At 43.6% G+C, this 122,476-nt stretch overlaps 2 protein-coding genes across 6 annotated transcripts; one reads left to right on the forward strand and one right to left on the reverse strand.

The window, feature by feature from the left end:
* Positions 1-25,703: 25,703 nt before the first annotated feature.
* LOC110581127 (protein HIRA) lies at positions 25,704-115,950 on the reverse strand. Of its 5 annotated transcripts, XM_044921184.1 has the most exons (26): positions 97,080-97,260; positions 95,111-95,221; positions 93,777-93,867; positions 92,342-92,436; positions 85,593-85,688; positions 83,821-83,981; positions 81,847-82,014; positions 79,639-79,752; positions 77,608-77,678; positions 76,607-76,712; positions 74,308-74,523; positions 73,241-73,326; positions 68,644-68,841; positions 67,341-67,502; positions 48,091-48,166; positions 47,962-48,039; positions 47,484-47,588; positions 46,181-46,222; positions 46,074-46,123; positions 44,750-44,911; positions 44,087-44,145; positions 43,565-43,670; positions 42,021-42,143; positions 41,369-41,532; positions 39,139-39,227; positions 25,704-26,593 (listed from the first exon to the last, which is right to left on the reverse strand). In XM_044921184.1, exons 1-26 carry the CDS (start codon positions 97,174-97,176, stop codon positions 26,477-26,479), a joined length of 2,943 nt encoding a protein of 980 aa, XP_044777119.1. In that variant the 5' UTR covers positions 97,177-97,260; the 3' UTR covers positions 25,704-26,476. The 5 variants fall into 5 exon arrangements, with proteins under 5 accessions (XP_044777119.1, XP_021546544.1, XP_021546543.1 ...); XM_021690869.2 differs by adding an exon at positions 115,815-115,950 and having other exon boundaries at positions 25,709-26,593; positions 46,074-46,222; positions 47,962-48,166; positions 97,080-97,142; XM_021690868.1 differs by lacking the exon at positions 39,139-39,227 and adding an exon at positions 115,815-115,950 and having other exon boundaries at positions 25,718-26,593; positions 46,074-46,222; positions 47,962-48,166; positions 68,644-68,766; positions 97,080-97,142.
* Positions 115,951-116,859: 909 nt separating this feature from the next.
* MRPL40 (mitochondrial ribosomal protein L40) lies at positions 116,860-120,798 on the forward strand. The gene is made up of 4 exons (XM_021690871.1): positions 116,860-117,019; positions 117,335-117,418; positions 119,285-119,443; positions 120,301-120,798. Exons 1-4 carry the CDS (start codon positions 116,967-116,969, stop codon positions 120,623-120,625), a joined length of 621 nt encoding a protein of 206 aa, XP_021546546.1. The 5' UTR covers positions 116,860-116,966; the 3' UTR covers positions 120,626-120,798.
* The last annotated feature ends 1,678 nt before the right edge of the window (positions 120,799-122,476 follow it).

Consider the following 122,476-nt stretch of genomic DNA (forward strand, 5'->3'; position numbering starts at 1 on the left):
AAGTGTCTGCCTTCAGCTCAGGTCATGATCCCAGGGTCCTGGGATTGAGTCCCGCATCGGGATCCCTGCTCCTTGGGAGCCTGCTTCTCCCTCTGCCTCTCTCTCTCTGTCTCTCATGAATAAATAAAAAAAAAAAAAAAGAAAGTAGATCTTAAATGTTCTCACCACAAAAAAGAAATGGTAATTATGTGAGGTGTTAGAGGTGTTAACTAATCCTACTGTGGTAATCATTTTGCAATATATAAGTGTTTCACAACATCACATTGTACACTTGAAACACAATGTTATATGTCAATTATATCTCAATAAACCTGGAAAGAAGAAATGTCTCAAATCAATAATGTAAGCTCCTACTTCACAAACCTGTTAAAAAGAAAAGCAAAATAAAACCCAAATAAGCAGAAGGAAATAAATATGAGCATGAATCAATGAAATTGGAAGCAGAAAAATAGAGAAAATAAACTAAAACTTCTGAAAGAGCAATAAAATTGACAAGCCTGTAGCAAATTGGACAAAGAAAAAAAAGTGAAGCCACAAATGACCAATATTAGGAATAGAATAGGGGAGAAAATACGAGTTATCACTGCAGACCCTGCAGACATCAGAAGGACAAGGAAATAGTAGGTACAACTACATAAACATAATTTTGATGAAATGGACCAGTTCCTCAAAAAAACACAAACTACCACACTGACATAATATGAAGTAATCTGGATAGTCATGCAAATATTAAAGATGTTGAATCTGTAATCTCAAAATAGAAATATCCATTGTTAGATGATTTCATAAAGAATTCTACTAGTTCTTTACAATCTTTTCCAGGAAATAGAAGAGCAGAGAACATTTCCAAATATATTTTATGAAGTTAGGGTTACCCTGATACAAAAGCAAGACAAATTATATAAAAAAGGAAAGTACAGCATGAATATACATACAAAAATTCTAAACAAGATATTCTCAAATGGAATTAAGCCATATACATAAGGAACTATATACCATGATCAAGTGGGGTTTATTCCAGGCATGTACAGCTGGTTCAATGTTCAAATAGTAATCAATGTAATCCACCATACTAACCTGCTAAGTAAGAAAAATTACAACATCTTATCAACCGAATCAATGTGGAAAAAGCATTTGAACAAAGTCAAACACCTATTCATGATAAAAACTATCAGAAAACTAGCAATACAGGGGAATTTCCTCAACTTGATAAAGAACATCTCCAAAACCTACAGATAGCATTATGTTTAACAATAGATGTATCCTCCTGTTGTCAGATGGCTCTTCATTCAGAGACACTGTAGACTTTAAAGGGCACAGGACTGTCGGATATGTTGCTTTTAAAACAATGGCTTCTGTGATTGCCTTAGCAGGTTTTGTGGCACCTCTAGGCCTCATCAGTTACCGGCTGGAGAAAATAACCATGATGTTAAATCACTAACCAGATGTTCAAATAAGGTGGTTAAAGTTAGAAACAAAAACAAAAAGCCTCCCAAACCCCCAAACCAAAAACAAAACATCCAACAATATACTGGAAGTTTGAGCCAGTACAATAAGGAAGAGTAAATAAAAGGCACCAGAAAGAAAGAAAGAAAAAAATTTTCCCTATTTTCAGATGACATGACTGTCTGTGTGGATAATCCCAAGGAATCTATAGAAAAGTACTGGACCGGGGCGCCTGGGTGGCTCAGTTGGTTAAGCGACTGCCTTCGGCTCAGGTCATGATCCTGGAGTCCCGGGATCGAGTCCCGCATCGGGCTCCCTGCTCGGCAGGGAGTCTGCTTCTCCCTCTGACCCTCCTCCCTCTCATGCTCTCTGTCTCTCATTCTCTCTGTCTCAAATAAATAAATAAAATCTTTAAAAAAAAAAAAAAAAAAAAAAAAAAAAAAAAAAAAAAAGAAAAGTACTGGACCTACTAAGTGAATTTAGCAAGATTGCAGGATATAAGATCAACATATAGAAATCAACTGTATTTCTATATACTAGCAATGAACATGTGGATATTGACATTAAAATACACCACTATCTGTAATTGTTTCAGTTGCTTCTTTGGTGTAATCTGACAACACAGTTACAGAACTTGTGTGATGAAAACTACATAATTAATGCTAATGAGAGAAATCAAAGAAGATCTAAATAAATACAGAGGCATACCATGTTCATATTGGAAGACTCAACATAGTAAGGACATCAATTTTCCCCCAAATAATACACAGTTTTAACACAATTACTATTAAAATCCAAGTATTTCTTTTTTTTAGATGCAGACAAGCTTATACAATTTATATAGATAGACACAAGTCCTAGAATAGTTATAACAATTTTGAAATGAAAGAACAAATTCATGGGGTGCCTGAGTGGCTCAGTCATTAAGCATCTGCCTTCGGCTCAGGTCATGATCCCAGGGCTCCCTGCTCCGCGGGAAGTCTGCTTCTCCCTCTCCCACTCCCCCTGCTTGTGATCCCTCTCTCACTATGTCTCTCTCTGTCAAATAAATAAAATCTTTAAAAAAAAAAAAAGAACAAATTCAGAAAAATCACTCTGTTCATGTTAAGGACTTCTGTACAGCTATAGTAATTAAGACAATGGGATATTGACAGACAGACAGACACACAGATCAAAGGAACAGAGGAGAGAACCCAGAAAAGGACCCATACAAATATGTCCAGTGTATTTAAAAAAATTAATAGACAATTATTTTTAGGGCAGTGTTAGGTTTACAAAAAAATTGACTAGTTACTACAGAGAATTCCCATATACGTCATCACATCTTGCATTAGCGTGGTACTTTTGTCACAATTTATGAACCAATGTTAATACATTGTTACTAACTAAAGACTAAAGTCTTTAGAGTTTATTCTTTGTGTTGTGCATTCTGTGAATTTTGAGAAATGCATAATGTCATGTATTCACTGTTGCAGTATCCTACAGAATAGTTTTGCCACTGTAAAAACCCCCTGTGCTTCATCTATTCATCCATTCCCTTCTGACAAAACCTCCTCCCCAAACACAGAATCTCTGCCAATCACTGATCTTTTTATTTGCCTTTTACAGAATGTCATTTAGTTGGAATTATATAGTATGTAGTCTCTTTAAATTGGCTTCTTTCACTTAGCAATATCCATTTAACGTTTCTCCACATCTTTTCATGGCTTTATAGTTCATTTCTTTTTTTCATGAATAATATTCCAAAGCATGGATGTACAACAGTTTGTTCATTCACTCATTGAAGGACATCTTGGTTGCTTCCAGCCTTTGGCAACTATGAATAAAGCTACTAAAACATTCGTGGTCAGGTTTTGTATGGATAGAAGTTTTCAACTCATGTCAGTAAATACGCAGGAGTGCAACTGTTGGATTATATGTAAGGCTGTATTTAGCTTTGCAAGAAACTGCCAGAACTCTCTTCCAAAGTGACTGTACTATTTTTCATTTCCACCAGCAGTAAGAGTTCCTGTTGTTCCACATCCTTGTTGGCATTTGGTATTGTCATTTTTTTAATTTTAGCCAAACTAATAGCTGTGTACTGGTAATTTCATTGTTTTTTGAATTTTTAATTCCCTAATGATGTAGCATGTTGATCATCTTTTCACATACTTACAGCTATCTCTATATCCTCTTTGGTAAGGTGTCTGTCATCATTTGTTCATTTTTTAATTGTGTTGTTTTTCTATTGTTGAATTTTGAGAGTACTATAGAGTTTGCAATATTGCATACAAGGCCTTATTATCAGATAACTTATTTGCAAATATTTTCTCTGAGTCTAAGGCTTATCTTTTCATTCTTTTAACATTGACTTTCTCAGAGCAGCATTTTTATTTATTATTTATTTTTTTAAAGATTTATTTATTTGTCAGAGAGAATGAGAGAGAGAGAGGGAGAGTGCAGAGAGAGCAAGCAGGCAGAGCGAGAAGCAGGATCCTCACTGAGAAAGGAGCCTGATGCAGACTCCATCCCAGGACCCTGGGATCATGACCTGAGCCAAAGGCAGATGCTTAACCGACTGAACCACCCAGGCATCTCAGAGCAGCATTTTTAAAGTCTAGATTCTTTTGTGTGTGTGTGTGTGTGTGTGTGTGTTTATATCTAGTACTTCCAGCACCATTTACTGAAAAGACTAATCTTTCTGCATTGAATTGTCTTTATCAGTTTATTGAAAAAACAAAAAACAAAAAATGACACATGCATCTATCATAAGACCCAACAATTGTCCTTCTGGGCATTATCTTAGAAAAACAAAGATGTAGGGTTTTGGGTTTTTTTTAAGATTTTATTTATTTATTTGAGAGAGAGAGAAAATGAGAGAGAGACAGAGTGCAAGCAGGGGGAAGAGGTAGAGGGACAGGGAGAAGCAGACTTCCTGCTGAGCAGGGAGCCCCATGTGGCACTTGATCCCAGGACCCTGGGATCATGACCTGAGCCAAAGGCAGACACTTAACCAACTGAGCCCCCTGGCACTCCAAGATGTAGGTTTATACAAAAATTTTAATAGCAGCTTTAACTATAATAGTGAAAAACTGGAATCAGCTCTGATGACCTTAATAGGTAAATTATTATAAAAACTATGTTGCAAAACCACGAACTAGTATATAGCAATAGAAAGGAATGAAGTATCGATATATAAAACAACTTGAATTGATCTCCAATTATCCGGAGTGAAGAAAGCCAATTCCTATAGGTTACATACTGTATGATTCCATTTACTTCACATTCTTGCAATGACAAAATTGCAGAAAGGGAGAACAGATTAGGTTGCTATGGGTTAAGGAGAGGATGGGGTGGAAGGAAATCGGTATGACTATAAAAGAGCAACATGACTCTACTTAACAACAGTAGAATATACATTCTTCTCAAGTGTACATGAAACATTCTCTGGTGTAGGCTATAAGACAGATCTCAATAAATTTAAAGGGCAGAAATAATACAAAGTACATTTTTTGACCACAGTGGAATGAAATTACATCAATAACAGAAATAAAATTGGGAAACTCACAAATATGTGGAAATTAAGCAACATACTCTAAATGACCAATGAGTCAAAGAAGAAATCAAAAGGTAAATTAGAAAATAATTTGAGATAAATTAAAACAAGGACACAGCATACTAAAACCCATAGGATGATGCTAGGGCAGTGCTTACAGGGAAATTTTATAGCTTTAATTACATAACTTTAAGACACTGGAAGAAGAGTATACTGAACCTAAAGTAAATAGAAGGAAGGAAGTTAATAGAGATTAGAGCACTAATTTATGAAACAGAGAATAGGAAAACCATAGAGAAAACAAAGGTAATCAAAAGCTGGTTCTTTACAAAGGTTGAAAAAATGAGCCTTTTAGCTATATTGGCCAAGAAAATAAGAGAGAAAACTCAGATTACTAGAAACAAATAAAAGAGGAGACATTAACAATCTTACAGAAATAAAAAGGATTATAGAGGAATACTATGAACAATTGTATGCCAATAAATTAGATAACTTAGATAAAATGAACAAATTTCTAGAAAGACAAACTACTATAATTGACTCAGTAATAGATAATCCAAATAGTCCTATAACAAGTAAAAAGATTGAATTAGTAATAAAAAAACTATTCTCAAAAAAAGCACAGGTCTGGGTGGCTTTACTGCTGAATTCTATGAAACATTAAAAAATTAATATCAATTCTTCACAAATTATCCAAAGAAATAGAAGAGGAAGGAATACTTTCCAACTTTTTCACCCATTCTGTGACACTTTGTCTCTAAAACCAGAAGAGACCTCACAGATAAACTGCAAACAAATATGTCTTTTAAATATGGACACAAAGCTCCCCCCAAAATATAGTGACATGTAAACAGAATTATATACCATGACCATGTAGGATTTACCTTAGAAATGTAAGGATAGTTCAACATACAATAAAGCAATTAATTATTAGATGGGAACTTCCTCAATCTGATAAAGAGCATCTGTTAAAAACCTACAATTTGGGGACACATGGGTGGCTCAGTCGGTTAAGCATCTGCCTTTGGCTCAGGTCATGATCCCAAGGTCCTGGGATTGAGTCCCACATTGGACTCCTTGTTCAGTGGGGAGCCTGCTTCTCCTTCTCCCTACCACTACCCCCCCCCCATGCTCTCTGAGATAAATAAATAAATAAATAAAATCTTAAAACAAACAAACACCCCCCTACACAGTTAGCATAATACTTAATGGGGGGTTACTGGATGCTTTCACTAAAAGATCAGCAATAAGCAAGAGCATCCACTCTTGCCACTTCTATTCAACCTGTATCAGAGGTTCAGGCCAGAGCAATTAGGCTAGAAAAAGATATAAAAGGGACCTAGATAGAAAAAGAAGTAAAACTACCTCTAATCACAAATGACATGATCTTGTATGTAGAAAACCCTAAAGAATCCAGTAAAAATTATTAAAACTAATAAATGAGTTCAGCAAAGTTTCAGGATATAAGATTAACAGACAAAAATCAAATCTATTTCTATATGCTTGCAATGAACAATCTGGAAGAAAATTTTATTTTTTATATTTCTTCCTCTCAGCTTTTATTTATTTATTTTTATTTATTTATTTTGTATTATGTTATGTTAGTCACCATTCAGTACATCATTAGTTTTTGATGTAGTGTTCCATGGTCATTGTTGGGAAGCAAAATTTTAAAAACACTTCCATTTATAATAGCATCAAGAAGAATAACATCATTGGGAATAAATTTTATGAAAGAACTGAAAAGTTTATTTACTGGAAGCAACAAAACATTATTGAAAGGAATTAAGGGAGACCTTTTCAACAAAGTGAATTTAGAGGGAAAAATACATCAACATAATAAAGGCCATATATGAAAACCCACAGCTAACATCACACTCAATAGTGAAAAACTGAGAGCTTTTCCTCTAAGATCAGGAACAAGACAAGGACGTGCACTTTCCCCACTTTTATTCAACACAGTACTGCAAATCCCAGCCACAGCAATCGGACAAGAAAAAGAAATAAAAGTCATCCATATTGGTAAGGAAGAAGTGAAACTGTCACTATTTGCAGATGATATGATACTATACATATAAAACCCTAAAGACTCCACCAAAAAACTATTAGAATAAATGAGTTCAGTAAAGTTATAGGATATAAAATTAATACACAGAAATTGGTTGTGTTTCTATACACTAATAACAATGTAGCAGAAAGAGAAATTAAGAAAACAATTCCATTTACAATTGCACCAAAAGAATAAAACACCTAGGAATAAATTTAACCAAGCAAGTGAAAGAACTGTATGTACTCTGAAAACTATAAAATGCTGATGAAAGAAACTGAAGATGACACAAATGGAAAGATATTCCGTGATCATGGATTGGAAGAATTAATATTCTTAAAATGTCCATACTACCCAAAGCAACCCACAGACTCAATGCAATCTCTAAATACCAACAGCAATTTTTTCCCCACAGAACTAGAATAAATAATACTAAAATTTGAATGGAACCACAAAAGACCCTTAATAGTCAAAGCTGAGAAAGAACAAAGCTGGAATTATCACAATTCCATCTTTCAAGATATACTACAAAGCTGTAATAAAACAGTAATTGTACTGGCACAAAAATAGACACATAGATCAATAGAACAGAATAGAGAGCCAAGAAATAAACCCATGCTCATATGGTCAATCTATGATAAAGGATATACAATGGGAAAAAGACAGTTTCTTCAATAAGAGGTACTACTGGGAAAAGTGGACAGCTACATGCAAAAGAATGAAACTGGACCACTTCTTAAACATACACAATAATAGGAGCATCTGGCTGGCTGAGTCAGGGGAGCATGTGACTCCTGATCTTGGGGCTGTGAGTTCAAGCCCCAAGTTGGGTGTAGAGATTACTTAAAAATAAACTCTTAAGGAGACGAGCAAGATGGCGGAGGAGTAGGAGACCCAAATTTCGTCTGGTCCCAGGAATTCATCGGATAGGGATCAAACCATTCTGAACACCTACGAATTCAACAGGAGATAGAAGAAAAGAATAGCAGCAACTCTCTGAACAGAAAAGCGACCACTTTCTGGAAGGTAGGACATGTGGAGAAGTGAATCCGAGGCGATCGGGAGGATAGATGGCGGGGGAGGGGCCTCCGTCGGCCCCTTCTGGCAAGTGATAGAGCCACGGAGCACAAAATCGGAACTTTTAGAAGTCTGCTCTGCTGAGGGACGTCCCTCCAGTGGCTAAGCGGGGGGGTGGGGGGGTGGAACCCTCGTGGGACAGTGTGGTCTCAGGACCCTCGGGGTCACAGAAAGACCGGGGGTGCCCGAGTGTGGCAGAGCTCCCAGGTATCGGATCAGGGAAGCTGGTTGCAGAGACGGAGCCGAGGCGCGGGCTCTCAGCTCGGGGTTGCCATAAACCGTGATCCACGGCACAGTCGGGCCACTGCTCCTCCAGCATGGACCCAACAAGCGGCAGATCCAGGGAGACTCCCCTTCCTCCCCAGGGAGGAGCAGCGCAGGAGTGCACTGCAGGGATCTGCTGGGTTTGGAGACTCCACCCGGAGTCGGGTGCCAGAGATAGAAACGCTCCGTCATGGGCCGGGTGAGCACGGAGTGCGGCCCGAGACTGGGGAGATGGGAGTGAAAAGATTGACTGCTTTTCTCTGGGGGTGCACTGAGGAGCAGGGCCCCGAGTTCTTGGCTCCTCCAAGGCAGAGATTGGGAGGCCGCCATTTTCACTCTCCGCCTCCAAAGCTGCATGGAAAGCTCACAGGGAACAAAAGCTCCGGAGAGCAAACCCGAGCAGATTACTTAGCCCGGATGGGGCAAGGGTGGGGCAATTCCACCTCCGGCAAAGACATTTGGAAACCACGGCAACAGGCCCCTCCCCCAGAAGAGCAGCGAGAACAGCCAGCCAAGACCAAGTTTACCCATCAATGAGAACGGCAGAACTCCAGTGTTAGGGGAACAACGCACATAGAATCCATGGCTTTTTCCCCATGGTTCTTTAGTCTTTCAAAGTTATTTTTTTTTAACTTTCTTTTTCTTTCTTTTTTTTTTTTTGAATTTTTCTTTTACCCTTTATCAACCAACATCTTATCAATCCCTTTTTTAAAAAATCTTTTTTATTTTTCATTTTTAGAGTCATATTGTATCCCTTCATAGTAGTTAACCTTATTTTTGGTGTATATATATAGAAGTTGTTCTCTCTTTAAAATTTTGGGATACAGTTTCTTCTAACAGACCAAAAAATACCCTAAACCTCTAGTATATGGCTTTGTTCTAGTCTCCTGCCTGATCACATTCTCTCCCTTTTTTTAAAAATCCTCTTCTTCCCCTTATTTTTGAACATATATGTTTTTCTTTCTTTAGAATTTTGGGAGGCACTTTCTTCTAACAGACCAAAATACGCCCAAAATCTAGTGTGTGGCACTGATATGCACCACCCTGATCATATTTTATCATATTCTGGGTTTTTTTTGTTTGTTGGTTGGTTGGTTGGTTTTTATCTTTTTCTTTTTTCTTTTTTCTTTCTTTCCCTTTCTTTTCCCCCAGTTTCAGGTCTCTTCTGATTTGTTTAGTGTATATTTTTCTGGAGTCGTCATTACCCTGTTAGCATTTTGTTCTCTCATTCATCTATTCTCCTCTGGACAAAATGACAAGATGGAAAAAATCACCTCAAAAAAAAGAACAAGAGGCAGTACCAACTGCCAGGACCTAATCAATACAGACATTAGTAAGATGTCAGAACTAGAGTTCAGAATGACAATTTTAAAGATACTAGCTGGGTTTGAAAAAAGCATGGAATATATTAGAGAAACCCTTTCTGGAGAAATAAAAGAACTAAAATCTAACCAAGCTGAAATCAAAAAGGCTATTAATGAGGTGCAATAAAAAATGGAAGCTCTAACTGCTAGGATAAATGAGGCAGAAGAGAGAATTAGTGATACAGAAGACCAAATGATGGAAAATAAAGAAGCTGAGAAAAAGAGAGATAAACAACTACTGGATCACGAGGCCAGAATTCGAGAGATAAGTGATACCATAAGACGAAACAACATTAGAATAATTGGGATCCCAGAAGAAGAAGAAAGAGAGAGATGGGCAGAAGGTATATTGGAGCAAATTATAGCTGAGAACTTCCCTAATTTGAGGAAACAGGCATCAAAATCCAGGAGGCACAGAGAACCCCCCCTCAAAATCAACAAAATTAGGTCAACACCCCGACATCTAATAGTAAAACTTACGAGTCTCAGAGACAAAGAGAAAATCCTGAAAGCAGCTCGGGAGAAGAGATCTGTAACCTACAATGGTAGAAACATTAGATTGGCAACAGAGCTATCCACAGAGACCTGGCAGGCCAGAAAGGACTGGCATGATATATTCAGAGCACTAAATGAGAAAAATATGCAGCCAAGAATACTATGTCTAGTTAGGCTGTCATTGAAAATAGAAGTAGAGATAAAAAGCTTCCAGGACAAACAAAAACTAAAGGAATTTGCAGACATGAAACAAGCCCTACAAGAAATATTGAAATGGGTCCTCTAAGCCAAGAGAAAGCCTAAAAGTAACATAGACCAGAAAGGAACACAGACAATATGTGGTAACAATCACCTTACAGGCAATACAATGGCACTAAATTCATATCTTTCAATAGTTACCCTGAATGTAAATGGGCTAAATGCCCCAATTAAAAGACACAGGGTATCAGACTGGATAAAGAAACAAGACCCATTGATATGCTGTCTGCAAGAGACTCATTTTAGACCCAGATTGAAAGTGAGGGGGTGGAAAACCATTTACCATGCTAATGGACATCAAAAGAAGGCTGGGGTGGCAATCCTTATATCAGACAAATTAGATTTTAAACCAAAGACTATAATAAGAGATGAGGAAGGACACTATATCATACTGAAAGGGTCTATCCAACAAGAAGATCTAACAATTGTAAATATTTATTCCCCTAACATGGGAGCAGCCAATTAATAACAAAAGCAAAGAAACACATTGACAACAATACAATAATAGGGGGGACTTTAACACCCCCCTCACTGAAATGGACAGATCATCTAAGCAAAAGATCAACAAGGAAATAAAGACTTTAAATGACACACTGGACCAAATGAACTTCACAGATATATTCAGAACATTCCATCCCAAAGCAACAGAATACACGTTCTTCTCTAGTGCCCATGGAATATTCTCCAGAATAGATCACATCCTAGGTCACAAATCAGGTCTCAACTGGTACCAAAAGATTAGGATCATTCCCTGCCTATTTTCAGACCACAGTGCTTTGAAACTCAATCACAAGAGAAAAGTCAGAAAGAACTCAAATACATGGAGGCTAAAGAGCATCCTACTAAAGAATGAATGGGTCAACCAGGAAATTAAAGAAGAATTTAAAAAACTCATGGAAACCAATGAAAATGAAAACACAGCTATTCAAAATCTTTGGGATGCAGCAAAGGCAGTCCTAAGAGGAAAGTATATAGCAATACAAGCCTTTCTCAAGAAACAAGAAAGGTCTCAAATACACAACCTAACCGTACACTTAAAGGAGCTGGAGAAAGAACAGCAAATAAAGCCTAAACCCAGCAGGAGAAGAGAAATAATAAAGATCAGAGCAGAAATCAATGAAACAGAAACCAAAAGAACAGTAGAACAGATCAACAAAACTAGGAGCTTGTTCTTTGAAAGAATTAACAAGATTGATAAACCCCTGGCCAGACTTATCAAAAAGAAAAGAGAAATGACCCAAAGCAACAAAATCATGAATGAAAGAGGAGAGATCACAACCAACACCAAAGAAATACAAACAATTATAAGAACATACCACCTCACACCAGTCAGAATGGCTAAAATTAACAAGTCAGGAAACGACAGATGTTGGCGGGGATGCGGAGAAAGGGGAACCCTCCTACACTGTTGGTGGGAATGCAAGTTGGTACAGCCACTCTGGAAAACAGTATGGAGGTTCCTTAAAAAGTTGAAAATAGAGCTACCATACGACCCAGCAATTGCACTACTGGGTATTTACCCCAAAGATATAAATGTAGGGATCCAAAGGGGTACGTGCACCCCGATGTTTATAGGAGCAATGTCCACAATAGCCAAACTATGGAAAGAGCCAAGATGTCCATCGACAGATGAATGGATAAAGAAGAGGTGGTATATATATACAATGGAATATTATGCAGCCATCAAAAGGAATGAGATCTTGCCATTTGCAATGACGTGGATGGAACTGGAGGGTATTATGTTGAGTGAAATAAGTCAATCAGAGAGAAACATGTATCATATGATCTCACTGATATGAGGAATTCTTAATCTCAGGAAACAGTGTTGCTGGAGTGGTGGGGGGTGGGAGGGATGGGATGGCTGGGTGATAGACATTGGGGAGGGTATGTGCTATGGTGAGCGCTGTGAATTTTGTAAGACTGTTGAATCACAGATCTGTACCTCTGAAACAAATAATACATTATATGTTAAAAAAAAAAAAGATGAAGATAGCAGGAAGGTAAAAATGAAGGGGGGGAAATTGGAGGTGGAGACGAACCATGAGAGACTATGGACTCTGAGAAACAAACTGAGGGTTCTAGAGGGGAGGGGGGTGGGAGGATGGGTTAGCCTGGTGATGGGTATTAAAGAGGGCATGTAGTGAACGGAGCACTGGGTGTTATATGCAAACAATGAATCATGGAACACTACATCAAAAACTAATTATGTAATGTATGGTGATTAACATAACATAATAAAAAATTGCAAAAAAAAAATAAACTCTTAAAAATACACAAAAATAAAGTCAAAATGATTTAAAGATCTAAAAGAACTGAAACCATGAATCTCCTAGAAGAAAACATAGGCAGTGATTTCTTTGACATTGGTCATAGCATTTTTCTAGATATGTCTCCTCAGGCAAAGGAAACAAAAGCAAAAATAAACTATTAAAATAAAAATAAGTAAAACCAAAATAAAAAGCTTTTGCACAGTGAAGAAAATGATCAACAAAATGAAAAGGCAACCTACTGAATTGGAGAAGATATTTGCTAATGCTATATCTGATAAGGGGTTAATATATAAAAAATATAAAGAACTTATATAACTCAACATCCAAAAACCAAACAGTCCAATTAAAAAAAATGGGCAGAAGACCTGAATAGACATTTTTCCAAATAAGACATACAGATGGCCAACAGACACATGAAAAGATGTTCAACATCACTAATCATCGGGAAAATGCATATCAAAATTACAATGAAATACCACTTTACATCTGTCAGAGTGGCTAGAATTAAAAAGCGAGAAATAACAAGTATTGGTGAGGATGTGGAGAAAAAAGGAATCCTTGTGCACTGTTGTGGGGATGCCAATTGGTGCAGCCACTGTGGAAAACAGTATGTAGTTCCCCTCAAAAACTAAAAAATAGAACTACCATAAGCAGTAATTCCACTACTGGGTATTTACCCAAAGAAAATGAAAACACTAATTCAAAAAGATATATGCATATGTTTATGTTTATTGCAGCATTTTTACAATAGTCAAGATATGTAAGCAAACTAGATGTCCATTGATAGATGAATGGATAAAGATGTGATATATATATCATATATCATCATATACAAATATATATATGTATATATATATAAAATGGTATATTATATCATGTATACCATATATATATATATATATAGAATAGAATATTATTCAGCCATAAAAAGGATGAAATCTTGTGATGTGCGACAACACAGATGGACCTAGGAGTAATATATGAAGAGAGATAGACAAATACCATATGATTTCACTTGTATGTGGAATCTAAAAAAACAAAACAAATAAAAAGCAGGAACAGACTCATAAATACAGAGAACAAACTGATGGTTGCCAGATGGGGGAATGGGCAAAATGGTGAAGGGGGAGTGGGAGATACAAACTTCCAGTTACGGAATGAATAAGTCACAGGAATAAAGGTACAGCATAGGGATATAGTCAATGGTATCATAACAGCATTGTATGGTGACAAATGGTAGCCATACTTGTGGTGAGCGTAGTATAATGTATAAATTTACTGAATGTATGTTGTGCACTTGAAAGTAATATAACATTGTGTGTCAACTGTATTTCAGTTTAAAAAAGAAATTAAATCTAAATAAACATTAAGACACTTGTGTTTATTAATTAGAAAACTTGATATTGTTAAAATGGAAATATCCCCCAAATTGATCCACAAATTCATTGTAATCCCTATTAGAATTGCAGCTGACTTCTTTGAAGAAATTGACAAGCTGATTCTAAAAATAATACAGAAATTCAAAGCCCTTAGAATAGCCAAAACAATCTTGAAAAAGAACAATTAAGTTGGAGGAGTCACACTTCCTGACTTCAAAACTTACTATAAAACAACATTAATCAAAACCATGTCATATTGGCATAAAGACAGACATATAGATCAATGAAATAGAACCGAGAGTCTAGAAACAGCCATGTGTCTATGATCAACAGATTTTCTACAAAAGTGCCAAGACCATTCAATGGGGAAGTAGTCTTTTCAATAAATTGTCCTGGGACACTGGAATGCCACGTGTAAAATAGTGAAGCTGGTTTCTTGACTCACACCATATATAAAAATTTACTCAAAATGGATCAAAGTTGGATGGCTTTCCAAGATGGTGGAGGAGTAGGAGACCTTAGTTTTGTCTGGTCCCAGGAATTCAGCTAGATAGCTATCAAATCATTCTGAACACCTGTGAATTTAACTGAATAAAAGAATTGCTGCAATTCTCCAAATAGAAAAGTGACCACTTTCTGCAAGAATGACAAGACAAAACAAAAACTCGCCTCAAAAAAGAGAACAAGAGGCAGTACTGACTGCTAGGGACCTAATCAGTATGGGCATAAGTAAGATGCCAGGAGTAGAGTACAGAATAATGATTATAAAGATAATAGCTGGGCTTGAAAAAAGCATAGAAGACACTAGAGAATCCCTTTCTGGAGAAATAAAAGAAATAAAATCTAACCAAGCTGAAATCAAAAAGGCTACTGAGATGCAATAAAAAACAGAGGCTCTAACTGTTAGGATAAATGAGGCAGGAGAGAGAATTAGTGATATAGAAGACAAAATGATGGGCAATAAAGAAGATGAGAAAGAGATAAAAAACTACTGGATCACAAGGGGAGAAATTGAGAGATAAGTGATACCATGAAGTGAAACAATATTAGAATAATTAGGATCCCAGAGGAAGAGGAAAGAGAGAGAGGGGCAGAAGGTATAATGGAACAAATTATAGCAGAGAACTTCCCTAATCTGGGGAAGGAAATAGGCATTAAAATCTAGGAGGCACAGAGAACCCCCCCCCCTCAAAATCAATTAAAATAGTTCAACACCTCAACATATATAATGAAGCTTTCAAATCTCAGAGACAAAGAGAAAATCCCGAAAGCAGCTCGGGACAAGAGCTCTGTAACCTACAAGGATAGAAACATTAGACTGGCAGTAGACCTATCCACAGAGACCTGGCAGGCCAGAAAGGACTGGCATGATATATTCAGGGTGCTAAATGAGAAAAATATGCAGCCAAGAATACTTTATCCAGCAAAGCTGTCATTCAAAATAGGAGAGATAAAAAGCTTCCAGGACAAACAGACACTAAAAGAATCTCTGGTCACTAAGCCAGAGATTATGCAAGAAATATTAAAGGGGATCCTTTAAGTGAAGAGAGAGCCCAAAAGTAACATAGACCAGAAAGGAACAGAGACAATATACAGAAACAGTGACTTTACAGGTAATACAGTGGCACTAAATTCATATCTTTCAATAGTTACCCTGAATGTAAATGGGCTAAATGCCCCAGTCAAAAGACACAGGGTATCAGATTGGATAAAAAATCAAGACCCATCAATATGCTGTCTGCAAGAGACTCATTTTAGACCCAAAGTCACCTCCAGATTTAAAGCGAGGGTGTGGAAAACCATTTATCATGCTAATGGACATCAAAAGAAAGCTGGGGTGGCATTCCTCATATCAGAAGATTCGATTTTAAACCACAGACTTTAATAAGAGATGAGGAAGGACACTACATCATAATTAAAGGGTCTATCCAACAAGAAGATCTAACAATTGTAAATATTTATTCCCCTAACATGGGAGCAGCCAATTATATAAACCAATTAATAACAAAATTAAAGAAACACATTGATAATAACACAATAATAGTAGGGGACTTTTAACACCTCACTCACTGCAATGGATAGATTATCTAAGCAGGAGATCAACAAGAAAACAAGAGCTTTAAATGACACACTAGACCAGATGGGACTTCACAGATATATTCAGAGCATTCCTTCCTAAAGCAATAGAATACACATTCTTCAAGTGCACATGAAACCTTCTCCAGAATAGATCACATACTGGGTCACAAATCAGTCTCAACTGGTACTGAAAGATTGGGGTCATGTATATTTTCAGACCACAATGCTTTGAAACTGGAACTCAATCACAAGAGGAAATTTGGAAGGAACTCAACTACATGGAGGTTAAAGAGCATCCCTCTAAAGAATGAATGGGTTAACCAGGGAATTAAAGAAGAATTTAAAAAATTCACGAAAACAAATGAAAATGAAAACACAACTGTTCAAAACCTTTGGGATGCAGCAAAGATGGTCCTAAGAGGGAAGTATATAGCAATACAAGCCTTTCTCAAGAAACAAGAAAGGTCTCAAATACACAACCTAACCTTACACCTAAAGGAGCTGGAGAAAGAACTGCAAATAAAACCTAAACCCAGCAGAAGAGAATTAATAAAGATTAGAGCAGAAATCAATGAAATAGAAACCAAAAGAACAGTAGAACAGATCAGTGAAACTAGGAGCTTGTTCTATGAAAGAATTAATAAGATCGATAAACTCCTGGCTAGACTTATCAAAAAGAAAAGAGAAATGACCCAAATAAATAAAATCATGAATGAAAGAGGAGAGATCACAACCAACGCCAAAGAAATACAAACAATTATAAGAACATATTATGAGCAACTATATGCCAACAAATTAGGCAATCTGGAAGAAATGGATGCATTCCCAGAAACATATAAACTACTAAAACTGAAACAAGGAGAAATAGAAAAGCTGAACAGACCCATAACCAGTGAAGAACTTGAAGCAGTAGTCAAAAATCTCACCAAAACAAGAGTCCAGTGCTGGATGGCTTCCCAGGAGAATTCTACCAAACATTTAAAGAAGAATTAATACCTATTCTTTTGAAGCTGTTCAAAATATAGACATTGAAGGAAAACTTCCAAGCTCATTCTATGAGGCCAGCATTACCTTGATCCTCAAACCAGACAAAGACCCCACCAAAAAGAATTGCAGACCAATATCCGCGATGAACATGGATGCAAACATTCTCACTGAGATACTAGCCAATAGGATCCAACAGTACATCAAAAGGATTATTCATTATGACCAAGTGGGATTTATTCCTGGGCTGCAAGGGTGGTTCAACATCTGCAAATCAATCAATGTGATACACTACATTAATAAAAGAAAGGACAAGAACCATATGATCTTTTCAGTAGATGCAGAAAAAGCATTTGACAAAGTACAGCATCCTTTTTTGATTAAAACTCTTCACAGTAGGGATAGAGGGAGCATACCTCAATATCATAAAAGCCATCTACGAAAAGCCTACTGTGAATATCATTCTCAATGGGGAAAAACTGAGAGCTTTTCCCCTAAGGTTAGTGGACAAAGATGTCCACTCTCACCACTTCTGTTCAACAGGTACTGGAAGTCCTAGCCTCAGCAGTCAGAAAAGAAAAAGAAATAAAAGGCATCCGATTTGGCAAAGAAGAAGTCAAACTCTCACTCTTTGCAGATGATATGATACTCTATGTGGAAAACCCAAAAGACTTCACCCCCAAATTTCTAGAATTCATACAGGAATTCAGCAAAGTGGCAGGATATAAAATCAATGCACAGAAATCATTTACATTTCTATACACTAACAATGAGACAGAAAAAAGAGATTAAAGAGTTGATCCCATTTACAATTGTACCAAAACCCATAAGATACTTAGGAATAAACCTATCCAAAGAGGCAAAGGATCTGTACTCAGAAAACTATAAAACACTCATGAAAGAAATTGAGGAAGACACAAAGAAATGGAAAAATATTCCATGCTCATGGATTGGAAGAACAAATATTGTTAAAATGTCTATGCTACCTAGAGCACTCTATACATTCAGTGCAATCCCTATCAAAATATCATCGAGATTTTTCACAGAGCTGGAACAAATAATCCTAAAATTTGTATGGAACCAGAAAGACCCGAATAGCCAGAGGAATGTTGAAAAAGAAAACCAAAGCTGGTGGCATCACAATTCTGGACTTCAAGCTATGTTACAAAGCTGTAATCATCAAGACAGTGTGTTCCTGGCACAAAAACATAGACATAGATCACTGGAACAGAATAGAGAACCTAGAAATGGACCCTCAACTCTATGGTCAGCTAATCTTTGACAAAGCCGGAAAGAATATCCAGTGGAAAAAGGCCTCTTCAACAAATGGTATTGGGAAAATTGGACAGCCACATGCAGAAGAATGAAACTGGACCATTTCCTTACACCATGCAGAAAAATAGACTCAAAATGGATGAAAGGCCTAAATGTGAGACAGGAATCCATTAAATCCTAGAGGAGAACATAGGCAGCAACCTTTGTGACCTCGGCCGCAGCAAATTCTTGCTAGACATGTCTCCAAAGGCCAGGGAAACAAAGGAAAAAATGAACTACTGGGACTTCATCAAGATAAAAAGCTTCTGCACAACAAAGGAAACAGTAAACAAAACCAAAAGACAACTGACAGAATGGGGGAAGATATTTGCAAATGTCTTATCAGATGAAAGGCTAGTATCCAAAATCTATAAAGAACTTATCAGGGCGCCTGGGTGGCTCAGTCGTTGGGCGTCTGCCTTCGGCTCAGGTCATGATCCCGGCGTCCTGGGATCGAGTCCCACATCGGGCTCCCTGCTCTGCGGGAAGCCTGCTTCTTCCTCTCCCACTCCCCCTGCTTGTGTTCCTGCTCTCGCTGTGTTTCTCTCTGTCAAATAAATACAATTAAAAAAAAAAAAAAAGAACTTATCAAACTCAACACCCAAAGAATAAAGAATCCAATCAAGAAATGGGTAGAAGACATGAACAAACATTTCTCCAAGGAAGACATACAAATGGCCAACAGACACATAAAAAAATGCTCAACATCACTTGGCATCAGGGGAATACAAATCAAAACCACAATGAGATACCACTTCACACCAGCCAGAATTAACAAGTCAGGAAACAACAGATGTTGGCAAGGAAGGAGAGAAAGGGGAACCCTCTTTTACTTATTTATTTTTAAGACTTTATTTATTGAGAGAGAGAGAGCATGAGCAGGAGGAGGGGCAAAGGGAGAAGCAGATTCCCCACTGAGCAGGGAGTCAGACGTGGGGCTCCAACCCAGGACCCTGAGATTATGACCTGAGCCAAAGGCAGGTGCTTAACTGACTGAGCCACCTAGGTGCCCCACGGGAAACCCTCTTACACTCTTTGTGGGACTGCAAGCTGGTGCCACCACTCTGGAAAACAGTCTGGAGGTTCCTCAAAAAGTTGAAAATAGAGCTACCTTATGACTCAGCAATTGCACTACTAGGGATTTACTCCAAAGATACAAATGTACTCATCTGAAGGGGCACCTGCACCCCAATGTTTCTAGCCACAATGTCCACAATAGCCAAACTATGGAAAGAGCCCAGATGTCCATTGACAATGAATGGATAAAGAAGATATGGTATAGATATACAATGGAATACTACTCAGGCATCAAGAAAAATGAAATCTTGCCATTTGCAACAACGTGGATGAAACTAGAGGATATTATGCTAAGCGAAATAAGTCAATGAGAGAAAGACAATTATCATATGATCTCACTCATATGTGGAATTTAAGAAACAAAACAGGATCATAGGGAAGGAAGGGAAAAATAAAACAAGATGAAATCAGAGAGGGAGACAAACCATAAGAGACTCTTAATCATAGGAAACAAACTGAGGGTTGCTGGGGGGAGGCGGGAGGAGATGGGGTAACTGGGTGATGGGCATTAAGGAGGGCACATGATGTAATGAGCACTGGGGATTATATAAGGCTGGTGAATCACTGAACTCTACCTCTGAAACTAATAATACATCATGTGCTAACTAACTGAATTTAAATAAAAAAGTCACAGAATGGGTAATATAAAAAAATGGATCAAAGTCCTAAATATAAAAGCCAAAACTACAAAATTCTTAGTAGAAAACATAAGGGTAAATTTACATAACCTCAGATTTATCAATGATTTCTTAGATATGAGACCTTCTAGAAGAATAAGCAACAAATGAAAAAATAAATTGGACTTCATCAAAACCGAAAACTTCTATGCTTCAAAGACACTATCAAGAAAGTAAATGCACAACCTGCAGAATAGGAGGAAATATTTGTAAATCATATACCTGAGAAGGAACTTGTATTAGAATGTATAAAAAACTCTTACAACTCAGTAATAAAGACAAATAAACCAATTTAAAAGTTGGCAAAAGATCTGAAGACATTTCTCTAAATAAGATATTTAAATGACCAATAAGTACATTAAAAGATGCTCACCATATTTAGTCACTAGGGAAATGCAAATGAAAACCACACTGAGATACTTTTTCACACTCACTCAGATGGCTATAATAAAAAAGTTAGATAATAAGAATCTAATTGGTGAAGGGCGCCTGGGTGGCTCAGTCGTTCTGCGTCTGCCTTCAGCTCAGGTCATGATCCCCGGGTCCTGGGATCGAGTCCCACATCGGGCTGCCTGCTCAGCGGGAAGCCTGCTTCTCCCTCTCCCACTCCCCCTGCTTGTGTTCCCTCTCTCGCTGTCTCTCTCTCTCTGTTGAAAAATAAATAAAATCTTAAAAAAAAAAATCTAATTGGTGAGAATGAGGATAAATCAGGACTCTCATATATTGCTGGTAACAAATGTAAAATGGTACAGCCATTTGTAATGTAGGCTAGAAGTTCCTTAAACAGTTAATTATAGAGTCACCATATGACCTAGCAATTCTTTTTTTTTTATTATGTTCAATTATCCACTGTATAGTACATCATTAGTTTTTGATGTAGTATTCAATGATTCATTAGTTACGTATAACACCCAGTGCTCATCATAAGACCCAGCAATTCTACTCCTATGTATACATTCATGAGAAATGAAAACGTCCATACAAAAACGTGTACACAAATGTTGATGGCAGCATTACTCATAATCGTCAAAAGGTGAAATCAACCCAAATGTCCATCAGTGGATGAATAGATAAGCCAAATGTGGTATTCCAAACAATGGAATATTATTTGACCGTAAGAAGGAATGAAGTACTAATACAGGCTACAACATGGTTGAACCTTGAAAACATTATGCTAAGTGAAGTAAGCCAGTCACAAAATACTACATATTCTATGATTCCATTTATATGAAATATCCAGAATAGGCAAATTATAGAGACAGAAAGTAGGTTGGTGATTGCTTTGGCATGAGAGGAATGGGTCATAATAAAGCTGTGGAGTTTCTTTTTGAGTTTATAAAAATGTTCTAATACTGACTGTGGCGATGGTTGTGCATATGTGTGTAACTCTACTAAAAACCATTGAATTGTACACTTTAAATAGGTAAACTGCATGTTATGTGAATTATATTTAAGTAAATTTTTTTAAAGGGCAACATGAGGCATTCTTTTTTTTTTAAGATTTTATTTATTATTTGACAGAGAGAGAATGAGAGAGAGAGAGCACATGAGAGGGGGAAGGTCAGAGGGAGAAGCAGACTCCCCGCCGAGCAGGGAGCCCGATGCGGGACTCGATTCTGGGACTCCGGGATCATGACCTGAGCCGAAGGCAGCTGCTCAACTGACTGAGCCACCCAGGCACCCAACGTGAGGCATTCTTGTGTTGATGAAAATGTTTTGTATCTTTAAAAACAAAACCAAACCAAAAACTTAGGAATGGGTCCTATGGTTTGTATTTTTAACTTTATAAGGCACTGTCAAACTTTATCAAAGTGACTGTTTTGCCTTCCTGCTAGCAATGTATAAATGTTCTAGTTGCTGCACATTCTTACTAATATTCAGTAGGATATATAATGGGTGTTATATGCAACTAATGAATCATTGAACACTACATCAAAAACTAATGATGTACTGTATGTTGGCTAATTGAATTTAAATTAAAAAAAAGTAGGATATGGACAAAGGGAAAAACTGTATATCAGACAGAGCAGAAAGTTAATACTGAAATGTATGGAGAAGTTGAATTCAAACAAATGGAAATTCCAGGAAATAAATAGAAGGGAGCTGATTCTTAAAAAAAAAAAAAAAAAAAAAAGTCATTCTAATAGGTATGTCTTGTTATATCATTGTGGTTTTATCATCTATCATTTGCATTTTCTGAATGACTAATGATGTTGAACATCTTTTCATGTACTTTAGTTGCCATCCATGTACCTTTGGCGAAGTGTCCTAAGTTCAAAATAATTACAAAAGTAATTAAATTTTAATTAAATTTAAGATACAAAAGAACAGTAATTAAATTTCACAAAAATTACAAACTTAAAACCAAAACACCAATAACATTTATTTATTTATTTTATTTTTTAAAGATTTTATTTATTTATTTGACAGAGAGAGACACAGTGAGAGAGGGAACACAAGCAGGGGGAGTGGGAGAGGGAGAAGCAGGCCTCCCGCAGAGCAGGGAGCCTGATGCGGGGCTCGATCCCAGGACTCTGGGATCATGACCTGAGCCGAAGGCAGACGCTTAACGACTGAGCCACCCAGACGCCCCAACACCAATAACATTTAAAGATGAAAAACAATCTGGAGAAAATACGTGCCATGTATGTGAAAGGACAGGGATAGAGATCAAATATGGGAAGAGATGATGGATTTTGTTCTCTTGAGTGTCCCTGCTATGTGTATATACAACCTCTCACTGCACCAACCTAATTTGTAAAGGGTTCTGACTCCTCATACGTGGTCTGGAGGCTACAGCTGGGAGGTGCCCAAGATGATCAAGTCAGAACTCTGAAAGGCAAGGAGTCGCAGCCCTGGAAGATAGAGGGCCCCAGTGTTCTGCTTGCAAATAAGGTCAGCAGGCAGAGGTAGTGGGAAGGTGTGGGCATCAGTGGACAGAGTAGGGAGGTCAGCAGGCATTAGGAGTAGGGGTGAGGAGAAAAGGGACAGTGGCACAGGGGTCACCAGCAGAAGCACAAAGAATAAGGGTGGGACAAGTGTTTTTGCCATTATTTCTCCAAATACTTTTTTCTGTCACCTCCTTTTCTCCCCTGTCCTTTGAGGACTTCAATTGCTTGTATATTGCGTTACTTGACATTGTCCTATGGCGTATTGACACTATTTTTTTTTCTTTCCTTTTATGAATTTTTTTCTGTTTTGGAGCATTTTTATTGCTATGGCTTTACATTCACAAATCTTTTCTTCTGCAATTATTTCATCTTTTTCATCTTTAGAAGTTTGTGGCTTTCTTATGGTCTTCTATGTTTGCATTCAATTTTTTTTAACATAATGGATAGTGTTCATTTTAATATCCTCTGCTAATTTTAATATCCGTGTAAGTTCAGGGTCAGTTTTGATTGATTTTTCTCGTTTTGGATCATGTCCCTGCTTTTTGTGCCTGGTAGTCTTTGTTTGGATGCCAGACATTGTAAACTTTACTTTGTTGGATGTTGCATACTTTAGTATTGTTATAAAACCTCTTGAAATTTGCTTTGCAATGTAATTAGTTGGAAACAGTTTGATCCTTTTGGGTCTTGCTTTTATTTTTGTTAGATGAATCTGGAGCAGTATTCTAATTATTCAATATTTAGGCAATACTTCCTGAGTACTCTACTCCAAGCCTGTGAGTTACAAGGTTTTCTAATCTGGTTAGTAGGAACAGGTACTCTTCTTAGCCCTAAGTGATACCTAAACAATTTTCACTCTAATCCTTTCAGGTGGTTCTCTGTCTACCCTTGGCTGTCTCATTTCTACACCCTGATCAGTGCTCAGTTAAATATGCACTGATAGGGTAGGGCTTTCTCTACTGAGGGTAAGGTTCTCTATGGAGCTTTTCCTTTCTGGTATTCTGTCCTGTGAACTCTAGCTGCCCTGGTCTCCCTGGGTTCTCAGCTTTATTTCTTCGACTCAAGTAGTCAGCTGGGCTCTACCTCAGCTTCTCCTCCCTTTGCTACAGCCTGGAAACTCTCTGGATAGTAAGCTGGGGCAGTCATAGGGATCATCTTGTTTTTTTCCATCTCCCAGGATTATTGTCCTTTGTTTTCTGATATTCAGTGTCTTGAGATCATTGTTTCATGTATGTTGACTGGCTTTTTTGGTTGGTTCAGATAGGTGGGTCAATTTGGTTCCTGTTATTCCATCTTGGCTGGAAGCAGAAGTCCATGACATCTTTCATTTTTCTCTCCTCTCCAAGTAACAGTGTCAGGTGGCTCAGTTGTTGGGCATCTGACTCTTGATCCTAGCTCAGGTCCTGATCTCAGGGTTGTGAGTTCAGGCCCCACGTTGGGCTCTGAGCTGGGCATGGAGCCTATTTAAAAAATAAACAAAAAACCCACAAATAATACTGTAAAACACTGACTGTTAAAAGTTTTCTTCAAAGAGGCATTTGTTAAGCACCAGGACTTTGCCTGTGTGATCCTGGTTAGTCCTCACAACCATGCAGGTTTTCTTAACCTCATCTCCAATTGACAGCTGAAAAGTAGGCCCAGATTTTTGCTGGTCTGGATTCCGGACAAGCCTGTCAGTCCCAAGGCCATGTGCATCCTGTGGCTCCAGAGTTCTCCATGCCTTGCTGCCGAATTGCCAGGGGAGCTGCCTGACCTGCATGGCATCCCTGGCTCCTCATTCCTTTAAGAATAGCTCATACTTGCAGCCTGGCCTCTGAGGTGTTCATACCCACATGCACTCTGTGCTCTGGCTTTGTCAGGCATGCCTGTATGCCTGTGTCTCATCCAGCTGCCTGACATGAATGAGAAGGCGGTAAGATGGCCACTAGGTAGGAAAGCATCCAGAGAGGGGATACCAGTGGCCAGAGTCACCCAGGTCTTCTAATTCCAAATCCACGCCTCTTTCTTGACACTTGGGATCCCACCCAGCTGGCAGGGAGGCAACAGAGCGGTGCATAATACAGAAGTAAAGGTGCTCCATCCTCACCATGCTTGAAGATTCTGTGATTCTAGCTATTTCCTCTCCTGTGGGTCAGCTTCTGGACCACATTCTAGGAAAATCACAGCTTTCAGATAATTCTTCAGAAAACCCCAGTCTGTACTTAATGATTTCCTTCCACAAAATTGGCAAGCCAGCTGTAGCCCTCGGTGCCCAGCATGATTGGGGACCAAGGGGCACAGCACAGCCAGAAGCAAGGACCTTGATGACTGTCTTGGGAGGAGCCTCAGGTGAGGTGGCCTATCTGCTAGCCCCAGAAGCCTCAGATGCTTCATGGTCAACGAAGTGACCTCCATGCTGGGTAATGAATTTCTGCACAGAGAAGTTGGGGCCATTAGAGGACATCAAAGATTCCTTCCAGTTCTGATGTTCCATAACTGCCCATTTTGGGAGAGGGAGCTATGGCAGGGGAGGAAGGTGGAAGTTAGAAGGAAAAGGCAGGGGAAGCCAGGATGATTTGGTATCCAATGCGTGTTCATTTATTTTACACTTACAAAAGAAATCGCCCACCCCTCTGCCCCATTCCCCAAAAAACAGTCTCTTTTTACAAACATTTAAAAATTAAAACCAAATGAAGATAGACAAGTTAATTTCAGTACAATTATTTTTCAATGTAGCTGTCATAATTAGAGTTTAAATTTCCTACAAGTGACCAATGTCCAAGTGACTTATAGGGAAATCCTGATTATTGGCCAAAAGGAAAATTCCATATTACAAGTTAGCAAATTCTAGTACAAAAATAGTCCGCGTTGGAATAGCCTTTCCTTTTACCTAGGTCTTGGGTCAGTCTACTGACTGCATAATACACTAACATTTCCGGGGTCTCTCTTTCACAAATGGCTCATTCGTCATAGCTGAAGCAGCACGATGCCTGCTGTGGCAGGGACTAGTGTCCACCTCGGGCCCGTGCTGGAAACGGCAGGCCTGGGAGTGCCTCACTGACCCCAGGGCAGCAGGGCAGGGCCCCAACCCCAGCTCTGCACAGGGGTCCTGGAGGGAGGGATGAGTGGCGGGCAGAGCTGCCCCCCTCTGAGGGAGCAACAGGCCCAGGATATGGGGGAAGTCCGCCCAGGGAGCTGGGCCAGCGCTGGCACAGGACAGCCCACCTCGTGCCAGTGTCTCCTCGTCCTTCTGTAGTCTGACGAGGTGAGAGGTGGCCCTGTGCATTGTCAGCGGCGAGTGTGTGGCCCTGCCCTTGTTGCAGCCAGGGAAGGCCTGGGTAGGCTACTTGTCCCTCAGGATGTCGAGCTGCTCCTGACACTCGGTAAAGAGGCGCTGAAAGCGGAGATTCTGCCCGATGACTGGCAGCAGCTCCTTCAGCAGCTCTCTCTTCCTCAGACCCTGTGGACACAAAGCGTGACAGTTGAGTACAAGTGTCAGTGAGGAGACCTGGACGGTGCTGGGCTTCCCTGGCCTGGCAGAGACCCTGTGTCTGCCCATCTGACCCCCAGACACCCCCTGGAGAAACCACAGATGGATGAGGACAATTTCTCCACATGCTGGAAGTCCCAGGCAAGCTAAACGCCTAAGCCGGGGCATGCGGGGTGGAGTGGCAGGGCGCAGGGGAGGGACACAGTGCAAGGATACAGCAAAGAAAACCAGGGTAGGTTCTGCTCCTCTGTGTCCCCTAAGTCCACTGGCACAGTCACTGCTGGCCTGCAACTGCAATGATTACTGGCCATAGTAGCTTGGCCTTCCAGAGCAGGATGGAAGTAGGATATTAGGGGAGAGAGGTGGGTGGATGGCCATCCTGGAGGAGTTGTTCCCTAATGTGGATGCTCTCTGGGGGCCTGAGGTCAAGTCTAGGGGCGAAGAGGCATCTGGGAGGCAGTGGCTGGCCTTGGTTTTACAATCCTGGGGCCTCTGCCCTTGGGTCTTGCCCAGGACTCTTGCATGCCTGGGTGCACTGGCACCATGGTCTGCCTGGGCTCCTCTGCAACATGCACTGCAAGGAGGGGTCTCTGCTGCACAGAACCCTGAGGAGCACAGTTGCTGCAAAGAAAAAAACTACGAAATGACAACTCTGACCGCTGGAAGAGAAGGAAGGCCCAAGATGTTAAAATAAGCATGGCAGAAAGACAAGGAATTATAGAAAAGAACCAAGTGTAGATATTAAATTTGAGCAACACAGTGGTTGAAGGGATGGGATCTGCAGAAGAATGGACACTGCTGAAGACCAAGTCAGAGTGGAGTCAGATGGAGGACCAGACGATGCTCGAGGAGGGAGGTACACAAAGAGGAAAATGCAAGCGGAGAAACCATATAGGAAAAGTAAAGGCAGATGGAGGATGACAGAAGGGCCCAATATCTACATAATGGGTCCCACAGGACAGAGAAAGAAGAAAGAAGGAAATATTTAAGGAAATAATACAAGGTAGATTTCACACAATTAAAGAAAGTCAAATGGCCTTAGGTTGAAAGCCTCCATGAGTGCTGATCATGTAAGATATGGAAACATAATAAAGGCCATATATGAAAAGCCCACAGCTAACATCATATTCAAGGTGAAAAACTAAGAGCTTTTCCTCTAAGATCAGGAATAAGACAAGGGTGCCCACTCTCACTACTTTTTTTTCAACACAGTACTGGGAGTCCCAGCCACAGTAGTCAGATAAGAAAAAGAAATAGAAATCTAAATTAGTAAGGAGTAAGTAACTTTCACTATTTGCAGATGACATGGTACCACTATACCATACTATATAGAAAACCCTAAAGGACTCCAAAAAACTACTAGAACTGATAAATGAATTCAGCAAAATCATAGGATACAAAATTAATATACAGAAATCTGTTGTGTTTCTTCACACTAATAATGAAGTAGCAGAAGAGAAATTAAAAAAATAATCCCATTTATAATTGCACCAAGAATAATAAAATACCTAGGAATAAACCTAACCAAGGAGGTGAAACTGTACTCCAAAAACTGTAAAACACTGATGAAAGAAATTAAAGATGACACAAATAAATGGAAAGATATTCCATGGTCACGGATTAGAACAACCAATATTGTGAAAATGTTTGTATCACCCAAGCAATCTATAGACTTAATGCAATCCTTATCAAAATACCAACATTTTTCGTAGAACTAGGAAAAAAAATAAGATATGGAAAAACTGATATCTAGACATGCAGGATGAAATATATAGAATTTGAGAGTATCAAAGATAGAAAAATTCTGAAAGTTTCTAAAAAACAAGATCATATCACCTACAAAAGAAGAGAGATCAAGATACACAATAAAGTAGTATTTTTAATATATTGGAAAAAACCTCAGAACCTAGACTTTTTTACCCAAACAGTTACTCATATAAGACAGTATAATAAAAAATATTCTTAGGCTTTTAAGACCTCAAAAGGTTTGCCACAGGAAGGATCCACCATGAAAATGTTTTGGAGGAAATACTCAAAGTAAGAAGAGATAAATCCAGATATGGTTAAAAGAGATATGAAAAGAAATGTGGTTAACTCTGGCTGTACTTTATGTTGGCCTTAAGAAAACCAAGAAAACAAAAAATGTAAATGGTTTGAGCTTGGTGATAAAAAAAAAAATAACCTGTCAGACTGGATAAAAGTCAGCCATCTGATGTTAGTAAGAAACATACAAACATTGATGCAGAAGGGTTAAAAATTAAAGCCAGAGAAAGATACGTTAGTAAAGAATAAAAAGAGAGCTAGTATTTTATAATTACCGAGGTAGATTTTGTGACAAAGACATCACTGGGGAAAGAGCAAGTCAAAAGAGAGGGACAAAACCACCCTCAGGGAGATTTTAATACACATTCAACTAGTGATGGGTCACGGAAAGGCAAAAATCTACAGATTCAGGTAATCTGAACTGAACAGTTAGTAAACATGACTTAATGGACATATATAAAATGAAAACAAACATTCTTTGGCACATGTGGACATATAAAAAATTGCTCTAAAAGCAAACCTGAACAAAATAGCAGGTATCATGTACATTGCAGATTGGCATGGCCAAATATAGCCTACTATCTATTTTTTGTAAATAATTTTATCAAAATGTAGCCACACCTGCCTATTTGTTGATATATCATGCTACAAGAGCACTGTGGAGTAGTTGCAGCAGAGACTGTATGGATTTGCAAAGCCTGAAATATTTACTCTCTGGTCCTTGACAGAAAAAGTTTGCCAACCCCTGATATAAATCACGTTCTCTAACCAAAATACAATTGAGTAGAACTCATGACTGATTAATCAATTAAGTTAATTAATTTAGTTAACTGAAATTTAAAAGTTAATTTAGTTAATTAGAAATTAAAAATGATTTACAAGTAAATAGTAATAAAAACACTAACCATTGCAAAACTGTTGAAGAAATGCCACAGAAGTGGGGCTTAAGGATACTTACAAACGTAAAACATCTTATATCAGAGAACATAAAAGAATGACAACCAATTACCTGAGTCTAACCTAGGGTGGAAGGAAGGAAGGAAGGGATGGAAGGAGGAAAGGAGGGAGGAGGGAGGGAAGGAGGGAAGGAAAGAAGGAGACATCAGAAAAAACATTTTTAAAATGACCTGCATGACCAGCTGAGTAGGGGAGCCAGTCTGCAAAGACTAGGAAAGGTGGCCATTTTTTCAAACGCCCAATATTCAACAAAAGATCATGGGGCATACAAAGAAACAGAGAAACATGGATATGGTTGGAAATGGTATTGGCCCATTCAAAATAACAAAATAAATCTCCAGAAAACTGACCTTAAAGAAACATAGGCCTGGAGCTTATGTGACAAAGACTTTAAAACAATTGTCTTAAATATTCTCAAAGAGAACATGAACAGATGGCCATATCAGGAAAATGATATGTGAACAGAATGAGAGTATCAACAAAGAGGTAGAAATTATAAAAAAAGAACCAAACCAAAATTCTAGAGCTTAAAAGCACAGTAACTAAATAGAAAAATTCACTTGAGTGTTCAACAGTAGACTTGAACAGACAAAAGAAAGAATCAATGAACTTGAATTCAAGTTATTTGAAATTATTGAATCTGAACATCAAAAAGAGAATAGAATGAAGAAAAATGAAAATAGTCTAAGGGACTTATAGGATACCATCAAGCAGACCAATATATGCATTGTACAAGTCCCAGAAGAATAATAGAGAGAGAAAGGGGAAGAGAGCTTATTTGGAGAAATAATGGCTGAAAAGTTCCCAGGTTTGAGGAAATACATGGATTTACAAATCCAAGCACAACAAACACTCCATGTAGGAAAACCCCAAAGGAACCCATACTGTGACAGATTTTAATCAAACTACGGAACGTCAAAGATAAAGAGATAATCTTGAAAGCAGAAACGTGGCTCATTATGTAAGAAGCATACTCAATAAGCATATTTCTCAGCAGGAACACTGAAGGCCAGAAGGCAGTGGGATGACATATTTAAGGTGCTAAAAGAAAACCTGACATCTGAATATACCATATCCAGTGAAACTACCCTTCAAAAACAAGGGAAAAACAAACACATTCCCAGATAAACAAAAACCGAAGGAATTCATTACCATTAGATCTACCCTACAAGAAGTGCTAGACGGTGTCCAAGTTGAAATGAAAGGATACTAGACAATAAAACATAAAGTTCTCTGGTAAAGGTAAAAGTAAGGACAAATATAAAAACCCATATTATGTAATTTTGTTTGGTAATTCCATTTTTTTATTCTTTTATAAGATTTAAAATACAAAAGCATAAGAAACTATAAATCTATGTTAAAGGTTATAGAATATATAAAGATACAATTTGTGACTTCAATAACATAAAGTGGGTGGAGTGGAACTGTACCTGCTTACGGGCGCACATGGATGTGCATGCGCGTGCATGCGCTCTCTCTCTCTCTTGCAAATCAATCAAGCAAGCAAGCAATCTTTAAAAAAAGAAAATTCTCCCTTGCCTAGCCCCCCTTCTGGCTACTGTGTTTATACACAGTAGGATCTACAAAGAAAGACCTCAAAACAATAACATAACCTTCTATCCTTTGAAACTAGAAAAATAAAAGCAAGCTAAACCCAAATCAAACAGAAGCAAGTTTATTAGTTTAAAATAGATTGTTATAACTATAGAATGTTTTTGTTATCCCTACGGTTATCAAAAAGAAAATATCTATAGAATATACACAAAAGGAAAAGAGGAGAGAATCAAAAGATGTCACTAAAAAAATCAACTAAATGCAAAGTAAAATAGTAAAGGAGGAAATGAGGGACAAAAAGATATAAAACATAAAATAAATAACAAAATGGCAATATTCAGTATTTATCTGTCAGTTGTTACTTCATTATTATTTTTTTGAGAGAGAGAGAGGAAGGGCAAAGGCAGAGGGAGAGAGAGAGAATCTTAAGCAGGCTCCATGCTCGGTGTGGAGCTGGACATGGGACTTGATCTCCCAACTCTGAGATCACGACCTGAGCTGAAATCAAGAGTCGGATGCTTAACCGACTGAGCCACCCAGGCACCCCTGTCAGTAATTACTTCAAATGTAAATGGATTAAACTCCCCAATTAAAAAAAATGGGTAAAAAGAGTCAAACTATATGCTACCTACAAGGAACTTACTTTAGATCTAAGGACACACAGGTTGAATATGAAAGGATAGAAAAAGATAGTCCAAAATATAACAGAAGAGATGGTTATACTTGTATCATACCAAATAGATGTTATTTCAAAAACTGTTACAAGAAACAAAGAAGGTCGTTGTATAATGATAAAAGGGTCAATTCACCAAAGATGATGTAACAATTATAAACATATGCACCAAACATCAGAGCTCCTAAATATACGAAGAAGACAGTGAGTTGAAAGGAAAAATAATTCTAGAATAATTGTAGGAGACTTCAATATCCCATTTTCAATAATGGATAGAACAACCAGATAGAAGATCAATAAGGAACCAGAAGACCTGTAAAACAATATAGACCAAATTGTACCTTATGTACATATATAGAACATTCTACCCGACAACAGCAGAATACATTTTTCTCAAGTGCACATTTAACATTCTCCAGAAGAGACCACATGTTAGATCACAAAACAAATCTCAATAGGTTTAAAAAGACTGACATCATAAAAGTATCTTTTCCAATCACAATGGAATGAAACTAGAAATCAAAAGCTAAAGAAAAACTGGACAATCTGCAAATATGTGGGAATGAACACACTGTTAAGCAATGATTCAAAAAGAAATCTCAAGGGAAATTCGAGGATATCTTGAGACAAATGAAAATGAAAACAACATACCAAGAAATACAGGATCCAGCAAAAGCACTTGTTAGAAATTCATAGCTGTAAGAGTCTACAAAGAAAGACCTCAAAAGAATAAGATAACCTTCCATCCTTTGAAACTAGAAAAATAAAAGCAAGCTAAACCCCAATCAAACAGAAGCAAGAAAATCATACATATTTGAGTGACAGTAAAATGGAGAATAGAAAAATAGAGAAAATAATGAAACCAAAATGTACTATTTGAATAGATCATCAAAATTGATAAACTGTTAGCTAGATGAACTAAGAAAACAAGAGAGAAGACTAGAATGACAATCAGAAATGAAACAGGGACATTACAACTGATGCCACAAAAGTAAAAATTATAAATAAGGGAATATTATAAACAACTGTACACCAACAAATTGGACAACCTAGATAAAATGGACAAATTCCTAGAAACACATAGCCTACCAAGACTGAATCATGAAGAAATATAAAATCTGAGTGGATCTATAACTAGTAAGGAGACTGAATCAGTAATCACAAACTTCCCAACAAAAAAGAGCCTATGAGTGACCAAATGGCTTCACTGGTGAATTTCACCAAATATTTAAAGAAGAATTAATAACAATCTTCAATTGATACAAAAATTTTTTTGATCAAGTTCAACACTCGTTTATTACAAAAACACTCAGCAAACTAGTAATAGAAGTCAACTACCTCAATATAATACAGACCATATGTGAAAACATCACACTCAATGTTAACAGACTGAAAGCTTCTGGGGCGCCTGGGTGGCTCAGTCGGTTAAGCGTCTGCCTTCGGCTCAGGTCATGATCCCAGGGTCCTGGGATCGAGCTCCACATCAGGCTCCCTGCTCGTTGGGTAGTCCGCCTCTCCCCTTCCCCCCTTGCCCCCCGCTCATGCTCACTATCTCTCTCTCTCTCAAATAAATAAATTCTTAAAAAAAAAAAAAAAGACTGAAAGCTTTTGCTCTAAGGTCAGGAGCAAGGCAAGGATGCCAGCTTTCACACTTCTACTCACCATAGTACTGGAAGTTCTAGCCAGAGCAATGAGGCAAGAAAAAGAAATAAAAGGCATCCAAATTGGAAAGGAAGAAGTAAACTTTTTTGTTTGTAGACATCATCTTATATGTAGAAAACCCTAAAGACTCTACAAAAAACCTATTAGAATGAGTGAATTCAGCAAATTTGCAGAATAGGAAATCAATACACCAAAATCAGTTGCATTTTTATATACCAACAACAAACATTCTGAAAAGAAAACTAAGAAAACAGTTCCATTTACAATAGCTTCTGAAGAATAAAATACTTAGGAATAAACTTAACCAAGGAGGTTGAAAGACTAGTACACTGAAAACTACAAAATGTTGCTGAAAGAAATTAAAGAAGACACAAGTAAATGGAAAGACATCCCCTAGGGGTTCATGGATTGGAAGACTTAATATTGCTAAGATGTCAGTAACACCAAAAACAATCTATAGATTTAATTTACTCCCTATCAAAATCCTAGTGGTGTTTTTCTATAGAAATAGAATAATTCATCCTAAAATTCATATGGAATATCAAGGGACCCTGAATAGCCACAAGAATCTTGAAAAAGAAGATGAAAGGTGGAGGCCTCACAGTTTCTGACTTCAAAACTTATTTCTGTTCTTCCCATTAAGTCGCCTGAGGTGACCTCTGAAAATGGTTCACTATTCACTTCCCCAGAAAGCCCAACAGAATCATGCAAATCAAGAGATTCAAAGCTTTGTGTTCACTTTATGAATGCATCAAAAGTTTGCATATCCGAAAAGCCACCAGGTATCTGAAGGATGTCACTTTACAGAAGCAGTGTGTGCCACTCTGTCGCTACAATGGTGGAGTTGGTAGGTGGGATCAGGCCAAACACTGGGGTTGGACACAGTGTCAGTGACCTGAACAGAGTGCTGCTGAATTTTTACTGCACATGCTTAAATGCAGAGTAACGCTGAACTTAAGGGTTTAGATATAGATTCTCTCTGGTCACTGAGCATACCCAGGTGAACAAAACCCCCAAGATGTGGTGAGAACTTACAGAGTGCATGTTTGGATTAACCTGTACATGAGCTCTCCCTGCCACAGAGATGATCCTTACTGAAAAAGAGCAGATTGTTTCTAAACCGAAGGAGGATGTTGAAGAAAAAAGAAAAAGATATCCCAGAAGAAATGAAATTGAAGAAAATGAAGCGACAAGAACTTATGGCTTGGGGGTAAATTCTGCATAAAATAAATATAAGTAAAAAAACCCACAAAAAACAAAAAACAACCAAAAAACAACCCCCCCAAACTTATTTCAGAACTATTGTACCTTTTAATTTTTGAACTATGTGACTATATTACCAACCAAAATAAAATTTAAAATTAAAAAACTGAAAAATTTAATTAAAAAAATGAAGTAAACTGCTATAAACAAAGCAGAACATTCTGCCTGCCTGTGGCACCAGGGGCAAGCTCCAAGAGGATCCACCCTCTGAACTGAAGGCTGGTGCTAATACCAACTGCCACAAAGTACCACCTCCCACTCAGGGCTCTCAGTATGTCTCCCTACTGTTTAAGGCAGCAGCCGGGGACATAGCTCATCACCACATTTCTGGCCATTGGTCACAGGTCCTACTGTGAAGATTGGCAGAGGGAGGCTTCCAAAAGCAGGATCTGGCTGCAGAGACAGTGGCCAGCAAAGAGCTCAGGCACCTGAAGGATGGTTGCTTAGTGGCCCAACCCTTGGCTTCCTGTCTCCCTCCTGTGTAAACTGAGCCATGATCTTTGAGGGAAAGAAGCCTGGACCTTTGGTGTCTCCTGAAGCAAACTGGTAGCTCATATCACAAAGATTAATTTCCCAATATATAATGTGTTCCTACGAACCAATAAGAAAGACACATGACAATGAAGTGTTTCAACAGTTAAAAAAAAAGGAAGTATAAGTGGCTCTTAAATATACTAAATGATGCTTCCTAATAAGCCTCTTGGGAGGACTGCTGAGTCAGCATTGCTGATTGTAAGTCCATCTTCCATCTACTGCTCCATTTTCCCAGCCACCTTGAGGACCAGTTCCACTTGAATGATCAATTCTTACCATAAAAGTGATCATGAAGAAACTCAACAAGAGAGCAGAGTGTTCATACTCAAACTTGCCCTCAATATCTAGTATAAAAGTTTTTTTTAAAAAAGGAATAAATTCAGCATAGTGCTGAAGTCAGGAGGGAATGTGGCAGACATCAGGAGTTGGCTATGTCCACATCTGCTCTAAGACCTCTTCTCCTACATATGCTTTACTGATGCTTTACTGCTCACTTCCCCAGACTCCCTTGCAATGAGGGTGCTCACGTGATTTGTTGGCTGCCTGTGAGGCACAGACTAGCCTTTGCGAGAGCTTTTCTTTTTCTGGTAAGAATGGTAGATGTTGCTGGTACTGGTTTCCCCCTGTCCTCTTTCCTTGAACTTCGGATATGAAAGCTACCTTGTGACCATGAGGTGAAGGCCAGGAAAGTCACAGAGATATAGGGTGCCACCTACCTCCAGATGACTTATTTGGAAGAGAGGAAACAACAACAACAACAACAACAATTTCAGCCACCACTGGAAGTATCATTTACCTGCAGCTGAAAGCATTTGTCATAGATACCAGGGACCATGAGCAGACTACCTATGTTAGGCAGTTTACAGAAGGTGAAAAGCCGGTGGGACCACACTGATGGTACTCCTGGGAAGGGAGCCCCAGGCTCTTCTGGACAAAGCTCCAGTGAGGTGTCCTGCTTGGAGCTGGCAAGAACAAGCAGCAGGAAGGAGTGGAAGAAAAGAGCACATGGCTAGTAACTGGTGGCCTGTTTGTGCTTCCTTCCATCTGCATCATATTGGCCTAGCATTCTCGCCTTCAGGTGGATACAGAAAACTGCTATGTAGAGCTCCAACTGACGTTATGGGCTAAGGCTCTCAGAGTGGCAGCTGGATCACAGAGTGAAGCTCTACAACCTGGCCAGGGGAGACGTTGGTCAGGCACATGCTGACCTATCTCCCACCCAAGAAGACGTCCTGTCAGGGTACCCTGGAAGTGACGTGTGCTAGGGAAACAGCTCTACTCTTACTGGTAATTCAGAACCACCCTTCCTGTTGAGGACATGGGACCAAGGTATACAAAGAGAAACAGACCTCAGAGAGCTAATGTGCTAGTGACCTAGGGCTGAGTTGGGATGTGGGGAAGGTAGAAATTCAGAGAGGGATGCCTTTGCCTTGGGAACATTTATTGATGAGAAAGAGGCTGAGCAAGCTTCTGTCAGACTTGAGGGCTTAGGGGGACCAAAGCAGGGGCCAAAATGAAAAGTGGGGATTCCTGGTAAGTTATCCCTCCTTGTGCTGACACCCCAAAGGGATGTACCCTAGAATAAGGGTAAACTGGAAGTAAACCAGCCCCTGCACAAATGAGTGTCTGGCTTTGAGTCATGAGACAGCCCAGAAAACCTCAATCCCTGAACTGGGTTGAGGGCTCTGCAGTGCTGGTGCCTCCAGAACTGGCAACAGCAAACAAAAGTACTCTGTGAAAGAAGGTAACATCACCCGAGGCCTCAAACCATTTCTACAAATAATTTTCCAGACAACATGTCCAGCAGATAGTTAAAAATAATCAGACATGTAAGGAAATAAGATAATATAAATGAGAACTGGCAGAGACATTTATAGGCAAGAGAAACAGATCCACAGGGCTCCCAATAGCAGAACTATAAGACTTACAACTTTAAAATAACTAAGCTTACTACGCTCAAGCAGATAAAAGACTAAATTGAAAGTATGGGGGGAGAATTGAAACTATAAAAAATGATACAGCAGATTTTAAAAAGAGAGGACATTATATCTCTCTGATGATGGGGAAAATGGAAGGGAAGATATCACTGAAGAAGAGAACTAAGGAAAATCCATAGAATGAATGAAGGAAACCAACTCTGAGCTTTGTGAAACTTCAAAACAATGAGGGAGCCAAAAGAACTTACACAGCAATGGAAATCAGATTTGCAGCAGAGATTTTACAACAAAGTCTGCAGCGCCATACCTTCAAAGATGTTAAGGGGAATTGGACTTTGAAGTTACGATTCTAGTAACCAACCAGATTAAGATCTACTGCAACAAAATAAAAATCAAGTAATTTACACACAGGCCAATCACACACCAAGGCCTGCAGAGCCTGTGAGGTCTGACCCTCCAACCTTTCTGACTGCAGCCCCTATCACCCTCTCACTGCTATTTTGCTTGGCTATTCCTTCCACACTGCAAGCCCTTCCACCTCAGGGCCTTTGGATTCGCTGTTCCCTCTGCCTGATGTTCTTCCCCTAAATATCTGTGGGGCTTTGCCCCTCACCTTTTCTGGTCTCTGCTCAGTTAAGACTTCCGTGATTACTCAATATAAAATAGCATCCTGCCAGTAACCCCCTGGCCACTTTACGTTTGTTCACAGCACCCGCCCCCACCCAACACAATACATGTACTTGCTCCGCTGTTTAGAATCTGCCTCTCTGCACAAGAATGTAGACCTATGAAGGTGGGGCCTGTTGGCTTTGTTCCCTGCTCATTGTCCCGTGCCTGGCCAGAGCAGATGCTCCATCAGTATTTGCTTAGTGACTGCATGAAGCGGGGGAGCTAACTTATATCCACAACCCCATCCCTCACCAACCTGCTTCTTTCAAGGCACTAGCAGGCACAGCGCAAGCCAAAAAATTTGGAGGTGACTATATGCATGTTCATTATTGTCTGTCTCTTAATCTATTCCATATCCACCCATCCACCCACCAAGTCTTGTTGAGTCTGCCTCTAAAATACAACTTGCATCTGTGTCCTTTCCCCTCTCCATGGCCATCATACCGATCCAAGTCACCTTCGTCTATTGCCAGGACTGCTGCAAAAACAAGCCCTGACTGCTTTCCTACGTCAGTTCACATCACCCCTGCTAACTGATCTCATGTCACAAACTCCTGCAAAAGCTCCAGCTCACAAGATCTCAATGATCTCCTTTCTGCTCATCTGTCTCACCTCATCTCATACCACCCTCTCCTTTGCCTACTATGCAGCAGCCACAGTGGCCTTCATTTACCACACCCGGTTTGCATTCACTATCACCTCTACCAGGAGACTCCCAGGTCTTGACAGAGCTGGCGCATCCTTATCCCCGGGTTTCATCCTAAAAGACCCCTTCTGATATCTTCCCTGGCCACTTGTTCCCAGGCACCCTCGTCTGATTGCTCTGCTTATTTCTGGGCATACTATAATCCATAGTCTGAAACTATCTTGTTAACTGATTGCTTCCTTGCTTCTGTGCCTTCCTACCAGACTGGGAGCTCCATGAAGGCAGGGAAGGATCTTTCACCTTCTCTACGGAACAAACCCACAGCCCCCAGCAGGCAACTCTCCTCAGCACAGGTGCTTGCGTGGCTGAGCACTCCCTGGGCCCCCGACGCCGAGGGCCCGGCTGCTGCCCGGCACTGCAGGGTTGGCATCTCATCCTCCCACTGACGCTGGGGCCCAAGGCGGTGTGGTCAAGAAGTCTAATGGGGAAGAATTTCAAAGCACTTCGGCTTATTTTTCATCTCCACTTTCACTTTTCAAGACAGAATTCTTGTGGCAAGAATGAAAGCAGCACCTACCACTACCGTTGACTCCCACTGGCTTCCAGTGGAGTAGTGAACCGGACCCAGTAAGTCCTTGCATATTTCTCGGAGTCGGTATTCAAACCCTAATTACGGAAAAAAACAAAACAAAACAAAACAACAAAACAAAACAGAAATAGGAACACATTACAAAAAGAAATAAAAAATCAAGAATATGCTAAGTTGTTGCGTATATCAAACCAGATTGAACAAATGTTTATTTTATTGCCTGCTTTGTGCAAAATGCCTCTTGCCCGTCTCTCAGTTTGGGGCACTGTGATCCATAATGACAGACTCTCACTCACGAACCCACTCCCATGACAGCATATACAGCAGCCCCTCTGTGTGCTGGGCCCATGGGAAAAATGAGATGTGGCCAGCTCTGGGACAAACTCCCCAAGGTGATGGGAAAATGTAGGAATCGTGGAAGGGAGGGGAGTGGGCTAGTCAAATTTGTTTCAGAAAAGACGTGTTGGTAGTGAGAGGAGATCAGCAGGGTCAGGAGGCAGCCTTCAGGAGGTAAGAGATGGCAAGGGTATGAATTTAGGCTGAGGAGGTGGTGACGGAGTGGAGAAGACAGGAGAAGCAGTCACAGGCCTATCAACTCATGGGTTATGGCACAGCCACGTGGAGTGCCAGAAGTGCTGGTGGCAGAATCTGGGGGCCTGTCAGCACTGGCGGCAGCTGAAGCCACAGGGAATGATGAAATCACCCAAAGATGAGGATAGAGAATAAGAGGGTGATGCTGGAATCTGAGGAATTTTAGAAGTGAGAGGGGTCTCCCTTTACAATTTGAGTCCTTTTATGGTCGAGGAAGCAAGAGATAGAGTGGAGGTGACTTGTGTATGGACGCAGGAACAGATGTGTGGAAGATGAGAAAGAGAAGCAAGTGGTAGAAGTGATCCCACAAACTGGTGCAGGCCCCTGAGGAGGCAGCGACTTTGTGCAGGGCATCAGGCTGAGTCCTGATCAACACCCAGGATGAAGCAAATTAGAGGAGCCAGAGGAGAAGTCTCCCCAGAGGAATGGGGTATGAGGCCCAGATGTGACAGGAGCACCCCAGCAAAGGTATGGGCTTGGGAAGATTGAGTATTTAGAAGAGTCAGTGACCACACAGGCTGGGCAACCACGCAAAATGGGCAGGAAGAGGAAAATTAAACTCATGTTTGGAGTCTGCTGGGGAAGGGTGAGGGACTTCGAGTTGGTCAGCCATGTCTGTTGTCATCAGAGGTGTATACATACACACAGTTACGTCATCAGAGGCAATGTGATATGTTTGAGTTCTGGGAGTGACATTTGTAGGGGTTCAGCACGGTTTTCTCTCTTTTTTGTACCCTAAATTATAAACAAACTAGGCAGGGTGTTGTCAAAAGCAAAGCAGGAAGGCCATGAGAGGCTGTGGGGAAGGCTGTTCTGTGATCAGGCCTGGAGCTGTGTGGTAACACAGGGAGTTTTGGGAGGGCTGGTTCTCAAGCCACAACCCTGGAGGCTAAGCTCAGCGGGGAGGAAGGCTGGTAAGAAACAACCCCACACTTGCCTAGCAAAGAGATGAAAGGCTATTTATTGGAGGTCGCCCTGAGAACAGGATGGCCACATCTTCCAACATACCTAGCTTTCTGCTGGCCGAAAGGGGATGAGAAAGTGGTGGGGGAGATACTGGGGAGGGGACAGAAGTGCTCGCAGGGAAAGCTGGGCTGGAAGGCCATGGGGGAGGTGCTGGACAGGCTGGCCCTTCCAGGGCAGGAGGGGCTTAGAGGAAGAGAAATGCAGGCTCACTGGATGCTGCCGGAAGATGCCCTTCCCTGGGGTGACTGGCTGACCACTGCAGATCCAGGGTGTGAGGGAGGGCAGGAGGGTGAGCATCTCATCTGCTCCTCTGGAGCAAGTCTATCCGAGCATCCTGTGCCCCCACTTCCTCCCGCTGCCAATCCTCCTGGCCCTCAGGGCCTACCTGATTCAGGGCCTCAGAGCCTCTAATGGGCTGGATGCCTGCTGAGCTGCCTCGATTACAGCTCAGGCTAAGAGATGGGGGCTGAGGGCCGTCTGGTTAATGGGGGAGCTGGAGGCCAGGGCCTCTGGGGGTGAACATAGGAGACTGGGAGGAAGAAGAGTGCAGAGAGCCCTAGACCACTGCACTCTGCCTTGATTCATGGGCTTTCAGGAGGGTCATGTTGGGAAAGAAACTGAGTCAGGCCCAGGAAGATGGAAGGGCCACCAGAAACCTCACCTTCGTTCACAAGGTACCGAGCGTAGAGGAGGAGCCAATGGCGGTACTCATGGCTGGACTGCAGGGTGAGTGCCGCCGCAACCTGATTCTCCAGGTAGGCCAGGGTGGTCTCCTGCTGCACTACATGAGGCACGGAGAAGAGCCGGGCTGCCTGTCTTCCTGAACTGCAGAGACCGGCAGAGCAAGCATCATGAGGCAGTGGGTACTACATGGGTCAGGAGGCTGCTACAGCGAGCCCCTGGGCACCAGTGAGGAGCCAGTAAAGGGGCAGGTGTCAGACTCCATGCTGGCTAACCTGTCCCCATGTCCCAGCCACAGGCCTCCTGGCCACTCTAGCACCCCTGTCCCACCCTGTACCTCCTATCTAGGCCCGAGGTGACAGGTCAGCAGCTCATTCCTCCCCACCCCAAATACTGCCCATGATCGTGTCCATGACTCGTAGCACCTCAGACCACTATCTGTGCCCTGAGGTGACAGGGCTTGTGACCAAGCACCCTGAGATATTACCCAATGTGGGCCCACAACCGTTGGCACCCTTGAGCCTGCTTGTGCTAAGCAGCAGCTAGGCATAGGGGGTGGGCAGTCAGAGAGCAGGCCGGTGGGACTGTGCTTGCATGACCCGGCCACCTCCCCCAGCAGTTGGGTCACCTACGTGGAGGCACGGCCCTGGACTATGGCTAAAGGTCCGGAGCACAGCATGGCGTCCTGGGGAGGCAGGCTGCTCCTGAAGTCCGCACACTGGGCCAGGGAGTCCTGCTTGTCAGAAACCAGGTTCCTGGGGAGGCAACAGCAGGAGCAGAGGTCAGGAAAACCAGGAGGTCCACCAGAAAGGCTGGCGGTGAGGCCACCAAGGAGCAGGCACCACATGACCTTCAGCCAGAGTGCCGGCTGAGGCTGTCACTGCATTCTCTCCATAGGGCCCTCAGGGACAGGTTTCATAACAAGGCAAAATCAATGACGGTGAAGGTCATCAACGGGGCTCTCGCTGGGACCACTTGAGCTCCATGGTCTCAGAAGTTGAGCACAGGGGCCTGCGTATGAAGTGTGCATAGGATGCCCACTTGCCCAGGGCCCACATGGCCCGGCCTTTGGAAGCTTCCAGGAATGCCAGGCTCTAGCCTCCCAGAGCTTCTGTAGCATCCCAAGCAGTCAGCTCTTCACCTTCTCTGGACCTTTCACATCTTTGTTGAAAACATTCTAGCCACACTTTAAAAATAGGTGCCTTTGTAAAACACTAAGCCAACATTCCCCTTCTTAGACAACCAGCCTGTTTCCATTATTACAGTAATCACATATAATATACAAGTTTGCAACTTGGAAGAGCTGGGAATAGGTAAACTTTTGTTTTTGTTTTTTTTTAAGATTTTATTTTTAAGTAATCTCTACACCCAGCATGGGGCTTGAACTTACAACTGTGAGATCAAGAGTTGCATGCTTTCATGACTGAGCCAGCCAGGTGCAGCGCCCTTCCTCCACCCCTCACCCCCCGCTTTTTTTTTTTTTTAAACTCAAGAAAGAAATCTCAATGGGAGGATAAACTTGTGCCTGGCAACTCTTAACAGAAGAGGGCTGGAAGGCAGCTGGTTTGGGTATGAAGGACCAAAGGTGCAGGCAGAAGAAAAGAATTTCTGACTGGCTGGTACACAATGTACACACTTTACACATCTGGATTAAAGTCTTGGAGGAATAGAGATTTTACAAATACAGAAAAAGCCTCCAAACTCCAAAATGGGCTGAGGAAAGACACAGACCACGACACATGATAAGTGACTGTCCAACCTCACTAATTCACAAAGTCAGCCAGAAGTGCTACCTAGCTCCTGCTAAGCTACAAAAATTGAGGAATGGTGGTGAAGTTGTTGTGAAGCCAACTCACCTATGCTGACAATGGCTAAGGAGGCGAGGCTGGAAATGTGTATCGACAACCATAAGAATCTTCAAATGCCTGTTCCAAACAAAGTGACCCAGAAAATGATGTAGAAGGAAAGCACCCCTGCCCACAGGGACTGTGGGGCCTGTACTGGTGGGTTTGAGCTCTTGCTCTCCTCTAGTGGACAGAGACCAGCAGGGCTGCCACCACAGCATCCACTCCAGGGCTTGACTGTCAGAAGCTGGGCCAGGCAGGCCGGACTGCTTTCGTTCCAGCTCAGATGGACACTCTCCCAGAAGGGCAGGGCCAGGAGCTGGCTTACTTACCATGTAGAAAGCGACGGATTAAAGCAGTATGCCTTCCCATCAGACAGGTTCATCACTGGGATTCCATGCTGTGTCAGCAAGATCTGTGACACTGTCATGTCACTTCCTGGGGAGACAGCACAAGAATGGGTCCTGGGTGCATTCTGAACAGCAGGTGCCTGCATATGCACCTAAGGAGAAATGCAAACCACAGCTCCCACAGTCCCAGCAACAGGTATCTTAACACTGATGCATAACTAGGCAGTCACTGCTCTACTCTGCGCATGCTGGTCTCACTGCCATCCACAAGCTGTTTCTCACCTCTTAGGGACCCATTCAAATATGCCCCTGGAGAGAACGCATCTCCCTACCATGTAACGACATCCCCTACAACATAACGACATCCCCTACAACACGAAATGCTTCAGGCTGGGCCCAGAGCTTGGTTCTCCATCTAGGCTGAACAGGATGCTTTCATGTTAGGAACCCAAGCTGTCCTGCCCCCACCCCAGGGAACAAGCGGTGGTCTACTGCTGAGGTTACCTGCCAAGATGGAGTGTAGAGATTCTTCTTTCACCACAACCACCTGTCTGTGAACATCCCTAGGAGGGAGACAGGGAACAGCTTACTCTGCAGCTGGGGTAAAAGCACCAGAATGTGCCTTGGTGATCAGACCCCACTCCACGGTCCCCGGTACACACCGAGCCCTTGCTTCCAGGATGGGGGCTCTGCGCTGGAAAGGGCTTCCACTCCCCACGTGTCACTACGCTACCTCTGCACAAGTCTATGGGAGAGGGCCTAGGCAACAGAGCTGTGGGGCCTGCCACCAACACCATGCCAACTCTGGGAGAAGTGTGGCCATGCTCTGGTAGCTGAGATCCCTTTTCTGGACCCTGGCACATGCAATTAGGCATTGTGTGATTTGTCATGAGCTTTGCTGCTATCAGGATGGCAGCAGGGGCAGGCAGCCTGCGCCACTTCCACTGCACACTCTCCCTCCCTCAACGCGGGGTGGCTATCACAAGCAATGCGTGACTGACTGCTCAGGCCTCCTTAGGTGTTAAGATGCCCAGGCCAGCAGGGCCCAAGGACATGTCTGCCGAGTGGCCCCCTTTCCTGCCTTCCCTATCCCTGAAGTGAGAGGGGACCTGCACAACCCCATCCCATCCTGCTTGGAGCCTGCCCTACCCCGGGCCTGCCTCTCACCAGACAGACAACGTGGCTGCAGCAGTGAGCGCCATGACGTAGGAGCCCGTGCAGTGCAAAGTGGAGATTGGGGACGGCAGGAGGATGGGAGGGAGGAGGCGGCGACCACAGGCGGAGAACACGGACAGCATCCTCTTTTCACAGGCAACACATACCACGTCACTGAAAAGGCACAGAGGGGACAGGTGTCATGATCATCGGGAGCTGTGGCAGAGGCAGTAGCCCTGAAATGCAGAGCCTTCCCTCTGTCTGTGCCTGCCCCGTGCCTGCTACGAGGGCTTGCCCAAGGACCGGGGCAGCAGGGCTGATGCAGCCTAACCTAAATGAGACCTCTGATTAAAGAGAATGTGTTCTCTTTCCCTTCAGGGGCAGCTTGAGCTTTTCTGAGCTCACACTAATGCTGATCCAGGGGGAGCCCACAGCAACACCCAGCACACAGACCTATTTGTCCTTTGTGGGCGCCTGGGATCAGGAAGCTCAGTTTGCTCATCTTGGCAGAGAATGAAAAGGAGGTACAGAATGATGGTTCCTTCTAGGTGCAACACCATGCACTCACTCAGGGCCCATGGGAACCCTGACCCAAGATGGAAGGCCAAGTACTCACAGACACTATGAAAGCATTTTACATGCAGCCTCATGATAACTGATTAAGGGTCTAGTCAAAGTGATTGTATCTAAGCCAATTATCTTTGTAAAATCCTTTTAAGAATATCAAATACATGGACCTGACTGAAGGTCCTATGCCTCAACAGGCACCTGAGGAAAATGCTGGTCCTCTTTCCAGATCAAGCACATGTAAAAACAGCTCTAGGGGATCATGGCTGAAAGTCCATGGGAAGACACTGGGGGACTAACCATTGAATTAAGGTCTCCTCTCAAAGTGCAGAATATGGAGAGGGCTAGGCTGGGGACTCACAGGACAATCAGAAATCCATCCTGACTTCCCTAGATGAAAATCTGGGGGTCCAGAGAAACAATGATCCCATGTCAGAGAGCCAGACAGAGCTCAGCCTGGAACCTGAGACTTTAGGAATCTGGCCAGATAAGGGAATCAGAACATCTGGGTGGAAATCCTGCCTTGGTTGACCCTCTAAGACAGTTTCCCCACCTATAACATGGTGATAATGATGGTGACTTTATTAGGTCTTGTGGGGATTGAGAAGACATGCACACGCTTAGCTTAGGGCAAGGCATGGTACAGGCCTCTGGAAGCTGGCATGTAGGGCAATTCCTTCCGCCTCAGACAGTAACAAGGTCACACAGCATAGCACTTGGTGCTTCCCTGACATTAAAAGCTGGGCTGGGCAAAGACCCTTGCCCTTACCAGCTGCCGGCAGCAGTGAGGATCCGGCTGGTGAGTACCGTCTCCCACTCCTTCCCTTCCCGGTTACACTTCAAGCGACTTAGCTTCACACCTCCCACGGCAGTCACTTCATTCTCCACCTCAATGTACATGGAGGGATCGGAGCTCACCTGGGTGGAGGAAAGCAAACACAATGTCTTTTCAGGTGATGGTGGGCCCACTGAGACTTGGGTCATGTGACAGGTGAGATGATCAAAGGCCCCAAAGCAGGAGGAAGACAGAGAGGCAGACAGAACTGGCTGGTAAACAGGAGGGTGGCAATGTGTGCAGTAACAGGGTGGGACAAGAAGGCCAGACGTCTGGATGTGTGGCCCCCAGGGCAGGGAGAGGGCTGGGAGCTTGCTCAGCCTCATCTCTCATGCCTAAGGAGCTGATGGACTGGATATCCCCATATGGAAAACCCAGGCAGAACAGCTGAACAGTCTGCAGTTGTGTGGCCACAAAAGTGGGTGAACTGGGGCAGAGGGCTGGATGTGACTGGGAGAGAGGCCCCTTCATAGACCCCTGGAAACCAAGAACAGTCCCAAGCAGCACTCAGTGGGAAAGCCCCTGGGTGGGGTGGGGGTGGGGAGGCAGTGGCTAGAGTTTGGAAGGGGGTTTGTGCGCCCTGTCTCCACGCACAACAGCAACAGGAACAAACCACGTGGGTCCCTATCCTTAGGCCCAGAAAGACTTGTGGTGGGAGGGGCTGACATTGGCTCTCTAGTTTCCCATGAGGACCAGCCTGCGTGGGGCAGTGTGTGCCCGGTGGAAAGTGACCTGTGTGTGGGGTCCTAGAAGGTTTCCTGAGGACGTGCACCTGAGCTCAGGAACAACAGGCGTGAACCTGTGGCATGTCCAAGGTCAGGTGCTAGATGGAATGAATGGAAGGCCTCTGGGCATAATGGATTCTTTGTTCTAGAGCTGTGTTTTGAACAAGCACATGGTCATAAGCTCTACTCCAAGAACTCAAATAGCCCTGATGACGACTCTGCTGGGTCCTGGGAAGGGGACAGGGCCAGCAAACTGACTGGGAGATAGGCCATTACCATGCAGTCCAACTGCACCAAGCCTGAGGCTGCCCAGGGCTGAGTGTGGAGCTCAAGGAGGCTTCCAGAAGGGAATACCTGAAACAAGTTTTGAAGGGGCTGGCCATCCAGAAGATGGCAGCAGGACTGTAAGGGCAAAGCACAGAGGAGAGAAATGTGAGGTGGGGGCAGCAAGGGAATCCCTGAGGAAGAGGCTAGTGATCTGGCCTTGATTAACTACAACTTCCCCAGATGTGGGAAGTGATGGAGAGCCACTGAAAAGCAGCCCTAAGTAAGTGACAATTCAGGGTTTACACAGAGGGGGAGCGTGGAGAGAGTGTGCAGAGGTAGGAAGCCTGCTCACCTGGAGGGTGAATGCTCTCTGGGGGCCTGGCATGGGCAGTTTCAGTGCAGGTGCTGGTACAGACAAACACACGGCGTCCTTCTCTGCGGTCAGGGCAGCTGGGGACTGCAAGAGCAGAAATGTCTCTGAGCCCCGCCCCAGCACTGTAGGGCAACGTCAGGTAAAGGTGAGTCACCCAGTGGTGAGGCCAGGTCAATTCCCCAGGCATTTCTGCCTACTCTGTGAGGGTAAAAGTGCAGATGAAGGCTATAAAGACCCCCACTTTCCAGATGAGTAGCTGACCCCAGGGAACTGCTCAAGGACTCTGAGTAGGCTGAGGGCAGGTGTGGGGGCCTGCATGTCTCTGCCAACTGTTTCCACACTGATGAGGCACACAGTGGCATGCACGGCCTCTCTTATCCTACTCGGGCATGTGCGGATTCCAGCACTGAGCTCACGAGCTGGGCTGGGGGAGACCGCATGGGCCCGCTGGCCTCACCTGGACAGACAGAGACACAGGCATGAGCCGAGAGTCCTTCCGAGGCCGCCCTTTCTTCTTCTTTTCCACTGTTTCCACCTCAAGCTCCAGTTTTCGCTTGGACAGCGAGGAAGGCTTGGCCACAGGGACTTTTTCGTCGCTGTCACTGCTGCTCTCCAGGAGGTCCCGGGGCCTCAGCTCTTTCACAAGGTTTTGCTCTTTCAACCTGCACAAACACAGACATCCATGGCCTACTCCATATGACTACTAAGTTTATTTATTTTTTATTTTTATTTATTTATTTTTTTAAATATTTTATTCATTTATTTGACAGAGAGAGAGACAGTGAGAGAGGGAACACAAGCAGGGGGAGAGGGAGAGGGAGAGGGAGAAGCAGGCCTCCCGCCGAGCAGGGAGCCCGATGCGGGGCTCGATCCCAGGACCCCGGGATCATGGCCTGAGCCGAAGGCAGACGCTTAACAACTGAGCCACCCAGGCGCCCCTATGACTATTAAGTTTAAAATAATTATAAAATCCATACTCATCACCAAAAGTTAATAAATAAAAATAGTAAAAAAGGACTTCTGGTTTCTGCTCCAACATGCGAAGAGTTTGGAAGTTGTCACTCCTATTCTCAAAGAGGAAAGCTGAAAAACTGAAAATCAACAACTTTTCTTGGATTCATGAGAGAAGTAAGGTCACAAGGCAAACTACCACCCTGGAAACCAGAGATACCAGGTGAAGACAGAAAGCTAGAGCTCACCTGGAGCTGAAGGCCCTGGAGCCCTAACTGGTAGGAAGACTTAAAGTAACTGGTACACTGCTGGAGGCTGAGCGTGGGCTGGCTTGTAAGTTAAAACTATTGGGGGTCCAGTGGCAGGAGGGTACCCACATTCATGTTAGCTTTACCTCCAGGAGCTCTAACAGGCTGTCATGGGTGAAGATCAGGGATGGAAAAATCCCCTGTGTGCTTTGGGCTAGGGGAGGGAAAATGAACCATTTGAAACACACCCAGAGTTCCCTTCTCCTTAACAAAAGCCTGCCTTCAAGGGAAACTACTTTACTAGACCCCATGTGACTTAGCAGCAGGGCAATTAACCACCTATAGCCTAGCCCACACATGCACGCACAAACGCACGCGTGGGCTAAGGAATTCTTCTGAAGGTCATAGCCCAGGGTCACCGGTCCAACAACAACAACAAGATTTAATCATGAGATAACAGAATGCTTCTCCTCCCCAAAAAACTCACCATTTCAACAGGGCTCTGGTACAATAGGACTAGAATAACTAGTCTGAAGCTAGCAGAGGGTGGTTCATGAGTTTTAAGGAAAGAAGCCAGCTCCATAACTAAAAGTGCAAGGTGAAACTTCAAGTGCTAATGTAGACGCTGCAGGAAGTTATTGAGAAGATCTAGCTAATTAGTGAAGGTGGCTACAGTAAACGACAGATTTTCAATATACATCAAACAGCCTCATATTGAAAGTAGAAGCTATCTAGGACTTTCACAGCTGGAGAGGAGAAGTCAATGTCTGGCTTCAAAGGACAGGCTGACTCTCTTGTTAGGGGCCAATGCAGCTGGTGACTTGAAGTGGAAGCCAATGCTCATTTACCATTCCAAAAATCCTAGGGCCTTAAGAATTATGCTAAATCTACTCTGCCTTACCCTATATAAGCGGAACAACAAAGCCTAGATGAAACCGTATCTGCTTACAGCATGGTTTACTTAAATATTTTAAGCTCACTGTTGAGACCTACTGCTCAGAAAAAGATTCCTTTAAAAATATTACTCTTCATTGCCAATACACCTGGTCACCCAAGACCTCTGAGAGAGATGGCTTTCGGACATCTGTTTCATCAGGCAGATGAAATTAATGTTGTTTTCATGACTGCTAACACAACATCTGTTCTGCAGGCCATGATGGATCAAGAGTAGTTTTGATTTCCAAGTCTTATTATTGAAGAAATACATTTTGTAAGGCTATAGCTGCCATACATAGTGACTCCTGTGATGGATCTGGGCAAAGTACATGGAAAACCTTCTGAAAATGATTCATCATCTAGATGCCACTAAGAACACTCAAGATTCATAGGAAGGGGTCAAAATAGCAACATGAACAGGAATTTGGAAGAAGTAAATTCCAACCCTCATGGATGACTTTCAGGGGTTCAAGACTTCAGTGGAGGAAGTAACTGCAGATGTGGTGCAAACAGCAAGAGACCTAGAATTAGAAGTGAAGCCTGAAGATGTGACTGAATTGCTGCAATCTCATGATAAAACCTGAATGGATGAGAAGTTGCTTCTCATGGAGGAGCAGAGAAAGTGGTTTCTTGAGATGGAATCTACTCCTGGAGAAGATGCTGTAAAGATTGTTGAAATGACAACAAAGGATTTATTTATTTTTTTTAAAAAAGATTTTATTTAGGGGCGCCTGGGTGGCTCAGTCGGTTGGGCGACTGCCTTCGGCTCGGGTCATGATCCTGGAGTCCTGGAATCGAGTCCCACATCGGGCTCCCTGCTCAGCGGGGAGTCTGCTTCTCCCTCTGACCCTCCCCCCTCTCATGCTCTATCTCATTCTCTCTCTCAAATAAATAAATAAAATCTTTAAAAAAATAAAAAATATTTTATTTATTTATTTGAGAGACAGAGGGAGACAGAGATAGAGAGAGCATGAGAGGGGGAGGGTCAGAGGGAGAAGCAGACTCCCCGCTGAGCAGGGAGCCCGATGCGGGACTCGATCCCGGGACTCCAGAATCATGACCTGAGCTGAAGGCAGTCGCTTAACCGACTGAGCCACCCAGGTGCCCCGACAACAAAGGATTTAGAATACCACATAAACTTAGCTGATTAAACACTGTCAGGCTTTGAGAGGACTGACTTCCAATTTTGAAAGAAGTTCTGCTGTGTATAAATGCTGTCAAATGGCACTGCTATAGAGAAATTGTTCATAAAAGGAAGAGTCAACTGATGTGGCAAACTTCATTGTCTTAAAGTTGCGACAGCCACCTCAACCTTCAGCAAGCACCACCCTGAACAGTTAGGAGCCATTAGCATTGAGGCAAGACCCTCCACCAGCAAAAAGATTATGACTTGCTGAAAGCCCAGATGATGGTTAGCATTTTTTAGCAATTAAGTATTTTTTCCATTAAGGTATGTACATTGTTTTCTTAGATATAATGCTATTATTGTACACTTAAGAGACTACAGTCTACAACTTTTACATGTACTAGGAAACCAAAAATTCATTTGACTTGCTTTATTGCAATATTTGATTTATTGTGGTGGTCTGGAACCAAACTTGTAATATCTCTAGCATATGCCTGTATGCCACTCTAACTCTAATTAAAAGAAAACTGGAGTAGCTATATTAATTTCAGAAAAAGTGGACACCAGAGTAAGGAAAAGTATTAAGGATAAAGAGGAACATTACATAATGATAAAAGGGCCAATTTTCCTTTATGTATACGTATGTATACATACATAGCAATCCTTAATGTATACATGCCTAACAACAGAGCATCAAAATACATGTGGCAAACTGATAGAACCACAAGGAGAACTGGACAACTCCACAATTATAAGTGGAGATTTCAATTTACCTCTATCAGTAACTGACAGATCCAGCTGACAGAAAATCAATAAGGAATTAATCAAATCAACAATACTATCATTCATTTGAATTTAGTTGATATTTATAAGATACTTCATGTAACAATAGCAGAATATACATTCTTCTCAAGATCACATGGAATATTCACTAAGATAGACCATATTCTGGGTCATAAAACATACTCTAACAAATTTAAAAGGATAATGGGGCGTCTGGGTGGCTCAGTCGTTAAACGTCTGCCTTTGGCTCAGGTCATGATCAAGCCCCTCATCGGGCTCCCTGCTCAGCGGGAGGCCTGCTTCTCCCTCCTGACTCCCCCTGCTTGTGTTCCCTCTCTCGCTGTGTCTCTCTGTCAAATAAATAAATAAAATCTTAAAACAACAACAACACAAATTTAAAAGGATAAAAAACATACAAAGTATGCTTTAAGCCCACAACAGAATTAAACTAGACAATAACAGAAAGATACCTGGAAGACCTTAAGCGGAGGGTTAAACCACACACTTCTAAACAATATATGGTCAAAGAAAAAGTCTCAAGAGAAATGTAAAAATATTTAAATGAAAACAAAAATGTAATTTATCAAAATTTGTGGGATGCAGTGAAAACAGTGCTTAGAAGGAAATTTATAGCAGAAAATATTTTTATTATTTTTTAAAGATTTATTTATTTATTTTGGGGGGGGAGGGGCAGAGGGAGAGAGTCTTAAGCAGACTCCACATTGAGCGTGGAGCCCAACACAGGGCTTGATCTCAGGATCTTGAGATCACCATCTGAGCCAAAACCAAGAGTAAGACACTTAACCGATTGCCACCCAGACAACTCCTTTATTTTTTCTTAAATATTTATTTATTTGAGAGAGAGAGAGCAAGAGTGAGAGTGGGGGGAAGGGCAGAGGGAACCTTCAAGCAGACTCCCCAATGATCATGGATCCTGATGTGGGGCTCAATTTCCCGACCCTGAGATCATGACCTGAGCCAAAATCAAGAGTCGGTTGCTTACCCAACTGAGCCATCCAGGAGCCCTGAGAATACATATTTTAGAAAAGAAGAAAGACCTGCAATAAAAACCTTAAGCTTTACCTTTAGGAACTAGAAAAAGATCAGCAAGCAGAAGCAAATAAATAACAAATAGCAATACAGTAATATAATAATAAGGCAATAATAAGTAAAGTAATATAAAACAAGGAGAAGAAAATAAATAATAAAAATTAGAGCAGAAATCCATGAAATTCAAAACAGGAAAACAACAGAGAAAAACCAATGAAATAAAAAGCTGGTTCTTTGAAAAGAGCAATAAAATTAATAAACTTGTAGCCAGGCTAATCAAGAAAAAAAGAGAGGACACAAAATCATTAATGTCAGAAATGCAGAAGGGGCTTTCACTATTGCTCCCATGGACAATAAAAGAACATAGAGGAATATTATGAATAATTCTAAACCCACAGATTGGATAACTTTGGTGAAATGGACCAGTTTCTTGAAAAAAACAAAAAACAATCAACTAAAACTCACACAAGGAAAAATAACTAATCTGAACAGGCCTATTAAAGAAAATGAATCAACAATTAATAACCTTCCAAGAAAAAAAATACCAGGCCCAGACAGTTTTACTGGTGAATTCTACCAAATATTTAAGGAAGAAATTATACCAATTTTCTACAATATATTCTAGAAAAGAGAAGCAGAGGAAATAACTCCTAACACCCATGAGGCAAGCATTACCCAAATATAAAAACCAGATACTGACATTACAAGAAAAAAAACTATAGGCCAGTATCTCTCATGAACATAGATGCAAAAATCTTCAACAAAATATTGGCAAATTGAATCCAACAATGTATAAGAATTATACACAACAACCAAATGGTATTTATATGCAGATATGCATACTAACTCAACATTCAAAGTGATTAATGTAATCCATCACATCTAATAAAGCTAAAGACGAAAAATCTTATCATCATATAAACAGATGCAGGAAAGGCATTTGACAAAATCCAAAATCCATTCATGATAAAAAAAAAACTCTTAGCAAACCAGGATTAGAGAAGAATTTCCTCAATTTGATAAAGGATATTCACAAAAAAACTATAGCTAACATAATACTTAATGGTGAGACACTAGATGCTTTCACATAAGACTGAGAAGGCAAGGACGTCCCCTCTCATTACTTCTATTTAATATAGTACTAGAAATCCTAGCTAATGCAGTAAGAGAAAGAAATAAAAGGCATAAAGATTGGGAAGGAGAAATAAAATTGTCTCTATTTGCAGATGACATAATTGTCTTTGTAGAAAATCTCGAAGAATCAAAGACAACAAAAAATGGAACTAATAAGCAATTATGGCAAGGCTGTAGGATACAAAGTTAATATACAAAAGTCAATTGCTTTTCTACATACTAGTATTGAACAACTGGTATTTGAAATTCTAAACATAATACTATTTACATTAGCATCAAAAAATGAAATAATCAGATATAAATCTAACAAAATATGTCTAAATTCCATATGAGGAAAACTACAAAACTCTGATGAAAGAAATAAAAGATCTACATAAATGGAGATATTCTATGTTTATGGATAAGAAGACTCAATATATACTTTTTTTTTTTTTAAAGATTTTATTTATTTATTTGACAGATAGAGAGCACAAGTAGGCAGAGAGGCAGGCAGAGGGAGAGGGAGAAGCAGACTCCCCGCTGAGCAGGGAGCCCGACGCGGGGCTCGATCCCAGGACTCCAGGATCATGACCTGAGCCGAAGGCAGCCGCTTAACCGACTGAGCCACCCAGGCGCCCCGTCAATATATACTTTTTAAAGTTTATTTTTTTTAAAGATTTTATTTATTTGAAAGAGAGAGAGTGCGCACCCGAACAGGGGGAGGAGCAGAGGCAGAGGGAGAAGCAGGCTCTGCGCTGATCAGGGAGCCTGATGTGGGGCTTGATCCCAGGACCCTGAGATCATGACCTGAGTCAAAGGCAGACATTTAACTGACTGAGCCACCCAGGTGCCCCAGAAGACTCAATATTGTTAAGATGTCAATTTTTCATAACTTGATCTAGAGATTAAATGGAATCCCAATAAAGTCCCAGGAAATTATATTGTATATATTGACAAACTGATTCTAAAATTTTTTTTTTTTTTAAAGATTTTATTTATTTATTTGACAGGGAGAGACACAGCGAGAGAGGGAACACAAGCAGGGAGAGTGGGAGAGGGAGAAGCAGGCTTCCTGCTGAGCAGGGAGCCCAATGTGGGGCTCGATCCCAGGACCCTGGGATCACGACCTGAGCCGAAGGCAGACGCTTAACGACTGAGCCACCAGGCGCCCCCTGATTCTAAAATTTATATGGAAAGATAAAACACCTAGAAATAGATCCATACAAATATAATCAAGTGATCTGTGATTAAGGCAAAGGCACAGAAAGGATAGTCTTTTCAACAAACGATGCTGAAACAACTGGACAACCACATGCAAAAACAGAATCTAGACACATACCTTACATCTCCCATTAAAATTAACTCAAAATGATCTAAGTGTAAAACGCAAAACTATAAATGAAGAACTTAGAAGAAAACATGGGAGGAAGTCTAATAAGCCTGGGTTTGGCAAATTTATTTTTATATTACAGTGCTTACCACGGTAAATGTAGTTACCATCTGTCACCATACAAAGTTACTACAATATTATTGACTATACTGGCAATGAGTGTTTGATACAATACTGAAAGCACAATCCGTGACAGAAAAAATCTGGTTCTGTAGGACTTCGTTAACATTAGAAGTTTCTGCTCTAAGACATTGTTAAAAGAATGAAAAGACAAGCCAAAGATCGGAAGACAGTACTTGCAAATCACATTATCCGAGTAAGGATTTGTATCCAAAATATACAAAGAATTTGTAGAACTTGACAGTAAGAAAACAAGCAACCTAATCTAAAAAATAAAAAGATCTGAACAGGCACCTCACCAAAGAAGATCCAGATGGCTAATAAGCATATGAAAAGATGGTCAACACTAGAAGTGAAAATCAGGGAACTGAAAATAAACACAACAATAAGAGATCACTCAACACTTATTAGAATGGCTAAAATCTAAAAAAACTTATAACAAATGTGGACAGGGATGTGGATCAAAGGAACTCATTCATTGGTGGTGGAAATGCAGTCATTGTGAAAGACAGTCTGGCAGTTTCTTATAAAGCTAAACCTAATCTCACCACACAACCCAGCGATTGCACTCCTAGGTATTTGCCCAACTGAGTTGAAAACATTTATTCACACAAAAACCTACACATGAATGTTCATAGCAGCCTTATATAATGTTTATACATAACTGCCCCAAAATGGAAGCAATCAAGGTATCCTTCAATGGGGGAATGGATAAACTATGGTAGTACGTACAAACTGTGGTACATTCATACAATGGAATATTATTTGGTAATAAAAAGAAAAGACCTATCAAACCATGAAAATGCATGTAAGAACATTACATTGCTAAGTGAAACACACCCATCAGAAAAGGGTATATACAGTATGATTCCAATTATACAACATTCTAGAAAAGGCAAAACTATGGAGGCAGAAAAAGTTCAGTGATTGTCAGGTGTTCAGGGAAGAGGAAGGGAGGGATGAATAGCTGAAGCACAAGGGATATTTAGGGAGGTGAAATTACCGTGCATGATGCTATAACGCTGGATAAAAGACATTACGCATTTGTCAAAACACATACAACTGTACAGCACAAAGAGAAAACTCTAAATGATGGACAGTACTTCATAAAAATTAAAAAAAAAAACTTTAAAGTGTAGGACTAAATACCTACTGGAGTGTGAATAGGATTATGAAGGAGAACATCCTTGCTTAGGAAGCGACTCTCACAGCAGGAAGAAGTGTTGTGTTTCCATCATGTGTGTTGTAGAGTAAAAGTAAAATCAAAACTTGCAAAAGTGACAAAAACTGGTGAATCTAGGTGAAGGCTACAAAGATGTTTAATGTTGCTGAAGGTTGGGAAGCTTTCAAAACAAAAGCCTATAAAAAACTCCACTTAGAAGTCCTAGGTGCTAGGGCGCCTGGGTGGCTCTGTAGGTTAAGCATCTGCCTTTGTTTTTGGTTTTTTTTTTTTACTTAGTTCGTATTTTATTGGACTGATTTGACTGATTTTCACCATTGGAGACGTAAAGGTAACAGGACTGAGAATGTCAACAGCAAAGAAGCCACCCACAAAGGAGTCAAAGGGAAAGGTTCATGTTAAATCTTTGGATTGGAATGGAGGGGAAAAGCTGTTCAGAGCTGAAGGAAGGTCCTTAAATCTCAAGACTACTGATACAAGGGTCAGTTTGTGGAAATAAAGTCCCGAATTGCACAAATGCCCACTAGGCAGGAGAAACGGGCAGGACAGAAGGACGTGGGCTGTGGGGACAGCTGGGCTGCAGCAGGGACGGCTGGGCTGGGCACCGGAGGTAGGCTGGAAGTCTAGAGGCAGGTTAACACATTCACCCAAAACCCTTGCTTCCCAGTACGTCTCGAGGATGCAGCCGTTTTCCTCGGACAAGGAAGCGTCTGCCTTTGGCTCAGGTCATGATCCCAGGGTCCTGGGATCAGGCTCTGCATTGGGCTCCCTGCTCAGCAGGGAGCCTGCTTCTCCCTCTCCCTCTGCCTGCTGCTCTGCCTACTTGTGCTCTCTCTCTCTCGGTCAAATAAATAAATAAATAAAATCTTAAAAAAAAAAAAGTCCTAGGTGCTGCTGACATAGAAACACAGTATCTCATGCCTTTTCTTGCACTTCTCCATTGCAATCTGTGTATACCTGTATGTGTACATGTATATATGTATGTGTGCAATGTGTGTATTTTTGGGAACAGCTTTACTGAGATGTAACCCACATACCATACAATTCATGAATTTAAAGGATACAATTCAATAGTTCTTAGTGTCTTCACAAAGTTGTGCAACAATCACAATAGCAATTTCAGAATATTTTCATTATCTCAAAAAGAAACCCTGTACCTCTTCATTATAATCCCTCCCCTCCAACCAATTCTCCTATTCACCACAGCTTGGGAAACCACTAATCTACTTTCTATTGCCGTAGATGTCCCCATTCTGGACACTTCCTGTAAACGGAATCACAGAATATGAAATATTCAGGATTGGTTTTTTCACTTAGCATGTTTTCAAGGTTTATTCATGCTGTAGACTGTATTGGTACTTTACTCCTTTCTTATGATTGAGTAATATTTCATTGTATGGATAACCACACCTTGCTTATCCATACTTCAGGTAATAAACATTTGGTTGGTTTCAAGCTTTTGGCTGTTGTAAAAAATGCTGATATGAACGTTCATATAAAAGTTATTTGTGTAGGCATGTTTTCATTTTTCTTGGGTGTTTTTACCCAGGACTGAAACTCCTGTGTCAAATGTTAAGTCTATGTTTAACTTTTTAAGGAACTGCCGGACTATTTTCCAAAGTGTCTGTACCTTTTTATATTCCCACCAGCAGTGTATAAAAGTCCCAATTTCTTCACATTGATGCCAACACTTAGTATTTATCTTTTGATTTCCTAGCACTATGAAGTAGAATCTTGTGGTTTTACTTGTATTTCCCCAATAACTAATAATGTTGAGTATCTTTTCATTTGCTTATTGGCTATTTGTATATCATATTTTTTAAAAAGATTTTTATTTATTTTAGAGAGATCGTGAGCAGGGAGAGGGACAGAAGGAGAGAGAGAGAATCCCAAGCAGACTCCCCACTGAGCATGGAACCTGATGCGGGGCTCAATCCTAGGACTCTGAGATCATGACATGAGCTGAAATCAAGAGTCAGATGCTCAACTGACTGAGCCACCCAGACACCCCTTGTATATCATATTTTTAAAAACGCCTATTTAAATCCTTGGCCCGCTTAAAAATTGCATCATTAGTCTACTACTGAGTTGTATGAGTTGTAAGAATACTTGTATTCTAGACACAAGTCCTTTATTAGATATAGGATTAGCAAATATTTTCTCCATTTTTTCTCCCCACCATCTTAATGGTTTCCTTTAAAGCATGAAAGTTTTAAATTTTAACGAAATCCAATTTATCTATTTCTTCTTTGATTACTTGTGATTTTGCTGTCATATCTAAGAATCCATTAACAAATCCAAAGTCACAAAGAGTTTTGTAGTTTGACTCTTAAATTTATTTATTTATTTTTTAAAGATTTTATTTATTTATTTTGAGAGAGAGAGAATGAGAGAGAACACATGAGAGGGGATAGGGTCAGAGGGCAAAGCAGGCTCCCTGCCGAACAGGGAGCCCGATGCGGGACTCGATCCAGGGACTCCAGGATCATGACCTGAGCCGAAGGCAGTCGCTTAACCAACTGAGCCACCCAGGAGCCCAATTTGACTCTTAAATTTAGTTCTTTGATTGATTTTGAGTTAATTTTTATATGCAGTGTGAAGGATCCAACTTTATTTTTTTGCATATGTGGATAACACATATGCAAGCAACATTTGTTAGTAAGACTCTTCTTTCTCCATCCATTGAATGGTCTTGGCACCCTTGTTGAAAATCAACTGACCGCAGACATGTGAGTTTATTTCTGGGATTTCAGTTCTGTTCTTCTGATCTACATGTCTATCCTTGTGCTAGTACCACACTGTCTTATTACTGCTCTGTACTAAAGTTTGAACTCAGGAAGTGTGAGTTCTCCAACTTTGCTCTTTTTTTCCCAAGACTATTTTGGCTATTTGGGGGCCCTTGACTTCCCACATGTATTCCCAGATGGAATTTTGCAAAGGACTGCATTGAATCTGTAAATCAATTTGGGGGCTACTACCATCTTAACAATATCAAGACATTCAATGGAATGTCTTTCCATTTATTTAGGTCTTTAATTTCTTTCAACAACGTGTTGTAGTTTCCAAAGTATAATTTTTATGCTGTATTTCTTTTTTTTTTTTTTTAAGATTTTATTTATTTGACAGAGAGAGACAGCGAGAGAGGGAACACAAGCAGGGGGAGTGGGAGAGGGAGAAGCAGGCTTCCCGCCAAGCAGGGAGCCCAATGCAGGGCTCGATCCCAGGACTCTGGGATCATGACCTGAGCTGAAGGCAGACGCTTAACAACTGAGCCACCCAGGCGCCCCATGCTATATTTCTTTTGTTAAATTTATTTCTAAACATTTTATTTTTTTCTGTGCTACTGTAAATAGAACTGTTGTCTTAAGTTTTTTTTTTTTTTTGATTGTTCTTTACAAGCGTATAGAAATGTATATTTACCTTGTATCTTGCAACCTTGAAGTCATTTAGTCTAGAAACTCTAGTACAATGTTGAAAAGAAATGGTGAGAGTGGACACCCTTGTCTTGTTCCTGTTCATTTTCCTTAGGGGGAAAACATCCAGTCTTTTACCATTAAGTATGATCTTAGTAATGTGGGTTTTTCAAAGATGTCCTTTTATCATGTTGAGGGAGGTCCATTCTACTCCTAGTTTGTTATTTGTTTAGGTCATGAATGGGTGCTAGATTCAATCATGGCGTGTCTGTTTTTATTCTATTGATATAGTATATTACATCAGCTGATTTTCATATGTTGAACCAACCTTGTATTCTGGGATAAGTCCCACTTAGTCGTTGTATATGATTAAAAAAGAATATATATATGTTGTTGTATTTTTGAGGATTTCTGTGTCCTTATTCATAAGAAATATTGTAGTTTTCTTTTCTGTGATATCATTGTCTGCTTTTGGTATCCTGATGATACTGGCCTCATAGAATGAGTTGGGAAATGTTCTCTATTTTTTTTTTCTTTTTTTTTTTAAGATTTTATTTATTTATTTGACAGAGAGAGAGATAGCAAGAGCAGGAACACAAGCAGGGGGAGTGGGAGAGGGAGAAGCAGGCTTCCTGCCGAGCAGGGAGACCGATGTGGGACTCGATCCCAGGACCCTGGGATCATGACCTGAGCCGAAGGCAGACGCTTTAACGACTGAGCCACCCAGGCGCCCTCTATTTTTTTTTTCTTTAAAGATTTTATTTTTATGTAATCTCTACACCAACATGGAGTTTGAACCTACAACCTTGACATCAAGAGTTGCACGCTCCACTGACTGAGCCAGCCTGATGCCCCTCTCCTATTTTTTAAGAGTTTATGAAGAGGGGCGCCTGGGTGGCTCAGTTGTTAAGCCTTTGGCTCAGGTCATGAACCCAGGGTCCTGGGATCAAGCCCTGCATCGGGCTCCCTGCTCCACGGGAAGCCTGCTTCTCCCTCTCCCACTCCCCCTGCTTGTGTTCCCTCTCTCGCTGTGTCTCTCTCTGTCAAATAAATAAATAAATAAAATCTTTAAAAAAAGAGTTTACGAAGAATTGTCATTAATTCTTTAATTGATTGGTAGAATAAATTAGTAAAGCCATCTGGGTCTGGGCTTTTCTTTGTGGGTTGTTGTTGGATTACTAATTCAAACTCTTCACTTGTTATAGGTCTATTCAGATTGTCTATTTCTTCTTGTGTTAGTTTTGGTAGTTCATGTCTTTCTAGGACTGTCTCCATTTCATTTATCTAATTTATTGGTATGCAATTTTAGCCCCTCCTTTGGGCAATGTCTTCTGCTGTTCTTCCTACTGGTAACCCTAGGTTATAGAAAGGTAGACAGGCACACCAGGGTCTACAAATCCTGAACTCTTTCTATCTGTACCCATGTATAGAACTGGGAAAACCCAGAAACTCCTAGTTCTGCTCCATGAAACCAAAGAGCCTGCTCCCCATTCCTCTGATGCCTTACAGAAGGGCAAAACATCCACCTCTGGGTGTAGCTTGATGTTCTAGAAACACTACATTAGTGCTTCCCAAAATCCTTTCAAAAAATTTTAGACTTTTGTGTATAGTTTTATAAAATACAGTAAGAATGTCATAGCAATGTCAAACTATCATATAAGCTTCAAAATTATTTGATCACTTTCTAAGCTCAGTACCAGTGCATGAACTTCACTTTGCTTAGCACTGCCCTAGCTCAGGCTGCACCACTCTCTATGGCTGAGACTTCTTGGAGAGCCCTCAGTAGTCTCCCCACCTTCTGCCTCTACCTGACATCCCATTCAGGGCTCCTAAGGCTAGGGACCCACTGAAAACCGCACTTCCCAGCCTGTGTGGGCCCGTACCAGAGATCACTAGTACTCCTACGAGCACCAGGCTATGGATCTATAGCAGTTGTCCTCTAGATCCAGATATCTGCTTAGGAAGAGCACAGCTGGCCAGAGATGCCTCACTTACAAATGGGCTCCAACCTAGGTTCTGCCTGCACAGGCCAACTTGGAACCCCTGCTCTGTGCCTTTCACTGACACATAGCCCTAAGGCAGGGTGGAGTGGAGGACCCACCCACAGGTTCAACTAGGACTGCCACCCTGCACCTGGGAGGCTAGCATTAGGCCCCCAGACTCACCTAACACTCTTGGCAAAGAAGTACCAGTCAGGTTGCAGAGACTAAATTGCCAAACCACCATGAAGTACAATGAAGGAGTAACAGCAGAACTGATGTGCTGCTCACTGTGAGACCAGGATCAAGATATGGTTTTACAGGCAGTCCCTTACTCTTCAGTCCTCAAGATATATCTCCTATGAGTCAGGTGCTCCTCAGAGAGCCATTCTGCCTAGGGGGGAGATGGGCTGAGAAAGACTGTGTGTCTTAAGATAACCCCACCATAAAGTGGGGGGTTAGGACTTAACGTGTATGGTTCTGAGTGCTGCTCCTAACTATGCATGACACTGTGCCCCCCAAAGGAAGACCTCCACTGATGGGTGATTTAAAGGGTTACAAGAAACAGCCATATCAAGAAAGCTGCATTTTGGGGCACCTGGGTGGCTCAGTCGGTTAAGCGACTGCCTTTGGCTCAGTGGGATTGAGCCCTGCAGTGGGTTCCCTGCTAGGTGGGGAGCCTGCTTCTCCCTCTCCCTCTGCTTGTGCTCGCTCACTTGCTCTGTCAAATAAATAAATAAAATCTTTAAAAAAAAAGTTGCATTTTCTGTAAAGCTTTTATTAAAGATACTGTGCTTTATTTTATTCTATTTTCCTCATATGAGGATCTAAACGTAACTCCTTAGAATTTAGCACCAGGCTCTTGGGAGTCTCACCAAATGCTCCTAACTGCTTAGAGGCAGGAAAATCAGCCCTAAGTGAATGCTCACTCACTGCCAATTTCAAGTGAATGACAAACTTGATGCTCCCTTATTCTATAGTCGTTCCTGGAGCTGTAAGTGAGGCTGAAAGGTCCTGTGTGACCTTAGGGACACAGCTGCTGAGGGGCCAATCATGGTGGCACCAGATCATGCTGTCAAGACTTTCCTTTCTAGCAGCCTAATTCAAGGGGTATTCCATGTGCTTCCCCAATCAGGGTTTGTATTCCCCAAGAGACAGAAAACAGTATGACAAAGGTCATGGAAACCTATTAGACAAATGTGGGGTGCCTTCCTCAACAACAACAAAAAAGAAATTTCTGTCTACGGTGCTCTTAGTTTCTGTAAGGTGGGGGTTTAGTTTTCCTTATTCTGTTCAGAACTCACTCCATTTCCAAACTGAGGTTTCAACATTTGAGTTAAGTCTGTAAAATATCAGCTACTTCCTCTTGACAAGTACCCCACAGCGTGCCCTCTTTGGGGGAACGCTTGCTAGATACACATTGTCCTTACTGTCTGCCCTCTTATCTCTAGCCTCTCCTCCTTAAGTTTCACTTCCTCACCTCTGCATCAGCCAGTTCCTCAGATGTAATGCTCTGTTCAGCTGGTCTTATCTGCTGTTTCTAATGTTCTCTGTTCTGTCTCTTTTCAATTGCAATGATTTTTCTTTTTCTTTTTTTTAAAAGATTTTATTTATTTATTCATGAGAGACAGAGAGAGAGAGGCAGAGGGAGAAGCAGGCTCCCAAGGAGCAGGGAGCCCGATGCGGGACTCGATCCCAGGACGCTGGGATCATGACCTGAGCCGAAGGCAGACGCTTAACCATCTGAGCCACCCAGGCGCCCTATTTTTCTTTTTTAAAAGTAATTTTTGAAGGACGCCTGGGTGGCTCAGTCAGTTAAGTGTCCAACTCTTTGATTTCAGCTCAGGTCATGATCTCAGGGTTATGAGATTGAGCCCTGCGTCGGGCTCCATGCCTAGCGTGGAGCCTGCTTAAGATTCTCCCTCTCCCCATTCCCTCTCTAAAAAATAATAAATAAATAAATGTATGTATGTAATTTTTGGTTTATTTCCAAATCTATCTGGTCTTTCTTGATGGTGCAGTATTCCTTTTGAGCCATAATTCACATACCACAAAATTCATCATTTTAAAGTATAAAATTCAGTAGTTTTTAGTGTATTTGTAAGGTTATGCAACCACCACCACTATCTAACACCAGTGCATTTTCATAATCCCAAAAAGAAACTCTGTATCCACTAGCAATCATCCCAACCTTCCCTCCCCTCATCCCTGGCAACCACTAACCTACTTTCTGTCTCTGTAAATTTGTCTATTCTGGACATTTCATTATCAGTGGAATCAAACAACATGTGGTCCTTTGTGACTGGCTCCCTTCATTTAGCATGTTTTCAAAGCTTGCATGTGTGGCAGCACGTATAAGTACTCTACTACTTTTTATTGCCAAATAATATATTGAATGGGTATACCACATTTTGTTTATCCATTCATCAGCTGATAGACATTTGGGTTGTTTCTACTTTGTGGCTTTTATGAGTAATACTGATTGAACATTTGTGTACAAATTTTTACATGAATATATGTTTTCAGTTCTCTTGGGTATATATGTAGGTATGAAATTGTTGGGTCATATGGTAACTGTATGTTTATAACTCTATTTTATATTTCAGAAACTGCTAGATTGTGTTCTAAAGCAGTTGAACCCTTTTATAATCCCACCAGCAATTTATGAGGGTTCTGATTTCTTCCCATCCTCACCAACACTTCTTAATATATTAATTTTTAAGATTTATTTATTTATTTGACAGGGAGAGAGAGAGACAGCACAGCATGGGGAGTGGCAGGCAGAAGGAGAGGGAGAAGCAGGCTCCCTGCTGAGCAGGGAGCCCAATGTGGGGCTCTATCCCGACTCTGGGATCATGACCTGAGCCGAAGGCAGACGCTTAACTGACTGGCCACCCAGGCGCCCCCTTACCAACAGTTCTTATTATGACTTTCTGATTATAGCCATCCTAGTGGTATCTCATTGTGATTTCCGATTTGCATTTCCCTGATGACTAAAGACATTGAGAGTCTTTTTATGTGCTTATTGGTCATCTGTATATTTTTGGAGAAATTTCTATTCAAATCCTTTGTTCATTTTTAAATTGGGTTATTCTAACTAATTCTATTGTTGAATTTTAAGTTCTTTATACATTTTGGATCCTAAATCTTTTAGTTGGTTTTAGTTGTTTAGTTCTTTAGTTGCTTGTGCTTTAGGTATATCTAAGAAACAGTTTCCTAATCCAGGGTCATATATATCTACATCTGTTTTCTTCTGAGTTTTAAAGTTTTAGCTCTTACATTTAGTTCTTTGATCCATCTTTGAGTTAATTTTTGTATAAGGGATGGTAAATTAGCCTTTCCTCACATTTCCTGTTTTATCTCTCATGTCTTTGATTATTTAAGCGTATTTATTTATCTGTCTTTATCTGGCAATTCTCTGATATATGATCAAATTTATGAAAAGGTCTAACCTGCTCATTATTTCTCCTGACATTTGTGTGGAATGCACTGTTTCTTCATGTGTTTTGTTCCTTTGGATTTTGAGTCCCTTTTTGGCTGTGCTTCATCAGTGGGAATGCAGTACATCCTGGGGGGTCAGGGAAATGTCGCTGGCAGGGGGAGTTTGCATCAGTTTTGCCAAGTGCCTCTGGGTGTTAATTAGGCCAAAATCTCCTTTTGTGTTCATTTCTTCGCTTGGTTTCCAGATGACCTGGGTAGCGTTAAACATCCCCAGTCCACAGGAGGGCAGGTCTATGGATATACAGTCTGTTTTCCTAACCCTGAGGACTGGCTGAGACATTTCAACTTTTTGGCCATGTTCTCATGCTGCCCTTCAGGTTTTTTCTGTCCTCTCCCTCACTGGAGGTGTACTTTCTCAAGCAGCTTGACTTAATGGTAGTATCTTAGTTCTAAACCCCTACATGGCTCAGGTCCAAGGCCCCGTCTTGAATCTGTGGGGCCATTAAAACTCAAGGTCACCCACCGTGTCAGTAACCCCCAGCCCAACACCCACAGTGTGGTGCTGCCCACTGCTCTGGTTGTTTTGTTTACCACCCTTAGATTTTGGCTCCTGGGGACTTCCCTTACTTTCTCATGAACTGGTTACATGTTTTAAGGATATATACTGCAGTTCATCCACCATTTCAGAGTACTAAGCAGCAGGAAGGTTTTCAGATCCTCCATACTGCTGGACAGAGGAACTGCTAGATAAAGAGATCACATTGAAGATCTGTATACGAAAATAGGCGTGATCACACTACAGAGTAGAATATGAGGTCCTGCACCAAGGTCATAGATGCAGCAGCTGACTTGAAGGGAGAGTCCTCCCATGCTGGTTTCCAGAGGCTGTTCTCCAAGGAGAGCAAATCCTGATCAGATAAGCAATTTTGAGATGAGTCAAGTCCTGGGGACAGTGTACTACAGCTTTAGCTCCAAGACATCATCTACTGCAAGGTCAAGTCTCATCACAAATGCTCCTTTCATTAAGCACCTGCTGGTTGTGTGGCTACTGCAAGAGTCTATGACCAATGTCCCTGAATTCGGCTGATAGTGGCAAAGGGCTGCTGAGCCCCTATGGCCTCAAGGTGGAGTGTAACCCAAGAGGACATCACTTAAGCCCTTGGACCCTCTGTAGGAAGCTGGCCCAGCCCACCTCTAACTCCCTCAGCCCCCACCTCACTGGCTATGCAATGAGCTCTGTGTCGTGGTGGATTCATAGTCGTGGGGGTGGGGATATGCTCCCCAGGAATCAGAAAAGTTCTGTGCCAACAAACACACATACTGAGTCCCAAAGCCACCTCAAGAGGACTCCTACAATTCCAAGAAACAGACTACATCCTACATGGCTTGGTTGCTGTGTGCTAAGGGAGGTGCAGAGAATGGGCGAGTGGCATAGAGCCTGGAAGAGCTCAGAAGCCTAATTTCATAAAAACCTCTCCTCTAGGGGCGCCTGGGTCGCTCAGTCGTTAAGCATCTGCCTTCCACTCAGGTCATGATCCCAGGGTCCTGGGATCGAGCCCCGCATCCAGCTCCCTGCTCCGCGGGAAGCCTGTTTCTCCCTCGCCCACTCCCCCTGCTTGTGTTCCCTCTCTCGCTGTGTCTCTCTCTGTCAAATAAATAAATAAAACCTTTAAAACAAACAAAAAAACCTCTCCTCTCTATCACTTTTATCTCAAGCTCCCAAATGCCTGGTCAGTGTCTGAGTGGGCCATTACTTTCATGGTGCAACAGTATCAGAGCCAATCTCCCGCTCCTCTTCTGGGCACTCTGGGCTCTATTCAAATGACCACCTGATTCTCAGCATAGCCTCTGCACTGACCAGCCCTGGTGTCATTGCCTTCATTGTCCTTTATGCCTGTTCCATGGCCCCCATGGCTCCTTCCAACCATCTTCCCACTTGAAGAAGCTGCTCCTTTCTCCTTGGACCCAGAGGCTCCCGAGTACAGAGGGACCAGAGTCTGCTCCTGCATGGGAAGGCAAGCTGCTGGGTGGGAAAGCAGACACTGCACTGCTGGCTGAGCCTATACCCTCCCTGGTCTCTCGGGGCCCCACATAGCCACCACCTACCTTTCCACAGCTGTTGGAGTCACACTGGTCAAGGCAGGAGCACCTGGCGTGGCTTTGGACCGCTCCGTGAATCTGGAGTCAAATGCTTTCATGGGTTCAATCTTGGACGGGGTCGTTAACACGGAGGGTGACGATGCAGCAGGAGTAGAGGTAGCATTCACACTGGGGGTGGGGGGGGGTAAAAAGATGGGAGAGCACGTCAAGCACATCCATCAAGCATTTAGGAGTCCTAGATTTGTGTTACTTGGAGCCAACTAAAAGGGGCACAAATACCAAAGTTATATAAACCCAATTTCAAGATGTAATCTAATACTGCTATTTCTTTTAATACTGGTCCATGTGTTAAAATCTGAAGTCTGGCTATCTAAGAAGGTCATGAGCAAATGCACTCACATTTGCCCCATTGCACTGTTCTGAGAGCTTCTGGGGTAGCATGAGGCCTAGAAAGTGGCTCTTACAACCCTTTTTTCTCACCATACAGCCATATCTCCACAACCTGAATACAGCATCTCCACCCCAAACCACCAGCTTTTCCTGCTTCAACAAATGGTCTGATGAGAGAAGTCCCCACCCAGAGTCCTGAAGCCACGGTCTATCCCTGGCCTTCATCCTTGGCCAAACACACTGTGGCCTGGGTGGCCCCTCTCATCTTACCTTGGCAATTATGCATTCTTCATACTCTCCTCCAAGTGCACACCCCATAGCCCTTGTCTTTTCCACAGGAGAGGCCTAGGCTTGAGCCTGTAAACTTTCCCCCATGCCCAAGCACATCACACATGCTGAGTCCCAAAGCCATGGAGCCTCCTACTGACCACATCCACCTGCCTGGACCCCATACCAGACACCTGGCAGGCATCTGGGAGCCCCCTCCTCCTCTCCCAGGATCTGCAGGTCCAACTGTTAAAATGTCTCACAGATCTGGAGCTGTCTGTCCTTCTCCAGATACCCTTCCTGAGATAACTGGTGTGGCAATGCTCCTGACTGTGCAGTGGGGGCCTAAGCCACTTCCAGTGCAGACCTGCTGAGAGGTGGGGCTGACCCTGCGGCTGGCGATGTATCCCTGGCAGGTTCCCACCTTTAGAAGCACATCTTGGGCCTGCATCTTGCCCCAGGAGGTGAAGTCCTTATGGTCCTGTGTATCAAGAGACTCACCTGAACAAGGTCCCCCTCCCAAGCAGGCCCTCATAAAAAAATCAAGCATCTCTTTCTTTTTTTATTGAAGAAGCCATGAAGTGTCAGTGGAACTGTGTCCAAACCTGAACTTTCCCCAGGGACAGGAGCAAGCCTTGGCATGCCCACTCACCTGTCCTTACTGACAGTATCACCAGCCGGCCTGGCGCCAGTTGTAGCCACAGGCTCTGTGGAGGGCTTCGAGGCGCCAAAGGAGTTGGGGGTATTGGAGTCCAGGGGCAGTAGCTGTGGATTGCTATGAGAGGAGAGCATGGTGCCCGCCAGGGAGCCCGAGAGTGGGATGCTGTTAAAGAATGCCGTGGAGAAGTCCCTGTTGTCAAGAACAAAAATCAGCCTGGGAAATTAGCCTGGGAAATTAGACACCACATCAAGTACTTTCTATGTTTGAAGTAATTTTTTTCTGGGTCCAAAGATGAAGTCTTTTTGTGGAAGAAAATGTGCAAAGTTACAGAAAAGTAAAAAGAAAACTAAAATTATGTCGTACACCATGTGTAATTGAATCTAAGATGAACTGGTACTTTATGTACCACTAAGAAAGAAAAAATTACTACCAAATGTAATTGTTAGATGCCACTGATTATAAAATGTACCGACTTCAGAGATGCTAAAATGTGCAACATGTGTCTCAGAAGTCATGAAATGCAGCATACGGAGTAAAACTCCCTTTCATTATGGGCTGTATGGATATACCATAATTTACCTAACCAGCCTCTACTGAGGAATGCCAGGGCTGTCTCCCAGCTTTTTCTGTAATAGACACTGCTGTAGCAGGAGGCAAGATACTGCAGTGCTAAGGCTAAGGGCCCTGGGCCAATCCAGCCAGGTCTCACTCCTTTGCCATACACAAGCGCTGGGACCTTGGGCACTTCAACCACTCTGTGCTTCAGATTCCTATCTGCAAAACAGAAAGTGACAGGACCCTCCCCATGAGGTCAGGACTAATGTGGTCAGTGTAGCACACATTTAGAACACACAGTAGCTGCTCAAAGATGCTCCCTATCATAATCGTCATTGCACTAGTTGTTTCACATATTACATGGGATAAATTCCTAGAAGTGGAATTGCAGCAGCAGATAGAATGTTCATTAATGAATTCTGATTAATAGTTCTAAAGTGCCTTCCTTGGAGGTTTAAATTCCAGCTGTGTATGAGAGTGCTTATTTCCCCAAACTCCCACCAAGTCTTACCAATTTGATAACTTGACAATCTGATGAAAAACAGTACCTTACTGTAGTTTTAATTTGCAATTATTTTGATGTGAGATTGAAATTTTTTCATATAGAAGCACCTGATTTCCTTTTTTGGTGAACTGTTTATATCCTTTGTATTTTGTTCTATCTGGTTACTGGTCTTTATTATTGATTGCAAGACCTATTTAACATACTAAAAAATTCCCTATATGAGCAAGAAGTATTTTCCCTAGGATTTTTTTTTTTTAAGATCTTATTTTTAAGTAATATTTACAACCATCATGGAGCTTGAGCAACTTTTTATGGTGCAATTTTCCCTGCCCCCAAAACGTTATTTTTGTGTGGTCTAAATTTTATGCCATTTTTAAAAATGACTTTTTTTTTAACCCCTGAGATCATAAAAATATTCTTTTAGGGAATCTTCTAAAATTTTAAACAAAAAAGCTAAACATTAAGAAAAAAAAAATCTCTGAGCTGTTCAGAATCTATCTAATTTTAAGTTGTGAGGTAACTTTGTTTCTAGAGGGTAGGTAGTCCTGACTCTCATTTATTAGATTAGCTGATGTTTCATCACTGAGGCAAAATGCTACCTTTAAAATTCCCATAAATATTTGGGTTTACTTTTGTGTTTTCCATTGTAGTCTATTACTCTATTCATGTGTTAGTATCCATTTTATTATAGTTTATAAGTTTTAATTTCTGGTGGAGCTAGTATTCTCTGATTTTCCTTTTCAGAAATATTTCAGCTATTCTTACTTATTTTTCCACATAAATTTAGAATCAGCCTAATTCTGAAAACTCCTGTTAGTTATTTGTATGGGCTCATGTTGAGAGAGATCGATCATCTTATGATGTTGAGTCACCCTAGGGAATAAATGGTATGCATTTCTAGTTATTTCTTTGAATTTTCTTTTAGTTCTCTCAGTGTTAAATTTTTTCTTCATAAGGATCTACATTTTTTTGTTACATTCTAGGTATTGCATTTGTGAAAGTGATTTCTTCCTTTATATCTTCTAAAGGTAGTTGCTGCTACTTGATCGGTTGTATCCAGTCATTTTATTGTCTTCTTTTATTATCTATGGCAGTTTTCCCAGTTGATTCTCTTGTAGATCATACCATCTTTAAATAATCATACATTTTACCACCTCCTTTCCAATTTATTCTTTCTCTTGACTAACTGTATGAGCTAGGACCTCCAGAACTATATTAAAGTATAGTCAGCAAGAGTGGACACTTGTTTAGTTTTTGAATTTACTTTAAAATAAGGGAGAGTTTTTATCAAATTAAGGAAGTATCCATCTATTCATATTTAACTAAATTTTAAATCAGAACAATGTTGAATTTAGTAAAAATGTCTCTTAGGCATTTGTGGAGATGATCATATATTTCTTTTGATCTTTTGACATGTAGAAGCAAATTAAGTTTCCCAAAATTTGAACCACCTTGCTTCCCTGTAAATCTTACTTGGTCATAGTGTATTAGCAATGTAACACACTATAAGTTTCTGTTACTACTTTCTTTAACATCTTTGCACTGACATTCAGAAATGAGATTGATCAGGCATTTATTATGTTCTATCTTTGTCATGTTTTTGGTGTAAATATTATGTTCATTTCAAAAAAGGTTTTGCAAATTTTCCTTCTTTTTCTATGCACTGGAGTATTTTTAATAGTATTAGAATGATCTGTCCCTCTAATCATTAGAATGATTAGAATGAAAACTTTATTAGAATTTCCCTGTGATACCTTCTTAGTCTGGTGGCTTTTGGTAGATTAGCTCTGTGATAGCATCTTCTATTTCTTCTATAATAATTTAGTTGTATAGATTCTTCAGTTTTTATAATTTTATTTTCTTCAAAATCATCTACTTTCAAATTTATTTACACAGAATTCAGTACAGAAGTCCTTCAAACTTTTGATTCATTCTTTATCTGTGATTATTTCCATTTAAAATACTTGCGCTTTTTCTTTTCTTGCTTGATTAGCTAAGCTAATCATTACCTATTCTGTTGCTATTCGTTTTAACATGGGAATCAAGAGGGCAAAACAGCCTTTAAGACCAAAAGAATCAAGTTCTGGTGCCAGAAATATGTGCCCTGTGGCAGAAAGTTGGTTTAAGGCCAGGTAGAAAGCCACCTACCACCTCTGTCTCCTCATCAAGTAAGGCCTGAAAGGATCCATAGAAGAAAAGTGCCACCATCACCACCACCTCCAGGACCCTCACTCCCACAAGCCCTTCAGTGTTCAAAGCTCAGTCACGTACCTGTCTCATTTGGTCCTAATAAAAAGTAAGCATATGGCATTACCCACTAGTAGGTTAATAATGGGAAAAAGACTTGATCAAGGGAAAACCACTCTTCTGGAGGAGTAAGACCTGGTTCTGGCTCCATCTGGTGAGGTCTCTGCCCTCCAGGGCCTCAGAACCTGCACACTCTAACATGAGGAGGTCAGATCAGCATATCATATGACTGAAGGTCTCTTCAGACTTCAAGGAAGATTTAGGACAGCTCATGGACGAACAAGTGCAAAGTGCAAAGGACTACTGTGTGTGTGGTGCCCTGAGCAGACTGGTTGAATGAGTATAAAACCAGAATGAATCACCTTGACAGTGGGGGTCTATTTCTTTCATGCAGGGCCTTATCATCCTTTGAATCAACATACACTGTTTTGGGGAGAATGACCAATATAAAAGCAAGCCTGACTACAGATGCTACACAGCAAATGGTGACTGAGTCCACTTTCCCCCTTCTTTGCCCCCTCAGGGAAATGTGCCGTAGAGCCCTATTCTCTGTCCAGCAATTCCACTTCTGGGAAGTATCCTGAAGTAACAGTCACGGTTGTGCTCAAAGATTCATTTACAATCACAAAACACTGGACACAAACTACAAGTCCACAGTTATGGGGCTGGTCAAGTAAATCATGGTGCATTCACAGCCTGGGAACCTGGACAATCAGCAAGCCAATGCTTCAGAGGACTATTTATTAAAAAGGATGCAAGGTCAAGATACAGGAACAAGTGGGGAAAAAAGGACCAGAGATACAGATGCCAAAATGTTAACAGTAATTATATCTCAGAGACTGGATTACGGGTAATGTTTATGTCCTTCTTTGGGTTTTTACTATTCAACAGTGTGTATATAGAAGGGTGAAAAGGGAAAAATGAAACAGAAAAAAATCAGTCCGACTTCTCTCCCTGGTGTCTTCAATGCCCCACCAACAATGAAGCAGAGCTGGCCATGTGGACACACTGGCCCTGTGAAGGCGCCCTCGCCCTCTGGCTTGTCACGGGCTACTCCCTGCCCAACTTCTGCATGAGTCAAATGTGCATAAGGGCTCTGTAGGAACCACAGGGCTTTGAGGCTGGTGGGAGCCGGGCTCAACGCCCCCATTTGCAGATTCTATGGGTCAGATTGGCCCAAGAGCCTGTGAAGACCCTGATTATGAAAGTGCTAACTGGTGAAAGGAGAGAGGAAGACCTCCCCAGATAAGGCCACAGAAAGCTCGTTGAGTGAACAAGTACCCGGTGTCCAGCTGTGCTATGCAGAGAGGCGTGATTCTTCTGCGACCATCTGCTGTCCGAGTCTCAACTTGTTTCTTCAAAAGATTCTGGCAAAGTAGAGTGACATATATGAACAGAAAAGTTTCTGCCAAATATTTCTACATATCAAAAAATAAGGCTTCCAAGGAAATGAATTTTAACTTCCCTTTCTATGGCCTTTCTGGTCCAACTAAACTAAGCCACTGAATCAAAAAACAAACATTTTTGTCAGGTGGGTGTTCAACTTCCTGCACAATAAAGCAGCAAGGACAGAAAGCTCCCAGCTGAACCGGCTGCAGCACCTTGCTCTCCATCACCAGTACTGCAGGCCCGGCCAGGTTTCCTGGGCAGTGAGCACGTGCTGTTTGGCCACTCCTGCCCAGCAGCCATGGGGCTTACTGAAGGAAAGAATGAAGGAAACCTGCATCTGCAAGCCACTCTTGTCTCTAAGCTGTGATCTCCAGACATTCTCTCATCAGAGTCATTTCTTCCACTGAAGGCTCATAAAATCAAAGGTTTCCAGTCACACATTGTGTCTCAATTACCTGGGGAGGTTTGTTACCCTGCACAAGCTCCTGGAGGTGGTTTAAGCTCCCCAGGTGATCTAAGCTCCCCAGGTGATCCTGACATTTCCTGCTCTGTTCCTGCCCCATGTCCACAGTGAGACATGGGCTTCCAGAGGAAGAAGCGGGGAGCCCACAGACATCTCCTAAGGTCAGAATCTGAAACCTACTGTTCTCAGTATCGAGAATTTCCTAGAAAGGCTAAAAGTGAGGTCTGGAAGTTCCCACAAGAGATGACCTCCTCTAGAGCTCCTTGGGACAAAGAGGCTTTTGATAAAGTGCCTTAGGCTCCATTACTACCTCATGCAGCTGATGGCAATAGGGCCAAGTAGCCCCAAGCTGGCTCACCCCAGGTCCTGTTCTAAGCACAGCATACACTTGCCTCCCTACCACTTGTGTCTGTACTCTGTTCAACAGACTGCATGCTCCCCTTGCCGTCTCTGGGTATGTACCCAAGTCCTCAGTGCTATGGGGCCGAGCCCTCACCTTCCTAATGTCTTCCAGACTTTCCCCATTGACGACACCAGCAACTGAGGCAGCTGAGCTTGTCTCTCTGGCCGAGGCACTCTTCTGATCCAGCTGCTGTTGTTGCTGCCTGCGTTGGTATTTGAGCATCTCTGGGTTTTCAATGACGGCTGTGGAGAGCTGGGCCTCAGTCATGATGGCCAAGCTCTTGCCATATGTGGACTGGTGAATGCGGCTCTATGGGAAGCAGAGAGAAGTGCAACAGACCAGTTGTGAGCAGCAAAGTGGTGGCTGGTGCCCACTAGTGTGGGCGAGCTGCATCTTGGCTCTCCTGATTCTGAGAGTGGAAAGCGTCCTGGGCAGTGGTCCCAGGGCCCTGGGTGCCAGCTTGCCCTCGCCTCCCACACTTTTCTGCCTGTAGCTGACTAGATGACTCTGGAGAAGTCTTACACCCTCTCTAGATGTTTAGAACCTCTTGTGTATCTAGAACCAGGGATGAAAGTGAATGAGCAACTGATGAAACACCTACCACGTGGTCCGGTGCAGAATGAATGGCAATAAACATTTGCTGAACTGAAATTAAGACACTCAAATTGCTAATGTAAGGTTCTTAAATCACTCCAAGGACCCCAAACACTTTTTGGGGAATGAGATGCTAAAATCCAGAGCTTCCTTTCCCTGTTCTTGTCTGCAGTCGTCAGCCCCATGTGGTTGGAAGTTGATGTGAGGCTGCTAACAGTGTCTTAGAGTAAGGGAAGGCCTGGCACAACAGACTTAGGGAAATCTTTCTCTGCCCCTGCTGTTCCCTAACATGTCCTGACGCTTCTGAGCAGGGCCCCTCCCTCCACCTTCCCAGGTCTCACTAGTCCCATGCGACAACAAACCAGATAGGACCCCAAGTGGGCAGGGACAGTGTCCACAGCACATCAGAGTGACCGGTGTGATGAGAAGCAGATTCATACAAGGATGTGCTAATGACCAACTGAGGCCAACAGGACATATGCCTCAGAGCAGAGGATACTGGGCAGGGGGAGGTGATGCCCTGGGACCCATTTCTGCAGGGCCTGGTGTGCTGTATGTGGCCAGGAACCTCCCTCCCTTGTTACCTGTCCCTTCTCCCCTCAATCCCTCCCTGAAATCTGGAGGCAGAATTCAGAGTTTGGCAGATGTTTACCTATGTTTCTTAAACATGGGATCCCTGCCTGCCATCTGGGAAATGGTAAGCTAGACAGTATTATTCTGTAGGGCTCCCCCCGACGAACCAGGACTCAACAAGAGGGAGGGGAGTGCACAGCAATCCCAGGATACCTGACAACAGTGACAGGGTAGAAAGAAGACCTGAGGCCACTGAGATACTCATCCCTTCACTGACCAGTGATTCCTAGGGAACCAGGCCATTCTAGGTATGTCAAGAAGGCAGACCCCTATCCCCAAGGGGTTTACATCATTGTGGGAGGTCCACACAGTAGCTTATGAGGGAGCCTCTACCAGTAATTGCACCTTGAAGGGGAGAGCTGCCCACCTCCTCTGGGCTTTCATAAGGCTTCTTTCAGACAAACACATTTCACTAAGTGTCATCAAAGGCCCATCTATAGAAATGTCTGCTTTCTCAGTCTACGGTCCATTAAGCAGGGCCTTTCCCAAAGTCCTTGAAGAAGAGCACATGGGCCACCCTGTCCTGGGCAAAGCACAGTGGGGAGGCCTATGGGCATGGCTCATGGTTCTGTTCTCATACCTAAGGGTCATGTACAGTCTCTGCAAAGAGCCACACTATTTTCCGAGGCTTAGTTACCTCATTGATAAAATGAATGAGCCCTGCTTGAAGGGTTTTGTATAATTCATATGAAATAATACATGCAAAATGCATGGCCCAGAGTCTGGCATGCAGTAAGTCCTAAGAAATGACCAGTATTACTGTTATAGTTGCTGCGCCGTGGCAACTATGTCTCTACAAGACAAAGAAAGTGACATGAGCAGGGACCCTTGGGAGTCACTCTCACTATCTCCCAGGGTGAAAACCTTCCGGTGTGTGGCTTAGTTATAAGCTCAAGAAAAGATGCCCAACTTGTTTTATTCTTAATTCCAGAACTGATTTCTGACATGAATAAGAGTCTCATCTTTAATCTACTTTGTAAAGAAGATAAGCATTATGAGCTATAAAGACAAATACCCAATAATACTTTAAGAAACAATGTGTCTGTGTATATCCTAAGAGGAGGGTCCAATTGAAGGGGCCTGTCAGAGCGGTGGTGGCTATTTCCATGGCCCGATAGCAAGTGCAGCACTCAGGCCACTAGCTGAAGGTGTACTGTTCTCTTACCTTCTCCTCCTCACTCAAGGGGTCTCCGAGCTCATCCTGGGAGAAATCTAGGAATGCCACAGAGCCATCCATGGAGCACACCAAGATGCCCAGCCCATTCAGAGTCCTGAAAGAGATGGCTATTAGCAGCCTGGGGAGCAAGTGCCTATGGGGCTTACTACAACTCCAAGGCTGGACCAGGAGGATGGCATGCAGGACTTTACAGAGATGCCAGAAACCCTTCATTCCCTTCTGTGGCATTCCCTGGTAGGGTGGGGGCAGGGGAGACAATCACACCCTAGCAGGTTCTGGTGTCCTTTAGTTCTAATTCTAAGCAAATGTGCAAATTATATCTCATCTTGTATTTTTTTTTTTTAAAGATTTTATTTATTTATTTGAGAGAGAGAATGAGAGACAGAGAGCACGAGAGGGAAGAGGGTCAGAGGGAGAAGCAGACCCCCCGCTGAGCAGGGAGCCCAATGCGGAACTCGATCCTGGGACTCCAGGATCATGACCTGAGCCGAAGGCAGTCGCTTAACCAACTGAGCCACCCAGGCGCCCCTCTCATCTTGTATTTTGTAAGAATTTCATTTTTATTTGTTTTTGAAACCACTTTTAAAAAAACATTAAGTATACATCTAAATGAAGTCATTGAGAAGCAGAAAATGTGTCTCCGCACTTGTGCTAATCTGGTTCATGCAATGACAAAGTAAAGTGAAACCAGAATCACAGCACTCTCCATTTCCCAAATGCCAGTTTGCCTAAGAAGTATTTTCCAGGGGCAAATGCCAACAAAGCAAGGAGTACAGCAGCAGACACTCTCCCAATGGCAGGCCCAAGCTGCCCTTTTCTGAATAATGTGCAGACAGCACCCAGGGGTCTGCTCTGGCTGCCACACCTTGCGGAGTAGGAGGTGGGGGTAATCCCTGGCTGCCTGACCCTAATCACATCCGGAGGCCTCGTGTTCCAATGTGTGGCTTCTCTTTTCCTAGCCTGTGCATTGTAAGAAGAATCCATCTTACCAGGAAATATCCATGATGGATTTGTCGAATAGCTCATGGATGACAACCAAAGGCCGTTTCAGACACGTGAGCTGGAGGGAAAGAAGCGGGAAAGGTTAATGAAATGAATGAAAACTGCTTTCTGTCCACTCAGCTCACCAACAGTCCTAGAAGCCTTGGTCTGAGTTTTTGTTGACATATAGGGCATATTTGACTCTATTCAAACAGCAATCAGCAAGATCCCAAACTGTGGAAACCAAAACCTGCCAAAATAGGCATTTTAGTGTGGCCCCTGTCTGAAGGGCTCGCTGTGGTCTGGCAGAGGAGATGGCTTTATACATAGACAACCAGAAATGGAGAAGGGGGTTCTAGAAAGGCAGACGAAATGACCTAAGCAGACGTCTACAAGCAGGTGTAGGATGCCAAGGCCTGGGTAGAAAATGAAGCAGCAAAAGTAGCACCCAGGAGAGGAAAACAGCCTCGGAGAGAAGCCAGCACATCTTCTCTGGGCCCAAGGAGTTCTGGTACGTATTAATGCAAAGCTCGGTGTAACTGGCTACATACATCACATGGGCTCATTCTACAAAGTGTGTGCGGATAGTCCAGCAACACCAAAAACAGTTTAAGTTGCCTTGAATCCAGACCCACAGTTAACCACTATAACACTTGAGTTATTTTCTCTTGATCTCTCTTATGCAAATATTTTATTCTTTGGCACATGATTGTGCTTGCTTTTTCATCTAATACATAATAAGTACATAATTAAACACTGTAAAAACCTCTCTTTGATGACTGCACAACATTCACCACATGTATACTTGTATCTAGTCACTAAAAGGCTGGGCTGTGTGCCATCTCTACAACCCCACAGCTCACATGCTAGTGTCTGGCCACCCTGCTGACAGGTCTAGGGGCCACAGCATAATGGGCTGGGAGGGAACATGTTCTGCATGGCTCCCATCAGGTGCTGCTTCTGTGGGGGAAGAGCTGCTGCAGCTACCCTAGTCCTAAGAATAGGGAATCTGAGCTACCTGGAATCCACAAGAAGAATCTTGCCCCTCCCCTAATTTCCACTTCCAGAAAAAAATAGCCCCGTCTATCCTCCCAAAAATGTGCCTACAGACCACTCAGAAATCTGGAGCCTGTGTTAACACCTGACCTCAGCATTATAAGAAAATGAGGACACGATCAGTGATGTTTTGGTCAAAGCACCACAAATGGAGCCCCAGGCCAGAAGGAGCCCGGGAAGAACATTCCCGGAACTGCCTATGATGGCACTAGGGTTCAGGTTCTGAAATGTCACGTGAATAAGGGCCTGAAAAAAACCCAGTGTACACAGCAATTTCTCTGTGACAAAAAACTGTAACAAATGTAGCCAGAGGATAACCTTCAAGTCTACAACTACAAATCCATTCTGCTTATGGGGGAAATTAATAACTAGTTAGGAACAAACCACTGATTGCAAAATGCAACAACAAACATGAATCTCAACAATATTATGCCAAGTGAAAGCAACACAACTACACAACTCATCAATGTGACAGACATCACTGGAGTGGTTGCCTTGGCCAAGGGGGGTTGGGAAGTGGGGTTTTGACTGGGCAGGGACGAGGGGTTATGGCGTGGTGGTTAGACTGTATGTATGCATGTCATACATGTATGACAATGCACCGAGGTGTATACTTTAGGTGAATACATTTGCTGTAGGTTATATATAGATAGAAAGGTTTTCTAAAAGGAAGCAAACACAACACACCAACTGAGGGTATTCCCTGAGTCTGGACACACAGCTGCTCTGACTGGGGCTCAGGGTGACCTCTCCAAGCTGGGCCCAAGCCCAGTCTTCAGTCCTTCCCTCTTCCTGGGGTAACGAGGGAGCCTGATCCCAGGTGTAGGGCGGAAGGACACACTGAGCACCACTAGAAGTGTGGGGGAGGTCTCCCCCCTTCCAGGCCTCTAGGCTCCGCCTCCTTCACCAGCTCCTTTTCCTTCCCCCTGCAGGAGCCACAAAAGCTCTTGGTAGGGGGTTGGGGGGAGGGAGTGGGGGCTCACCCAGACAGAGAGAGAACGGTCCTTGCTGCCAACAGCACAGCAGCAATATGGGCAGCTGGGCTTTGCAGAACTCCCATTCTTCTGCTTCTTTTTGAAGATTTTTGGGTTGAATTTCTAAAGCCAAATAACAATGTTAAAATAATTAATCAAGCATCAAGCATATACCCTATGTCAAGTATTAGAAATATACCACAATACCAGCCTTGTCTGCAGGAAACCCACAATGACATATCCTCCGAGCCCCAGGCACTCGTCATGCTTTACTTCATCTTTATAACTACCCAGGAGGCATTTTGCTGAGGTTGAAACAGAGTCTAGGGGAGGCCAGGAAATGTGAGCCAAGTCACCCAATGAGTAAGTGGTGGGACAAGGATTTGAAGTTGGCTCTACCAACTCTCCATTTCTGGGCCTGCAGCCAGGTTGATGGCATGGGAGCTACTGAAACTGGCTCTCTGAATTCCTCCTGGCCTGAGCAAGGCCAGTTCCAGGACCTGGCTTTAGGGACAAAGTCTTGACAGAGGTCAATGGGATTGTCAGATATCCACTCCAATAATCCCTTCCCCTTCACTGTAGTTGTTGCTCAGAGTCAAAACTGTCTAGTATATACTGATCAGCCCTGAATAATCTCACTTGGCCAGGGACGATGGCTAAGTCACGCTAAAGTCCGCACTGGGGGCTATCCTCAGTGTAACCTGGGTGCTGCTTTTGGCAAGGTTGGAAGCACACAAAGAGCTCCTGCCACATTCCTGGATTGAAAGGGATGGGTACTCTAGACTCAGAGCTGGAATCCCCAAGCCAGGACAGCTGAGGAGGAAGGGTGGCTCCCTGGAGCCTGATATCAGCAGGCCTGGCCCACAGGGGTTTTAATTCCTGAGGGCAGGCAGGAATGGCTAGTGGTGCACAGAGACCAGGCACCACGGAACCTGGAGGTGTGCACCCTGGGTTTGAGTCTCATCCTGAGTTGGCTGAGAGGCCTCAGTACCACGGTCTCACAGAGACACTCTTACAGTGCCCATGAGGACCACCTGACAGTCATGTGGAAGCCCTGTGCTACCCTGAAGCAGTGATTTTCAAACATTTCATAACAAGGACCTGGCTTCAAACAAAGTCCTCCGTGGGCTCCAATACAAAAAAAATTAAAGCAATATTTTATTTGTATAAAACATATATATCTTAAGTCACAACATATAATATTTATTATTATTATTTTAAAGATTTGAGAGAGAGAGCCAGTGCATGGACAGAGTGCCCATCCCCAGAGAACCTTGATCAGTCTGCTGATCGTGGAGCCCAATGAGGGGCTCGATCCCATGACCCATGAGATCATGACTTGAGCTGAAATCACGAGTCGGACGCTTAACCAACTGAACCACCCAGGCGCCCCTGTAATATTTATTATTAATTTAAATAGTCGGAAGGATTAGGCCATTTTAAGGAACATGAAAAACTGAGATCAGGGTCCTGGATGATCCTTCACTTTTATCAACCTTAGCCCACCAACCTATTTACTTTGTTTTGGTTGCCCAGTGCTGAGAAGATCGTTAATGGTAGTCCACATCTTCTGATACCCTTCACCCTCCACGACAAGGTTGGACGGGGCAGCTCCAGACTCAGGTGATCCACAGCATGGCCTCACAGCTATGCCTGGCCATTGCTGGGGTGCAGGCACACGTGCTCAGCAGGCACATGCTACTGGGGCACTTGTCAGGACCACCATGCTTGAGCACCCAGGACCTGACCCAAATGTGTAAAATGGCTAGTGTGGAGCTACAATGTTCCCAATCAAAGACCGATTTTGGTGATATTCATTAAAACATGTGAGCATGTATTCTGTTTTATAAAATCTGTTTAAAAATTATGAAACGGGGCGCCTGGGTGGCTCAGTCGTTAAGCGTCTGCCTTCGGCTCAGGTCATGATCCCAGGGTCCTGGGATTGAGCCCCACATCGGGCTCCCTGCTCAGCGGAAAGACTGTTTCTCCCTCTCACACTCCCCCTGCTTGTGTTCCCTCTCTCGCTGTGTCACTCTCTGCCAAATAAATAAATAAAAATAAAAAAAATTAAAAAAAAATTAAAAATTATGAAACATAAGTAATTAAAATGAAACAAGAATGTGGCATGTGCTGACTCTCAGAGCCCACAACCTCAGTCCCACATGTGACCCAGCCTTGGGGCAAGACACCACCCAGGTGAAGGCTAAGTACACTCACCACGACAGTCACAGCTTTCCGGTGCCCGACAAAGTCCATGTTGGTCTTCCAGCCCTCCCGTTCAATGATCTGGGCAGTGGGGCCAGAGTTGTTCATGGCGTGGGCAGACACCAGGTAGTGCCCATCAGGTGACCAGCTGAGCCGCAACACATGGGTTGTCCCTCCACACTGAAAGAAACATCTGCACTTGGAAGGAGCTCAAGACCAACTGTGTGACCAAAACTCTGTCCTCAAGAATAAAGTTGAATTCTGATTTATAAATGTATGATGGTGGAGCATGTACACGAGCTCTGGCTATGCTGACAGCTATAACATTCCAGTCTCTCTAGGTGATCTAATAAAAAAGGCTCTGTCAGATGAGGTTGGGAGCTGCAGCATTCTACACTCCCCTATAGGAGCTGAGTGCAACAGAGTGGCATAGGCCTGAGGGGATCTGTAGGATCGCCACCTCTTTTAACTGTCAATTTTGTTTGGGACAAATCTGTCCGGCCGCTGACCTCTTTCTTCTGCCTAGCATGTTAACCCTACCACAAGAGGTCTGCAGAGCATTCACTTCAGTGGAGAAAGAGCTCTGGGGACCTTTAGGAGCCTGTCTCTGTGATGCAACCAGTGACCATAAGCCACTACACACTTTCTCCAGCCTGACTCAACTGAAGACTGGTGCGCTACTTGCAAAGGAGAAGAGCATTTTAAAGTCCATATAAACCATAAAACGCATGGCAGAAAGGCACTGTTCCCCTGACCTGGACTAGGGCTGAAGTGAGGCATCCCTCCACATTATTATTCCTGCAAAGTGAGATGCTATGGGCCAGAAAGCCTGCCCCCTAAAGCTCAAGGTCAGTCCAGGGCAGCCTTAAAGACTTAGGAATTAAGATCTTGGCCTCATAGCCCCAGAGAAGGGTAGGACAAGGCGTGGCCTTGAGTGTAGTGACATACCTGCCTCAAGCCCACTCAGGCCTACCCGAGGCTGAGGAGTCCCACCAGCTCCCACTGGGATTCCAAACACTCCTGCCTATCTCCATAGCTGACCCCAGAAACCCATATTAGTGGGACCCCGCTGCCTGCTTGCTGGAGCCCTGAGGAAGAGCTCCAGAAGGCATGAGGACTCATGTTGTCTGTACCAGGCTGCAGCCAAGGAGGGCAGGACTAAACAGGGTGAATACCAGTGCTAATGTAGTGCTGTTGATTTGGGGAAAACTGAATACATGATTTCCACCTTCCTTCTGCAACCAGCCCTGACCCGGGGGCACATGTCTACATCTCCTGCAAAACTTTGCTCACAGCCCTTCATCTGATGCAATCAGCACTCCTGGGCTGTTTCTGCACATTCTGGACAACTCCATCACCATACTCACAACAGATGTGAAAGTCTATCTTTCCCAGCAGGCTCTAAGCTTCAAGGAAAAGACTCCATCTCAGTCCACTTTCATTTCCTTTATCCAGTACTGCCCTTCTCATAGTAGGCACTTAAGAAATATCTAACAAATAATGGAGATCTTAAACTCTGATTCCAATTGAAACAAGAACCCAAATAAAAGAAAAGGTAGTAAAATACTACACCAGTCACTGCAGTCTGACATCCAGACATTCTGCACGCTGTACTGCTTACACTACCCAAGAAAGAAGTTGGCTGGCATGTAGAGTGCAAGTCAGTGAGTAAAGCCACAGCACAGTCAGGAAAAACAAGAGAGGGCCTCCTCTACCTGTGTGGCACAATGGTATGGAGGCATCACTAAGGTTCTCTTCAGCTTTTTCCTCACTTCAAAGTTGGGACACTTAATACCGTCTGAGAAATGAAAGATTTTCATCATCTGACTCTTTGGGCCAGAGTGCCCATCCCCAGAGAACCTTGACAGTCCGCTCAGGCCCCTAGACTCTGCATTCACCCACAAGGTATGGACTCCAGCCAGCTTCTCCTCTGTGCATGGAGGCCAGGGAGGCTGCTGGACCGAGCTCCCCGAGCTGTCTCCTTACCTCATCAAAAGGCTTGGTGATGCTGGTCTCCAACTGCCAGTCCAGCGTTCTCCATACCTTTAGGCTGCGGTCATCAGCTTGAGAGGCAATGTATTTACCAACAGGGTCCCAAGTTAACCCCTTTACCAAGCCAGAATGGCCTCTCAGAGTAGCTAGAATTTCTGTGGAGGAAAAGAGATTGGAAAAGCATTAGCTAGGGGGAAATGATGAGTCTACATAGAAACATGGGCTGCAATCCATGGACTATGGAACGACTAGCCAATAGAAGGGACCTCAGGAGTCCACCTTGGCCAGCTCCCATCCCTGGGCACAAGCATCCTAATCTGATCTCTATCAAGGCAAAAGCAACTTTAAAAAAAATTTTTTATTGTTATGTTAATCACCATACTACCTCATTAGTTTTTGATGTAGTGTTCCATGATTCATTGTTTGTGCATAACACCCAGTGCTCCATGCAGAACGTGTCCTCTTTAATATCCATCACCAGGCTAACCCATCCCCCCACCCCCCCTCCCCTCTAGAACCCTCAGTTTGTTTTTCAGAGTCCATCGTCTCTCATGGTTTGTCTCCCCCTCCGATTGCCCCCCCTTCATTCTTCCCCTCCTGCTATCTTCTTCTTTTTTTTTTTTTTTAACATATATTGTATTATTTGTTTCAGAGGTACAGATCTGTGATTCAACAGTCTTCCACAATTCACAGCACTCACCATAGCACACACCCTCCCCAATGTCTATCACCCAGAAGACAAAAGCAACTTGAAAGAAGGACTGCACCCAGGAGACAGGCACTGTGATTTCCAGTTAGCCACAGCTAATACCAAGCCTGCACAAGCCCCCTAAAGGGCAGGCAAGCAGGGATCCAGGCTTGGGCCAGAGCCAAATTCTGCCCCTTTGACTTGTCTGTGGTAGGCAGCTCTGCCAGTGGTTTCTCCATCTGAACAGGAGGCCATGCCCACCTGGGCTGTAACATTAATATTTCTGATTTGAACCTCCCTGGCAGCTCCCTGATAATGAGCAGGACTAACAGCTTCGGGGATGGAGCACTATGCTGAAAGTTCTTTGTAAGTCATCACTGAGGACAAAGGAGTATGAAACAGCATGTCCTAGAGATCTATGATCTAAATGCCACCCCAACTCTAAATCTGGCTGTGACCACAATGAAAATGCCCCCCCGCCCATCCTGGTGGCTTACAGAGAGAGAAAACGACTTGGACCAAGTTCATGGAGGATGCTTTTTTAGCCCATGAACAAAACTTATTCCAGATACCAAATAGGAACAAAAGTATCTTACTGGTTATAAACTGCAGTGATATGCCAGGTTATGCCATCTGTTGTGACTTTAACACATTAGTAAGAAATACTAATCTTTTGCAAAACTGGATTTGTTAGCCTATATCTGCTTAAGAGCTTCAGAGAGGAGATGGCAACTGAGTGGAGGCCAGAGCCCAGCAGTGGGGAGGCATGCCTTCAAGGGCATGTGCGTGTAGGGGGAACGCCAGGTGCCCAAGCACATGCACCACCACCCTATCACCCTCATGATCTGTGGCACATCCACGCTAGTACTCAGTTACTATTTTTCTTTTTAACATAAATCTCTTTTAAAATCTTAAACAAATGTCACTGACGAAGAAAAAAAGAACTGAGTTGCTGACAAGACACATGAATTCCCATTCACTGTGAGACACTTGTTACCACCAGCCTTAGGAGACAGAGAGCCCACCCTGCTCCAGATGATCAGCCCATTTTTGCCGCCACCCAGTCAGAGGCCCAGACCTGGGAACTTCACAGCATTCCAGATGACGACAGTGTTGTCCACGCTGCACGAGGCCAGCCAGGCATCATGGGGAGACCATGCTACATCCATCACATCTGGAAGACAGAGGGCTGGTGGTGAGTGTCTTACCTGGTGTGCAGACTCAGTGAGGGGGGCACTTGGCAACACCCGTCTGCCAGGTGGGCCAGCAGCCCCTAGCATCTCATGTTTGAGGAAACTTGACTTAAAATCATAACTAGACTCTTTCTTAAAAACCAATCTGTAAAACTTCCCCACTAAGGTTTATGAACTGGTCATGACATTTGAGGCATCTAAGTGACCTCCCTCACCCCTCACAAAAGAGGTAACTGAGGGCACAGCTGAGAGTTTGGGGCCACGTATAAGAACCCTGGCTCTGACACCTGTTGGGTCTGTGGCCTCAGGCTCGCTAAGCTTGCTTCTCTTGATCCCAACTGGGCCTTTCTGAGCGCCCTTTGAGCACTAGAGGCACAGCACCTAGCAGAATGCCTAGCACACACAGCCAGAGTCCAATAGCTGCCCAATGAGTGGGAGGCCATCTTTAGGCCCTTCTCCTCACAAACTGGACCTCATCTCCAAGACCCCACCAGAGTATCCCTTCCCTAGAGAGCCCCCAAACATAATCACTCATGTTCAATTCTCTGTGACTCAGTTTTCTTATCTATAAAATGCAGATTAAAAAAAAAACCCTATGCTCAGAGGGTTATTATTATGAGGATTAAATGTGAGAAACTGCCGTAGCACGGTGCCAGGCACACACCAAGGCATCGATAAAGGTCAGCTGTGACTGTGACGGTGACGATGACCGGGCCCATCTCGCCGTGCAGGTGTGATTTTTCTAACCTCTGTGCCTGGTGCAGTGCTAGGTGTACAGAAGAATGGCTGGTGAGGTGAAGAAACAGAAACACAGCAGCAAGTTAATAGCTATCTAGTCCTCTTCTCATAGTATTTTTTAAAAAGGTGTAAGCAAAATACTCAAAACTTCTATTTTGTTTTTTTCTATTATTTACAATCTTCAGGGACAGCTTGATGATTTTTTTCCCCCAAGGTATTGCACTTTGTATTTCACACTGCATATGCACTAGTGTGCTGCATTTAGTATCCTCATAGCCTATGTGATCCTAAGGGCTCATTTTGTTTTGCTCTGCATTCTATGTCTTTGAGAGCATTCACTACCATAAACAGACCTGATTCAACAATGAACTATTAACTGGGTCCCAGGTTTCAAGCTAATGAGCACACGGGTGTATGCCATTCACCACACTCTGGCTTATTTCTTGTGACTGATATCCCAAAGTGGGACTCTGGGCAGAATGCCTGAAGACTTTCCCAAGTCTGGATTCTCTTAACCCTGTAGACAGCTTTCCAGAAACCTCTATGATTTCACACTTTTATAAGCAGAATGTCCATTTCAAAATTCTATTATCTTGGGGATTATGATTCTCTCTTCTAACTTATTAAGTACATTTTTATATTTTAACTTCACTTTACTAATGAAAGTGAAGATTTTTCATATCTGTCTAAAGTTGTCTTCTTCAACTATTTTGCTCCCATCTTCTGTCTGTTGAGAGGCCTTCTGTGCAGCGGGTCTAACGAACACCAATGCAGTGCCTACAAAAATGAGGAATAAAAACCTCCTCTAGGAGCTCAGAGGCCAGGAGGGGCAGAATGTAAACATCAGAATTTCACCGTGGTACCTAAGTCTTAGAGCAGAGAGGTGGTCAGCTGGGAACTCCAGAAGGGAGATGTGATTTTCCGAGCAATTTCCATGGACTACTGATAATACAGGCATTAGCTGCAAATTCTATCAGTTTATCTTCCTATACTGTAGGAGATTTATATAGTAAAGTCTGTTATTATCCTTTGTGAGGTCTTTTATTGCCTTTTAACCTTAAAAAATATTCCCTCTGCTAGAGGTTTGATGAATATTCAATTCTGTTTTCTTCTGCTTTAATTATTTAGAATGTTTCTCTCTTTAATATCTGGAATTTATTGCAGTGCATGCTGTAATGAGGCTCTACACTACTCTCTACAAACCGTGTAATGGTTATTCTATCACAAGTGGGGAATACTTCTTTCTTTCCATAATTGGTAATTGATGTCTGCTTCACAATAATACACCAAGTTCCTAGGTACATGTAAGTCTACTTCAATGTTGTTAGTTTTGCCCCCAAACCCACGACATTTTAATCATTGCAGCTTTGAATGATTTCTTCTGCAACCTTCCTTATTCTTCCAAATGCCCTTTGGAGTCACTGCTGAGTTACGCAGTAAAGCCACTTATGGACTAATTTTCCACTAATTTTCTCCCTAAACCCCAGTTTTGGAGCTCCTTTCTTCAGATTATACCATTCCCGCTCTTTCCCACTGTACATCTACATACATCTGAGACCCTCCTGCATTTGAAGAGTTAAGTTTCTGGTCACTGTCATTCCAGATATTCTCATCATCATTCTTGGTGATTCTGGGAGGATGATCTGTTAAATACCCACGGCTCTTGGATCCTTAAACTCCGCCTCCTCCTCTAGTAACCTTGGCTTCTGCTACCTCAGGCATTCATTCCCAGTCATGCCCAGAGATCCCCCCAAACAAATCACTGTAATTCCTCCCTCGTTTGAATTCCAGCCCTCCCATAATCCTACCATCAACCGGTGCTTCCAGCTTCCTCTCAACTCCAACAGAATTTCCAGGTGCTACGGGCCTTCTGCTGTCTGTCTCCCTGTTTGGCTTAGAGTCCACCATACCCTCTGCTCTTCTATGTTTTCACGGGTGCCTGACAAAACCCAGCCTGGTTCAATCTAGCTCTGTAGTCCCCTGGGTCTTTCTTGAGGACCCTCTAATGAGGCTTCCACCCAACTGCACCAACATGAACAGCACCAGCCAAGGCCATGGGCACCAGCCAAGGCCATGGGAGGCCTCCATGTCATCAAGTCCAATGGTCAATATCCTCAGTCCTCACCTGACCTCAAGACAACACGTGATACACTGCTCGATCGCTTCTCCTTCAAACGCTCTCTCCACTATCTTAACTGACCTCCTCTCCATCTCAGCCTCTTTCGCTGGTTCTCATCACCCTCCGAAACCCAGCCTCCACCCTTGGCCTCCAGTCCCATGTACTTCTCCCCTGTACTCAACCTCTGCTAGGCAATGCAAACTAAACATGCCCCAAAGCCAATTCCTAAACATTTCCCTCAGCAAACATTTCTGTCCCACCTACACACCTGCCATCAGGTGATGGCAACTGCATCCTTGACACCCACCAGACCACAGTCCAAACCGTCCTGATCCTTTTGCTTATTTCACACCCTACATCCCATCCACCAAGAACTCTGCATCTGACCACTGCTCCTCCTGACTTCCACCGCTATGACCCAGGTCCACTGTCTCTCACCGAGATTATGTCAGCAGCCTCCTCAGTGGTCTCTCCAGTGCTGCCTGTAGTCTGTGCAGCTGCCATAGGCCTCCTCACTGCTCTACTCAAAATCCTACTGAGCCTTCCCATCTCACTCAGAGAAGAGCCCCTCACAGTGGTCATGTCCTAGCCTCAGGTGGTTCTGTGAACACACCAAGCACACATCCACACTCCAAAGCTACTGTCCCGGCTATTCCTTCAGCCTGGAAAGCTCTTTGGATGTGCACACAGTTGTCCCCTAACCTCCACCTGGTCTCCTCTTGGATGTCACCTTCTCAGTGAGGCCTCCTGGAAAACCCCATCTCATTTTGCTCCTCAGCACTTATCTTCTAGTTTCTGATGTGACTAGTTATCTGTCTCTCTTATAAGAATGTAAACTCCCTGAGGGTAGAACAGCACCCAAAATATACCAGGTGCTCAATAAATATTTGTTAAATGAATTTGGGAAAAAATAGTGTCTATTTTATTCGGTCTTTCCATTTATGAAGTGGTCATTTTCTCTCTCTCAAAAAAGGTTTGTGGTTTAAGTCTTATAGATCTCATACATTTCTTGGTAAGAGTATTCCTGAGTATTTACAGTTTTTCTTCCTGCTGTATTAAGAGTCTCTTTGTATCATTAGATATTCTAATTGGCTATTACTAGCGAAAGATGAATAATTAAAAATTTTCTTATATGAGACCAACTCAATGACTCATTCATTATTAGCCCTAGGTGCTTTTCAATGCTTTTTAAGTTCTAATAGCTGTGTGCTGTAATATTTGCCATTGGTTTGAAAAAGACATTTCATGTTAAGGAAATAGCTTCCTACGGCCATTTAAAAAATATTTTTATTAAAAACTGAGGCTAAATTATCTAATATTCCTTTCAGAACACCTCCTAAGATGACTGGTTTTTTTGTGTGTTTTATTGTTGTTGTTGTTTTGTTTTGTTTTAAAGTAGGCTTCATGCGCATCTTGGGGCTTGAACTCACGACCCTGAGATTAAGAGTCACATGCTCTACCAGCTGAGCCAACCAGGCGCCCCGAGTGTCTTTTCTTATTTAACCTCCTAGTATGTTGTTATAGTAATAGATTCCTTTACACAAAATTCTTCCATTATAAATCACATTTAGTCAAAATGAATTACTGTTTTCAAAAGTTACCAAATTCACAAGCATTATGTTTCTGATTTTTTTTCATATTCATCTAAGCTTTTGTTTTACTGTTATTTTTTTAGGTTTTAGAAACCCAGGGTGACAGCTTCCTTTGAAGAATAAATAGGTCTACATTCTCGAATAATTTTTCTTAAAAGCTTGAAACAATGCATCAACAAATCAAAAAATAACTTAGGATCAGGAAGCATTACTGATGATTCCAATTTTTTCATTGGTTACTACCATAAGTTTTCCTAACCTTATGGTATCATTTCTGAAAATTTATATTTTCTAGAAAATTTTATTTCTTTTAGCATTATTATTATTATTTTTTAGTTTAATAAAAACTATGCTGTAGTATAGTTTTGCTGTACTTTGTTTTGTAGTACAGTTTATGCTGTACTCTGTGATAATTTTTTCCCTCTAGGTTAAATGTTTTCCTAGATCCTTTACTTCTAATTTCATCTAGGTTTTTTTCTTCCTCCCCTCCCCCACCAATTAAATATGCTAAGTATATGTTTTCCACACTTCACTTTCAAAGACCCAGTGCTTTCTACTTATTTATTTCTGCCTTTTCACTGGTTTTTCTTCTTAAAGAGTTCTGCTCATAACTGCTATCAGGACCATTGAACAAGGAATGGGTGTCCCTGCTGAAAGTGGGCAACCCTACTTGCCTAGTAAAGGAGAGCACTGGGATGGTGGGCCTGGAAAGAAGTTGAGGTTATGGCTGAGCCCATGTCTCAGGTTAGGGAACCCATCAAAGGCCTCACTGAGGCCCCACCACACACTTGAACACCTGCATGGACACTTTCTCCAAGTTCCAGAGGAGCCCAGTTAGACTCCGCTGTGAGCAACTGTGAATAAGTGAGGTTAAGTTACACATTTTTATGGTTATCAACAATTATACAATGCTACTCTTCCAGCTTTCAAAAATGTGGACTTAATATGGTCACCAAGAGGTGGGTCTGTTTACCTTTGAAGTGTCTGTAGAGTACTTGCAGGGCATAAACTGTCAGCGGATTACAGCCAATGCCTTCCAAACCACTCACTCTTGCCCCATCTTCTCCCAGAGCTCCAGGCTCAATTCCAAGTCTTGTGACATTCTTCCCTGCCCGCACTTCCCAGACTCAGCACATCCCACATTGAATTGGTGTCCATCCTGTAAGCCCACTATCGTTATGGTCTAAGAGAGGACACCATTGGCTATGCAGGCACCAGCTAGGAATCTCCTTCATCCCTTCCCGCTTTGTCCTAAGAATTTCCCAAGTCGGTCTCCCCCTCCATCCCAATTATCATCCCAGGCCTGGTTCAGGCCCTTGCAGTTTTCATCTGAACCACTGAAACAAGCTCCTTTTCTACCTGTCTGAATGATCTCCCTCTTACACCTCAAAGCTTTTAAAAGCTCCCTGTCTCTTTCACAATAAAGGCCACCTTCATTAACAGGGAACACAAACCTTCCATGACCTGGCCCCTGACACTCAGCCAGCTCCACTCTGTACTGCTCCCTGCCTTGTATGTAAAGATCCAGCTGTGGTGAAATGCTGCTGACCCACCATGTACACCAGGCCTTTCTGGCTTCTGCTGTCCCCCTGTCTGGGAAATGCTTCAGGCCAATCTTGGGCTAGACCACAGGCTTTCTGCGGTATAGTCACTCTAGCATCCCTGGAATCTGAGTGTACAGCACATGGCTTTTGACTGCTCTTGACTGACCTTCCTCCTCTTCAGTCCAAATCTTTAAAGATGTGCCCCTTTCCAAGTCTATGAAACACTTTTCAAATATACTCAAGGTCAAGTAAAAAACTTTTCATTGGGCCCCTTTTCATGTGTGCTGGTTTCTGTGGAATAAATAAAGTGTGCTTACGGACTTAGTGATCCACTGATGAAGGTAGTGATTCAGTTCACCAGGATAAACAGCAGAACATGGGGACTTCTACATTGAAGATATAAACATATACCCAATGAGGGCAGGAGTGGGGTCACTGAGTGCAGCTGGAGGCAGGCAGTGGGTAGAGTGACTACACAGACCTTGAGGGAGAGGCAGGGTGTGACCGATGGTGATGGGGAGGGACGGCCCAGACACAAGGCTGCTTTAAGGACTAAAACAGTCCACAGGGGCCATGGAGGTGCTGCTGCTGACCTCAGACAGCTGCCAGGGCCGCCCACCCCAACAGGCAGCCCCACTCACCGCCTGAGTGACTCCGGAGGATAGAGACACATCGCCACTGCTCCACATTGGCAAGCTTACCACTGGAGCCAAACACGGTGCTGGGGCCGATGTACCTGTGTGAAAGAGGAGTCAGAAAGGCACTCCAAGCATGCTCTAGGCACTGCACAGAGATGCTCACTGCAGCATGGCTTATCATGGCAGACAGAACAAAGCAAAACCAGACAATGGCTGGAAAGCATCAAATTGTTGAACAACAGGGACTGATTAGGTGAGGTATGTTCCATGCACTTAATGAAATACTACATAGCCATCACAAATCTCATGGTAAGAGACAATCCACTGCATGGGGAAATGTTCACCATATATAATTAAGTAAAAGAAGCAGGCCACAGGACATCCTATACAATATGACAGACACCACTATGTAAAGAAAAAAAATACATGTAAATGGATATCATCTATGTATGGAAAATGGATCAGAAAGCAAAATATTAACCATGGCTTTCTTTGGATGGTGATTTTTATATATTTTCAGATTCCCAAATTATCTGCTGTGTTCTATGTTGACTAAAGCAGCAAAGCCAACAGTCTTTTTAAAGCTCTCTTGCAAAGTACTCAAAGCATGGCTACTAGCTCCTGCCATGCAAGCAGTCGAGTAGGTCCTCATGGACGTGGCGCTGACACCACTGATGCACAGAGCCTCTGTTAACACACTTTGCTCCCACAGAACTCTTTACAAAGTCACAGAAGGAGCTCACTGAGTGGGCCAAAGGAGACAGCGTGCCTCTGCTCGCATGGCCATAAGCAAGAACACGGAGGTCCACTCTGGCTAAGCAGTGGGGTAAGGGTCTGGTTCCCTAGTCTGACTAGCCCCCAGAGTCACCTGGGGAGCTGGTCATGGAACAGAGACCCAGGACCCACCCTGAGAGACTCTGCCTAGAATTACAGAAAAAGTTTTCTAGGTGATGGTTAGTTCATTGTGGGTACAGAGTAGGCACTCTCAAGGGGGAGCTCCTTAGAGTCCCAGGGTGGGGCTGGCTAACAGAGAATGAGGTGAATGGCAAAGAGGGTAGGCTCCAGATCCCCTCCCCCGCCCACCCCCGATTCCATCAGAGCACTCTGACTTTTACCTATTCTGTATGTTGGGAAATTTCATTTGAAAAGCAAAACAAACGAAGCTACCAATGTCAGCAATGCAAAGGATTAATACTGCTTTGCAGGTAGAAACCCTGCAGCCCTGTGAGGGGGCGACTGAGCAGGTCTCCAGGCAGATGGGTCGCCTCCCCAAGCCCTAGTCAGGCCCCAGCTGCTCCTGGCCTATGTGTGCTCCCCGCTACTCAGGAAGTTTGGAGCTCTAGGGACTTCAGTGCCAGAGTGGGGAAAGGTGACTGTGATTAAGACCAGCAAAGAAGCTTCTAAAAATAAAATGTGAAAAAAGGAAAATGATGCTTACGTAGCCCGCTTCCACACCATAATCAGTTTGTCATCTCCCCCAGAAGCTAAATACATCCCACTGTTTGACCACCGCACACAGTTCACACATGCTGGGAAGAAAAAAAAATAGGGTGATGAAAATCCAATAGTCACGCCCATTTGCTTTATGCAGAGTCTGGCAAGATGCAAAGGGTTCATAAAACCTATTCTCTCTCAACTATTCAAGGCATCCACTGTGGGTGAGTCCCAGAGAATAATCCAGATTAAATACTATCCTACTTGTGCTGTAAAAACAAATGACCAGGACAGAGTTTGGAAGGGAAAAGTCTACATAACCTGAGAAGTGTTAGTGCTGGATGAAACAATCAACAGGAGGTGGATTTCCATGAAAACTGGTAACTAAATCTCATTATTTCAAAAGGGCTATCTCATGATGAGATGTGTTTCTGGGCAGGGAGAATTCTTGAAATGAGGGCATGTACTAAAAAGGCTGAAATGCCCTTCCCAAAACTTTCAGGGGAGCAGCTTGCTAGAGCATAAAACTCTGACTTCATCCCATCTGTAGCCCTTTTAAATTTAGATTTTCCAAACTTGTCAACACTGCAGGTTGACTGGTTCTGCACTTATAAATTAAGACCAGCAGAAATGCCTCCTAGGCCCCCGATGGGTTAGAGCCTCTGGGAGCACTCACAGCTCGGCCTTTGGGAACCCTGCAATAAAAGGGACACTGTCCAAGCTGTAGCCCACACGTGACCTGTGAGTGACTTGTGCTCCAGGTCAGAGGGCAATGAGGCACGCTGGGAGAGAGCAAGAACACACAGAGCTAAGGAAGGGGACATAGCTGTTAATGGAGCATCTCAGGGGAGGTAGCTAGGTTGGAAACCAGAGCCAGATACAGTCACCCTGATGCTCAGAAGCAGGAAACTAAGGTGCTAAATGTAGGAAAGGAAACCACAACACTGTCCGACCATCAAAAGGATCCTGGCAGAGGGCCTCAGAATGACACAGTGGCAATTCTGAGACATTTTGGTGAGTTGTCTTTAAAACACCCTTCCCCAGAACCCTACTGCTTCCAGGTCGCTGGCCCCAAAGCCCCATGGAATCAGGCAGTAACGACTCATGAGCAGGAAATCACCAGAGGTACCTGCAGACTGTCCAAAGATGGTTCTGTGGGCGGGCCGAGTCTTCTGCCGAATAACTCACCCAGGTGTGCAGCCAACATCTGTGCCTTCAGACAGCAGGCCGAGGGGAGTTACCGCCGCACGGGGCCTTATCTTTCTAATTACAAACACATGTGCTAACCTTGGGCACTCTGCCAACACGCAAAGCCTGCAAAGGGCCACTCTGTAATACCTAAGTGATTGTCCATCTGGCAAAGCATCTTGGGAATATTTTCATCCTTCTCGTCATCCTCCTGGAGGACTGGAGACATATTCCAGATCACAACCTTCCCAGAATCCTGTCCTGGAATGAAGGAGCAGAAATAATTCAATGTGCAAGAAGTAGAAATTTGGTATTAACTCTGAGACATAATCCTCACTTAGCTTTCATAAACCATAATGGACTAGATTGGAGGAGACTCAATTTGCATTACTAATTTAACTTATAGAATAGAAACGAAGAAAGATAAGCACTGATGGGGATCAAAAAGCATGTGGATTTAGGAGTACAGAGAAGCCAACCTGACTTTGAAAAGAACTCTGGACCGAGCTCTAGTCTGTCCTCTAACACAGATCCCTCAGGAGCCCCAAGAAGGTCCTCATCTCTGCCCAGGACCCAGACTCCTCATCTGTAAGTTGAAGAGCTGGAAAAGCTGATGTCCCAGGGCCCTTTCAGGTTTGTGCACGGGAACCCTAGCAACCAAGGGCAACAGCACATCCCCGCCAGTACTTTGATCCCTTTCCAGGTGCTGCCTAGAGTCCAGGGTTGCTCCCAGAGCTGACTGGATGCTTTGAGACCCAAGTCTAAATGAAATGTGCACTAAAGATAGGAAAAAAGGCTCATTCCCTTCTTATCTACCCTTTGCCATCACCTACAGATGGGAGATCAATCAAAAGAGGGCATTTAGGGATCCTGGGGTCATAAGGTTATGTAATACTCTGCTAAAAAATTTATCTATGCATTTTGGCAATGATTTTTCTTCCTTTTTTTTTTTTTTTGCAATGATTTTTCATTCTAAGCTTTCCATTTACTGATAACTAACGAAAGTCTGGCCCCTCATTTAACTATTATAGAGGAGCAAAAACCAATAAATGCCTACAAGTGGACATGTCAGAATTACCATAAGGCATACCTGAAATTGCCTATTGGCCAGTATATAAAAATATTTCCTAAACAGCTCTTCTTGACCTTATTATATACTGAGAAGGGTGGGAAGGTATGCCTCTTCTTATGGATGAGGAAAAAACCCTGTCCCCCAGCTTAGTCCAGTGGTCGTAGATGACATCAGTGGGTACCTTCTGGATGCAGTCCACGATGTGCCAGAAGGAGATCATGGGCTCCCTGCATACCCCTGCAGCAGGAAGCCCATAGACAACCCACCCTGCAGCACCTGGCCTGAGGTCCTGGAACTCACAGAGGCACTCTGCAGGTGCTGTCCAGGGAGGCCTTGGCCAGAGGAAGACGCTGCTCTAGAGTGAAGCTTTCGGGGGCTGAGATTTGTGGGAATGCTACCTTGTGCCACCATATATATACATCTTGGTGTCCTCGTCTGAAAAATGACTGTCTTTCCAAGTAGGGCTGTTATTGGGACACTGTAACACTGGATGAAGCACAGTAATAACACTATGGACCGTATTTTCAAATGGCATGGGCATTTTTACTTGCCCACAGCATAATTCTTCTTTATCTTAGCTGAATTCCTCTGAGCCCAGAAAATGGGCCTAATAACTATACGACTAACTCCGTAGTTTAGTTTAACCACCTCTTCCCCTTTTTCAGATGAGAAAGTACTGCCAGAACGAAGATGAAGACCCAACCTCAACCTCTGGGGCTGGGGATCTATCCAAAGGACCACCTGCCACCCTCCATGTTCAATAAGCTGGGACTTGGTGATGAAAACTTATTTTAATATTAACCCAATGAATAGAAATTAGAAAGATACACCCACTACCAAAATGTTTATATGGAGCAAACACACTAGAACCAAAAAAGGATTTTGATTTAACCTGTTCGGATAACAGATTATAATTGTACATTTTAAATGGAGTCATATCCATACTGAAAAACAAATATATTCTATCTTCAGCTCAGTGGGCAACCAGGAGAAGCAGAGCAAGGTGTCAGGACTGTGAGTGCTCCCTCTGTTACTCTGTGAACATACCTTGTCCTCCAGTTGCGAACTTGGTCCCGTCAGGGTGAATATCAACTGAAAAAATTGGCTTGCCTGGAAACAAAGGAAAAAAAAAAACACACAACATCTATCTTGGCTTATATTCACTGGAGGATAGCAACAAAGTCAAAAAATTTGAAACAGTGATTAATTGAGTACTATCTCTAATCACTGCTCCTAGGAAAATATAATAGGCTGCTGATAAATTACGTCTAAGAGTGGAATAATTTAACAGTTTTAAAGTATAAACTGCTGAAAGATTCTCCAAGTGACATTAAATAGCTGAGTCTCAAAGGAGGACAAAGCATTCTGTCACTAGAACAACTGAGTCCATAGGTCGCTTGAGCATTTGCAGAGAGGTCCAACGGATAGGAGCTCGCCACTTTCTGGGGACACACATTTGTAAAGGTTATGAGTTGTTAACGACAACAGCTCTGGGTCACAGTGGCTACATCTTCAGCCACCTCTCCATCCCATGGACCTGCACTTGTCTGGCAGCCTGGACACAAGCATCCTGGCCTTTCTGCCTTGCTGTCTGACAGCTGGGTAGGACCAGTAGCTGACTTCGACCACAGGTATCACTTCCCTCATGCTTCTGTTTCTAAAAGCCCTCCCGTGTATTTGTACTGCATCAAAGTTTGTGAAGAGTCAGCCTTCTCGGCATTTCATATGGCTGAACTTCCTCCACAGGATGTGCTCTGTTCAACTGGATGTTCAGTCCCTATAGGGGGAAGAACTGTAGCTACTAGCTCCTGGAGTCCCCCACAGGATGCAGACCCACACCAAGACCCCATGAAGCTGTATGGCTAGCTTGGTGGACCAGACTGGCAAAGGAGTCATGACAACTTGAAACCCAGAAGACTGGAAGTATTCCTGGGCCCTGGGCCCTGTGGCTAACCAGTCTGCTTCCACGCTAAGAGTTGCATGTCAATTGTTGTCAAGTTTATCACCACATCCTCAGCTTCTAGCACAGGCCTGCTGAGTGGTGGCTCAGTAACATTTATTCAGTGACAAATTAGATGCATGACAATACACTGAACATCAGCAATCGCTAATACAGACAAGGTACTGTTGCCAAGGAGTCTCTTGGTTGAGGATGCTCTGTCTCCGTTACCCAAGAGGAGTTGGCAGGGACACCAGAAGGAGGGTTACCAGCTCTAGAATCACAGGATGGCAAGTACAGACAGGGTAGGGTGGGGCAGGGGCAGGCCGTGGCGCCTAACAGCTGAAAGTCCTGCCAGGGTTACTGTCCAAGTATGGAAAATCAAATATTGGTACCCAAAAAAGGCAATGGCCAGCATGGGCCCCAAGGAATAGACGGCTCACTTTATCTTATTCCACAGAGCCATACCCCTAAGAGGCAAACTGAGCCTGAGCTTCCACAAGACAACAGGAAATGTGCTCTCCTTCTTGTCATTACACAATAGGGGGAAACAGCTATGTAAGGCCACCAGCAAGCAGGTGTGCCAAATGCAAGGGCCCTAATTTTGTCTCAGAGAACAAGCAGAAACCCTAGGGAGGTTGGAAATCACATCTCATATTATTTCATCTCTACTACTTACTGAAATCCAAAACAACAAAGGCTGCTACTGCAGGACCCTGTCATGCTATGCTGGCAGCTCTAGCCAGGTCCTTGAGACCCTCACTTACCTCCAGGTCCACATCTAAGAGCCAGAGATCTACAGTGACAGGTCAAGTTCAGCCAAGTCGCTACTGATTGCCTTCCTGGAGCACAAACATACAGGAAATTCAGCCCTGGTCTGCTCTGAGTTTTCACTCCAAGGATTCCCAGGACAAGCCCCAACACAGCTTGGCCCTCTATGTAGCTTTGAAGGAGCCGGAGCCAGAACCAGCAGTGGAGCGCACTTACAAGGACCCAAGGAGAGAGAGCTATTGCTATTCTTCTTCCATAGTCCAGATGGGCAGACACTAATTAGCCCCATCTTCATCCTCAAGAGAAGAATCCAGAAAACTATGTACAGTAGGTAAAAGGCAGGTACTGAGAACACGGGTAAGAAGGACTGGAAGTTTTCAAACTGGTGCTCCTGTGCCTCTGCACTCAGACCTACACCGGCATGTCACGCCCTTCCTAGGTCAGGTGGTTGCCACGTGTATTAAGCCAGAGAGCCTGACATGCTGCTGCTGAGAATGTGCCATACTTTCCCAGAGGCTGAGGACCTGGGAGGGAAGCAGTAGCAAGAAGGTGGGTTTCTTGACCATCTGGGCCATGACAAGTGTCTGACAGGGAAGCCTCAAGAAAAAAGAAAGGACAATGAGGGCTCTGGGCCCAGGCTTGAGCTGTGCAGACCATGGCATCTAGTGCTGAGACTGAGGTTCAGTGTCCTGCCAGACACCAGAGGAAGGCAACCAATTAGCACCACTAAGAGCCTCATGAGATTCAGAAGAGCAGACGTCTCCAAGTATGGTGAGGACAGAGACAGGGAGTCTCAGCCGCATCAGTGCCTGCCATCTCCACTCAGGATCTTCCTGGGAGGTCCTTGTAGGTGCTAGCCTGCTATTCCTTTCAGGAGAGGCAGAGCCACAGTGGGCTAAGCCCTGTGGAACTCTTCTTCTCAGCCCATGACATGTTCTACTGAGCATCTGATGTGCCCCCTCAAGCCGTGCAGGCAGCACAGCCCAGGGTATTCTCTAAATCTCACACTGCCCCGTGAAGTGGATAGTTCTGACATCCTCATCTGACAGAGCTACACAGCTGCTACAGGCAGGCTACACAGGCAGCTATACAGCTGCCTCCCCCAGAGCCTGAGCTTTAAGTATGTAATGTGCTGCCCCTCCAGGTGAAGCTGGGAGGGGACATGCCTGGAGATGGCTGGGAGGGCTCAGATGATACTGCCTGGAGGGAACTAATTCAAAGCCCACAGGTGAAAGGTGAAGTACGGAGTCAGAGGGAGAGCTAGAGCTATGCACACATGCACAACTAGTCCTAATGACCTGGACTTGGCCTTGGACTTGCTATACTGAGCATCGATCACCCTGGACACCTCAGTCCCACAGGCCTGGGGTGACTGCTACCTGGCTAGGCTCTGGTGAACCATCTCTCAGGACTCCTGCCCTTGTGTGCTTCCCTTTCCTTGAATTTGGGTTGGCTCTGTGATCTGTTTTAAGTAACAGAATGTGACTGAAGTAACGCTGCTCCAGTTCTGAGATTAAGCCTAAAGAAGGTCCAGCAGTTCAACTTTTGCTCTCTGGAGGAAGCCAGAGCCCTGTGGCATTTGTCTGGTTCCTTTGGCCAGGTGGTTGCCATGTAAGAAGTCCAAGTACCCTGAGACCACTGTGCTGAGACAACCCCCCCCGCAACCTGGCCACAGAAAAAGGGTCAAAGAATCCAGACAACAGTGAGAATCAGGGTCCTGACACAGGACCCAGGATGAACTGTTCTGGCCCCAAACTGCTCAAGCCATCCCAGCAGACTCAGTGCAGAACTAAAATGAGCTGTCCCTGCTGAGCCTGGCCAGGTTTCACAATCACAAACAAATAATAAAACAGCTATTGTTTTTTTTTTTTTTTAAAGATTTTATTTATTTATTTGAGACAGAGAGAATGAGAGACAGAGAGCATGAGAGGGAGGAGGGTCAGAGGGAGAAGCAGACTCCCTGCCGAGCAGGGAGCTCGATGCGGGACTCGATCCCGGGACTCCAGGATCATGACCTGAGCCGAAGGCAGTCGCTTAACCAACTGAGCCACCCAGGCGCCCAAAACAGCTATTGTTTTAAACCAGCAAGTTTTGGGGTAGTTTGTTATGCTAATTCATTCACTTTTCTGCCTAAGGCAACTGGAGTTGCATATCTGTCATTTTCACCAAAAAAGTTCTAGCTGACTCAGCATCAGTCCTGAGAAGGCCAATGGGGGGGGGCGGGGGGGAGGAGAAGAGCATTCACCTGGCCATAGGAGGGCTTTTCAGTTCCTTAAGTCTGTGAGACACTGTATTATATGCCCCCTCAAGAAGCACATCAAAATGACTTACATGCAAATAAAAGACAAACCTGACTCCCTAAGAGCACACATAGCTGAGCCTAGGTAGGTGAGCAGAGGGGCTCTGCTGCACAGGTACCCATCACAGCCCAAGTCTTCCCCACCACACCCACTCACAGCATCAATGAGATGTTTTCTCATCCATCCACCTTGGTGGTTGTCTATGAGCCTGCTATGGGACTAAGCAGAGGAAAAGTAAAGCTACGAAAGGCTCAGCCCTGCCCTTAGGATGCTCCCAGTGATGGGTGTCTGCACAAATGGAAAGCTATCTAACTCAGCCTGGGCTTCCTATAGAAATCACAACTGAAGTGAGTCCCAAAGGCTGAGGAGGATCAGCCAGAAGAGGAGGGAAGGGAATTTCAGGCAGAGGGGACATGGCATAGAAGAATCCTGACAAGCTGCTACAGAGTGTGTGGAGAGAGGAGGCTCAGAGGATGGGTAGGGCCCAGCAAGACACCACTGAGGAACGCAGACCTTCCTCTACAGCTACCTCTGAAGCAAGGGAACGCTAAAGCCAGACTCACATTTCAGCTCCACATAGCTGTGTGGAGCATGGGCTTTTGCTAAGACCAGAGGGGGCCTCAAGGCTCCAGGGGAAGGCAGAAACGAGGGCTGGGAATAGGCCTGGGTTTGAACAATGAACAAGCGTGGGTGGAATTCTCAGCCCTGACGCTTAACAACTATGCAGCCTTGAGTAAATTATTGAATGCCTCCAAACACCAGTTTCCTAATCTGAATGGTGTGGAAGTCACAGTCACCCTTACAAGCACCTTCTGAGAGAGATTAAGATGCCGAGCCACATTGCTTCAAAGATGCACACATTTCACATGTGAACGTTTCCTAGATCACAATGTGCTTTGGTGAAAGGTGTGACTGGGGTAATGGGCATCATATTTCCTTTTGTAGAGATGGGCCACAGAGTTGATGAAATATTGTAATGTACCTACACAAAGCCACCAGCATGGTATCAGCTCCCTACCTCCTTTCAGCACTAGACTCTGCAGTCCAAGGACTACAGTGATTCACGTTCCCTCAGTAGGAACAGACCTCCTTTTTCTAAAGGGCTCTTTGAGGTGGAGCTGAGGAAAAGGATCTTTGGCCTAACTAGTTAGAGCACTTTTCCTGTGGCACAATGTTAAATATGAATTCCTAACTACTTCCTGCATTCCATCTTTCTTTGTACAAAAACAGAAACAAGGGGTGCCTGGGTGGCTCAGGTCATGATCTCAGGGTCCTGGGATCAAGCCCTGCATCAGGCTTCCTGCTCAGTGGGGAGCCTGCTTCTCCCTTTCCCTCTGCCCCTTCCCCTGCTTGTGCTCTCTCTCTCTCTCTGTCAAATAAATAAAGTCTTTTGTTTTTTAAATAAATAAAGTCTTAATTTTTTTTTTTTTTTAAACAGAGACAAAAGAGAAATTAATCCCCTCCCGGGGCCCTAGAGCTGCCAGGCAATCTCACATCCTTTGAATGACAGTGGCCAGCATGTTCTCCCTGTACACCCACCAAAGCCCATTCTCCTTGGGGCTCTGCTTCCAGGTCACCCCTCCTGGACATTGTCTTGTACCCCTCCTCAGACCACACACAGCAACCTGTTGTCACTCTTTCCACAGAGCTACAACAGTTGGCCACTGTTCCCTGCCTGGGGGTTGCTGATCTGACAACTGCAGCATGAATGCTCTCCATCTGGCAGGAATGAAGAGTAAGGTACAGAAACTGGATTTTCACAGAGCGTGGTCAGACAGAATCCTCCTCCCCGGCATCAGGGGAAAAGACTCCTGGAGGAGGCCCAAATGTGGAACTTAAAGTCCGAACAGACAGCACTGGCCAGAGAGAAGCAGGGAGGGCCCAAATGAGAATAGCTGGCCCTCTCGGTGGCCTTCAGATCTTTGGTTTGGGCTCCTGTCTTTGGGCGTTTATGCTGTGACAGCTCACTGGGCAGATCCAACTGGAACATCTGTGAGCACGTACTGCTGGAATGGAAGCTTAGGGGAAGTTGAGGCCTCTGCCCACTGCACATTGCTCCTGGAAACACTTCTCCTATACAGCCCATTAATACCTGGTTTTAACAAATTTTGGTAAATCTGTAACTAAAAATGAAACACAGGGAAATGTTTGAATGTACACTGAAGACTAGAAAACAGCGCTGAAAGAAATTAAAGACACAAATAAATGGAAAAACATCCTGTGTTCAGGAACTGGAAGACTTAATACTGTTAAGATGTCAATAATACCGGGACGCCTGGGTGGCTCAGTCGATTAAGCGTCTGCCTTCAGCTCAGGTCATGATCCCAGGGTCCTGGGGTCGAGTCCCGCATCGGGCTCCCCGCAGAGTGGGGAGCCTGCTTCTCCCTCTGCCTCTGCCTCTCTCTCTATCTCTCATGAATAAATAAATAAAATCTTTAAAAAAAAAAAAAAAAGATGTCAATAATACCCAAAGCTCTACAGATTTAATGCAATCCCTACCAAAACTGCAATGATAGGGGAGCGTGGCTGGCTCAATCAGTACGGAGTGTGTGAATCTTTATCTCAGGATTGTGAGTTCCAGCCCTGTATTGGGGGTAGACTTCACTTGAAAAAAACAAAACAAAACAAAACAAAAACTGGCAATGACATTTTTTGCAGAAATAGAAAAACCCATCCTATAAATTCTTATGGAATCTCACAGGACCCCGAATAGCTAAAAGAATCTTGGAAAAGAACAAAGTTGGAGGGGCACCTGGGTGGCTCAGTAGTTGGGCGTCTGCCTTCGGCTCGGGTCATGATCCCAGGGTCCTGGGATCGAGCCCCACATCGGGGTCCCTGCTCAGCGGGAAGCCTGCTTCTCCCTCTCCCACTCCCCCTGCTTGTGTTCCCTCTCTTGCTATGTCTCTGTCAAATAAATAAAAATCTTAAAAAAAAAAAAAAAAAAAAGAACAAAGTTGGAGTCTTACACTTCCTGATCTCAAAACTGACTACGAAGCTACAGTAATCAAAACAGTGTTACTGGCATGAAGACAGACACAGAGACCAGCATAGCAGAATAGAGAGCACAGAAATAAACCCTTGCATATGTGGTCAAGTGATTTTTGACAAGGGCACCAAGACCAGTCCATGGGAAAAGGACAGTTTCGTCAACAAATGGTGCTGGAAAAAATGAACATCTGCATGCAAAAGAATGAAGCTAGATCCTTACACCATATAAGGATTTAACTCAAAATGGATCAAGGATCCAAATGTGAAACCTAACATTATAAAACTCAAGAGAACATGGGGGAAAGTTTAACGACAATGGATGTGGCAATGATTTCTTAGATATGATACCAAAGACATAGGCATTAAGAGGAAAAAAATAGACAAACTGGGCTTCTTGGAAATTAAAAACTTTTGCCCACCAAAGGGCACTATCAAAAGAATAAAAAGGCAACCCACAAAACAGGAGAAAATATTTGTAAACCACATATATGATGAAAGATTAATATCCTGAAATACAAAGAACTCCTAAAACTCAATGACAGAAAGCAGAAAAACCCATTCAAAAACAGGCAAAGCACTTGAACAGACATTTCTCCAGAGAAGATATACAAATAGCCAACAAGCATATAAAAAGATGCTCAACATCATCAGCTACCACAAAAATGCAAATCAGAATAAGATTATCACCTTACATCTATTAGGTTGGCTACTATTAGAAAAAAGAGAGAGAGAGAGAATAACAAGTGCTGGTAAGGATGTGGAGAAAATGGAATTCTGTGCATTGCTGGTAGGAATGTAAAACGGTACAGCCGCTATCAAAATAGTATGGGCATTCCTTAAAAAATTAAAAATAGAATTACCCGTGATCCAGCAATTCCACTTCTGGGTATATATCCAAAAGAATTGAAAGCAAGGTCTTGAAGAGATATTGTACACCCATGTTCATAGCAGCATTAGTCAGAACAGCCAAGAGATAGAAGCAATGTAAGTGTCCATTGACAGATGCATGGATAAGCAAACTGTGGTATATACATACAACAGAATATCATTCAGCCTTAAAAAGGAAGGAGATTCTGATGCACTCTACAACATGGATGAACCCTGAAAATGTTATAATTAACATAAGCTAGTCACAAATAATATATGATGCCACTTATATGAGGTCTGTAGAGCAGTCAAATTTATAAAGACAGAAAGTGGAGTGGTGGCTGCCAGGGGCTGGAGGTAGGGAGAATGGGGACTTGTCGCTTAATGTGTATATATAGTCTTAGTTTTACAAGATGACTTAGTTATGGAGATTGGTTCCACAACAGTGTGAACATACATAACACTACTGAATTATACACTTTAAAGATGGTTAAGATGGTAAATTTTGTTAAGTGTATTTTACCACAACTTAAAAAAATGCTAACGAAAACCAAACCAATCTATCTATATATATCTCTATAACTCTACCCACCTACCTACCTACCTATCTATAAGGTACAGGGGTGTGCAAGGGCTATAAAAGGTATTAATTATAACTGCTCAGTGTCTTGACTGTGGTGGTGGATACATGAACCTACACAGGTGAAAAACTGTATAGAACTAAACACCCAGGGGCACCTGCGTGGCTGTCAGTTAAGCCACTGACTCTTGATTTTGGCTTAGGTCCTGATCTCAGGGTCCTTGGATCAAGCCCTGCTTCGGGCTCTGTGCTAAGCACGATGTCTGCTTGTCCCTCTTCCTCTGCTCCTCCTCCTGCTCTCTTTCTCAAACAAAATCTTAAAAAAAAAACACAAAAAACACAACAACAACAAAACAAAACCCTAAACACCTATCCAAACACAAGTGAGTACAAATACAAGTGGAGAAGTCTGAATAAGACAGTTGGATTGTGTCAATATCAATGTCAATGTGATATTATATTGCTGTTTTATAAAATGTTACCAGTGGGAGAAACTGGGAAAAGAGTACAAAGAATCTCTTAGTATTGTTTCATTAGCCTGTGTGGTAATCTACAACTTTCTCAATAATAAAAAAATAAATACACATACATATATGATGTTTTTAAATATGTCTGTGTGTAGTAATATAAAATAAAGGCAAATACCAAAACATCCGTGGCTGTCAATAAAACTGACTCCTTATGCAGGTGATAACGTGCAAATCTACAACTAGTCATCTCTCTGGAGAAGACTTGCACCTAAGCACTCTGATGTGCAGCTTGCTCTTCTATCCAGCTATCTACAGACATTTCATCTTCAACTTCTCCACAACGGAACTCCAGATCTTCCGGCCCAAACCTGCTCCCCATCAGCAAAGATCATGCCTGGGACAGGGGAAGCCAAGAGGCGCAGCACAACGGTCCCACCCATGACTTTTCTGGCCTCCATCTTCTGCCTCCTCCCCCAATCACTGGCCCCATGCCCTGGCCTTCCCTTTGTTCCTAGACTGCACAGGAGTGTTTCCATCCAGTGCCCTGAACTGGTTCCTTCCCAGACACACACATACCTCTCTCATCTCCTTTTAGTCTTTGCTCAAATGACGCCCTCTCATTGAGGCCTGCCCTTACCACCCTACCTGAAAGTACTACTTCCTCAACTTGGTGCAACCAATCCCAATTCTCATCTACTTTTTTCTTAGCAATTTCTTACATATTGTATAATTTCCTTTATTGCATGTCTGTCCACCCCAACCACCAGAATGTAAATTCCAGAAGCTCAGCAATTTTTGTCTGTTTTAGTCACAGAGTCACTGTGGTACCTAGAGTCAAGCCACAGCTCTAGGTACCAGGGTGACTCAATAGTACCAGTAGGCACTCAATAAGTACTTATTGTTAATGGCTGGAGAAAGACTGCAGCAGAGGCCCAAAATTCAAAAACACCTTCAGTGTCATTAGCATCCCAATCTTTGAAAGGCAGGCTCCTCATCTCCTCAAGTGAGGACTCAGATGTCACCAAGCACCTGCAAGTGGGAAGCATGGCCTTGGCTGGCTCACAAAGCCATCTGCTGCTGTTATGTCTACCGCTTTCAACCACAAAAACTTCTCTGGTCTCCTTAGGTAAGCACTACCACGATGACATCTCATAGGTATCAGGTGGCTGAGAGATTCAAAACACAGCACAGGAAGGAAGCTGTAGCAATCATGCAACCGTTTTGGGTGTGTGTGTGTGTGTATGTGTGTGTGTTGCCACAAACTAAAGTAAAAAGAAAGTTACAGGTATATCAGTTATGAATCTTAATCACTTCTCCTGCAGCATTTGCCAATGCATAATCTAGGAAGTTTTGGTAACAGCGACTATTTCTTCATACTTTTTTCTCCTTTACTTTTGCAGAACAGAGATATTCCTTAAAAGTTATCCACAAAGTGGATTTCTCTAAACATAATCATCTCTTCTATACAGTTTCATTCAAAAATTAAGAGCAATTAAAAACAACACTTCTATGGGGGTGGGGAATCTGTTAGCTGTTTAACAATTAAGAAAATAACACTACAGTTAATAATACTGTATCCCATACTTGGAAGTTGCTAAGAGAGTAAATTTTAAAAGCTTTCATCTCAAGAAAACAAATTCTGTAACTATGTACAGTGATGGATGTTAACTACACTTACTGTGGTGATTATTTTGTGATATATACAAATATGGAATTATGATGTTGTACACCTGAAACATTAATGCTATATAAAATACTTCAATTTAAAAAAAGGGAGGGGTGCCTGGGTGGCTCAGTCGTTAAGTGTCTGCCTTCGGCTCAGGTCATGATCCCAGGGTCCTGGGATTGAGCCCTGTGTTGGGCTCCAGCCCCGTGTTGGGCTCCCTGCTCAGTGGGAAGCCTGCTTCTCCCTCTCCCACTCCCCCTGCTTGTGTTCCCTCTCTCGCTGTGTCTCTATCAAATAAATAAATAAAATCTTAAAAAAAAAAGAAAATAACAAACCTACAGTATTATTTAAGTAGAAAATGCAAAGCAACATTTTAGCTATTCCAGTTATATGTGTAATCCAAGGTCCAAAGGGAGGCTGTACAATAAAAACACTGAATTTGCTACGGTATCAGGGATTTGGCTAAGGTCTTAAAGAATGCAGATACTTTTACATTGTGATATGTACACTAAATAAAATGTGTGTGGGTTTTTTTAAAAGCACCAAGTTATCCATTTATTTTTTTCCCAAATGGTCTCAAAGACCATATAAAGTTTTAGCATTTTCTAACTTTTCCTAAATTGAACAGGTATTACTATGATAATAAGAAAAATAATTTTAAGTACAAAATGCTTCATTATCCAGATCACTCATACACTATAAGATGTATCCTAGTATAATTATACATGGCAATTGTCTCTAGCCAAAAATGTAGGTGTTTGTCCTATTCCTTAACAATAGCTCTAGGGCACCTGGGTGGCTCAGTTGGTTGCATCTGCCTTCGGCTCAGGTCATGATCCCAGGGTCCTGGGATCGAGTCCCGCATCGGGCTCCCTGCTCAGCAGGGAGCCTGCTTCTCCCTCTGCCTCTCTCTCTCTCTCTCTTATGAATAAATAAATAAAATCTTAAAGAAAACAAAAACAAGAACAAAAACAATAGCTCTAGAATGGAGCTCTAGTGTTTTCAAAAGGGAGAAGGTGAAGAAGCCATTTATCAAAGGAGATCCTGGGGGGAAGCCCTGTGTGATGGCCTCATTTGGCCCACCCCCTCTAACTGAATCCTTGCTCTTCCTCTCTGTCTGCTCTATTCTCTTACTGATCTCAGTGGATGACAACTCTGCTCTTCACCTGGGAACCAGCCCATCTCACATCCCACATTCTACCCTGATGACCCTACCTTCACAATATGTCTGTAACTCAAACTTTCTAGAGAGGTGCAAACGTTCGTATCTTGGGTTGGGAATGAGTTAGACAGTGTATTTGTTTGCCAAAATTCATCAAATTGTATACAAACTGTGCATTTCCCTATGTAAATTATACTTAAATATATATAATTTATATATTTTATATAATTACAATATATAATTATTACATGAAATAACATGTAAACTATATCTAAAAAAATAATATACGTATACTCACATAAAGTCCAGCCATTTCTCATCAGCACTATCACCTCCATCACCTCCCTGGTCCAAACCACAGTCATCTTTTGCCTGGATCACTGCAACTGCCTTTTAATGGGTCTCCCAGCTCTCTCCATTGCCCCCACACTCATTCTAGTTCCAGTGAAGAAATCAGGAGAATCTTTAACAGTCAAGTCAGACCACCGTTACTCCTCTGCTCACATGGCACTGGGAACTGAAGTCTAGCAGCCACCAGGTCCTCCCAGTCAGTACACAGCTCTCTCCAGCCTCATCTCTTAATGCTTTTGCCCATTTGCTGCTCCAGCCTCACTCCAATCCTAAGACATCCATGATATTCCTCAAACCTGCCAGGCAAGCTCTGGCTCTTCTCTCTGCCTGGAATGCTCCTCCCTCAGACAGCTGCCTTCCTCTCACCTCTATCAGGCCTGTCACAGATGCTGTGGTACCAGGCCAGGCCCCCTCCCTCCAGGAACTGAAGCACCTGCCCACAGCTGTGGGAGTGCTGGCAGCCTGTGAAAACTCCCAGCTGAGGTCTTCTCCATAGGGGACCTGCCCTCAGTGGAAGAACTGCTTTGATCAAGGTCAGGTCCCCTCCCCAGGGCAGCCTGCGCCCAATGATTGTGGATGTGGCATTAGAAAGCCCTGGCCCTTCACCCCAATTCAGGACAACTCATAAGGACTAGCTGCAGAGCCCCTGACAGGGTCAGCTGCAGCTTTTGTTGCACTTGCACTACAGCTCAACTTCTTTCTGTCCAGTCCTGCGTCTAGCACTCCCCAATAATTCTCCCCTCCTCCATCTCCCTGTCCGCTTAGACAGGATGCCCCCAGCAGACAGCCCTCCTAGTCTCACTGGCTAGAATGCATCACATGCTGCTCCTCAAAAGATCCTGCTCTGCTGCTTGGTTCACTGCTATATTTCCAGCACTTAGCCCCTGGCACGCAATCTGTACTCATTATTTGTTGAATGGATGAATTCACTGAGTGCCTCTCTGTACAGGACCTTCTGATGGACGATGTAGCAGACCTGGAGTCCGTTCCTATGAAGGTCTATTGCTGGCCCCCAAATGAAGCTCACTGCCTCTTCTGTCTGTCCCTCATACAGTGGCTCTGACCAGGGCAACTTCCCTGTGACTTGGTCTGCCCTAGGTTGGTTAATGCATCAAAGCAGGTAATGCTTTCAAAAGCAACAAGTTTTGACCTAAATGGGTTTTCTTTTTGCCAGAGGTGTTCTAAAACACCTGCTGTTTGTTTCATCTACTCCCTCTCCTAAAATGCTCTCAACCCTCCTCGGGCCTATTGCTTCTGACACTTCCACAGTGGCATTGCCTTCTCTACCACCACACTCCACATCCCATCAAGGCTCAGCCCCAGGGTACATCCACAAACCAGGCTCCTGTCCCTAGAGCTATCATGGCTCACTGTGTAGCTCAGGTTTCCATCTGCCCTGTATTCTAGATCGTGGTCTATTATGTCCTCTCCCACCTACATACAAAGGGGTAGTCTTATTTACATCTGATCACCACAGACCTTCTCTCCAGAAGGGTTCAAAGTTTCGTCCATAAATAAGTGAAAGATCCACATGTGTATTATCTAAGGCAAAATCCCACCCATTTTCTTCTGAATCTTCCGATGCCTTCTGGTTATTTTTTTTAAATCAACCTACTGTCTTCAGGTACAACTCAATGAGAGACAGAGTGGAGAGAGCTCAGATTTCCTGAGCCTTCACAGGGAGCAGATGAGGCAGGTATTATTGGCTTCATTTAACGAATCAGGAGATGATATAAAAAGAACCTTCTGTAACACATATTTGGTGAGCAGCAGAGCACGGAGATTCAAGAACAAGACTATCTGACTCTGAAATAAAAAGCAAAATTCTTGTCCTCAAGAAGTTTACAATCTAGTTGGAACCATGAGACAAATACATGAAAAGGCAAGTAACAATAAAAATGTTCTTATATAGAGCAGGGTTTTTCAACCTCAGCACCACTGACATTTTGGGCCAGATGATTCTTTATTGTGGGGAAATGTCCTATATGCTGCAGAGTGTTCAGCAGTAGTCCTGCCCTCTACCTACTAGATGCCAGTAGTGCCCCCCTTCAGTTGTGAAAACACAATGTGTTTCCAGACATTGGTCTGTTTGAGAACCCCTGATGTAGACAAACTACAAAGCTTATCTTAATGACCACTGCAATCATAAAATATCACTATTAGGATCCCTCCCAGACTGTTCTCAGAGATAGGTCTGCAGTGCCCCTCAAGCAGCTGCGCAGGGCCTTTCCACACCCGCTGCTGACTTCATTATTGTACCACCCAGCCTGCATTTCCCCTTCAAGCTTATTTATTTATTTTCACCAGTATATGTCTCAGAAAGATGTCTTTTTTTTTTTTTTTAAAGATTTTATTTATTTATTTGACAGAGAGAGAGACAGCGAGAGAGGGAACACAAGCAGGGGGAGAGGGAGAAGTGGGCTGTCCGCGGAGCAGGGAGCCTGATGCAGGGCTCGATCCCAGGACCCTGGGATCATGACCTGAGCCGAAGGCAGACGCTTAACGACTGAGCCACCCAGGCGCCCCAAAAGATGTCTTGAAATCCCTTCTGGAAGGACACAGGGTAGGGAGAAAAATAATCCAATTACAGGGCAGGAGGAAAAACACACACCATAAAGCAAATGTGATTAACTGATAAATTATCCCAGTACTGAAAACTTGCCAAATGCCTTTTTACAACAATGTCATCAAAGTGTGAGCCAGAGACCAAGGGAGGACAAGAGTTCTTTCAGTTCTGGCCCTTCTGGTTAGAATGGGCTTCCCTGAAGAGCTGAGCATGAACATCGTCTGCCGAGGAGCGAAGACTTCCAGAAACTCTCAGAAGCAAAGGCCCAGGGATGGGAAAAACCATGAGTCTCAATGAAATTTTCTAAACACATAAATTACATTTTTCTACAACCAAAAACCCAATCATTCACTTTGTGACCAATATATGGTTATAACCTAATTTAGAAATGAACCTTCAAAAATAAAATAAAATATATAAAGAATACTATATCCAAGAACACAGAGTAAAACAGGTGTATGTGTTAACAGTGGCTGACACATACTTCCATATATGTGATAAATATTATTAGCTCTTATTGTGTATCATAGGACAGTCTTTTTATATTTGGGTACAGGGTGAAAACACAGGAACGAATCTTTTTATTTCCTCAACTTTAACAAGGCCTAGAAGTGGAGTCACAAGCCTAAGAATTTACAGCTAATAAATGATTGCATCTCGAATCCAGTCTGATTCCATGTTCAAGGCTCATTTCACTGTGAATATAACAACTTCAAAATTTATTAACTTACTGATCACCTTAGAGCAGTGATTCTCAACTGGGGCTGATTCTGGCCACCAGGGGATACTGGAAATGTCTGGAGACATTTTTGGTTGTCACAATTGGGTGTGTGTGGGGGTGGTGGTACTGGTATCCTGATGAGTTGAGGCGAGGGATGCTAACATCCTAGAACACACAGTATGGTCCCCACAATTATGTGGTCCAAAATGTCAATAGTGCTGAGGCTGAGAAACCCTACCTTAGAGGAAAGGTCTTACCACTATTATTAGCCAGGAAAATGGAGACCGAAAGTATGTTTACATCCCAACAGATATTTCTTCCTTTGCCTTTAACCTGCTTTATTCTAGCTGTCCTCTTCACCATGGCTAAATGGACCCTGCCACCACAGGGAAAATGCTGGGCTCTCTGTTCCTTCCCTCTTTGGACTCCCAGACACCAGAAAAAGTATGTTCAAGCCACATTAACGAGCCAGGAGTATGAATGCAGACTCAGGAAGCCTGAAAGTGCAATGATGCACTCTCCACAGCACCATGGTCTTTGGGTTTGTTAATCCAAAGTAAGCGTGATTTTACTGGCCGCTGCCCACAACTCTGATTTCTGGCTAAGCAGCCCCTGCTCCCAGCAGCTCCCACTATTTACCAGTCTTTAAAAGACCACTCAGTAGTGATCCAGATTATCATGTCCTTCTGGACAGTGGTAATTTACCCTGACAGTCCTTCTAAACACTTGAAGAAACAGAGGCTGATTTCAGGAGATTTTTAAAGAAAGGAAAGTTAAATCCTATCCTGTCAGAGTCTCAATTTCTTTTATTATTATCTCTTAGATTTCTAAAGCTCTTTATAGTCTGGGGAGCACTTCTGTGTTTACCTTTGCAACCAAAGATCACAATTGTACTGTGAAGAAAGCAGAGCAAATATCATCCTGTTCCGTTCTAGGACCATGGAGAGAGAGACTGCAGCAACAAGAGGCCAGGGCCCACTGCTCTGCCCACTCTGCCAGGCTGGGATGTCTGGCTGCTGGCCTGGTTGCAGACTCTCACTCATTTGTACCTAGATAATCGCTTAAGCATCTTGACATACTTATGCTTACATAGCATAAAAGTTGGGTCCTACTAAGGAGCTTATCACAAAGTTAGAAATTATATGGCAAGAGATAGAAGAAAGACTGAAGAAGGGTAGATTATACACAAAAATTGATCTAGGGGGTGCCTAGGCAGCTCAGTCAGTTGAGCGGTTGTCTCTTGATTTCGGCTCAGGCCATGATCTCTGGGTCCTGGGATTGAGCCCCTTGTTGGGCTCTGCACTCAGCAGGGAGTCTGCTTGAGAATTCTTTCTCCCTCTGCCCACCCTCCTACCCTCCCTTGCCCTCTCTCACTCTAAAATAAGTAAGTAAATCTTTAAAAAATGATCTAGACAAAGAATTTTAAAATAAAAATTCCGGGACGCCCGGGTGGCTCAGTCATTAAGCATCTGCCTTCGACTCAGGTCATGATCCCAAGGTCCTGGGATCAAGCCCCGCATTGGGCTCCCTGCTCAGCAGGAAGCCTGCTTCTCCCTCTCCCACTCCTCCTGCCTGTGTTCCCTCTGTCAAATAAATAAAATCTTTAAAGTAAAATAAAATAAAATAAAAATTCCTTCAGATCTTCACTTACACAGCAAAATTTTTCCTTTCCTGACTCACAAGCACCATAATATATAATCACTGAACATTTGCCCAATTCTCCAGGGAAAGATCTACACACTACACATCAGGAAATGCTCTTGGAGATCAGCACTTGGAGAAATGCAACTAAAGTTCACCACTTTTGCTTTCATGCACAGTAAGACTAGCTGTATCTTTGTAAATTATGGAAACCTCAGCTTACCTGTTGCAACCAATATTTACCATATACCTTTGTGTGAAGGTACTGCTGAATGTAGCAGGGAATACAGAGGGGAATGAGGCAGTCCCCTGCCCTGGGAGAGCATATGGAAAGTACATGCACAGGGACAGGGCACATCTAGTGGAATAAAACAGGAGGAATGTAGAGGCACATGGGTGGGTCAGGAGGGTAAGTGTCTGCCTTTAGCTCCAGTCATGATCCCAGTGTCCTGGGATCAAGCCCTGCATCGGGCTCCCTGCTCAGCGAGGAGCCTGCTTCTCCCTCTCCCTCTGCCTGCTGATCCCCCTACTTGTGCTCTCTCTGTCAAATAAATAAGTAAAATATTTTTCTTAAAAAAAAAAAAAAAGGAGGAATGTGAACGACAACAAAAAAGGTGACCTCATCTGGACCCTGAAAAACGAGAGATGTCACATAAGAAGACAGAAGGAAAGAACACTTCTGACTGAAAGAACACAGATGTTCAGGTCAGTTGCAGTAGTAGAAAGCATCCCGGGATTAAGTTCAAAACTAAAAAGCTCCACATGTATAAAAAAGAGGCCTCTACTTGCTCTCAAAAAAACCACTAGCTCCCTCTAGTCGCGTTGCAAAGTAGAAATGAGGAACAAGACAGAATCAGGGTGACCCTTTTCCTGTCAGCAGAGACAGGCTAGAATCAGGGCTACAGGCCCAAGGCTGGAGGGGCGCTCCCCCGGCTTCAGTGCTGTCAGCAAGAGGATGGGGGTCTCTCTCCCCTCACCTCTCCAGGGAGCGAAGACCAACTCCTGCAGCACTTGTGCCAACAAAGTACAACTATGACAAACCGCTCTACCAGTTTTGTGGGCTTATCTGTACTCAACCAGAGGAGTGGAAGAGTCTGCTCCCCCAGGGTGTGCTTTGGGACCACTGCCACAGGGCTAAGGAAGGCCCTCTCCTAGATCACCCCTGGCCCTATGGGCTCCAACCCAAGCCACCCTGAGGTCTCAGCTCAGCATAAACGTGGTTCATTCAGCTGGGGACCTTGGGGACCGAGCCATAGTCCCCCAAATGAGGGCACTGTCACCAGATTCAGGCCTCTGGCAGGAACAGTAACAGCCCCTCCAGCGGGGCAGAGACAGGCAGATTTCAGGTGTTCACCCCGCCACTGAAAAGCCACAGAGGGGACTGGGCCCCAGTTTCACACACCGGACCATCTGAGCACATCCTGGCTGATGCAGACGAGTGGCAGGAGCTGGCTGGCGCCCAGGGCCGCTCCCCGGAGGCAGGCCGCGGCTCCTCCACGGACCACGGGTGGGCGACCGAGGGCTCAGTGCAAGTGCCAGGAGTGAGGGCGGATTCGCTGAGGACAGGCGGAGCACGTGCCCGTGCTCGCCGGCTTCCCCGGGCGGAGGACAAAGTCCGCTCCCGCCGACCCCGCAGTTTGGACACCCGGCACCGGGTGCATCGGGGGCGAGGCGGGCAGGGCCTGCGCGCGGCTCCAACCCCACTCCAGACCCCGACTCGACTCCGGGCTCGGCCTTCCGCGACCCCGGCGCGCACTCACCATTGTGGTTGACCCAGGTCGGTTTCAGGAGCTTCATTGTTCGGCCGCCGCCGCCGCCGCCGGGCTGAGGCGAGAGCCGCGTCCCTCAGCGCGCCCGGGCCATGGAGCCACCGCCGCTGCTTTCTCCCGCGCCGCCCTCCGGCCGCCTCCCGCCCCGCGCCCTCAGCGCCGCCGCGCCATTGCCGGCCCGCGCCCCCCTCCGCCGCCACAGCCGCCCCCCGCGCTCGGCCGCCGCCGCCGCCGCCACAGCCGCATCCCCTGCGCCGCTCCTCCTCCGGCGGCTCCCGGGCAACGCCGGAAGTCAAGGCGCGCACCTGCCAAATCGCCCCGGCGGGAAACCGCTCCCCACGCGGACGGGGCCGCCCGGACTCCTTCGCGGGCAGGGGCAAGGCAGGGTGACCCCGCTTGGGGCCCGCCCGGGGCGCGGCCGCCCACAAGGGGTCGGCTAGGAGGGCGGCTGGCAAGCCGGGCCTCGAGTTGCAGCCTGGGCCGGCGGAGTCCGGAGGGGTCGGAATGGCCTGAACGGCCTCTCACCAGCTCTACCTCGCTGATTCCGAGTCCGACTAATTAGCTAGCTTCCGTCATTCATCAATACGCGTTTAATGGGCATCTCGCGAGCGCCAGGCCACGTGCCGGAGCCGGGATGATGTGGCCGGCAGTGGCCGCGGCCCCAGGGTTCGGACGACTGCGGGGGAACGAGCTAGCCCCGAGAGCGGAGGGAGGTGGTCACGGGGGAGGCCGAGACGAGCGCGTTTAGGAAAGATCGGGGCCGTTTAAACAGACGTGGGCACTTGGACCCGGAAGGACGACCTCTCGGCCACTCCGGCTGCACTGCGGGGTCTTAACCCTCGCAGGGACGCAAGCCGACTAGCTGAAGCACCCGCTGGCGGGGTTGCGCCCTTAGCCGGGAAGGGCTCTCAGCGGCAAGCAGAGGAGGAAAAGAGGACGCCGCCCTAGGTGCGAGGCGCTCAGGGCGTGCCAGGGCGTGCGGGGCGGGGCCACGTCGGGGGCGGGCCAGGTCAGCCCAGCCCTCCGCAGCCGGAACGCGGGAACGCGGAGCGACGGGAAGGCCGGACCTTTGAGAGGGGCACTGCGGGCCGGACCGCCGAGGGGTGCGCGCCCGGAAGCAGCGGGTCGACTGCCAGAGGGGCCATGGCCTTAGCAGGGCTGGGAGTTTCCGCTCGCGCTCTGCGCTCGCGGAGTTGGTGAGTGTGGACCCCAGCAGGGGCGTGGGGTCCTTTGCCTGTGCTCTCTCGCCGACCGCCCTTGACCACTTTATCTCAGGGAGGAGCTAGCTGATCGTGCCTCTTCCTGTGGACGAAAATACAAGGACCCTAGCGAGCCGGGACCCTGCCCAAGTGCTCTCTGGTGTGAACGGGGGATTTTGGAAAAGTCTCGCACGTTGACCTTGTCACATAGCAATTACCAGGGCCCCAGATTTTGAGGGTAGCATAACTTTTTCCTCTTTTCCTGTTTAGTGAGGAGAATCAGATATTTATATATCCTTTTGTCTCTTTCAGGCTAATGGGAACTTGGCAGACACAGATTAGAGACACCCACCAGCGAGCTTCATTTTTGTCCTTCTGGGAGCTCATTCCCATGAGGTAAACTACCGTGGGCCTGACCTCTTTGGGGGTGTCAGCAGGAGACTGATGTGCATATAAACAGAACAAAACAAGACTACTGGACATTTGGTTTGCAAAATTAATTGCGAAATTTGTCAGTTAAATTTAGGTAGATGTTTTCTGTTTTTCAGCATTCTGTATGTGGAATACTGCTGCCTGTAATCAGAAAATAAAAATTAAACGTAAAAATGGTTTAAATAAAAATCAGTTTTAAAGGGATTGTTGTATGTTTTAAAGGACACAGCATAGGCATCTGATTGCTTGGAGAGGTCGGGGGAGGCATGAGGATTAGAGGAGTCTGGATGCTTTCTAGGGACTTGATTCACAAAGCTCAGTCTTTTTTTTTTTTTTAATTATTATGTTACGTTAGTCACCATACAATACATCATTGGTTTTTGATGTGGTGATCCACGATCCATTGTTTTCGTATAACACCCAGTGCTCCATGCAGTACGTGCCCTCCTTAATACCCATCACCGGGCTAACCAACCCCCCCCCCTCCCCTCTAGAACCCTGTTTGTTTCTCAGAGTCCATAGTCTCTCATGGTTCATTTCTCCCTCCAATTCCCCCCCTCATTTTTCCCTTCCTTCTCCCAGTGTCCTCCATGCTATTCCTTATGTTCCACAAATAAGTGAAACCATATAACTGACTTTCTCTGCTTGACTTATTTCACTTAGCATAATCTCCAGTCCCATCCATCTTGATGTAAAAGTTGGGTATTCATCCTTTCTGATGGCTGAGTAATATTCCATTGTATATATGGACCACATCTTCTTTATCCATTCATCTGCACAAAGCTCAGTCTTGATGCTAGAGGATTTACTTATTTTTTTTGTAAGATTTTATTTATTTATTTATTTATTATTTATTTATGAATGAGAGTGAGCAAGAGAGAGCACAAACGGGGGTAGGAGCAGAGTGAGAAGCAGACTCCCGGCTGAGCAGGGAGGCCGCTGGCTGGCTGCTGGCTGGCTGCTGGCTGGCTGCGAGGCTGGCGGCTGGCTGCTTGCGAGGCTGGCTTCGAGGCTGGCTTCGAGGCTGGATCCCAGGACCCTGGGATCATGACCTGAGCGGAAGGCAGACGCTTACTCCACTGAGCCACCCAGGCGACCTGGAGGATTTACTTATCTTTAATAGTATATTATCACCATAGGAGATCTGTTCTCTGAGAGTACATCAGACTTTTGTTAATGCTCTAGGATGGGGAAATTTGTTAAGAAATCCTGAAAAGTGAACAGGGACGTGTCAGTCACTTTTATTACTCAAATCACTTTTACAAATCACAATTCCAGGGGTGCCTGGGTGGCTCAGTCGGTTAAGGATCTGCCTTCGGTTCAGGTCATGATCCCAGGGACCCGGGATTGAGCCCCGCATTGCATGGGGCTCCTTGTTCAGCGGGAAGTCTGCTTGTTCTTCTCCCTCCCCCGGCTAGTGCACTCTCTCAAATAAATAAATAAAATTTTTAAAAAAAAATCACAAATCCATTTAAAATGTGAGTAATGATTTTCTAACTCATCAATTTGGTATTTTCAGTTTCCATTGCAATCCCAAGACACACCCAAACCCAACATGAAAGATGAGTACTTATTCTTAATTTTTACCCTGATGCCCCATTAAGTTTTTCTAGCCCTTCCTGGGTTGACCGTGCCCACACAGTTCTGACAAGTACCCTGGGTTGGAGGCCATCTCCCTTTCACACTCAGCTCATGAGGTTAGACCCATGCATAGTTCCTTCCCCAGTGGAGAGCATGGTAGAAGTTCTGGGCACTTCACCTAGTGCCATGTCTCTCAGCATGGTTGCGACACTGAGGAGGAAAATGTCTAATGTTTGCTTTATCCATTAGAGCAGAACCGCTGCGAAAGAAGAAAAAGGTAGATCCTAAAAAAGACCAAGCAGTAAAGGACCGGTTGAAAAAGAGGATCAGACGACTGGAGAAAGCTAGCCAGGAGCTAATTCCCATTGAAGATTTTATTACACCTGTGAGGCTCTTGGATAAAGCAAGGTAAGTGTTCTCTAGGGTTGAGGTTCTCAGGACAAAGAGTTCCATCACCTTCTGGTAGTTTTGTCTGCATTTCACACCTGTGACAGGAAAAGGTGAGTGGGCATGGGCAGACTAGGTCCCAGTCTGAGTCCTTTTCTCCTTGACTGTTTCTTGTGGGAGTTGGCAAAAGCATTCCTGGGTGATGCTCTTGAATGGCAGAAATGGGAAGGAAACTCAGAATAACTATTTGATAAGCTAGTTCGTATTGTTGCTTTTTTGTAAGATGAGTTTTAGCTGTGACTGATGACTTGGGCCTTGGGTCTGCAGCCCTTGTCCCATCTTGATGGTAGAAAACCCTTAGCCTCTAGCTTTATGGTACAAATGCTCATAGTTGGGATGTGTTGTACAGGCCTGGCAGGGTTGCTGCCTTGTAAAAAAGTGTGTACCATTTATATAAAGTAGCATCTTGCCATACAGGTGGGACATGGCGGGTGGTTTTTTGGTATTCTAGGGCTGATCTGGGCTCTTGACTCCCTGGGACTTGGGCTTCCATTTTCATAACACCACTTTACATTTCCACAGTCACCTCTCACCAAAGGTAGTCTAGGCATGGGGTAGAGGAAGTGCTACCAGTCTTCTTAGAGCATCAGTGTTTCTTATGTCCATGGAAAGCAAATGGCACTGGCTTCCAACATCAGTTGCAGCTGCTACCACATCAACATTCCATGCTTTAATTTATCCCTAACTTCCACGTTTTTCCCTAAGTCCCATCTGTGTCTGGCAGTGGGGACGCTTGGGTCGTATGCAGTCACCCAGACTACCTGGCCAGTGAGGTCGGTGCTTCCCAGCTTCACACCTTTGGATTTGTGTGTTCCTAGACAGCGGCCTCACGTGGAGCTTCCCTTTGAGGAGAGTGAGCGGAGAGCTCTGCTCCTGAAGAAGTGGTCTCTGTACAAGCATCAAGAGCATGAGAAGGAGAGGGATGCCATCAGGTCCATGGTTGAGTCCCAGCAGGAAGCTCTGCAGGAGCTGCAGCTCATGTCCCCAGAGCTACATGTGGAGGCCACCAAGCGGGACCCCAATCTGTTCCCCTTTGAAAGAGAAGGGCCAGATTACACGCCACCAATCTCCAACTACCAGCCCCCTGAAGGCAGATACCATGATATCACCAAGGTGTACACACAGGTGGAGTTTAAGAGGTAGAGCAGCAGGCACCTGTCTGCAGAACACACTGCCCTTTAGAACCAGAATGACCAGGGCTCAAGCCTGCTTGTCACAGAGTCAGGCATGCTGTGAATAAATACTGTTTAATCAAGTGTCTCTGTCTTAAGTTTGAGTCAGAATTAATTCACCTGAGGATTGATGGGGGTGAGAGATGCTGCCCTTGTACTGAGGAGAGAATGACCAAGACATCTACCGCTGCTCCCCAGTAAAAAGGAAGATTCCAGGGCGCCTGGGTGGCTCAGTTGGTTAAGCGACTGCCTTCGGCTCAGGTCATGATCCCAGAGTCCCGGGATCGAGTCCCGCATCAGGCTCCCTGCTCGGCAGGGAGCCTGCTTCTGCCTCTGACCCTCCCCCCTCTCATGTGCTCTCTCTCATTCTCTCTCAAATAAATAAATAAAATCTTTAAAAAAAAAAAAAAAAAGGAAGATTCCAGTTGTGTAGAGTAGACACCACCAGCAAGAGGCAGCTAAGTACCTCAAGGTGCAGAGGTGAAGGATGTGTGGCCTATGTGCTGTGTGTTGTCTGCATACCTGTGCAGACAGGAGAGGCAGGGCCTTCCATTGGGCAAATGGAGCACGGGAGCTTCCTCACATCTTTGGCAGGGCCAGCTTTGGGTTTTAAGCTGGGGAGGGAGGCTGAAGAGAGTAGAGCAAGCCTGGGACACACTACTTAAAGTTGCTGTGTTCCCTAGGAGGGCGTAGCACCTGACTCTTATTCAAGCGTCAGTCTGGAATAGTAAATATACTAGTGTGCCGGGGCTGCGAGAACAAAGTACCACAGACCGAGGGCTTAAACAACAGCAATTTGTTTCTCATAGTTCTTGAGGCCAGAACTCCAAGATCAAGGTGTTGGCAGGATTGGTTTTTCCGCAAAGCTGCTTTCCTTTGCTTGCAGAGAGCCACCTTCTCCCTGGGTCCTCCTAGGGTCATCCCTCTGTACCTGTCTCGTAATAAGAATACTACTAGTCAGTGGATTAGGGCCCAGTATAATGACCTCATTTTAAATTAATTACCTCTTTAAGCACCCTATCTCTATAAATAGTCACATTCAGAGGTATTAGGGGTTAGAGCTTCAACACAGGAATTTAGAGGGAGTGGGGAACAACACAATTCAGCCCATAACAGTGAAGGTCCAGTGAGCAAATACAGCCATTTCTCCTAGTGACTTGCATTGCTACCTCAGAAAGGGTTTGGGTTTTTCGCTGCCTTAGTGCAGATAAACCAGGGCAACATTTCATTTGAGGAAGAATTCAGATTGTTTTCCTGGTGTGTGGTTCACTTTTGGTTTAAAAACTTACTAGATAGGGGCGTCTGGGTGGCTCAGTCGTTAAGCATCTGCCTTCGGCTCAGGTCATGATCCCAGGGTCCTGGGATCGAGCCCCGCATTGGGCTCCCTGCTCGGCGGGAAGCCTGCTTCTCCCTCTCCCACTCCCCCTGCTTGTGTTCCCTCTCTCGCTGTGTCTCTCTCTGTCAAATAAATAAATAAAATCTTTAAAAAATAAATAAATAAATAAAATACTTACTAGATAAACATTTTTACTGGATAAAAATGCTGCCTAAGGATTCTAAGTTCTTTAACTCTACCTCTGAGACAAATACTGAATCTGGCCACTTTTCACCACCTCACTGCTATCTTGAGGTCCACACCATTGCCACATTTTGCCTGTTCCACTGCAGCAGCCAACTGATCTCTCCAGGTGGACACTCCCCCCAACCCCTGTAGCTCCTCTGCACAGCAATCAGAGGGTTCCGTGAAGCACAAGCCAGGGCAGGCATTTGGCTATTCACCACCCCTGATCACACCTTACAGACCCCCCTCCACTTTCTGCCC

Source organism: Neomonachus schauinslandi, chromosome 14 (assembly GCF_002201575.2).
Source record: "Neomonachus schauinslandi chromosome 14, ASM220157v2, whole genome shotgun sequence".
Lineage (NCBI taxonomy): Eukaryota > Metazoa > Chordata > Mammalia > Carnivora > Phocidae > Neomonachus > Neomonachus schauinslandi.

What these genes read in the sequence shown, in the direction of transcription:
- LOC110581127 (XM_021690867.1), bottom strand. Translation starts at nt 115,851, where the DNA reads ATGAAGCTCCTGAAACCGACCTGGGTCAACCACAATG. An exon ending in CCTCCGGAGTCACTCAGGCG is followed by an intron (nt 85,689 to 92,341) that starts GTGAGTGGGGCT and finishes TCTGTCTTCCAG; the next exon opens with ATGTGATGGATGTAGCATGG. An exon ending in GTCTGGAAGACATTAGGAAG is followed by an intron (nt 73,327 to 74,307) that starts GTGAGGGCTCGG and finishes CTACTTTGCCAG; the next exon opens with AATCTTTTGAAGAAACAAGT.
- MRPL40 (XM_021690871.1), top strand. Translation starts at nt 116,967, where the DNA reads ATGGCCTTAGCAGGGCTGGGAGTTTCCGCTCGCGCTCTGCGCTCGCGG. An exon ending in TGGGAGCTCATTCCCATGAG is followed by an intron (nt 117,419 to 119,284) that starts GTAAACTACCGT and finishes TTTATCCATTAG; the next exon opens with AGCAGAACCGCTGCGAAAGA. An exon ending in AGGCTCTTGGATAAAGCAAG is followed by an intron (nt 119,444 to 120,300) that starts GTAAGTGTTCTC and finishes GTGTGTTCCTAG; the next exon opens with ACAGCGGCCTCACGTGGAGC.